The sequence below is a fragment of the Pipistrellus hanaki genome, assembly GCF_964339955.1.
Source record: "Pipistrellus hanaki genome assembly, chromosome: 19".
In the NCBI taxonomy this organism is placed as follows: Eukaryota; Metazoa; Chordata; class Mammalia; order Chiroptera; family Vespertilionidae; genus Pipistrellus; species Pipistrellus hanaki.
In genome coordinates this window covers 14,812,127-14,956,305 of record NC_140521.1, presented here as the reverse complement: position 1 = coordinate 14,956,305, position 144,179 = coordinate 14,812,127, and positions in this window count along the sequence as shown.

The window sequence follows — 144,179 nt, the reverse complement described above, 5'->3', positions numbered from 1 at the left end:
GGACCCCGCCTCCAAGTTGAGGAGCAGACCATCATTTCCATCATTTCTTCTTGATTTCAGAACCCCTCAGTTGCTAAATACAGTCGCCTCACTGATGAGTGGCTTCACAGCTCGCTCTCTCTCTCTCTCTCTCTCTCTCTCTCTCTCTCACACACACACACACAGACACACACACACACACACACACATATACATGCGCCTGCGTGTACACACACCCACACACCACTTCAATCCTCCAGCCCACCTTTCTCTCCAAATCCTCATTCTTGCCTGATGAAACCTGGAAATCCAGGAATCCTTTCCCCCTCTTCCCCTCCTACTTTTGACTAGTGAGGGGTGGCTACTGTGTAGCATTATGTCCTTGGCAATCTTCAGCATAGACCCGCGTTCAGGGTCAGTTAGGTCCCAGGCATCATGCTGGAACGAAAGACAAGGTACACTCCATGCTTTGGAAAATCTCCAGGAGGTAAAATAAATAAATAAATAAATATCCACACAAACACACCAAATAAAAGAGCAGAATAGCCAAAACTGGTTTGCCTCAGTGGATAGAACGTCAGCCTGCAGACTGAAGGGTCCCAGGTATGATTCTGGTCAAGGGCAAGTATCTTGGTTGCGGGCACATTCCCAGTGGGGGGCGTGCAGGAGGCAGCTGATCAATGTTTCTCTCTCATCGAAGTTTCTAACTCTCTCTCTCCCTTTCTCTCTGTAAAAATTCAATAAAATATATTTTAAAAGAAGAGAATAGAATAAACGCATTCTGAGTGCTGCACATGGGCTGCCTGGAAAGAGTAACACCCCAAGAACGGCTCCTGAGGCCCTGAAGAGGAAGTAATTTTCGGGCTGAGTTTTAACAGACAAGATGGGTTTGGCAGGTAGAGGATGAAATGCAGGTAGGTGCTGCGGGCAGATAAACTCCTGGGGTTCCGTCATATCAGAGCACAGCTCATCCAGGAGGACGGGGTGCATAGCAGCAGTGGAGGGGCTCCAGCAGCAAGTAAGAAGAGAAAGGAAAAATCTGTAAAACTCAGGGCATAAGAACTGTGTGTGCCATGCGCGGCATTGGGAGTTTGATCCTAGCAGACACCGGGAGCCACTGCAGGTTTGGAAGCATAGTAGTAGCACATTTTGGTTTAGAAATGAAATTCTAAAGCGAAGACCATGATCAGAAATTAGGAAGATAATCTGTTTACAGCAGCTTGGAGGATATATCCCTCTATTAAAGGCGAAATAATTTCAAAGACATGGGTTGATGCAAAAAAAATCACAGGCAAGAGGAGGAGAAGTGAGAGAGTGCCACCCATCCAAACCCCTCCTCACGCAGGCCCCTCCTCCAAGGAACTAGTTGGGGGTGACTGGCCACATTTTCAGACTTGCACCCCAAAACACCCTCTCTGAGGTGGGCCAGCTTGGGTCAGCACCTTGCAATCACAATCCCTTCCTCACTGCACATGACCTAGTGCAGCCAGCTCCCTCTATCCTCGTCCCTTGCCTTCCTTTCTGACCATCCCTCTTCCCAGTCCCCCGGAGCCCTCTCTCCCCCCTCTCCGTGGCTCTCCTGTGTTAATTGCCAAGCTTCTGTGCCTTGGGAGGCTGCTCTTAACAAAAGATTAGCCCTTTTTCTGGGAGGAGGTGGTTGAAAAGGAAGGGTTTTTGTTTTTAAGGCAGATGAAAGCCAGCCAGAGGAGATGTGCGCTTGACCCTCCAACACGAGTCTCCCCGCCTCTCCCGGCTTCCAAAGGAAGGCTCTGTGAATGTGAAATGAATCCGGGGCCTCCTGTCTGCTCCACAAGAAAGGCAAGCCGGTCTCTCAGACACAATATTTCCTTTATGGCCGCGCCCGCTCCTCCTGCCCCTGGCAGCAGCGCAGCCTCAGATGCCTGCTTGACCTTCTCAAGGTCACTCCCCGCAGCAGCCCCCCGGCGCCTCTCCCAGGAACCTGCGGAGCTGCTGAAAGGGCCAGGTTTTTGTTTTCTGCAGCGCCTCCTTCATAGTGGAGTCCTTGCCCGGGGGCAGAGACACCTGAAGTTCCCAGCAGGGCGGTCCCATTTGGTTAGGATGGGCCTCTTGGCCCGCTCTGTGGAAGAAAGGCCCGCAGCAGCTGTGGCTCACCAACTCCGCATTCATGCCACCTCCCCTGGGAGCCATAGACAGTGCCACTTGGGAACTTGAATGGGGACTTGCCTTGCCCCTTCTTAGCCTCCCTCATGCACTCTCCGGCTCAACAGCCTTTGATGCCAATACTTTGCAGTCTTGCTACATCTCGCTCAGCAGTTAGTATTGGCTGCACACCTGTCTGGTGTCTGCTTGCCCACATCAGTGATGCCGCCGTGGGTTGCTTGTCTCCAGCTGGGAGGGACAGCGCTCCCCCCTGTGCCTGTCTGGCAGCTGACTAGGGTGTAGAGAGTGGCTGAGTCACCTTGGTGTCTGCCAGGCGCCAGGGAGGCACTGTGCCTGGCACAGAATTGGCACTAGCTGCATGGGATGTTGCTTCCTTTTTTGCAAACGTAATTTCTTTTTTAAAAAAAAATATATATATTATTGATTTTTAACAAAGAGAAAGGGAGAAGGATAGAGAGTTAGAAACATAGATGAGATATTAACATCGATCAGCTGCCTCCTGTACACTCCCCACTGGGGATGTGCCCGCAACCAAGAAACATGCCCTTGACCGGAATCGAACCTGGGACCTTTCAGTCCACAGGCTGACACTCTATCCACTGAGCCAAAATGGCAAGGGCGCAAATGTAATTTCTGATCCGTGCTAGATGAATCTTCTTTGTGGGGAGGAGGGCCCCGTTGGAGAAAACTGCTGTCTAAAGGAATTGCCTCAGAAACAATGTCACTAATCAACTTGGGCTTGAGTTAGGATCTTTGTGTGCCCAAAGCTGTGTGGCTTTGGGCAAAGTCTGTATCATCTCTGAACCTTTGTTTTCTCATCTGTAAAATGGAAATAATGCTGTGGTATATCTCATAGGGCGCTGTCTAAGAGCTAATACCAGTCTCACAGCAAATGCTCTGAAAATGGCCATTCGTTTTGCCCATAAGCTGAGCACCACAAAGTACAAGAGTAAAGACCTGCCTGAAATCTCTTCATCTCCATGCACATAAATTGGAGGCCTTTTTCCAAGGCCCTGCCTCCCATAGCTCCACCCCAATTCTTCCTCACCTCTGGACAGAATGAGTATTTTCCTTTCTTCAAAATTCCTGGGATTCCATAGCTTAGCTCTTTCCTATAGCTTTCTAACTCACAAATGATAAGCTACTTGTGGGCAGAATACGGGTTTGCCCATCTCAGTAAATAGTTTGCACAAATGAACAAGGTGAGACCGGCATTTAGTGTCCATCTTTCAGTAGGGGAGGGTCTTTGCAAGTGCCTGTTGGCACAAATAAACAAGGTGAGGTCTTTGCAAGTGCCTGTTGGCCATTCCTGGACGAGAGGAATCTCTTCTCGTAGCCTGCAGGACACAAAGGGCCCCAATGATGAATGACTGCCTCTTAGTTTAGGGGAAGCCCAAAAATGCCCATTAAGAGGGGCACTGAGGCATCACACATTAATCCTGAGCATTTCCCCTTAAACCCAAAAGAAATAACTAACTGTTGCATAATTCAGTAAGAAGCCAGGGCTGGAGGTCGAATTTACTTTCCCAGTAACCAGTGAATAAGTACCACCCACCAAACTACTTAGTTCATTTAAAATCCTGACAATTTAACACCACTCTGGAGAGATAAGAACCATTTATTAGAAGGCACAGTTCATTAACCCGAATGCTAGGGGCAAAGTTGCTCAGAGAAAGGGATGGGTGCAAACCTCACCAGGAATCCCCTTCTTTTTCCGCCCAGGAGCCAAGTGGCTATGGGAGTGGGCCAGGAACTCCCTGCTAGTGGTATCCCTGGAAGTCTATCTGACCACGTGACTCACTTCCCTCAAAAGCCAATCCAGTGGGGACCAACTCACAGCATTCGAATTAAGGTGGAGCGTGTGATGAGACCTGAGCCAGAGCAGAGACGATGTCAGAGTGTTCACTCCCACCTCCCACCCCAGTGGCTGTGCTCCCTGCCCAGCAAGCCTCCCAGGGCCCAAGGCTTGTCTCCCACATCGGATGCCCGTGTCACATTTCTGTCCTTGGTCATTGGGTTTTTTGAACATGCAGACCAGGCGCGGCTATAAAATATTTCACAATCCTACCAGGGTAGCAGCTGCCAGGGCATTGTATGCAGCCCTTGTATAAAAACTGACAAGCACAGGACAGCACCGAGCTCGGGGCTCCCCGCTGTGACACTGTCTTTTTCTGGTCACATAACAAATCTATTTAGGATGAAAACGCGCCGAATTCCACAACAGACTCGTCAAGTCACAGAGGGGCTCTCCCGAGAGCCAGGGCTTTAAGGTTCTGTTTCAATCCAGCCCTGTCACTGTTCTCTAGAAAGGACTGCTATGGCTCTCAGGGGTGTGCGGGCGCCTGAACAGGGACAGACGGGGGTCTCCAATTTGCAACATACAATGTCATCCTATATCTCACTCACCGTGAAAAGACAGCTTCACTTGCCAAATGGTTGTAACCATTTAAAAACGGACTCAATGGGAACCAAGGTAACAATGTCTGTGTGGGGGAAGGTGGCTCGGGAAGTCGCTGTGTATCCGGGCACTTCCTAGGCTCAGGTGTGTGCTCAGGGCAGGGGCAAGACCTTTATCTGATTCTCAGTGAGTCATATAATCACATCACCCATTTGGCAAAACATTGTTTGCATAAATTATTTCATTCTTTCATTCTTGCAACATCCCAGAGAGGGGGGGAGGGGAGAGTGTTTCTGTATGACCATTATAAAATAAGTAGAGAGTAATGGAGATTGGGCAAGTTGATTGCTAGGAGGGAGTTATAGTTAATGTCTTGGAAGGATGGCATTTTTCTTATAGTCAGATGCACTGCTTTCTAGGAAAAAAGGGGGGGGGGCATATCTGTTCTTTCATCAATTCTAATTTTTTGGAGCAATACAACTTCCTACAAAGTACAGACCACTTCCTGAAGCTACCTTGTTAATTTATCTTCTTGTATATTACTTATTTCCTCCAACCAAGAGGCTAGAGTGAGGGGGAGGGAACTGTCTGGCTCTGACACTTGGAGGAAATGAGTAATATACAAGAAAACAAATTACCAAGAAAACTTCAGAACATGGCCAGTACTCCACAGGAAGTTGTCCAGGAAATGTGGGAGGGAACACCGGGCACACTGAAGCAGGCTGAGAGGCCTCCCTGAGATCTGAGTTACAGAAAGTCGCCCTGCGAGGAAAGGTCTGAAGGAAAAAAATTCCAGGCAAGAAACCTCCCGAACAAAAGTCCCTGAAGTAAAACCAAAAGTGGCAAGTTCGAGGAGCAGAAGGATAGACAGAGTTGCCGGAGCAAAAATCACTGAGGAAGGTGGTGCTATGTGAGGACCTCTAGGAGCCAGGAAGGAGCAAGACATCAGAGCCCTGGGGGCTGTGCGGAGAGTGGGGATTTTGTTCTAAGTATAAAGGGGGAGTGACCAAGTTTTATTTATGCTGAAAAGTACTGTACATACTGCTGTTTGGAAAACGAATTGCAGGAGTCATGAGGTAAAGGATGGGTGAAAAGTGTGGAAGCAGCCAAATTGACTACTGCAATGATCCAGGCAAGATGGCATGGTCCCTTGAATGAAGGTATTGAGGGAAGGCAAGTGAAAATGGATTGGAGATTTATTTATTTTACAGGTTGAACTAACAAGAAACGCTGACAGATTTTATGTGAGGGGTAGAGAAAAGGGAGGGACAGGGATAATTCCTGGGTTTTGTGCTTAAGCAGTATGTATAAAAGGCTGCCATTAAGAGAGTTAGAGAAGACCAAGGGAAGAACAGTATCGCTGTGGGCTGCAAGCAGAGGAATAATGAGTTCCATTTTGGACATCAAATGGCAGCTGGGATCTATTCTAAGACACACAGCTTGATTACTACTGAAAAAGGAAAACAACAATAAGAAGACCTTTTTTTAACTGGTCATACCAGCCTACGTAGATTTGAAGTCTTTTTCTATTACAAAGGCAATTTCCTCTGCCTTAGGTTGAAGTGTGCGAGGCAACCTTTGTTATGTGTCTCAACAACAAAATTGTCAGCTGTGGGCATCCTCTCTGCCTTAGGGTCTACACAGCACTTGGTTATTGTAGTCATTCTCCCAGGGACAAATAGGCACTTCCCTGTTATCAAATTTATACCCAGCGGTTCTGTTTTCATACATTTCCATATACATGATCATTTTTCGTTGAATGCTAAGTCATTGTGTGGTTGAAAGAATCATTTCTTTTAAAAATATATATATATTATTGATTTTTTTACAGAGAGGAAGAGAGAGAGATAGTCAGAAACATCAATGAAAGAGAAACATTGTTCAGCTGCCTCCTGCACGCCCCCCACTGGGGATGTGCCCACAACCAAGGTACATGTCATTGACTGGAATTGAACCTGGGACCTTTCAGTCCCCAGGCCGACACTCTATCCACTGAGCCAAACTGATTTTGGCTGAAAGAATCATTTCTTAAGAAACTTTTAATGGCAATTAAAACTAACACATGCAGTACCAAAGATGCATATCACTTAGGAAGTGAAGAAAATGTGACCAAGTTTGTGTATGTGCAGGCAATGGCAGCTAAAGGACTCCACTCAACAGGGGGAGATTATAAGATGTGATTGAATGTGAGATGCATCCTAAGAATGTGAGAAAATAAGGTAATTGAATGAATGAAGTGACATATTAAGTTTGAGGCATATTTATAAATCTAGGGCTCACAGGTTAGGTCCCGGCTGGAGATACAATTTAACAGTCACCAGAATGGAAACCATAGTCCTACGTGAGATCTCCTAGAAAAGTGAACAGAGAAAAGACCCCAGGACAAAGCTCTTGGCAGCCAGCACATAGCGATCAGGTAGAGGAGACAAGTTCGCAAAAGAGACAGAAAATATGTGTTTAATGTGGTAGGATGAAAATCGGGAGAGTCTGATGCTGGGGAAGCCAAGAGGGAAATTCTTAAGAAGGTAGAAAGGGTCAACTATGTCAACTGCAGCTGAGAGGAAGATTCAAGATTGGAAATTGACCACTGTATTTGGTCAACAATATAAACATTGTTGTTGACTTGATGAGAACAGCCTTGGGGGAGCCCTATGCCAGACTGGAAAGTTGAAGAGTGAAAGAGCGGAGAAAAAGTGAAGACAGTAAATAAGATCCATCTCCTGAGAAGCTTTACAGGGAAGGGGAGCAGAAAGATGTCTATAGCTATAAAAGGATATGAAGTCCAGAGAAGCGATTGACATGATAGTTGCTGTTTTAAAGACAAGATACTTGAGCAGGTGTGTGTGCAGATGAAAGTGATCCTAGGGAAAAGGAAGAGGTAATGATGTAGAAGAAAGAGGAAGGTAATTGCAGGATTGAAATCTTCCAGGGAGGAGGGGAGAGACCCCAGAGCATACACTGAGAAATGGAACTCTGAAATGCAAAGGGTGACTATATCTGTTATGAAAAGCAGGAATATTAGAAGATTTGGTATCTGGAAGATGAGTTAAGTTCCTAATTGCTTCAATTTCCTCAATGAAATATGACTCATTCACCACAAATGGGAGCAAGGAGATTTGGGAAGACTGTAAAAGTTTTGAGGAGAGGGGAGAAAAGTACAAGTTCAATGTCTCAGAAGAGACAGAGCAAAGCTTCTAGGAATGCACAGTCGGACTCCTGGGTGGAAGGAAGCGCCCACAGAGATTTGAAATGATGCTGGTCACATTGTCTTGTCCAGCAAAGTCCAAAATCAGAGAAAGTCCATAGGTGGTTTCTACCCAGCCTGAGAATTTTCCAGGGAAATGCAACAGAAGGAAAGAGAAACAGGGAGGGGAGGATGCTTACAAAGGAGGACCAAAGCATCTATAATAAGAAGTGAGGTGCAAATAGGATATGAGTGAAAAATTGGGGGAGAGGGGTTCCAGGATTTAGGTAATGTGCTATTGCATTTGGGACAAGGGGTAGACTGGAGGAATAAGAAACAATATTTGGAGAAAGGAGGTGAGTATCAGCAAGCAATGAATGTCTCCTCTCAGAGGATGACCATCAAGGAGGCCTGAGGACCTCAGAACATGGGAGAAGTGTAGCTGATGGGTGGGAGTTTCCTTTCTTTGCCATCTGACTCCCCCACAGCAGTTGAGTTGGGTTTGACCTTCTTTCGTCCCCAGTGAAGAGCAGCTGCCACTCATCCACACAGAGTGTTCTTAGTTTCCATTGTGAATTTGTATTTCGTTACCCCCTTAGATGTCTTTCTGCTGAACATGTATTCCCTGTCCCGGTCCTGACAGGCCCTATGCTGTGGCCCTTTGATCATTTCCATTGAGCTCCTCTGGGGGACGACAGGTGCCACAGATGTTTAATAAGGGTTCTAATAAAGGTTCAATAGAACCGATATGACCACAGGGCATCCCACTGTGTCTATGTTTCTACCCTGCACTATCTGCTTTGTTTTATTAATTGCTTTGTAGATCCTAGCATTCTTTGCAGGTTTTATGTTCAGTTTTTGGTTGTTTCTGGGTATCTTTCCAACCCGAGCGGCCTGCACTTGTGTCTAGATTGACTCTACCCATGTGTTTGTGTGTTTTATGACTCAATTAACAGGTCCCATCTTCTATAGGTTTTCATGTCTTGTTTTTCTCTTAGTTTCTCACATTTTTTAACCTTTCCCAAGGAATCTCATTCGCCAGACTCCATTGGGCCACTAGGCAAGCAGGATCCTCCAACATTTGGTTCTGTTTTCTCCATCACCTACTTGCCTCCCTTCATGGAGAGAAGAGATTGTCTCCATTGATCATTTTCTTCCAGATAACACAGTACAGGATGCTGAATACAAGTGGTGCTCTGTGTATGGAATTAAGTTCGGTAACAACGATCACAATAATTTCCAAATCTAGATCCAATAGGTTGTTATTGCAGTTACAACATGACATGCAATTTTCATGGTGTCGCAGCATCTATAGCATTATTTTTGGAATATAATCTATGCTTAGGGCTCTGGGAAGCCAAATGTTCCCATCCATATAAATCATTGAAGATCCCAGTTTCTGCCAGCTGTCTTTCTAAAGTTGGCACTGTATTCAGAAACCATCTTAGAATGACTCTCAGCTCTCAGGGCACACTACCCCACAGGAGCAAGGGGACTTCTGCCAAGACTTTGGCGTCCATCAGACACAGTGTAGTCCTTCTCTTGGTGAAACTCCTAAATTAAAATTTTAAAAAATATATATACCCAGGAGTCTGACTCAAATGATGATGAGAATAATTATGAGGTGAAGAAGATTTTTTATGGTAAAATACATCTGAAAGAAATTATTTTAGCTTAGCTAATTGTCCTAATTAGAGCATCTTGCCCAAATGCCTAATATCCTTAAGCAGGAGAGAAGCAATGGTGACCATTAGGGCATCCCATGGAAGAAGAAATAAGAACCATTACTGACACATCTAAATATCAAAAGTTAAATACAGTGTCTTTATGTATTAAGTACCTACAATATATCAAGCAATGTCATACTGCTTATTAATGTCATAAATATTACTTCATTTATCTTTCTATCAACACGAAGACAAAAGTATTGTAGCTACATGTAATGGGGCTTACAGAAATCAGAGGATATATCAGGGATTTAAACCCTTGTCTACTTGTTTTCAAAACCCATGTTTTAACCTAAGAAATAAGTTGAGAAGAGAGATCTCAATAGTCTATCCTGAGGAAAAATGGGTGACAACAAACCTCAGATGCTACAAATACCTTAATAGAATTCATACTTAAGGTGAAACAGAGAAAGCTAGATGACCAGGGAGTTTATTCTTTATGTGATGTAGAGATGCTTTATAAGGCCTATGGAATTTTGTTTTTAAATAAACTGTCCTCTAATCACTAATTGTTTTTGTTTTTTGTTTTGTTTTGTTGCATTTGACATTCTAGGGGTTTTAATATCTATCTGAATATCTATCTATTATCTTTCTCTCTATCCCTCTATTTCTATCTCTGTCCATACTGCTTCCCCTGTCTTTTTCTCTCACTCTGTCTCTAAGTGTGTCTTATTACTTTCTCTCTTTTCTCTCTCTCCCCCCCTCCCCCTCTCTTTCTCTCTCTCTGTATCTTGGTATGGAAGAAAGGCTATTTTGGGGCTATTTAGAAAAAGTAGAAGCCACATTGTTAGGGGGGCCAGAGAGAGTGAGCAGAAAACAGGTTTTACTCTAAGCTCAAGAAAAAAGAGATTAAATAATAAAGAACACATGGCCTAGATTTCCTAAAATATGCCTTAATTCAAGTGGTGTGGACCATTGCTCACATATACCTGCCCTTGAAACTTTGGGGTAACATACAGTTCAGCATGTAACGTTTCTGTGTGAAAAGATAACCTTCAGACTTCCTTTCCTGGTCACATATTCAGAAGAAGGGGGGGGGTGGGGGGAGTGCAAAAATGTGTTCCATGCCCATAGTGTACCGCCACTTTTACATACAGTCTAGGACTTAGCCATCAAAATCACTTTACTGTGAATAAAACCAAAGCTGAGAGAGAATAAACTGCTCAGGCTCACATAATAAGTGTGAACATCAGAGTTCAAACGGAGGTCCCTCTAGTTCTAAATCCCGTACTGGCACTGCATGGACTTAGGGCGGAGACAATGCCCAGAGATAAAGGTCATACCTCTGGAGGGAGCTCCTCTCCTGCTTTCTGCTTCAGAAGAGGAGGAAGGGCTCAGCATAAGGAGATAAGACCCCAAGAGAAGTCCTCAGAGGGCTTATAGAAACAAAGATGCAATCGCTTCCGGTTAGCTGGTAAACTTGAGGTGAGGTGAAGAAAGATAGGAGAGAAGGTACAGATGATGCCCTAATCATATTCATTCCAGCCTCCTCATCCTTTTATATTCTAAATTTGTGGGCTCCTTTTCATCATCCCTATGCTGGCTGGAGGGGTGGGCAGGGTGATTAGATACTCCTCTTTCTCGCTTTATTATAATATGCTACATGAAGGCCACCAGGCCCCATAGATACACTAGAACACATCTTACATCCATGATGTCATTAGACCTCGAAATGGTTGAATATTGGCAATTTGGTGTGGTCCAATCTGATACTGTAATCAGGATCACCCATAAGCCTCTTGGTAAACCAGCCAGAGCACAGAGCCCAGTCAAAACAGGCTACTTCCTGGACCACCCAGCAATTTCTATGCAGGAAGAGGAGCCATCTCAGTGATTCTGAGGAGCCAGCTGGTGAAGAGGAGGTCCTAAGACTCCTAGATTGTTCCTCACCCCTAATTGGCTCTGAATGAGTGGAACAGATAACAAAAGCTGAACACAGAAGGACCACAAACCACCTGCCTCAGCACTCTTCTCAAATGTCTAAGGAACATTGCACAGGGTAAGAGTATAAGATTGGCTGCCATGCCTCTGTCAGTAGTTTCTGTCTGAGTTGAACTTCTGTCCTCATCTGTAAAGTCGTGATCAATGTAGCACCCACTTCATGGGAATATAATAAACATTAACAGAAGTAAAAGACACATGGCAATTAAGATGGTACTAGGTACCTAGTAAACGATCATTTAAAAATTGTGGTTATTATGAAAGACTGTTATTTTAGGGCATAAAGCCTTGAAGTCATTCTATAAAACTTACTGCAGGCCTATTCCAACTCTCAATGTTCAGAATATTCATCTGATCTCTCTTCTATCTCTCAGCACCCTAATATTCATCAATGATAACTGTGGTTTCCAGGGGTTCTAGTTTGGGATGACAATCCTGGCAGAAAACTAAAGATGCCTTCTTTTTAAAGGACACTGGATGCTAGTTTGGAGGCAAGGGTTTCTAAAAGAGGGTTAGGACCCATGTGCATAGTAAGCATTTTCAAAGGATGGAATAGGTACATTTCAACATATACCACTTGTATCGTTTCTAAATGCATATGGGTGCTGCTTATTTACTTTCATGCACATTGTTTAGAAATGCTACAGAATGTACAGTTTTCATTGTATATGTTTTCAACCATTGGATACCAAAATTAAAATTACTTTCATGCAGATACTTAAGACATTTTTCAAGTCCTGAGTACTGTTCTTGTATCCACCACGGGGCCTGGAGTTACTTCCTTTCCCCGTGCCTCAGTTTCCCTGAGTTCAATAAAAGAAGTGATGATAATAGGATTACTAGTTATCTGGCCTAAGGAAATGATCATAAGACTGGAAAAGACTATATCCATAGAGATGTTCACTGAAACATTATTTATAACAGCCAAAAATTACAACAACATAAATGTCCAAACATTCCGTAATGGTATTGTACATCTACTTGATATAATGTAATGAAAGCAATTAAACTTATGTTCACTAATGCTATGTAACGACATGGAAAATTGCTTCTGATCTATTCTTAAAAGAAAAAAATGAGATATAAATGATATGATTATGACTATCTAATAAAAACCATGGCAAAGAATAAGAAAAGGATGGAAAGAAATACATTAAATGTGACTGTGCATGAGTGATTTTAAATCTTTTTAGGACTACTCTTGTACCGTTTCCAAATTATACTTAATAAGAATATATTACTCACACTAAACAAAATATATCAATAATAATCAACTGAGAGAATTGGGTTAACTGCGTTCTCAGGCCCTTTCCGTTCTAACATCCAACTGCAGTCAAGAAGATTTAAAGAGATAATAGATTCGTGAAAGCCCTTTCAAATGTGCGCAGCGTCACCCGATTAGAAGGTCTTATTATTATTAACTTGTACGGAGCAGAAACCAACACAAATCCATTAATAAAACAAAGTCGTGAGATGAAAAAGATGCGCATGACACACATTCTGTTTGCTGTTAGGCAATTTGGGGCAGAAATATTCTTGAAGCAACCTTAAGAAGAATGGACCTTGCACTCGTTTTGGCCTGTGCATGCTCTCTGCCCTTTGTGCTGACATAACTGTCAGCAGGTTTTGCTGCATTCTCCAGTGACAGCAGAATAGATGGCCCAGCCCCGCGTGGGGACTGGTGTCTGCTTTGGTGTCAGTGATGTTTTCCAGGGCCAGGGAAAGAGCGGCAGGGCTGTACCTATAGGAAGCGGGCCTGGAACTACACAGGTAGGTAAGGGGAAATGATAAGGGTGGCTGGTAGGCTTCCCTGTTGAAAACCCAGGGAAGCTTATTCATACACAGGAATGCCAAGGTGAATGGAAGTGCCTTGAGGAGTCAATGCAGGAAGCAGGTTTTGAGCCCAAGTCATAGGTCACTAGTGCACTTCCTGCCAGAACAGGGGCAGCTGCAGAGTATATCTGTATTTTATTCAAGTAACTCCTCATCCTCAACCCCAAAAAGATGAAGGAATGGACAAAATACGATCAAATAATATAAAACAAAAATCTGAACTTAAGCTCAACAGCTCTGGGTTTGATTTGTGAACCTGTAACGTACCAACCACACACACACACACGTTGGCCTGGGCATATGGCCTCTGTGCCTCAGTTTATTCCTGCATAAAATGAGGTTAACCTGCTTTGGAGGAGTATTGAAAAGGATCACACGGTTTTATCTAGAAGGTACCTGGTGGAACCTGAGGGGTCATCTCGGCTTAATAGGCAGATCAGAGGAAGCTGGAAAATTAGTTCAACTTCTGAATGCTTAGCAGAAAGACAGTGAGGCAAAGATGAATGAAGTATAATTGCTTAAAGCTTTTGTTAGAGTTCCAAACTCTGGGGCATCTTTTTTGACAAGACAAGAAGCATCTTATGCTCAGAAGGGCAAAGGGACCGATTTGTCCCTATTGGGCCTGAGTCACGGCCATGGTTCTCTAGGCTGACTCACAGGGAAAGCAATAAAAGCACAGGGCTTACTAGCTAGAGGAGCTTTAAAAGGATGAAATCCCAAAATGGGAGAAATGAGGCTCAGAAAGACAAAGTAAGTTGCTCAGAGTTGCACAGTTAAGCCACCGAGCTGATATTTACATTTAGTTCCCCCATTTCCAATTTAACATTTTTTGCTACTGCACATATTTTTAAAAATATATTTTTATTGATTTCAGAGAGGAAGAGAGAGGAAGATAGAAACATCAATGATGAGAAGTTATTGATTGGCTGCCTGCCGCATGCCCCAGGATTGAGCCCACAACCTGGGCATGTGCCCTGACTGGGAATTGGACCGTGACCTCCTGGTTCATAGATCAATGCCCAACCACTGAGCCACATCAGCTGGACACTATAATATATATTTTGGTGATTCAAAATATACTTTTCTGCCTTGAGAAGTATGATATAAATGCAACAGAAAGGGAGGTTTGAACATATACACACATGAGTATGATGGACGACAGGGTACTGCTGGAGCAGGAGGCTGAGGAGTATATGTGCAGTGGCAGATAAAGGAAAGGCCTAATACTCATACTGGCACCTTTATCAATATGCCAGTTTTTAAAATTTAGTGTAATTTCAGCTCCATTTAATCTGCAGATTTAAAGGTATCAGTTATGCAGGACAGATAGGGGCCCATTTTGTAGATGAGGAGGGAGGTTGAATGTTTTCCCCAAAGACTCACAGTCATTAATGGCAAGAAAACGAGGCAAAGGTGAGCTCTCTGGATGGGAAGGAAGAGAATCCTTTGCATGGTGATGCTTGGCCTGCTTCTTTGGAGCGTATTCCTGAATGTTGGCAAAACCACAGGAACCGTTCTCCGCTCCATGTACCTCTGGAGTCCCTCAGGCTCCGTCACCCTTAGGAACTACAAAACCATGTCCCCTGTTCCACACAAACTGGGTCAGTAACTCCTCACAGGTGCTGCTTGGGCTCTGCGAGTCCCAAGATATCAGTGTTTCATTGGCCTGGAACTTTAAGCCATTGGGCTTTTTTTTTTTTTTTTTTTTTTTCTTTTTCTTTTTCTTTAGATAAGTATAGGCATCCTAGCTGGTTTGCCTCAGTGGATAGAGCGTAAGCCTGAAGACTGAAGGGTCTTGGGTTCGATTCCGGTCAAGGGCACATGCCCAAATTGTGGGCTCAATTCCCCAGTGGGGGGCATGCAGGAGGCAGAATATCAATAATTCTCTCTCATCATTGATGTTTTTATCTCTCCCTCCCTCTCCCTTCCTCTCTAGAATCAATAAAAATATATATTGTTTTTAAAAAGATAAGTATAGGCAAGCAAAGCACAGAGGGGTTGACAGGTGGAAGAGGGGATAGAAGTGGAGAACAAAGGAACACAGGGAAGGAGGCAGCTTTATCAACTCCAGCAGGCCCGGCCCCTGGCGGGCAGAGTGGAAGGACCAGCCACTTGCCTCTTTACAGTTCTAACTAAAAGGAGCATTCCAGAGGTGAATTAACATTTAAAAAGAATGTAAAAACTTGGAGCTGTTCTAATGATGATTAATGGAGAGCTATAAGGGGGCCATGACCTGCCTGTGTCATTAAATGGATTGGCAGGTTTCTGAGCATTAATTATAAATAGCCACAGGAGTTCTCCCGCTTCACACAATGAGGATAAACCCAAGTCTCTGGGAGAGAAAGAGAACGGAAAGCAAAAGGGAGAAAAGTTGGCCTCGGAGTGCCTGGCCTGCCTGTGGTGGAAGGAAGGGAGAGGGAGAGAGCAGAGGGAATGAGATAAATGATAAATTAGACCCTGCCAGTCAATCACATTTTCTAAATGTTTTATGTCCCAAAAGCTATAAAAGCAATATTCCTTTCTGCCCTTATTGGAACCATTTCTGTACAGCAATCACATCCGTTTCCTTGGGGATTTCAAGTAAAATGTGCTTTGCCTTTTCTTTTCACATTTACTCTCCAGCCTGTGACCAAGGGAGGGTCAAAGTCCGCATACAGATGGGCAGGACAGCGACCTGGCGACAAGGAGGGGTGGGCAAGGGTTGTGAGAGGAGGGGCCTGGGGCCCTGGCCCCGAGGATGCCCACAGGCAAGTCCACAGCAGTAGGAAAGTCTTGGGTCCTGTGCTTCACAGACTCAACCATTCCAATGAGGGCTCCTCAGCAAACAGTGTGCTGACTCCATAGACTGCAAGCAGCATGAGGGCAAGGATGGGTGGATCTGGGCATCACCAGAACCGCCAGCAGTTCCTGGCCCAGCATAGGCCCCTGTCAATATCTGCTGAATGAGGGAATGAATGAAGGCCTGAACAAGCACATTTATCCATGGTTGAGGATGCTCAACAGGCCTCATTTGATACACCAGGGCTCCACAGAGCCTCTGGCAGGTGGAAGGTGAGGTAATGATCACATCCTTCATGCAGAAGCCCTTCTTTGGCTCTCAAATGCTGTAATAACAGCTTTGCTCCTAACCAGTGGTCAGCAAACTGCTGCTTATAAGCCACATGCGGCTCTTTGGCCCCTCGAGTGTGGGCGGCTCTTCCACAAAATACCACCTGCGGGCGCGCAGGTAAAGTGCCATTAAATCTTCATGGCCCTTGCACAGAAGTTGGTTTTTGGCTCTCAAAAGAAATTTCAATCGTTGTAGTGTTGATATTTGGCTCTGCTGACTAATGAGTTTGCCGACCACTGTCCTAACCAGCTCTTTGAAATCCCACGCAGGCTCACTACATCTTGGAGCTGGAAGGGAACCAGAGAGCGGAAGAAACTGGCCCAAAGTCACTCAACTACCTAGTTTAAGAGCCAGCACTAGGTCCTTTCTAAGAACTGTGCCTCTCTCCGTTTCCCTTCACCTCCAGAGAAGTTGGCAAAGCAATGGGGACCTGTGAGAGCTGTCAGGTGAAGGCCTTTGGGTTTTGGTTATTACCTGTGGTGGAGAAGAGAAAAAGGAGAGTTGGACAGAAAGGGAAGGAAGAAGGAGAGAGAGAGAGAGAGAGAGAGAGAGAGAGAGAGAGAGAGAGAGAGAGAGAGAGAGAGTCAACCAGAGAGACAGAGACAGAGACAAAGATCAGAGAAAAGATAGGAGAAAAAGAATCCCCAAAGTAGGATTTGGAAAAATGGATAGTCCTGGATGATGTGATATTTTTCGCGTGTCATTATTTTTCAAGGCGAGGCTTTCTCCTGCGAGTCATTATTTTAGCTGATTGGAAAATGGTGTTGAAAGTCCTGCTTCTCTGGTACAGTTTTCTTCATATCCTATTAGTTGCAATACAATTACAGAGAATACATCAATTCCTGGCCTGCCCGCCGCGGCTGCCGGAGCCGCCTATTAAAAAGAGGTCTTATTAATGGAATTGTACATCCAGGATTAATCGGCTTGCACTGGCCATTTACATTTCTCATTCCACAAGCACTTTTGTTTGCTTAATAGGCTGAAGGAGGTAGGAAATGACACAACAAAAGCGTCTTCCAATTGCCAGGCGTATCGCCGGTGGATATTAATGTCGCCTCCTCCTTTCATCCTGAAGCGGCCGCTGCCCTGGGATCAGATCTGGCACTTGCCTCCCGGGAAAAGCCAGGCGGCAGGGAAATGCTGGTTGGTGGCAAGAGCAGGGAAGGGAGGCGGGGCTGAGAGGGAGACCTGGCCCAGGGAAAGTCTGAGCTTTGAGGAAGGAACAGGGGCTCCTGCTCTGTGCCCTCTGAATGGTAGGCAGCGGGGAAGGCCCAGGAGGCCTAAGGCCTGAGGGAGGTCAGAGTGGGGAGGGAGGGAGTTGACCTGCATTCATGGGATGGATGCACCCTCCCCCTTTGCTCTGAGTGGCTCCTACAAATTGTCTTTTATATATATATATATATATATTATTGATTTTTTACAGAGAGGAGGGGAAAGGGATAGAGAGCTAGAAACATCAGTGAGAGAGAAACATTGACCAGCTGCCTCCTGCACACCCCCCACCAGGGATGTGCCCGCAACCAAGGTTCATGCCCTTGACCGGAATCGAACCTGGGGCCTTCCAGTCCATAGACCGATGCTCTGTGCACTGAGCCAAACTGGTTTCGGCTGCAAACTGTCTTTATAGGGCTGAATGGTGAATCTGCAGAGCCCTCTGTCACTTCCCATCTATGGCTCAGTCCGTCCCAGGTCCCTCTTGAACTAGGCCAGCAAAGCGCGATTTAACGTGAAGGGAGGGTTGGGGGCGGACGAGGAAATCTCACAGGCCCACTGGGCTTTTGTTCTTGCTGGGAGCAAGGGAAACACAAAACTAGGGCTTGGGTTCTCCTTTCCTAACTCGGGGAAGGAAACTTAAGGGAACGGAAGCAGGGTTCTTCAGGGGATCTGGCTGCGGTGTGCCCGGGAGAAGGAGTCCCGGGGACAGTGCCAGCCCCTCGGAGCGGGAGCGAGCCTGCACGTGAGCATCCCTGGCTGCAGGGCGGACAGGAAAGTAGGGCAGCGGGAGGCGCGGCTGCCGCAGGCTCTGCCTTCCCCATGGGCCTCCTGGGAGTGCGAGTGACTGCACTGAACAAAGTCAGTGTGGCAAGGCCCCTCCCTGCACACTGGCCTGCAGGGGGTTCCCTGGGATATCAGAGAGCTGTAGACCCCTCAGGGATATAGACCCCATTGGCTGGGGAGGGGGCGGATAATAGGGAGGGGGAACCTTGGACCCTGTAATTAAGCTCTATCTCCAGAGAATTCGGCTTGGAGTAGGATGAGGCTGAAACTGGTTTGGCTCAGTGGATAGAGCGTAGGCCTGCGGACTGAAAGGTCCCAGGTTCAATTCGGTCAAGGGCATGTACCTTGGCTGCGGGCACATCCCCAGTGTGAGGTGTGCAGGAGGCAGCTGATCAATGTTTCTCTCTCGTCGATGCTTCTAACTCTCTCTCTCTCCCTTCCTCTCTATAAAAAAAAAAAAAAAAAAAAAAAAAAAAAAAAAAATCAATAAAATATATATATATATATATATTTAAAAAATAGTAAAGCTGCCTGAATATAAGGTATTTTAAAAATAAAAAATAATTTTAAAAAATAAATAAATAAATAAAACAGAGTAGAATGGGGACTGAAAGGCACAGGTCAGTTCGGCCACTGGGTGGGGCTTTAGCCCTAACCATCTGGAAGGAGGTCGGCTTGGTGATGGACAGGGGATGGATCTCCAACCCCGGGCAGGAGCCAGGCTTCCCACCAGGGCCAGGCGCCCGCCCACCTGACTACTCTCTTCTCCTGTCCTCTCTTCCACCTGCTCCAAAGGCGATCTTTCTAAAGGCTCATCCTTCCACAGCGATGCTCTACTGCATTTGCTTTTTCTTTTGTCTCTAACGGGCTGGCTTCCCCCTTGACCCAGGGAGGTCTGGGCAGGGCAGGCATGATGGACAGCTGAGGCCTCGGAAGCCCAGCCCCCTCCCCAGCCAGGGCTCTGCGGGTAACTGGAGGGCTCCGGTCTCTGGGCTGGCATGGCCCGGGCGCAGAGCCCATGGACGTTGAGGCGCTGTAATATACAGTGACTTTTCCCTTTAATGGGATTTTTCTAGACCACTAGGAGAAAAAGATTCCATTAACGACACTACAAAGGCCTCCACTTATTAGTATTTTAGAATAGTGGCAAAACATTTTGTGAATCTAATTATTGCTGACAAATATGAAAATTGAAATCAAAGTTAAATTTTCAGCTACAGTGCCTCCTAGGCCACTCTCTGACTTCCACGATTGCATCAATGCGTTTATTCTTCCAGCAGTTTCAGCAGAAGATTGGCTATTTTCCCTCTCCCCTACTCCCGCTGGCTTCCTCCCCACCCCCACTCTCTCCTCGGCCGGGACCCTATATATTTTGAAGCATTAAATCTGACATATTCATCTTGGTGGCTGGCATGAGCTAACCAACCTCATGTTTACCTGTCAACTATAGAAGCGGGCTGAGCAGGGGGCTGGGGCAGCTGTTTCTCACGCCCCTTCTCCTTCCACCCCCAGTCCCAAGCCTTCTTGTCCCCCCTTCCCCCCCCACCCCCCCCCCCCAGATAAAAGTCATTTGACTGATTTCAAATTCCTCCCGATATCAGGGCAGAAAAAAAAAAAATAAAAGGCTTGTCAACACCTTTCTTTCTTTTCCCCTATTAAGCATACTGTAAAAATCAATCCCTTTTGTCACTTCTCTCTGCTTGCGAGAATGTTTAATGGATGTCAGGGGAGCTAATGATCGCTGGGAGAAAATTCATTTCAGATTTGCTATTTATAAAGTACTCAGTGCTCAGGTGGGAAATTAACATGAGGAAGGAGCCGGTGGGCGGGGGAGAGAGACCAACGTATAGAAGAGCCGGGGCCCTGCCAGACTGGCAGTTGCCACCTTCGTGTAGGTGGCCCGCAAGGCATTCTGGGGCCAGCGGACGCATGTGTCAGAGACACTGTGTGGGATCCTGAAAACAGTACAGGCACAGGAGACTCCCATACTTTTGAAAGTTGACCTTGCAGAGCCAAACTTATCCCAGCAATAAAGTCACACCTAGGAGGCCTCACTTGCTCACAGGGCTGTGGAAAGGCTTGGCTACAATATCACCCATCAAACTTTGATCAGGGCCTGGCACAGACTACTGGCGCATCTTTAATAAACATGAACTTCCTTCCCACGGCCCCATGGCCCCTGCAAGGATCAGGACAGGGCGGGTGAGCACACAATTGCGCAAGAACCTGGGACAGGCCACAGTGTGCTCACACTCAAACCCACATAGCCCTGAGCCTCATCCGGGACCTTCAGCATCCAGGTGGTCCCGTTAGCCTGTGGTTCTCAAACTTGGGTGCCCATAGTCAGCGTCAGAATCCCCCTAGGGCTTCTTAAACTCACATGGCCTGCCTTGCTTTAAAGTTGCTGGGAGTCTGTAGCTCTGGGGGTGGGGGTTTAGAATCTGCATTTCTGACAAGTTCCAGGTTAGGCTGATGCTGCTGGTCTGGGAGCACACTTTGACAACTGAGGTTGACAGACAACTGAACTGTGCCCTGAAATGTCACCATCCAACTAGCACCTCCAGATACAGCTAGTGCTTCCCCACCAGCCTTCACACACACACACACACACACACACACACACACACACCCTCTCCAACCAGTACAGACTCAGAATTTCCAAGCAAATCATTAAACGTGAGTTCATTTGCTGCCAAATTGTACATTCCGGGTCAGTGAGGCGAGTACTCTGGTTAATCTGGTTTGCTTCCATGGGAAACCAAGCCTCAGTTTCCCCTCTCCATAGCTGGTGCCTCCCCTGCTCAGATGGGTCAACTTTGCCACTGCTGTTCCAGTAAGTTCCCCGGGCTTCACCTGGGGCTCCAGGTCAAAAAGCCCTCGGTCCCCCTCACCGTGCTAGTCCTCCCTCTCTGGCCTTCTTGCCAATACTTCTGTTCGAGCTGGATTAGCTGCAAATCTCCTTTGATCGCTCACTCTGGGTTAAAACAGACAACCTGTTGCCACGTGTTTGATGACGGCGTCCCAGGGGAGTTCCTGTGTGTAATGCAGCCGGTTACTGTACACGGGCATCCCACGCAGGCGTGGAGCTGCTCATTCGCTGTCTTCGAGGTTGCTTTTCGGGCTCTGATTTTTCAATATCAGGCTTCTCAGGACGCCTTTAAGCTCCAGAAATAAGCCAAAAATAGCTTCTCTGGTCATTTATTGAAATGCACGTGAGCCGGGAGAGGGGAAGGTAGTCATTTTAGGAGTTATTCCCTGGGCTCTGGGAGCCTTGGTGGATGGCATGCTCACTGCAGGTCTGGAGGCCCCGTGGGAAGTGGGCTGGCTCACAGACATCCTGACACGGAGGCCCGTGAGGAAGACTGACATGTCGTCTCCTGGCACCTGGCTGCTGCTTCCCCCAGACCGGGCGGGGATTCTGGGCACCAGCAAATCGTCCTGCCAGCAAGCCGCTCCCTCAGCTGCATTCCGCTAGGAAGCCTGTCCTTTCTTCTCTAGTCACTGCCCTACAGTCCCACCCTCTGAGGGGGCTTCATGTCAGCAAGGACAAGGAAGGAGGTGGCTGGGAGAGCCCTGCCCCAGAGCCAGAACCCCGAGGGAAGAGCTTCATCTCTGCAGAAGCTTGCTCCACATTTCTCCCATGGGGATGCGCTTGCAGTGCATGAGCCATAGTAGGTGCTCAGTTATTTGCTTTTTTTAAAATATATTTTTATTGTTGATGATATTACAGATATCTTTCATTATCTCCCTATCTTTCCCCCCTTCCTCCCAGTTCCTACCTACCCGCTTCCCAGGTCTTCACTAGCCTATCATCAGTGTCCATGGGCCATGTATGTAAACATATACATTCTTCTCATCCCCCCTAATCCCACACCCAGGTATGTCAGTCTAGTCCATGCCAGTTATTTCAACTGAGGAGAGGAACTTTCTGGCATTGGGCCACTTTCCACCACCATCTCCTCTCTCTCTCTTCCAAATGTAGATTTCACAAATAATCCTATCGGCAAGAAGAGCAGCCATTTTGTTTCTGCCTTGCCAAATCATATCCTTCCCCAAGAAAGAGTAAAAAATAAAATACAATTTAAAAAACAAACAGAAAGCTATTCAAACTTGCTTCTACCTTTCAGACACCTGGTTCTAATCAGACTATTGCCCTTAGAGACATAACATTATGAACGAAAGTCAGGTTCCAGATCAAAAGAGAACAAAACAAAAAATGCCCCAGTTAAGTTTAAATTTCGGATAAATAACAAACAATGTTTTAGTATAGGTATGGGCTATGCATAATAAGAAATTATGGGTTGCTTATCTAGAATTCAAATTTATTGGGCATTCTAGATTGTTATTTGCTGAATCTGGCAAACCTAGAAAAAGGGAATATGCATTTACGTGCATACTTTACATATTTTCATAGATTGCAGACTACAAGCTTGCTTTGTCCTGGTGGATTTTTTTCTAAGGTGGGACTATCCCAAAGAAACTAAGGTCCCTCCAGTGAGGGTAGGACTCATGACTTCTTCCCCGCACCCACACACCCACAGAGCCCAAGCTGGGAGAGATCAGGGCTCCCTCCCACCTTCTTAAGTCCTGGTTCTCAGAAAGTAGTGTCAATCACCCAAAGGGCATCTTTTTGTTTTGCTTTGTTTTTGTTTTTGTTGTTGTTGTTAATTTTTAAATATATTTTATTGATTTTTTACAGAGAGGAAGAGAGAAGGATAGAAAGTTAGAAACATAAATGAGAGAGAAACATCGATCAGCTGCTTCTTGCACACCCCCTGGGGGTGTGCCCACAACCCAGGTACATGCCCTTGACCAGAATCAAACCTGGGATCTTTCAGTCCGCAGGCCGACACTCTATCCACTGAGCCAAACTGGTTTCAGCTATTTTGCTTTGCTTTTTTGTTAATCCTCTCATGAGGAATTTTTGCCATTGCCTTTTTTCTTAGAAAGAGAGAGAGTGGAAGAGAAGGAGAAGGGAGAGAAATATTTATGTGAGAGAGACCCGTAAATTGGTTGCCTCTGAACATGCCTCAACCAAGGCCAGGGATCGAACCTGCAACCAAGGTCCCTGTCCTTAACTGGGAATTGAACCCAAGACCCTTCGGTTCAGAGAGCCGACACTCTAACCACTAACACACTGGCCAGTGCCTGAAGGGCTTCTTGAAAGGCAGACAGCTGCATGTCAGAAAGGTCCACGCTTTCTGGTTCATTGGCCACATTTGGGCAGCCAAGACTCTAACCACGTTATGTGGCACAAACCTCTTCCTCTTTCCCTCATGCAGGTGAAACAGGGAAATGGCTGGGATGGCTCCATATGAAGGCTGGGTACAGAGATGGGGAGTTAGAATAAGTCTCAAAACATTTGTCTACTTTTTTAGCCTTTTTCATTTTTGCCTAGCCTTATTTATGCCATCCTCTCAACATGGAAACACTTGTGTACAGTGTCACACTGTGCTGATCCCGTGGGAAGGATGTTACCTGCAGACAGAGCATGTGCAAAGGCTCTGTGCTGCGGAAGGCATCAGTGCTGGAGTTCAGGGCCAGTGTCCAGGATGAGAGGGGCAACGTGAGGAGGACACTGAGAGACAGAGCAAGAGAGAGTCTGGGCAAGAGAGGGGAGGGCATTCTGTGCCTAGATAAGGAGCTTGAGCTTTATCTCGAAAACTAGTGAAGGTTTGAAGTAAAAGGCTAAGGTGACAAAAGGTGGGGGTTGTTTAGCAAGATCATTAATTATTGGCAATATGGAAGGTGGCAGCAGGGAACCTATGAAGAGGCAGCCTTAATCCAGGAAGCAGTGATTTAACCACAAAGGAGACAGTGGCAAAGGTGGGAGCGGAGGGGCAGACCCTGGAGAATTTTCACAGGTGGAACCAAGTCGGTGATGCTTGTAGCAGGAGGATGAGGTGGAGGGGTGGAGACCAGGATGACTCCAATGGGGAGGTGAGTCCCTAATACCCTCGCTGTTCACAAGACCTTGCAGGATTGTTGGCTTTTGCTTCTTCGATATATATCGAGTCACAGGTTTCATGAACATAATTCAATTACACAGGAAACTACATCCCAAGGAGGTTTAAACATCCCATTTTATAGATGAGAAAAATGAAAGCTTCCGGGGGAGGGAAGAAAAAACAAAAACACTACATCCAGAAAGCTAGAGTTAATCATAGAACTGGGATGAGAAAAGAATATTCTGATCATTGTAGGGATCAACAAATACATTTGCTCTAAATACCCTGTGTAAGCTGTAAAACTACCTTTGTCATTCCTTCCGGAGTTGACTTAAGAAAGGAGTTGGAGATGAGCTGTGAGCATGCTCGGGGCATGATCTGCTCCCTTCTCTAAATGGTAGGGCCAGGACCAGACAAAGAGATGGAAAAATAAGGCAGGGGTAGATCATATTGTATCTTAAAAGTTCAGGAAAAAAAGAATGCCACCAGGAGAGAAGTGATTAATGCTGCGTGGACACTTTCTGATGTATGAGTCAGAGTCAGCTCTTTTGCTCCTTATACAAGGAACCTTTTCAGTTCTTTTCCACTTTCTGAAAAGGAGTCTATAGAGTTGTGGAGACACACATAAACCTGTACAAACATGTGTGCAAACACACACCTTCCTTGAATTAGGCTCAAAGGAAAAAAGCCATCAAGTTCAAACTCCTTCAACTTCCTGACACCAAGCTTACACCGTTACCTGAATCCACATCATGCCAAGGACAGCTAATTGTCTCTGTCTCTTTTTAATTTTTTTTCTTTATTGGGGTAAAATACACATAAAATAAAATTTACCATCTTCACCACTTTTTAGCCTTCTCTCCAAAACTTCTGTTCTATTTGGATTAAGTGCAAATGTCTTGAATAGCTCGTTCTCTGTTGAATCAAACAACCTGTTGCCATGTGTCTGATTACTGTGTCCCAGGGGAGTTCCTGTGGGTGATGCAGCCAGTTACTGTACACTGGCATTCCACGCAATGGCATTAAGTACATCCACATTGTTGTGTGCCACTATCATCACTGTCCATCTCTACAACTTTTCATCATCCCAAGCAAAAACTGCATCCATTAAATTATCACTCCCCATTCTTGCTCCCACAGGCCTCTAGTAACTCCTCCTCTTTCTCCCTCTTGAATTTGCCTATTTTAGGGACATATCTTCCTTGTGGAAGAGCACTCTGATCTGAAAAATCTTCTAGAAGCTGCCATGACTTGTTTCTACCCCAGCACTTAGCATGTTGTATTAAATTGTCGACTTCACTGAGTGTAAGAACTATGTCTTGTTGTTTATGGTTAGTATACAGTACGGTCTGGATAAATCATTCTGAAGTGGATGAAATATAAGTGCTAGTAAGAGCTTGGCCATGCCCTTGGATCTATTATGTTGCTTGCTTGCTTTTTTTTTTTTTTTATCATTCACCTTGATGATGCGGGGATGATATTTCTTTATCAACTGGGGATGACACAAAGCTAATGGTGACAGCTCATCAGAATACAAAAATAATTTCAATTGATTTAAATAATGGGCCCAAGGTACAGAGAAAGTTCAAACACTTAAAAAACATCTTTAGAAATTTACTGTAAGCAAGGATAGGAAAAGTCTTGTATAAAAGCATTTTTGTCAAGAGGAATGAGTACAACATCAATGTGAGCCAGTAGTGTGGTATATCTGGAAAAAAAAAAAAGATAGTAGACTAGACCTATAAAACTATAAAGTCCAAAATATGGTGTGTAATAGTCTACTCCCCACTTTGCCTATCAGACCGCTTTGGGAAGAGTCTGTCTGGTAATGCCTTTTAGTGGATCATTATTAAACTGGAGCCTGTTCAGAAGATAATGACCGGAATGATTAGTGGTCTAGAAGTTGTACCTACGATATTCATGAGAAGAAACTACGAACGTCAAGATAAAATAAATAGAGTCCATGATAGTCATCTCTTAACAAGTGGATCACATCATATTACTTGTGTTTTGCATTGCTCTAATCGGTAGAAGTTAGGAAGAGGCAAATTTTTGCTCCATGTAGATTTATTAGAATTATATTAAGCTGCAAGTAATAGAAACCTAATTAAATGAAGATTTTTTTCATGAGTGATAATAAGTATGGAAATATGTATTCCAGAGCTGCTCCAACTGCTAAATCATCTTGAATCTGAGGTCCTTCTATTGCTGAGTCATATCAAAGTGACAATACTCAACTATTTTTTAAATCCTCACCTAAGGATATGTTCATTGATTTTTAGAGAGAGGGGAAGGGAGGTGAAGAGAGAGAGAGAGAGAGGGAGAGAGAGAAAGAGAGCGAGCACTCAGTGTGAGAAACATCACTCACTCAGTTGCCTTCTGTATGTGCGCAGACTGGGGATTGAACCAGCAACCTAGGTATGTGCCCTGACTGGGAATTGAAGCCACAACTTTTCTGGTGTACAGGATACAAGATAACACTCCAACCAACTGAGCCACCTAGCCAGGCTATCCTCTTCTATTTTTAATTTATCAAAACATCAAGTCCATTTGGTTCACCCTGAAATCTTCCTTCTTTGCCATTCTTCAAGTGTGTTGTTTGTCCTCCAGTTTGAAAGCTAGCTCTTAGAACTCCAGGGAGTATGCCAATCTCTCATTCAAGAAGAGGGGGGAAGAGGAGGTTTCCATTAGCGCAGGTTTCCTCACTACAATTCTCTAAACCCCACCCAGACAACGTGCTCTTATATTCTATTAACCTGAACTACGTTGCATGGCCATACCCAGCCATGAGGGGAGGTAGGAGACAGTTTTTGAATGGGCACATTGCTGCCCTGAACACATTTATAGCGGTGTTTGTAAAGAAAAAGGATAGAATTTGGTATTGTGGAGGCATCATAAATGCCTGTGAGAACAGTGTTTTCTCACACTTTATCAGCTATGAAAAGGGGTGTTAACAACAGTTGTTCTCAGCTGTATCTGCATGATATAATCATCTGTAGTTATTCTGACCTAGTTAATGAGAAATTTTGTGAGCCGGGATGAGACATCTGCATATCACAATCTCCACAGGTATTTCTGACAACCAGAAATGAGGACCACCACTCCGGTAGTGCCTGCACACTGGAAGTCTCTGAAACTGTTGAACAGGAATTATGAACATCATTCGGGTGCAAGTGTGTTGCCTTGAGTGGAAGATTGGGCAAATTCCAAGGTATCTCGCAATTCTAGGAGTCTGTAAAAAGAGTTCTTTGATGTGGTGATTAAATTTATTTGGCCTTCCAAAGTGCAAGAAAGTAATAAAAAATGGTGTGTGAAGACATTTAGATCCTTCTATTAAGAAGTTCTAAGGAAGAAGGAGAAATATAAAACAGTTTTGTTTTGTTTTTTTCAGAATTAGCAAAATGGTTTCTCCAACTACAATGTCTGTGCATCACCAATCACAGTGAGAAAAAATAGCTAACAATTAATCTTTTCTAAGCCTGGGCCAAGTTTCCCTCTGACTGTTTAGGGGAAGAGTCAAGTGACTTAATGGAAAGTTTTGTGGAAGAAGGAGAAAGAGTCGATTTGAATAGCAGATAATCAACACTTGAACACTCCATCTTCTCCAACTAAGTAGATCCATCCAGTCCATTGTCCTCTATTCTTAGACCTAACCTTTTCTTGCCCTGTTGCTCTCCCTGATGCCAACACAAGGTCTTACTCATCTGATCTGTTGCCCGCTAGAGCGACTATTTTCTCTTCTTGGGAAATTTTAGCCAGAAATACTGAGCTCATCCACCATTACCTAGATGGCTAGAACATGTGGCTTATTATTTATTATAGCCAGGTGGGATTACTAATATATGGATTACAGATTCAGGGTCCAAAAAAAGATCTTATCAGAAAGACGATATGAGTTAATTCTAACAAGGTGATCTCAGAAAAGGTAAATTCTGAAGTTAGGTTGTTGTGTACGTAGTAAAACAGCACAGGTATAGGATCAGGAAGAGTTGAATTAATAACAGTTCACTGTAAGTGAGCAGTTATAGGACTCTTGGAAACCTAATGGGATCTCAGGTTTCTCCTTCTTTCTCTCCCACCCTCCTTTCTTTCCACCAATAAACACTGAGCACCACATTGTGCCAAGAACTGTGCTGGGTGTGCTAGGAATGTAAAGATAAATAAGTCAATTCCTGACCTCCAGGAGCTCACGGTCTGGCAAGAGGGACAGACATGTAAGCAGGTAAGTACACAAATGGGTGGTGAATATGACGTAAATACAAGAGTAAGGAAGCCATCAAAGAAGAGATGAGGGGCTTCAAAGGATGCTGAGCCTGGCATTCTGTACTGATTTCCAGTATTTGCCAGGCCGGCAAGGGTAGCCCTCAGCTGAGGGAGCAGTGAGCACCTGTGTCCTGAGGACAGGGAGGCAGAGGATGCCCATGAGTCCATGGAACCAGGAGATTATGGGGTTAGAAGAGAGGTTGGCAAGACCCTGGGGACTCCCCACACCTTTTCAAAGAGCTGATACTTGATCCTGTTTTGATTTAAAATTTGGAGAGGCCGTCTTCTGTAATACTTTGGACTGCTCAGAGCCAGGGGGAGAAGAATTTTTTAAAAATATATTTTTATTGATTTTTTACAGAGAGGGAGAGAGTCAAAAACATCGATGAGAGAGAATCATCGATCAGCTGCCTCTTGCACATTCCCTACTGGAGATGTGCTGGCAACCAAGGTACGTGCCTTTGACCAGAATCGAACCTGGAACCTTTCAGTCTGCAGGCCGATGCTCTATCCACTGAGCCAAACCTGTTTCGGCGAGAAAAATTCTTAAAGAAGAAAGCAGAGTACCCACAGTAACTCTAGAAAAGGACAACAGGCGCCCTTCCTATGATGATTACAAAGAAAACAGGAGAAAAGCCTGGGCTATTGAACTCAGTGAAGAGGAGCTTTGAGGGAAAAGGGGAGGGAGTCATGCTTTCAAATATTTGAGGAAAAGTCGTGTTGAAGAAAAATGATTCGTAGTAGCAATCATAACGCTATTAGGTAATATTTATTGAGGGCTTACTATGTGCCAGGCAATGTTCCAAGCACTTTATCTACAGTAACTTATTTAATCCTCGTAACAGCCTTAAAGTAAATCCCAGTTATCTCCATTTCATAAAAGAGGTAACTGAATCACACAGAGGCTGATTAAATTGCTAAGGGTTTCAAACCAGGAAGTGACAGAGCCAGCATTTGAGCCCAGCAAGATTGCACTCACTTTTATAATTTCTTTCCAGACAAATTCTCCTTTGTTTCCCTTTCCTTCCTGTCTTCCTGAAAGGTCAGATACAATAAACTCTCTAGAGAGATGGAAGTCTACCCTTATTGGAGATGGAAGCTGGGGGGCTACTGCAGTTGCATTTTTGGGGTGTTAGAGCTCAAACAGAGGGATTGGGATAAATCCTCTTGAGAGTTCCTCAGGGCTTGAGCCAGTTGGGACTCTGGGGTTGGCTGACACAGCAGTGTGAACACTTTGTGAGTTACCCAGCAAGGGCCCTTGGCACACATCTGCATGGTAGCTCCCTTCCACATGTGCCCCCAGCCCTGCTGACTCCACCCAAACAGAGGAGTGTCCATTCCTGAATGCACTGCAGGAAAGGACCTGGCTTGGAAGGGGGAGCCAGCAGGTCTCCTGCCTAACCCACTAGCTGCACCATTGCCACTGAGATTCTGGACCTGAGCCTTTGCTGGGAGTGAGGAGAGACATGGGGGCTCCAGGCTGGATAACTAACTCTTAGGGAGGGAAACAAGGAAGGCTGTGACAATCTTCATATGAATGGAGCTTGCTTAGTACTCTCTAAATACAGCTCTAGCACATTCATTCTTTATATATGCATATATTGATTTCAGAGAGGAAGAGAGGGAGAGAGAGATAAAAACATCAATGATGAGAGTCATTGATTGGTTGCCCCCCCGCACATCCCCTACTGGGGATCAAGACCAAACACTCAGGCATGTGCCCTGACTGGGAATTTAACAGACATCTCCTGGTACATAGGTAGATGCTCAACCAACTGAGCCACACCTGCCAGGCTAACACATTCATTCTTTTATATATATATATATATATATATATATATATATATATATATATATATATATATATATATATATATATATATATTATATATATATATATATATATATATATATATATATTAATTATTGATTTTTTACAAAGAGGAAGGGAGAGGGAGAGTTAGAAACATCGATGACAGAGAAACATCTATCAGCTGACTCCTGCACACTCCCTACTGGGTATGTGCCCACAACCAAGGCACATGCCCTTGGCTGGAATCGAACCTGGAACTCTTGAGTCCGCAGGCTGATGCTCTATCCATTGAGCCAAACCAGTTAGGGCCACATTCATTCTTGACCCACATGCAAATGGCTCTGGAACCTCTCTTACAGGATTGAGCAATTATGAGTCAGTATCATTCCTGACTCCTGGTACCTGAAATGCAGTGACTAGTTAAACCTTTGGCTCATTCTAAGAATGCTGACCATATAAAGATATAGATGAATATGTGGATACGTGCCATAGTCCACAGGATGCAGCCTGCAGCGTTCGTGGCGCACACACACTCACACGTTCTGACTTCGGTCGCCAATCTGTGAGGAAGTTTATATCCTAGCTTCCTGCAAGCAGAAAGCACTGCTGGGTGTTTTCTTGTAGCACCGTTACCTTTCAAGCACTGTACTCCAAAAGGCTATTCACAGGATTGCAAGATGCTGAAGTTGAAATGAAACTTGAAAATCTTTTTAGACCTCCTGCTTTATTTCAGAGATGTGGCAACTGGGGTTCCTACTCAAGCTCAAAGAACATTTTCAGTTGACTGTAGAGCAGTGGTTCTCCACCTTCCTGATGCCGCCACCCACTAATACAGCTCCTCATGTTGTGGTGACCCCAACCATAACATTATTTTCGTTGCTACTTCATAACTGTAATTTTGCTACTGTTATGAGTGGTAATGTAAATATCTGCATTTTCCGATGCTCTTAGGCTCTACAGATATTTAGAGAACCATTGCTGTAGAGCCTAAGACTATCGGAAAACACAGGTATTTACATTACAATTTATTAACAGTAGCAAAATTCCAGTTATGAAATAGTAACAAAAATAATTTTGTGGTTGGGGGTCACCATAGCATGAGGAACTGTATTAAAGGGTAGTGGCATTAGAAAGGTTGAGAACCACAGCTGTAGAGGGACGTTTTTCAAACCTGGCCACAGCATAGACTCCCTTAGAGAGCTCTTTAAGATATTAGTGTGGAGCCCCATCATGAGGAGATTCTGATCTAACTGGTCTGGGGTAGAGTCCAGACATTGGTATTTTTACAAAGTTCTTCAGGTGACTCAATGATATGCCATGTTTGAGAACCACTGGCTTGGAGAAAGAGAGTATTGTAAATACACTTTGCACTTACCCCCCAAGACCTACCATCTTCTGAGAAAGGGTCAAAGATAGAGAATGACTCTAGGCTGCTTCACTGGGAAGAATCACAGACCCGTGAGAAAGGTTCTACACGAGAAAAGTTGAGAACCACCTCCACCACTCCAGAAATGCAGGGGGAGGCAGTCAGGTGAGCGATCCTAACCTTTTAAGGGTGGCTACAGTGCCCAGTATGAGCATAAGAGAAGCGATGTTCCCTTCGGGTACATAGAGCTGAAGACACAAGTTGATGAATTAAAGTATGTATGTCCCAACCACAACATAGCACCAAAGGAGAATGAATAAGTGATGAGTTTATTATTCTAGGAACTCTCAATTAAGGTATATGAGTGGGTAGTAAAAAAAAAAAAAAAAAAAAAAAAAAAAAAAGGTTCTCAAAAGGATGTCATCTTTTATAATATATATATATATATATATATATATATATATATATATATATATATATTATTGATTTTTTTACAGAGAGGAAGGGAGAGGGACAGAGAGCTAGAAACATCAATGAGAAACATCAACCAGCTTTCTCTTGCACACCCTCTACTGGGGATGTGCTCCCAACCAAGGTACATGCCATTGACAGGAATCGAACCTGGGACCTTTCAGTCTGCAGACTGATGCTCTATCCACTGAGCCAAACCGGTTTTGGCAAAGGATGTCATCTTAAATGAACCCCAAAGTATGAACCCTCACAGAAGTTCCCTGAACCTCATTTCCCTCATCCAGACTAGCGACCTGAGAAAATCCTTGCCCTGTCTTATATGCCTTGCCCTGTCTTATATGTGTTCTCCTCTTGACTCCTTAGCCCTCCAATATTGTGCAGAAGGCAGGTCAAAGAAGTGGATAGGCCAACAGACAGAGTGGAGACGGTGCCAAGGATCAACCAGTAACCTGAAGGACAAGAGGCCATGGTGACAAAGCCAACCAACTTCCACAGTCCACACACTAACTGAAAGAGCATCCGACAGCCATGCGCCCCTGTTTGGTGGAGACACCCTGGAGCAAAGACAGCATCTCCTGTTGTTCACTAAGGCGGGGCCAGAGCTGTGCATCCTCCCCCATGGCTCCCGACCTATAAACAAGGACAAGGGGCAGTTGCTTTCTTGCCAAGCATCAGCATTTGTGCAGAAAACAAGAGGCATGTCACTGAGCCTTCCCCTGCTTCTGGTACTCCTGTGGGGCTTCCAGATGGATTCCAAGGGATGGTAAGCCAAGCCAAATCTGGGAGAAGGTACTCTGTCTATGGTCTCATCCTTTAGGTGGTTCTAGTCACTGCTGTGTTCCCAGCACCTCAAATTATACATGAGATATAGGTAGTAGGTGCTCAATAAACACTTGCTGCGTGATTGAACAATTACACAGAGTCTGGGGGTTAGAATTAGTGGCTCAACCAAGAGGAAACAAAGGCTGCACCTCTAGAAAGTGAGGTTGAATGAGCAAGGGAAGCCAAAGCCAGCCAGTCTTTTGATCTGTCTATTATTGTAAAAGGCGATACTCTTAGAGGAAGAAAAAAAAAAAATCAAATTCGTTACCTAAGGTGTCCTTAGTAACAAAGCTGAAGAATGTGTTTTCCAATATTTGATTTCTTAGCCTGACAGTCTCTCTTGAAATACTCTCCTCTCAGCACCGAAACTGTGGATCTCTGCTGGTTCGCGTTGCAGTTTGCAAATGACTTACAGAGCTCTGGGGCAGGGAGGCTGTTTCTTCTCACAGATAAACAAAAGGCCGTTTCTCTAATGTGACTTACGCAGGGGGAGAGTCTGTGATCTGCTGTGGTTTTGGAAGGAGGAGAGAAGCAGAAGAGCAAAGGAGGGCGACATTGGGGGGAAAAAAAAAGAATGAGGAAAATTGGAACAAGCGTGGCATAGAAGGTGAGCAAAAAGCACGAAAGAGGCAAGGACAAATTGGATACGGGAATTCCTGCCAGGAATATCCAATGGCTGAGAATTCTGCGGCCTGTAGGATCCCGGCTCCCTTACTGGAGATGGCTCAGCTGGCCCACCGATTCGCTGGTCTCCCCTCCCTCCCTGTCATCTGGGCTCCTTGTGAACTGGAAAGACAGTCTGTCCCCTCCTTCTCCTGGGCCAGCCTGCAGGGAAGCGGAGCAACCCCTGCCAGCTTGACCTAGATCTGTCAGCTGATCAATTATTTTTCCCATAGAGGAGAAGGAAAAATGAAAAGAAGAAAAAAGGTGTGTGTGGGGAGAGGAGGGTGCAGGGGGGAAGGAAGAAAGGAGAAAAGAAAACGGGGGTTGGGGGGAGGAGGGCAGAGAGGAAGAGAGGAAGGAATGGGGAGAGGAAAAGAGGGGAGAAGTGGGGAAGTGGGGAGAGAGCAAATGAACGGTAACGTGGATCAAGACATCTATCTTTTAAGTGTAAGCTCTTTTAAGTTTAAGCAGCGACCGCAAGAGCAGGCTTAATCCAAAAGGTTGCATAAATAAATACATAAATGCTTCAAATGAAACATAAAGCTCTCGGGGGTTACTGAACAAAATCATAGTCAAAGCCAAAGGCGGAGTCGTCTGTTTCGATCCAGTTTGGAGCTAGTGGTCTTCCCTCTTCAACACCCGGCTCCATCTCCCGCCCTCCCCATGCTCCTCCTGTCTGCTGTTCACCCTGCCAGCATTACCTCTCCTTCTGAAAATGGATGGGAGGCAGGCTCCCTGCTGCTACTCCTTCGGAAGCCCCTCTGGTCTTCCCTGGTGCCCTCTCTAAGGAAAGGGAAGGTCAGGGAGTCACTGACTCCCGAGGTCAGGATGGCTGCCATGGCCTAGCCCAGCTCCAGCCCACCTGCATGCCCTTGATCACCTTCTTTTTGCATGTTTTCATTTTTTTTTTTTTAATCTTTAATTTGTTCTATTGAATTTCAAATGACTATAGACATAAAGTAAACATGTAACAAGCCAACAGAGCAGAAAGGAAGTAAACGGCATAAATACAACCCGTCTCAGCATGGAGTTCCACTTAGCACCACATGTCTGGGGTGTTACAGCCATTAATGAGTCCTTATAACACCCAGGGGACGTGGGCCCCAGCCTGGCAGGCAGGTGGGGAGACAGGCTCATGCAGGGAACGGTGTTCCCCTACAGAACACATGGCGGGCTCTGAGCTTAGGTGGCCAGGCGCCCCCCAGCTGGGCTCAGGACTGGCCTGGGATCTGGCCGGCGTGTGGATCGGCCTGCTTGAAGATTCTGCAGAGGTTAGATCGAAAGCAATGTGCTTTTTGTTTTGTTTTATTTTGTTTTGTTTTTGCATTTCCAGCATTCTAGTTGGTGGGCTAGCGCAGGCCGTCAGCTCCAAACTGAAAAACCTGGAACAGAGTCAAATCCCAGAGGAGACAGTCCCGTCCAAAGTGCCGTCACCACGAGCCCGCAGCCAAGAGCCTTGTACCTCTTCCCAGCACGTGTCTCCTCGCCTGCCTGCACCCAGTGTCCCGTTGTCACTTCTTAGGATGTCAAGGGAGCTCACTCCCACCCGAGGGGCAAACTGGAGGAAGCCAGCAATGGCTCCCGCAGCCCACTCATGACACTCATCTGGGGCTGGTGCGTCTCAGGGCTGCATGTATGAGGAGGACAGGGCCCCGGGAAGCGCTAGAGGACCGCCTGGAGCAAAGCACTGCAAGCGGGGAACACCATGACCCCCAACGACACGGGTCAGCACGCCTACGTACACGCACCGCAGGAGACGCCTACTGAGAACCCACAGAAGTGGGGATTAGGAGTTGAAGCTAACACTTTGCGCTTCTATTTGGCTTTAAAAGTGCAGAAAAGGCCCAGCTGGTGTGGCTCAGCAGTTGAGCATCAACCCAGGAACCAAGAGGGCACTGGTTAGATTCCCAGTCTGGGCACATGCCCGGGTTTCAGGCTTGATCCCCAGTAGGGGATGTGCATGAGCCGATTGATGATGTTCCTCTTTCATTGCTGTTTGTGTATATATATATATCTTCCTCCCTCTCTAAAAATCAATAAAATCATATTTAAAAATAAATAAAAGTGCCCTAAAGGAGGGACCAGCACGAGGACCAGGCTTGGCACCTGGTGGCAGAGCTGTAATCCCAAGAACGGCCTCTGTGAGTGAGGCCTGCTGCTCCCAGCGGGCATGTCCTGCAGCCTGGCCTGGGCTCAGGGGCCACCTGGGTAGGAGGGTGGAGGGGCACGACCTTCTCTGTGCTGTGTTCAGCTTGCCCATAACCTGCCCCGGCTGGGCAGCTCCGAGCACAGCAGCTGGGATCCACTGTAAGCGTCTGTCCCTGTTCCCTGCCTCGGTTCCAATTTATTCCTTCGCTTTATTTGTGGCCACGCTTCCACGCGCTCACAAAGGCCAGGATCCCATCGTCCCGGATGATTTTTCACTTTGCCAGTAAACACTGTTATGGCCTCCACTGCTTCCCTCCCTTCTCAGCAGCACTGCCCAGCGCGGGCTGCTGCTGGCACCCAGAAGCTGGCAGTGAGTGGCAGGAACTTGGCTGGGCTGCCCAGCTGAGCGGACTCCATGCCGTGGGCGCTGAGTGAAGGAGAGTGTGAATTCGGCCCGGTGTCCCTTCCCATCTCTGCCCTGCACGCGGCTCGAGTGGGCAGAGAAGCGGATGTGGAAAGGGAGGAAAGATGAGAAAGGTGAGACTTGAATCCAGCCATGCTCCCCGGAAGATGTTAAAAAGAGTAGCAATCCTTCGAAAGAGAAATGGTTGGGTTTCTAGAAAGAGAAAATCTGCAGTACAGCCAGCCATTCTTTCAGAGCCTCTGGGTGGCAGAAGGTGGGCGGGGTGCTAAAAGGGACATTGCCCAATCGGGGGTCCCCCTTCCCCCACTCCTGTTCCCAGAGAGAGGAGGGCTGGTTCATCAACCCAGGCTGCCCTAGGGCCAGAGCCCCAGGGTGCCAATCACCCCTCCCTCTTTCCCTCCTCCCTCCCACCTGCCCATCACTAATCACCCCTCCCTTCCTTCCTCCCTCCCACCTGCCCATCACTAATCACCCCTCCCTGCCCCCTCCCATCACTAATCACCCCTTCCTCCCTTCCTCCTGCCCATCACTAATCACCCCTCCCTTCCTTCCTCCCTCCCATCACTAATCGCCCCTCCCTCCCTGCCTCCTGCCCATCACTAATCAGAGAAGATTCCCTCAGAAGCCTCCTCCTCCTAAGTTGGATCATGGTTGCTGGTTGGGAGTGGGGGTGGGGACAGGTCAGACAGGGGTCCATCACCTGCCACCGGCCCGCACACACCTTTTCCAGAAGGCAAGCCACCCCAAGCAGCAGCTCCAGAAAGAGCCAGCTTAAAACAAAAACAGAGGAGGAGAAAAAATTGCCTGGGAATGTGTGCTGCATTCTAACTAGTCCCACTGGGTCAATGCAATAGGGGTGGATTATTGCAGCCAAGACCTGGGCTGCCTCGGTAATTCTGCAAGTTTGATAAGAGCTAGCTGGCAGGTTCCCAGTCTCATCCCTAAGCGAGAAAGCAGCCGCCACCTTTGCCGGTCCAACCTGCATGTGGTGTGGGGGTCTTAGGGGGTCCCTCTGCCTTAAATACAGGCGGCCTGGTTCTGTAGGACAGGCTGAAGCCGGTGTAGCACTGGCTCTGAGGTGGGGAGCACTGGTTAGGCCATTTTTTTCCTTAGGAAATCTGGGATGTGGGAGCCTGCCAGGAGGTCTGAAGCACCCCTGTCGCCTCCATCCCCACCCCAAGATGGAAGCAAGATCACAAAACCAGACTGCACCCCGGGGAGTGGGGCACCAGCACTTTCCACTCATGTATTCACGGATGATTCAAAGTCTAAGCAAATATTATGCTTCCCCGCATTTATTTCTGATGAAAAAATAATCACGTATGCTAATTTATATGTAAATTCCGTTTGGCCCCGGGGCTCCTGGCATGCAGCCAGTGGGGGAAGTTTGGCTGTGGTCTCGGGTTTGATGTTACAGATAGAAAAGGCACAGATCTCTCAGGACAAGTGGGAAGTGATCCAGGACTCGGACCTGTGCTTTCCCTTCCTCGTTTCTGTGGCTAGCACCGCAGGAGCCATTTCCCCAGGAGAGCCTGGCCCTGAGCTCACTGTATCCCCACGGGCCAGGGCTGGGGTTCTGATCTCCCTGTGTGAGTCCTTGCACCCCGAACAGGCTGGTGCACACATACCCCTGCATACACAGAAGCACACACACACACACACACACACACACACACACACACACACACGCTGTCGCTGCTCCATGTTACGTAAGAGGAGTCATTCAAGGATGCCTCCAAGTTAGCTCCTCACTCTCCCCCCACCGACGTCTCCATGGGAGAGGAGAGAGGTCCCGAGGCTGGAGCTGCAGGCGCCATCGAGGCTGTCCCGGCAGGACCTGCCAGTGTGACTTCCTTGCCATCCGACTCGGAGCCCTCCAGGCCCCCTTGAGCCCCAGCCAAGTATGCACCCACATTCGATTCTTCCCATCCTTGTGCCTCTGTCCACCTTGGGTGGGCCCCATGGCAGCCCCTAAAACCAATGTGGAGGGGACAGCAGCAATATCCAAAGCCTACCCTCAGAGATGGGTCAGGACTCCAGGTGGGGATTCAGTGGAGACCATGCAAACCCCATACTGCAGGAGGAGAAGGGAAGAGGTGGGTGGGACTCCCCATCCTTTTCTCCCCTGAAGGGCCAAACTTTCCTCGGGGAACACAGCTGTCCAGGTCAGAGCTTCTGCCTGCTGGATCACCCAGGGAAAGTTTCTCTGCCTGTCTCAGGCCCTACGAGTTCAGCTGCCTTTAATATGAAAAAACAAACAAACAAACAAACAAACAAAACCAAGTCAGACCCCCCCCCCCCCCCACGCCAAGGACAGTGTGGGTGGGAGGAGCAGGTGAGCAGATACTGCTGCTGGAACGGAAGAGCTGGGACAGAGTGGGGGACCAGTCAGTGCAGCAAATGGACCCGGGACTGAAGCCGATTCCAAAGGCACCCAACACGGTCAAGATCAGAGCACGCACTTGGCCCAGGAGCAAACCCAGACCTCAGTTGCAGCCCACAGCTTGGCTTCCAGTCCAATAATAAACAGAAAATTAGCATTCGGCTCTTACTGCCTCTCTCCCTGCAACTTAGAAACGCTGTTCCGAATTTCAGAGCCCCATGCAAGGCGTGCCTGTTCCCGCTGCTTCTCAGCGGCTCCTTGTCTCTCCCCTACCCTCACCCCCACCAACCCCCCCTCCACCACAAACACACCTCCAAACACATTCAAAACTAATGCAGTTGTTTCACCGAGGCTGCAAACCGCTTCATCCCTTCACGCCAGGTCTCCCTCTGGCCAGAGCCGTGCAGGATGCAGGTACCTGCTTATTTCTAGCCTGCCTTCTCCCTCGCCTCCTTTCGGGAGCCTTGCAAGTTTCCTGGCAGATATTTTAAAGTTTCCTCCTGTCATTTCTCCCCAGTAACACAAGCAACACATTAGCGACCCTGCTGCCCTGGGAATCTGTCATTTCCCCCCCTCACCCCCCCCTCACTTCTCCGTGTGCTCTGTCGTGTGTGTGTGTGTGTGTGTGTGTGTGTGTGTGTGTGTGTGTGTGTGCAAGAATGTACATAAAGCCGGGGAGAGCAGCACACAGCCACGCACCTACACAGGAGCCAGACACCTTTTACTTAAGCATACACACCCCCCATTCCAGCAGCAGCAGCAGCCAGAATCGAATCAATATCCTCACAGCCTGGTAGGGAGGATGGAGTCCCAGCCATGCTGTTTGAAACGCTCTCTCCTCCACCTGCAAACCGCGCAGCGGAGCCGACCGGGGAGTCTGCGAATCGCATAAAGCTCAGCTCTCGTACCATCCCCGGCTCTACGGTAGGCAAATCAATAGCAAGTGCTTACCTTGAAAGAGAAACAGAGCAGCCAGCCCCGTGAAGATTGCCCAAGAGATAGAATTGTGCATTTTTGCCTGGATGGTTTTCATGCTTTTTCTTTTTCTTTTTTTTTTTTTCTTCTTCTTCTTTTTCTTCTTTTTTGTCAGGTTCGGTTTTTTCCTCCTTTCTCTCCTGACAGATCGCGTCGCTCTCCAGCTCCTGGAAGGAGATGTAAATCCACTGTGTCGCTGAAGGACACGGCAAGAAAGCCAGCCGAGAGGGTGTGAGAGAGTGTGACTTCTCAGTAATTATCTCTACTCATACTCTGGCACCGAGACACATCGCACAATCTGGCCCTGGACAGCCCTCCTACAAGCTGCAATCATTGGTTCTAATCCAAGGATTGACAGAGCTACAACACCCGCGCGCGGGTGCGCGAGCACACACACACACACACACACACACACACACACACACACACGAATCATTTACTGGGCAAATCAGGCTAGCTGATTAAAGAGACAGGAGCCTGGAGAGATGGAATGATAAATGCCACTTTGGCCCTTCTATATTACTTTCATTTTTTAAACTGACAGTCTCAGAGCCCCAAGCATCAAAATCCCTTTCCTTCTGGCATTCTTTGGCCTCCTGAACTCAGATTCCCTCTGCACTGGAAAAATCCCACAGCCAGCCACGGCTTACGGGAAAATTTAAAGGGACATTTTCATGCTCGGTGAAACTTGCAAAGAGAAGTCAAATCTCATTTCTTGGTACCTATTTTCTTCTCTGATAAAAATATCATTCAATGACAGGGTTGTTTTTTTTCTCCCCCCTCTCTCTTTCTCTCTCTCATTTTCCCAATCAACCTTCCATTTAGTTGCTTTGAAAATAATAAAACAGTTTATGTTCTCCTCCCGTCGCCCTTGGTTCAGTATATCTTATTTTTCATTCACTTAATTTATTTCCTAAAGTCATCCATGTGTACATGACACCATGTAAGGGAATAAGGCTTCTGAGGTTTGAAAAGGACTGCAGTCTGAATACAGAAAACCTCCAAATGAGTACAAGGGATGAGTTTATTTGGCATGTCTCGGTTAATCTATATTCACTAAAAGGAATAATGTAAGTGCTGCAGTTTAAATTGCAGCAAGAGAGATTGAAGTTAGACATGTGGAAGGACTTTCTGAGAATAGACTCTGTGGTTATAAAATGTCCCCCGTTGCAGACATTCATCTCTTTGGTGATGGGTGAGAATAAAAATCAGAAAGAAATAATCGAATATGTGTACTGATTTAAAAATTTTTATTTTATTTTATTTTATTTTTTTATTTCAGAGAGGAAGGGAGAGGGAAAGAAACATCAATGATGAGAGAGAACCATTGATAGGCTGACTCCTGCATGCCCCCTACCGGGGATCAAGCCGACAACCCGGGCATCTGCCCTTGACCAGAATAGAACTGGGACCCTTCAGTCTGCAGGCCGACGCTCTATCCACTGAACCAAACTGGCTAGGGCTGTCCTGAATTCTTGAGAGACCTTTTAACTCTAAGGCCCTAGCAGTGAATGATTCAAATTTCTAATTCCTTCCTATGGGAAGCACATTATATGATGGGAACGGAAATTCTGGAAAACAACCCCTCACAGAATCGTCCCTGACTGATTGGGATGAATTCATGCCATCACAATGCCTGGACACACATGTTTGAATAATTTCTTCCAGATCTCCACAGCTAATTATTCTACTTCCTTGCAACCGCATAATAACTTTAATATATATGTTCTTTACATAACACAAAAGTATGTACGTCTGCTATTTATATTTAGGAGAGTATGGAAATGGTACTGCCATCCACCCGTGTTCAGCATGGCTGTGGCCCCTGCAGGTTCGCGGCCTGGGGACCCTGAACAGAAGGAGCACTGGGGTCCAGAGACCTGGATCTCTGTCTCATCCCCCGCAGACCTGGGGACTGTGGGCATGTCATTTGACGCCTGTCAACCTTGGCCTCCCATCTGTAAAATTAGACAATTAAAATAAAGTCTAAGGCTTCTTTCCATTTTAAAGCTATTTTATGTTAATGGATTTTCCCCCTGCCACCGTGTTCTAATTCACATGTCCATCAAAATGTTCTTGATTTTGTAAGCTCCCAGGGAACCAAGTTTTTATCTCCCTGTTAGTCTTTTTATGCAGGGTCTGCATACAGCCATGCACAGTGCAGTGCTTCGGGATGGCTCTGGCAGGGGCGTTGGCTGCCCAGAGCCGAAGGAAAGGTGGCTTGTTCTGACCACCACCCCTCTCCCTCCAGGTCGACAATGAAGATCATCCTCTTGTGTTCCTACTCAGATAGGCAGAGACACTAACGTTTGTAAATGCCCTTACCCTAAACGGCAATAAATCTGTACCTGTCCCAATTTTTCACTAAGCACCCACACGTGTGGCAGCAGTAACAAATGACTAAGTCTAGTTGATATTTATTGAGCCTTTGCTGGTCCCTATTTTGCATGCATTTTCCTCATTAGTTCCTATGAAGGGGGACAATGATCCCCATTTTTTAGATGACGACATTGAGTCACAAAGAAAATGTGTTCACAACTACACGGCTGGTAGCCATGGAGCCAGGATTCGAACCCAAATATTTGTCTCTCAGACCAACTTCTAAATTACTATCTCCTACTAAATACCGTGAGGGATGCAAGCACATATCAGACATTCTTACCTATAACTCTGCTATTTTAATAGCGTATGAGATTACAAATGATATGAAACAGCACGTATATCAGTCAAAGTATAGGAAAGCCAACATGTTACTCTAAGGATGAACTGAGTTGCCTATGGTTGGGACACATAGTTACTCTAATCAGAATGCAAAGAAGTAAGTGATGGGTGGGCATTTTCTAAGATAGTTTTTAAAAGTCCAATAAGAGATGGTGAAAGTGAGGTAGAGGCTGGGTTTAAGGCAGAGGAAATAATACTGCAGGCAAGGATTACCATCAATTAAACTAGACATGAACCCTACCCATTTGGCTCAGTGGATAAAGCATCGGTCTGCAGACTCAAGGGTCCCAGGTTCAATTCTGATCAAGGGCATGTACCTTAGTTGTGGGCACATCCCCAGTAGGGGGTGTGCAGGAGGCAGCTGATTGATGTTTCTTTCTCACTGATGTTTCTCTCTATCCCTCTCCCTTCCTCTCTGTAAAAAAAATCAATAAAATATATTTTTTTAAAAATAAACTAGACATGAAAATGCACCACCTATATCTGGGCCCCTGAAACCTAAAATCCCCCATCTTGCCCTGATATGTTGTAATAAAAAAAAAATTAAGAGATAAAACAGCCAAAACCAGTTTGGCTCAGTGGATAGAGTGTCGGCCTGCGGACTCAAGGGTCCCAGGTTCAATTCTGATCGGGGACATGTACCTTGGTTGCAGACACATCCAAGGGGGGAGGGAGGGGAGAGTTCAGGAGGCAGCTGATGGATGTTTCTCTCTCACTGATGTTTCTGGCTCTCTATCCCTCTCACTTCCTCTCTGAAAAATCAATAAAAAAAATTTTTTTTAAAGAGAGATAAATCAATGTATGCTGGCACAGTTTCTAATCCATGTTAGTTACCCTCTCCACACCAACATGCCTGGCACATGGCAAGCACATTCAGCACACACTGGTCATCTTCAACGTGGCTTGTGGACCAAGACCAGCTGCAACTGGCTAGGTTCAAACCCAGTTCTGTCCCCAAGGGCCTAGGGGGCTTTGGTGGAGTCATTTCAAACCCATCTCTGAAACAGGGATGGCAGATTACAGCTCCGTCACAACCATCACCATCCGTCATAACCAGCAGCTCATCTCCACTTGTTTTACTATTTTAATCAGAGGGAGATGGATGCGGTCTTCGGGGTGTCATTGGGAGGAGTGAGGGGAACCCAGGCTCCTGCCGAGATCCCTTCGGAACTGTGCTTTGTGCCTTCACTGAGGCTGAATATATCCTGGGGGACTGCTCAACCAAAAGTCTCATTTGGACTCTGAGTGCTGCTAAGTGCTGAACCATCCAGAGAGCCATATCTCTTTCAATGCTCAGAGTTACCACACAGAGAAACATGTCCCAGGGGCCTTCATGTTTCTCCTGAAGAGGCCACCTTCCCCTCTCTGACATGGAGTGCACCCCAAAGTCACCCCCTCGGGCCTGTGGATCATTCGGCAGCTCGCTGGTGTCACTGCACATCGCGAAGCTGAGCCTGGCCTATCCACAGAAGGCTTTCATTCAACCTAATGAAAAGAGTCACATTGACGCAGTCAGCATTTTTCCTTTCTATTTTCCATTTTTGCTTCAGGGGCTCTCAGGCCTCAGTGCTGGGCTACCGTATTGCTGCAGCGGCCTCCCCGGTGGGCACCTGGGCCCTGGCGTGTCAGGGTGTCTGCGGCGGGGCTGAGGAATCGCTATGGCTACGGGTGACGCAATGGCTAGAGAAGCTGATTGGGGGAAGCTCTGATTGGAAGGGGATGCTTTGAAATGGCAGCTCCTTACTCCACAATCAAAGTTCCTTCCTCCGTGTCAGGAGGCCCGGGCACGTCTGATCAGGTGTCTGCAGGACCGCGTCTGCCTCCTGGATCGGCCAGATGCACGTTCTGCACCATTTCCTTCCCAGTTCGAGGGTGAGGGGAGGATGAGCGGTCCTGAGACAAAATGAATGTCAGAAAAAGAGACCTCCCATTCCAGGCAGAATGGTGTTCTCTCCCGGGGCGTTCAGAGAACTCTATTACAGAAATGACTTTTCCGTTTGCAGATAAGGGCTAAGGAGGAGACGTGAGAAATAAGGGATAAGAGAAGGGAAACAGAGGAGGTATTTAACTTCAGAGGAAAGGGCAACTCGGATGGCATTTCATAAGCCTCTCATCCTCGGGTAGCTGAGGATGCTGCATGGTGTGTGGCGAGCTGGTACAGATAGGGATTGATTCTCTGCGGACGGCCCCCACGCACACCTGTCACCGCCTCAAACCGCAGAGAGTCCTGGCTGCCCTGCTGTCCAAATGCAGCTGAACCCTGACAGCCGCCCTCAGCCCTGGGAAGGGGGATGGCCAATCCTACACACATGGTGGATGGGCCAGAGGACTGGCAGAAGGCAGCCCAGACAAGAGGAGGAGGAGGAGGAGGAGGAGGAGGAGGAGGAGGAGGAGGAGGAGGAGGAGGAAGAGGAGGAGGCAGGTGTGTGTGGTGTAGGCTGGGGGCGGGGGAGGGGCAGTGTATTTTCTTTTTCTCCGCTATTATGGCAAGACCTGCGGGAGCTTAAATCTAAAAAGCTGCTCTGAAATAATGTTCGGGACTTAACAAAAGCCAGTGCTCTGCGCTGCCATCCGCCCGCTGTGGCCAGCCAGCCTGGCTGAGGCTCAGAGCTGTGACAGATCTCACATGCTCAGAGGCCGGGACAGCCCAGCCCTGGGGGAGAGAGCTGGCCTGCCCTCCCCACACCCAGGGTAGGGCAGGCTCCAGCTCTGACTTGCAATGTCACATGGAGGAGGGAGAAAGCCATGGCAGGGAGAAGGCAGTTCCCTATCTCTTCGAGGGGCTCTCCCTGGAAAGCCTGGGACAAGGTTCCACAGCTGGTCACTTGGTCGTGCATGGGATGGGTCTAGGGTACGAATAGTGTCATTATGTGAGTCTATTTTGAGGATTTGACTCTGAGCAGGAGATGTCCCAATTTATCTTATTTTTCTTAAATATATTTTATTGATTTTTTTACAGAGAGGAAGAGAGATAGAGAGTTAGAAACATTGATGAGAGAGAGACATTGATCAGCTGCCTCTTGCAAACCCCCTACTGGGGATGTGCCAGCAACCAAGGTACATGCCCTTGACCGGAATCGAACCTGGGACCCTTCAGTCCACAGGCTGATGCTCTATCCACTGAGCCAAACCAGTTTCGGCACAATTTATTGATCATTTGCTTAAGCGAATAGCGAGATGAAAGTCTAACTCTTCAGAGCAGAGATTAAGGACACCGAGATTTAAATCTGCATTCCCACAAAAGAAGCAATTTTAGTGTTTCCCAACCGGAATTATCGTCACAGTCATCGGGCCTTGATTTCTACGAATTATCATCATCATTTCAGAAAAGGAACAACGGGGCATGCTAGGAGTTTAAGGGAAAGAATTTCACATTTAAAAAATCAGAAGAGCTGGATCTGAGTCTAATTCCATTTATCAGCCTCAATTCTGGGGTCCTCAATTTTCTCATATCATCTCATCTCCTCCCATCTTGTCCTTAAAGCGGAAATAATGACACATGTACTTGACAGCGTTGATGTGAATTAAGCAAAATGAGGGCTATGAAAGCCCTCGTACAACATCTAACACACATCGGCTCCTGTGTCTTTGCAAGCAGCTTACTGGGGGAAAAACTCATCACTAGACTGGAGAATACTCAGTTAGAAGTTCCCAGAAAGGGTTGCTGCCTTCAGGATGCTTATTGCCACCAAGTTTCCTCTGGGCTCTGCAGGAGACTGGGGGCTCTTGTGTTTGGGTGCCCAGTACACTCCCCCATTGTTCACCTCAGGGCATCAGACCTCAGGGTTAGATCGGGACAGCCATCCTCTTGCTGCAGGAGTGAGCTAGTGGCCCTGGCCTCATCCATTCGTTTTCCCCCTGAGAGTTTTATAGATGGTTTTTGTTTTTTTTTGTCTGCTTGTTTTTGTTGTTGTTGTTGTTTTTTTTTTAATGTTTTTATTGATTTCAGAGAGGAAGAGAGAGGGAGAGGGAGAAGGAGAGGGAGAGGGAGAGGGAGAGGGAGAGGGAGAGGGAGAGGGAGAGGGAGAGGGAGAGGGAGGGAGAGGGAGAGGGAGAGGAAGAGGGAGAGGGAGAAGAAGAGGAAGAGGGGGAGGGAGAGGGGAAGGAAGAGGGAGAGGGAGAGGGGGAGAGGGAGAGGGAGAGAGAGAGAGAGAGAGAGAGAGAGAGAGAGAGAGAGAGAGAGAGAGAGAGAGATCAATGATGAGAGAAAACCACCAATTGGCTGCCTCCTGCAAGCCCCCCCATTCGGGATGGAGCCCGCAACTCTGGCATGTGGCTGCAACTGGAATCAAAGCATGACCTCCTAGTTCATAGGTCAATGCTCAACCACTGAGCCACAATGGCTGGGCTCTAGGTGCTTTTTGGAAAGAGGTACTGCTCCCAGCGGGTTAGCTTTCCTAACAGGTAGAGAAAGTCTGCAAGGGAATGAAGTCACCAGAAAAGAAAGTAGAACCGAGAGAAGAGGGCATCACTGTTGGTGGGACCAGTCAGAGTTGGGTGGTGAGGACACAATCTAGTCTCCAGATGTTGTATTGTAAAGCCATGCACATGACATCTATGTAATGTTCTTAACCAGCATTACCCCCACACGTTTAACTACATAAATAAGCAAGAAAATGGGACCAGTCCTGCTTGAAGGCAGACACACACCCTGCAACTTCCCAGGCCCTCACTTGTTATTTTTCAATTTTTACTTTTTGTGGTTTAGTTATAGTCGGCATACAATATTGTATTCACTTCGGGTGTACACTGCAATGGGTAGACATTTAGAGAATTCACAGTCACCCTAATAGGTCCAATGGAGAGCAGGTCAAGACAGACTTCCTTCGCTTCCCTCTCCTCCCGCAAAACTTTCCCTGATATATTATTGTAAATATCTAGGTACTATCCAAAACCTTAGGTAGAGATGTAGACATCTTGAGGCCCTTTATTTAAAAAAAAAAAAATAGTGTGATTATCAAGCTGGAACTAAAATAGTTATAGACGGAGTCAAGACAGAGCATATTCTCCCTCCTCCTGAAACCTCAGTGGAGGGAATAAACACCATACAATGAACCTCTCCACATGCCAGACTCTGTGGGGCATTTAGCACATACCTTCTTACTCAGCCATTATAGTGAAGCATCCATCTTATACAAAATCGGTTGTTTGAAATTTTAACCCTGCTATTTGGCTTCTGTAAATACTTGCTTGCTTAAATAATAAGGAAAATAAGACTACTCCCACTTCAGAGAGGCTATTAAACCTTCCCCGGACTAAGTTATCAGAGCTGGCACCAGGCCAGGCCTTTGGTTGAGGTCTCAAGGCCCCAGCACATAGGGGCTCTTTAAGAACTTGCAAAGGGGGCTGGAAAACCCTATATTTGGGAGACAAAGAAGATAAAAACATATAAATGGGGGAAATTCCTCCATGTTGGGGCCCAGAATTTTAGAGACATTTTCTTCTGGACCCACACGTACTAATGGAACTCCATCTCTCTAAGTATTGCGTGGTTCTTCTCCAGTTTTCTGTAACAATAGGGTCCTTACACGGCAAATATTATTACCCTTAATTTGCAAGGAAAACGGTTAGCGAAGTTGTCCATCACGCACAGGTAGTGATTGGTCAGGCCTCCTCTATACACAAGACCCTGCTCTTTCCCCCACACTTGGCTTCATGTCAAAGGAAACTGAGACTCCAAGCAAAACAAGATCGGGGCAGCCTGGCGTGGTCAGTGAGAGCGACCAACAGGACACCAGCCTTGATCAGTGTTCAATAACAGAAGGCAGGAACTCATTCAACTGTGGAGAATCACTCAATCAACTGCAGATGCTCAGAGATGAGCATGGAGTTTGTGGAGATCATGGTGAGCCACCTTGGGTGGGTGTGAGTCTATGTTTTCAAGAGACCAAGAATGCAAGTAGTTTGGGCCTAAACTGCAGGATCTTGGGTCTCTAAGAGGTTAAATACATTTGAAATACTTATGTTTAGTTGCTGTTAATTGCAAGAGGGGAAAAAACGTGAAAACAATAAAAATTGATATTTCTGAAGGGGAATAAGGATGAATGCACAGTAAATGAAGTCATGCCCTCAGAGGGGTCCTCCTCCCCAGCCTCTAGTCTAGGACTGCTCCCCAACTCCTGCTTCTCCCATGCTAACTGGGCAGATGTGGAGGCTTTATGCAGGTTACACACAAGTGACTCTGGCACACACATGGGCCCTGGCAACCTCTTCTTTGCAGTCTGCTCCCCACCAGACAATGGATCATAGAGCACAGTGCAATGGTGGGTGTGAGGCTGAACTCAGAGGAAGGTGGAAGAACTTAGGGGGGTGGGGAGGAGTCTCTGGAACAGCTCCATTTTCCTCCATTGGGGTCGATGTCTATCTGACAAGAAAGTGTGGCTAACTTACAAGCCTTTGACCACTTCCCTCCAGGTAAATGTTTAATTTGAAGACTTTATGAGGAGGGGGAATCAGGTCTGCGAAAAGATTTCTATAGTTCTGAATCATTTGGCCTCATATTATATTAATGCTATCTAAAAAGATGCTGAACTCTACCAGCAAATTTGGGGAAGGTTGGAGGTAAACAGAATCCAGAGGCATTTCCATTTTCCTCTGAGAACTGCTGTCCAGAGCGGGCAATCGTTAGAAGCAGAACAGGGAGTAGAATTAACATTTTGGCTCCTTGTCCAGGGTTTCCTTCCTTCCTTCCTTCCTTCCTTCCTTCCTTCCTTCCTTCCTTCCTTCCTTCCTTCCGTCCTTCCTTCCTTCCTTCCTTCCTTCCTTCCTTCCTTCCTTCCTTCCTTCCTTCCTTCCTTCCTTCCTTTCCCTTTGTTTCTTTTGCAGAAAGATTCCTTCATTTAAGGTTTGATTGAATGGCTACTTATAAAGTCTTTTCTGCCCAAGAAGTATATCCTGGCTGCCCATGTATCCCACAATTGTTCTCTCTGGAACTGAAGGTCCCAATCTAAAAACGCAACCATACCTGGTTTGCGTGGATCAATTAATTTGTCTACTATGGACATCTCAGGGTAGAGGGCTTTCCATTTCCTTACACAGCCTATGTTATGAAAGAATGTGAGGGCAAAGGAGTTGGGGAAAGGGGTGGCAAGGACAAAGTTTTGCCAACAGTGATGAGTGACTGGGTCTTCTTAGTTATTCTGAATATTGCTTTGCAAAGCAGGAAAGCAGAGATCTAGTGGTAAGAGGGCATGGCGTAATACTCCTATCAAACACATGGCTTATCCATGTGCTGCCTCCTTAAGCTACATTGATGATTTTGCAGGGGAAGAAAAATAAAGATCCTTTGAGAAGTCTATGTGGGAGGTGAATGGCCTAGGCGAAATAGCTATTCATCACAGACATTTGACTGATTCAAACCCACAGTGGGGTATAGAAGACACATATAAAGGCTTAAAATCAAATCACGTGTCATACTGAAGAATAATGGTACTTTCTCTAAGGGGTGTGTATATATATATAATTTTTTTTAAAATTTCTGAGTGAATTAAGTGCCTATAAAAGGTGTTGAGTTGGCAGCCTCAAAAGCTAGAGTCCTTGATTTATTGTCCCAAAGAAGAAGGACAGAGACTGTTGCTTGAATCACTGCTACTCACTCAGAGCCACTCACCCATATACTCTGCCCTTTGCTGCTGAGAATCGTGACCCAATGTCCACCGTGTGCAGGTCATTCCCACAATTCTGTAGAAGCTTTAGATTTGGATGATATAAGGGATAAACGGTGGGGACATAAAATCAATAAATTTGAGGTCCCTTGCAAACAAATTATTCTGTGACCACCCTTTATGGACAGACCTGATATTATTAACACTTATGCATCTTTCTCCAAGTAGAATTTCTATTTTCAAAGTATGCTTGCATATTCTATTTAATAATCTTTCCATAAAATATTAGCAACCTTTGTTATTGTCATTTTCATTTATGGGTGGAAGACTGAGTCAGAGAAAATGGATCTGAAAATAATCTTGGGGAGATGATGGGACTAAAATAGGACCTGGATTTCCTAAAGAAATAGTAGATGAAAAGAGAGGCCCCTAGTCAAAAAAGGTGAGGCAGCAGTAGAGGTAGGGTAGGGACCCAGGTTTTCTGAATCCCTGGCCTCTCTCCACTGGCCCATTCATCAGTAATCATTATCTAACACAGAAGACAAAAATACAGACAGACACACACAAACACAGATCGTGCAATGACAACAATGAAAACATGAACAAAAATAACACCTTCTGAGAGGGCGAAAGTATTAAGATAGATTAAAGGCCTAGAGAAAGACCAGATGTGTGGCTGTTGATATGAGGTTCTCCTTTTAGTCCCCACTTATACATTGCTTTTCCCTGCAGGATTCTTAAGGTGCCTGAACAGCAGAAGCCCTGTTAGTGAACTGGGAGAGTGAAAACAGCACCATAGGTACAAACATAACACAGATGTAAAGGCCTTGGCACTCAGTAGGCACAAAGTATATATTAGTTCTCCTCCTAAAAGAGCATTATTCTTCACTAAGGTAGACAATTATAATTATTTTAGGGAGGGAAGTTTTTAAGTAAACAAAATATTGATTTTACATTAAAATGTTGAGTTTTGGAGGTTCAAGGTAGTGGTGGTGTAAGAAGATGTTGAATTCACCCCTTCCTTGAGCAAAATCAAATATACATATGCCTATGTTGCAATTATATCTGTGAGGCAAAGGAGCACTGAATGAATAACTTCTGGCAATGAGTAAGAAAATGAGATGGAATTCCCTGACCGGTTTGGCTCAGTGGATAGAGAGTTAGCCTGCAGACTCAAGAGTCCCAAGTTCGATTCCAGTCAAGGGCATGTACCTTGGTTGCGGGCACATCCCCAATAGGGGGTGTGCAGGAGGCAGCTGATCGATGTTTCTCTCTCATTGACGTTTCTAACTCTCTATTCCTCTCCCTTCCTCTCTGTTAAAAATTTTATATAATATATATTTTTAAAAAAATAAAAAAGAAAGAAAGAAAATGAGATGGAATGGAGAAGGCTGGGAAGCCGAGGGAGCCTCTGGGAACAGACTTCTTCCGGCTGCAAGATGCTACCTTAGAGGTCCCTTGAGAGCAGTATGTTATGCCAGAAGTCCCTTAAAGCATCCTAAACTGGGAAAGGAACAGACATTCAGGTCCAAGAAGCACAGGACTCCAAATAAGATGATCTCAAAGAGACCCACACCAAAACATATTGTATTTAAAAGGACAAAAGTGAGAAGCTCTATTCTGATGCTTTGGCCTTCCTGCAAGATTATCTGGGCAGGCATTCTACTGGTACATTGCCTGGAGCGTCTTGCCTCCAAACAAAGGGAGTAAGAGGGAACAATAGGGCATTCTCACACCCTCCTGGCTTCCCTGCTGAGAGCTGCTCCAGCCCAGCAGGTTCTTTCTCTAGGCACCTGAAGTGCCTACTCAGCTCCAAGCACCTTCCCCCAAACCACTCAGCACATACGGCCTGCCTGCGAAGAGATTGCTTCTACACAAGACCACTTTCTGTACAATAAGCAACAAAGGAACTGCAAGGAGAAGACTGGGGAGACACGGAAGCTCTCCAGGAACTGCAAAAATTGTCCAGGGTGGGAGGTGCATGTGAGCATCATGGTTTATTGCTCCCTCCATAAGGCAGGTGGGGAGGTCTACCCAGGTGCTCTGGCCTACCTGCAAGGTGTTCGAAGTACAAAGCACATCAGAAGATATAAACAGGATCAACAAGGATCATTATATGCACTGAGAGGGCAGGGCGGGGCAGGGCTAACTCCTGACTCCATTTTATACTGTGGGGCAGGGCGGAGCTATCCTCCATTTTGTGTAATTGGACCCTAGCCCCCACCCAACCAATCAGGGTCAGCCAAAGCAGTGACATCATCACCCCTATAAAACCCCTTGAACTGTTGAAACTAGTGCTCTCCCGCCATGCTGTCTGCATAAGTGGGACAGAGCCCATGTTAGCATGGAAGAGGCTCTTTTGTTTATTGCATTAGACTCAGCTCCCTGGTGGTCCTTGGGGATCATAAAATCTGGGTGTAACAGCTCCTGTCCTCCCCACCTGGAGCCAGTGCCTCAGATGCCTTAGTCACCCACTTGCCCCCTACTTGACTATCAAAACCATAGGTACCCACATTTATACATAAGGCCACAGAGAGAGCTATCCTCTCTAATTCATATAAACAATATAAAAAGTCAAACAAAATGAAAAAAATAGAATATTATTCAAATGAAGGAATGAGAAAAGTCCCTAGGGAAGAGGAGGGAACCTTAAGAAAATAGAAACAAGTAATTAGCCTAATAAAGAATTCAAAGAAATGGTCATGAGGATGCTCAACAAACTTCAAAGTGGAAGGGAGGAACTTAGGGAAAACTTCGACAAAGAGAAAGTATAATAAAGAACCAGCAGACCTGAATAATACAATAACTAAAATAAAAACATCAGGAAAAAAAATCACAGCAGGTTAGCAAAACAAATGAGTGATCTGGAAGACAGACAAGAGGAAATCAATTAATCAGAAGAAGAGAAAGCAAAACTGAAACAGGAATTTTGGGGTGTGAAAAAGACAGGTGTTAGGAAATTTTGGAAATTAAGGGGGCCATGGAGGAAGCACACAACTGCAGAGCAGCAAAAGGTCTATCTCCATAGAATACAGAAGCTGAAAAGCTTCTAAAGCTATACATTTCCATAGAATGAGGGAGCTGGGAACAGCAAAAGGTCTATATTTACAAAATAAAGGAAGGAAGCCCCAAGAGAATAGGAAAACAATAAGGAAGGAGGGGGGAGAACCTCACAGGTCCCACCTGAGGTTCAACCTTGAGCCCAGGAGTTACTATAGTAACCAGTCCAAGGGAATAGTGACCAATCAGAGGGGATATCAAGGCACCAGGATCTGTAGCCTTTATAAGCCCTAGGGCAGTGGCGGGCAAACTCTAGTCAACAGAGCCAAATATCAACAGTACAATGATTGAAATTTCTTTTGAGAGCTGAAAACAAACTTCTGCGCATGGACCACGAAGTTTCAATCACATTGTACATGCGCACACATGGTATTTTGTGGAAGAGCCACATTCATGGGGCCAAAGAGCCACATGCAGCTCTCAAGCTGCAGTTTGCAGACCACTGCCCTAGGGAAAAGGAAAGATATCCTCAGGTGAGGATTAATAAAAATACATCATGCATACACACATACATACATCTGCCATGTGATCTAACAATTTCTCTTCTGGTGTTTGTTTGTTTGTTTGTTTATTTACTTTTAATATATATTTTATTGATTTTTTACAGAGAGGGATAGAGAGCTAGAAACATCAATGAGAGAGAAACATCGATCAGCTGCCTCCTGCACACCCCCCACCAGGGATGTGTCTGCAACCAATGTACATTCCCTTGACCGGAATCGAACCTGGGACCCTTCAGTCCACAGACTGACGCTCTATCCACCGAGCCAAACCGGTTTTGGCATGAACATTATTTATTTTTATTTGCTTTAAGTTTTGTTTCCTTTTCTTTTTATATATTTTTAAAATAATTTTTTATTGTTGAAAGTATTACATATATCCCCGTTTTTGCCCCCCATTGACCTCCTCCAAAGCGCCCCTGCACCCCCTAAACCAGGCCCTCACCACCCCATTGTCTGTGGCCATGGGCCATGCATAAATGCATTCCTTTTGTATTTTTAATTAAGTAGATTCTTGACTTGATAGATTAATTAGGCTTCAGTATATCTTCCTTGCTTGCAGCCCAGAAAAGCCTTCTAGGGTAGTATATATTGACAAAATAGCAAAGTTTATTAAAATTAGCTACTAAGTCCTGGCTGATTTGGTTCAGTGGACAGAGCCTTGCCCTGTAGACTGGAGGGTCCCAGGTTCCACTGCGATCAAGGCCATGTACCTAGGTTGCACGCTTAATCCCAGGTCTCCATTGGATTTCTCTTATCCTTGGGTAAGGATTAAAACAAAAAAAGCTGCTAAGATATGGGAGCCGAAACCGGCTTGGCTCAGTGGATAGAGCGTTGGCCTGCGGACTGCAAGGTCCCAGGTTCGATTCCGGTCAAGGGCATGAACCCTGGTTGCGGGCACATCCCCAGTAAGGGGTGTGCAGGAGGCAGCTGATTAATGCTTCTCTCTCCTCAGTGTTTCTAACTCTCTATCTGTCTCATAACTCTCTATCCGTCTCTCTTCCTCTCTGTAAAAAATCAATAAAATATATTTAATTTAACAAAAAGATATCGGAGAAATGATTCCAGGTCGAATGTTGCTCTCTGCATCCTTCCCATCTAAAAAGCAGTCTATTCCCAGATGAAGGGAAGGAATTGCAGAAAGCTGAACAACTTCCTGCCACTGCGAACAGGAACTGGCACACATGGACACGTCCATGCCTACTGCCGAGATCCAGAAATCTGATCTCATCATCCCAAAGGCTCCTGTGGGGAAAGGTGGCTTTACGGAGTGTGTTTGTGTTGGATGCTATTGAAAATGAAATGTTTGTAGAAATGTCACTGCACAAGTAAGACATCTTCGTGGGGCAAGAAATGCGGTTCTTAACAAAAGCCGGAAGTACAGTTAAGCATACACACATATGCAGCACAAACACACTCTCCCTCCTTCTCTTCCAGTTGTGTTTACTTCACTTGTAATAGTTCAGGCTCAATCACAGGCAAACGTGACAGTACTGAAAATACAGCCAGGATTTTAATATGTTTATATTGGTTTTTATGGCCTGCTGGGCTCACCTTTAATTTTCTTCTCATCTTACAGATGGGGAAAGCGAGCAGCAAAATGATCAAGGTGTCATTGTATAGTCAAATGAGACAGGAAACTCCTGAGGTCTGACCCTCAGCCCTCATGCTATGGCTGATTCCATATCAATGTGCCCACTTGAGAACATATTGCAAAATGTCGAATGGTTTTATTCCTTTAAATGGAATATAAAAGGGTTTTATTTTTCTCTGTCAAGTTAGAGACTTAAAGACATAGTCATAAATCAAGCCATCAACAAGCATGTATTAGGCCCAGGTGGCGTGGTTCAGTGGTTGAACATTGACCTATGAACTAGGAGGTCACGGTTCGATTCCTGGGCAGGGCACATGCCCAGATTGCAGGCTGGATCCCCAATGGGGGGAGGGGAGGGTGCAGGAGGCAGCCAATCAGTGATTCTCTCTCATTATGAATGTTTCTATCTCTCTTCCTCTCTGATATCAATAAAAATATATTTAAACCCTAGCCAGTTTGGCTCGGTGGATAGAGTGTCGGCCTGCAAACTGAAAAATCCTGGTTCGATTCCAATCAAGGGCACACGCCTGGGTTGTGGGCTAGATCCCTAGTAGGGGGCGTGCAGGGTGCAGCCAATCAATGATTCTCTCTCATCATTGATGTTTCTATCTCTCCCTCTCCCTTACTCACTAAAATCAATACAATATATATATTTAAACAAGGATTTATTGGGTCCCCACTTTTCTCAGATGTGAGAGACACTGTCCCATATAGACAGAGTGACAGTGCATCCTTGGCTCCCTGAGGGGCACATGGCTCAGCACCTGCTGTGAGCTGAACATTTTGCAAGTATGATAGATACAACTATTAGTACATGGCTGGGGTTTTCTAAAGTGTTTCACAGCTTAAGTGGCAGACTGACCATCAGTTACAGATATAATGGATATTGCATTAATAAAGATGAATGACATGAACTGACACAAAAAGGAAGTCCAGAATCTCAGTAGCTTAAGGCAAAAAAAAAAAAATAAAAATGAATTTTTAAAAAGCTCATTCTAAGCCTCAATTGGGGAAGAGAGACTAGTTAAGAGTCAAAAAAGAGTTTAGGCTAGAAGTGAGAAATCCCCAACCATGGAAGTGAGATAGTAGAAATTGTATTCTTAGAGGGACCCCTTAGAAGGCACCAGGCTGCACAACACTTTTCACTAGATAGTGGAAATATTAGGACAATTTTACTCAACACAATAATTATTATGAAAAATAGTAATTATTATTTAGACCTGATGAGTTTCCTTTCTGGTTTGGTATACAAGGAGCTAGACAAGTATATTCTAAGTGCGAAGGTGATACAGGTCCGAGTGATAATCAAGTAGAAATAAACCAGAGAAGGCTAACTAAACAATTACAAAGAATGATAAATACAAAATATAAAGATTGATGACTAGAAAAAGTACTAAGATTTTAGTACCAATAAGTATTAAGCATATTAACTTTTGTAAAATACAAAGATTCACAGATTGAGAATGGTGACCTGGCTTTAAGTTCTTTTAGTAAAGACACATATAAAATAAAGCAATACAGAAGTTTAAATACTATGCTAAAAAATAATAACAAAAACAAGTACAGCTGAGACCTGTTTGGCTCAGTGGATAGAGCGTCGGGCTGCGGACTGAAAGGTCCCAGGTTTGATTCTGGTCAAGGGCATGTACCTTGGTTGAGGGCACATCCCCGATGGGGGGTATGCAGGAGGCAGCTGATCGATGTCTCTCTCTCATAGATGTTTCTAACTCTCTATCTCTCTCCCTTCTCTCTGTAAACATCAATAAAATATTTTTTTTAAAAAAAACAAGTACAATATCTATATCAAAAGAAACAAAAGTCCAGGGGGAAAGAGTAATCATGAGAAGGAGTGGTATTCACAAATAGTATGATCAGCAAAGAGGAAATAATAGTCATGAGTATTAGTGAAATCAATAATTGTTGCAAAATAAAAACTTTTTATATACAAAGATTAATGGACAGTTCCACAATTAAAGTAATAAAAATGTTAATATAACTCTCAAAGGAATGAGGGGACAAATAGGAAAAAAATACTCATAAGATTTTAATAACAAAATTAACAATCCAAAAATAAAGGAATGTAATATATAATGTAATAACAAAATTAACAATCCAAAAATAAAGGAATGTAATAGATGAGTAAGTAGACACAGGTAGATACAAAGATAAAGCAGATGGCAGATATAGACAGAAAGAAAGGGAAAGAACTTTGAATGAAAAAATAAAGATAATACCCCTGGCCAGTGTAACTTAGTGGATTGAGCATTGCCCCATGTACCAGGTGGTCACTGTTGGATTCCCAGTCAGGGCACATGCCCAAATTATGAGTTTGATCCCTAGAACGGGATGTGCATGAGACAGCCAGTTAATGTTTTTCTCTCTCATCAATGTTTCTCTTTCTCTCCCTTTCCATTCTTCTCTTTCTAAAAACAAACAAAAACAACAATAAAAACACATTTAAAAAATAAAGATAATGCCTATGCTTTGCAATCATGATGGAATTTTCACAAATTGACAATGGAAAATACACAAACCTTCAAAAAAGAATCTCAATACATTTTAATCGTCAGAGTACTATGGGTCATGGTCTCACATAAACATACGATAAACAGAGAAATTAACAAGAAATAAGGGAAACTATCTACCTGAAAAGAGAAAAATCCTGGCTTAATCAGGAATTCAGCTGCAGATAGTTATACAATGAAAACATTATATATTAAATCATATTAAATACAGCCAAGGAAATTTATAATCTCAAGTGACAGTATTAGGCAATAAGAAACATTAGGAATAAGTTCAGCAGACATATTTGTCTGTTAGAAATCTTTCTGCAGCTAACACACAAACAAAAACGATGCCGTGCCTTAAATGAAAAAGATAACCAGTTGTTACTGTTTTTCTTTACTTATAAATAAGTCCAGAGGTGGGCAGTTACCGGCATTTGTTCGGAGGTTAAACAATATCAGGGTCAATGGTTTTACAATTCTATTAGTCTTTGCTTTATCTCTAAAAATGCCTGTTGTTTCCTCAGACATTACATTCATATTCCAAGCAGGAAGGAGAAAAAGAAAGAGTGTATTAGCCTTTGTCTACCTCATTTTAACAGGAAAACATGTGCTTTCCAAAAATCCCACTCATTTTTATGGGCCAGAGCTCAAGCAAATGGTCAATGCTAGCTACAAGAAAAAACTTGAAAGTGAATAGTAGAGTCCATTGAAGAAATGAATAGCATAAAAGAAGAAAGATATAAATAAACAATAAAAACAAAAATCCAATCAATACAAATAAAATGTGGTTATTTGCAAAGATCAATAAAATAGATAAAACTCAGGCTAGTGTGATTAAAAGAAATATATTATACAAGCAACATTATAAATAAGAAAGAGGACAAGAATTAAATTTTAAATATGAGGAGAATGCGAGGGACAACTTTAAGCCAATACTTTTAAATATCTAGATGAAATAGAAGGGTTTTTTTTTGTTTTGTTTTGTTTTTTTAGAAATATGGAATTGCAAACATTGACTCAATAGGCAGAAAACTTAAATAAATATAAGGATAACCATCAAATACATTTCAAAATGTATCTAACAGCATATTAGTCAGAATACAATGAAGTCTCATCACAAGCAAACTTATATACAATCAAAATTACCTTAAAAATCTCTCAGGAATTCAACATTTTCCCCTTCATAATTGGAAGAGTTCTCCAGCTCTTGGAAGATGGTTCAGAAATAAAGTTGCTTGTCTAAATTTAGAGGCACGGTCCTAGCTGTTTTTGCTCAGTGGATAAAGCATTGGCCTGTAGACTAAAGGGTCCCAAGTCCCATTCTAGTCAAGGGCATATCCCCAGCTTGCCTGCTCAATCCCCAGTAGGGGGCGTGCAGGAGGCAGCCAATCAATGATTCTCATCATTGATGTTTCTATCTCTCCCCCCTCCTCTCCCTTCCTTTCTAAAATTAATAAAGAAATATTTTTAAAATAAAAAAATAAATAAATTTAGAGGCATATTTCATGAAAACACATTGTCTTTAGTGTCTAGATATTAGGTGGCATTCATCTTTATGAAATGTACACAGGAATGGAAGCCAATGAAGAAACAACACACAACTCCCATCTCATTCCTACTCTGGGTCTGGAATAGAGTTTAGAACAAGACTTGTGTACTTACAGGAATTTAGTTTATAATAAAATGGCATTTTCAATCAGTAAAGAAGGAATTGACTATTACAAAAATGATATTAGGTTAATAAACTTATATAGGTTTCAGTTGTACAATCCTATAATTCATCATCTGTATGTTGTATTATGTACTCAACAATCCAAGTCAAGCTTCCTTCCATCACCATTTATCCCCCCTTTAGCTTCTTGTACCTCCCCCTACCCCTCTATCTTCACTACACTGTTCTCTGTGTCTATCAGGTTTTTTTTCTTTGTTTGTTTGTTTTACTTAATCCCTTCACCTTTTTCACGCAGACCCACAAACCCCCTTCCCCTCTAACAGCTGTCAGTCTGCTCTCTGTATCTTTGATTCTGTTTCTATTTTGTTAATTTATTGTGTTCATTGGGTTCCACATAAAAGTGAAATCATATGGTACTTGTCTTTCTCTGACTGGCTTATTTCACTTAGCTTAATAGTCTCCAGGTCCATCCATGCTGTTGCAAAGGGAAAGAGATCTTTCTTTAAAAAAAAAATTAAAAAAACATATTATATATATATATATATATATATATATATATATATATATATATAATATATTTTTATTGATTTTTTTTTTACAGAGAGGGAGAGGGATAAAGAGATAGAAACATAGATGAGAGAGAAACATCAATCAGCTACCTCCTGTACACACCCCACTGGGAATGTGCCCGCAACCAAGGCACATGCCCTTGACCGGAATCGAACCTGGGACCCTTCAGTCCACAGGCCGACGCTCTATCCACTGAGCCAAACCAGTTAGGGCAAGAGATCCTTTTTTTTTTTTTTTTTTAACAGTTGAATAGTATTCCATTGGGTAAATGCACCCCTATGTTCATTCTGGTGTTATTTACAATAGCCAACGTTTGGCAGCAGCCCAAGTGCCTATCAGTAGATGGGCAGATAAAAGAACAAAATTCTTAGTCTTTGAAGAAAATATCAGAGAACATATTTTTAATTTGTATATCAGAAGGCTTTTGTAAGGTACAAAACCTAGAATTTATAAGAGAAAAGACTGACAGGTCTTTCTGCGGAAAAATTATAAATTTCTGCATGACAAAAGACTCTATAAACAAAGTTAAAAAAAGACAAGTAAAAGAAATATTGGCATGGTGGAATAATATTTTGATATAATGACTGATTTATTTCCTAACTTCCTGTTATACCCAGCACTTATCCCCACCAGCTGGCCCCCTCCTCAGTGGAGCTGCATCAAGGGTGTTGTGTTCATTGTCACAGCAGAATGCAGAATAGAGAGAACAAAGGAGTCAGTTCTCAGTGTTTGAATCTCAAAAGATCAGGATGTGGCATAGAAAGGGCAATTAGAACAAAATGTGTTTGTAACCTTCTCAATTTCAAGATTTGATTGTCTCAAGATTCTGTTGGCTTTGGCTAGAAAGGGAGTTGAAAGGAAACTGAAGAGAACGGAGAAACTAGAGGGTGTTTGAGAAAGACTCTACCTCCAGCCCCCAGGCTAAGCCTAAGCCTGGCATTGCAGGTAGCAGTGTGTGTGTGTGTGTGTGTGTGTGTGTGTGTGTGTGTGTGGTGGGGAGTCCCTGGCCCCTGTTGTGAGAAATCAGTGGAGTGAAAATACCTGTGTCGTGTGTCTAGGAGAACGGACTTGGCATGTTCTCACAGATATCTCTCATGCCTAACATGCACAAAACCAATCAAACCATCCCAATGCACACAAATAATGGTCACTGTGAAAAGGAACAAAAGATAATTCAAATGTAAGGTAAGGATCAAGAACCAGGGAACACAAAGTATTTCTCAGGGGAGGCAGAGTAGAAAAAGGGGGCGGGGCTGAGGACCAGAGGCATCCTGCCACCAGCACCTTGGTGCTCTTATGCACCAGGAACTTGGCCCCAACCCAGGGAAAGCAGTGGTAAAGGTCAAGTCTGAGGTCCAGAATAGCTGTGAGGCTCCAAGAAGTCATTCCGAGGAAGACAAGCAGCCAGCCACACGTCTGGGAAGCTGACTGAGATGAAGGGTATTGTAAGGGATCCCTCTTTCTTTCTTTCTTTCTTTCTTTCTTTCTTTCTTTCTTTCTTTCTTTCTTTCTTTCTTTCTTTCTTTCTTTCTTTCTTATTCTTCTTCTTTTTTTTTTTTAATATATCTTATTGATTTTTTACAGAGAGGAAGAGAGAGGGATAGAGAGTTAGAAACATCAATGAGAAAGAATCATCAATCAGCTGCCTCCTGCACACCCCCTACTGGGGATGTGCCTGCAACCAAGGTACATGCCCTTGACTGGAATCGAACCTGGGACCCTTCAGCCCGCAGGCCAACGCTCTATCCACTGAGCCAAACTGGTTTCTGCAAGGGATCCCTCTTAGAGTTTCAGCCCCTGGAGCGACTGGCAGTCCTCCCACAACTTGGCAATGCATCTCCAAACTCATCAACATCTCAACCGAAAAACAGGCCACTGGCAAACAATACAGAACACAAATGAATAAAGATATGAGAAAATCTTCAAACTGACTAGTAAGCAGAGGTATTTAATTTTAAATAATAATTAGGTTCTCCACTCTACCCCTAGCCGTAGGCTGACAGTATTTTTCAAATGGTGATAATGCCAAGGGTTGTAGAAGGTGCTAGAAAAGCACATTTTCACACACCGTTGGGCAGCATCTATCATAATGTAAATGTGTGTTCCCTTTTAGTCCACAACTCTGCTCCCAGGTGCTGTCCTCAGGAGAAATCCCCAGGCCGCGGAGAAACAAACTCAGTGTGTTGGCTGCAGTCCCGACTGTAATAATGGAAATGAGGATCACCTCGGTATCATTGGAGGGGATAGTTTAAAACACATTTTCTTTCCATCCTTTAGAATGCTATATAGTTGTTTAAAGGAACAGGGTATAGCACTATGTGTCATATCATGGAAATAGCTCTGAATCATATTATTACATAAAAAAGGATGCAGTGAGTACAGTTTTGTTTTTATTGATAAAAGATGTATACCTGCACATATGTATTGAGAGGGGACTGAGGTGATGAATGTCCAGACATTACTTTACTATGGGGGTGAGGTGAAGGGAGGGTGAGGAGTGACTTTCATATTTCACTTGGTATATTCCCATACTCATTCTTTGGATAATATGATCATAAAAATATTATATAATAAAAACTAGAGTCCCAATGCACAAAATTCATGCAAGGGGCTCAGCCCTCGCAGCCCCAGCTGCCTCCCCAGGCTGGCCCTCTCAGCCCCTTGCAGCCTCAGCCAGCCCTCACAGCCTCCACTGGCCCTTGTAGCCTCAGCTGTGTCCAGAAGGTCATCCAAAAGGATGTACAGAAGGCCGTTCACTGTTCAGTCTAAGTAACATATTAGTTCTTTATTATATCTACACTAATAAAATATAAATATGCAAATTGACCATACATCCTCAACATCCATCAGTCAATCAGGAGCGAGTATGCAAATTAACCCACCAAAGATGGTGGGTTAATTTGTATACATAGGCGCATAATACTTGGGCAAGATGCCTGCTATGAGGGGAAGGGCAGGGGGCAGAGGGAGTTACAGAAGCAGCCATGTCTTCACTCCCAGGTGACCGGGAGCAAATCCAGGGGGAAGGAGGCCTATTCTTGCATGAATCTTCATGCAATGGGCCTCTAGTGGGATTATAAGAGCTGAGAAATTCACCTAAAATTAGGAAATAATTTGCTTTTGTTTGGGTTACTTTTTTTATTTTTTAAAATATATTTTTATTGATTTTAGAGAGGAAGGGAAAGGGAGAGAGAGATAGAAACATCAATGATGAGAGAGAATCATTGATCTTCTGCTTCCTAGACCTCCCAGCCCCCCACTGGGGATTGTTCCCTGACCAGGAATCAAACCATGACCTCCTGATTCCTAGGTCACACTCAACCACTGAGCCATGCTGGCCAGGCCTTTTTAAGTTATTTAAAGAAACAAATACTAAGCTGTGTTTTATTTAATACCCTCAGCACTTGGCTCCCGGCTCCTGGCTCATCAGAATGTTCTTCCCAGAACTAAGCATAGAGCACAGAGGATAAAATTGCCTCTCTGATGCTTCCTCTGGGAGCCATCTCCTGACTGTGCGGCAAGGCAGGGCAGGTGAGGGCAATCTGTGGGGGCAGAAAGAACCAGCCATGCTGGTTGGTCATCCCCAGGAAGGTTGTGGGTCTATTGGGCCCAATAAAAGAGGCAAATAAACACACAAACAAGCAAAAGCAACTAAGTAGAGAAATTTGGAATCATATCTGTCACTCTACTTGGGTCTTGGGATTGTGCTCTTTGTTGGAAATTCTTACAGATATGTCTGCCTCCCCCTTTTCCAACTAAACTATACCAATAAGCTACTGAAGGTCCATGTTTCTGTTTTCATCTCTGGGATCCCCAGTATGTATGCCTAGCACAGGACACTGCACACATAAATTCCCTGTTGGAATGGATGGGTCTATCCCAATATCGCCTCTGTTGCCTCAAACCCCTCCCAGTGTGCAGGCACCACAGGACAGTGTGGTATAAAGACAATAGAGTCCCCCAGTGGAAACATTCCTTCTAAGATCACATAGCAAAGATGAAGAAATTGCCATTCTTTAAAAAATAAAATAAAAATATATATATACATACATTATATATATGTATGTACACATGTATACATATATATGTATGTATGTATTATATATGTATGTATACATATGTATACATATATATGTATGTATGTATATACATACAATAATATATATATATATATATATATATATATATATATATATTATTGATTTCAGAGAGGAAGGGAGAGGGAGAGAGAGATAGAGACACCAATTATAAGAACCACTATTGGCTGCCTCCTGCCTGCCCCCTACTAAAGATTGAGCACACAACCCTGAGCATGTGTCCTTGACCAGAATAGAATCTGGGACCCTTTGGTCCACAAGCCGACACTCTATCCACTGAGCCAAACCAGCTAGGGCGGAAACTGCCATTCTTAATGACCGAGCATCTCTGCTGCACTGAATTCACCTTGAGAAACAGTTTTACGAAAAGGATGTTTCAGAAGGTGCAATGCTGCCTCTCTGATCTGCAGTCGGGGAAACTTTCAGAAGGAGCTCAGTCTGAGAGATGGCAGGTGTTTGAGGATGTTGCTGGCATGTTCTGGGGTAACCGATGCCTTAGAGGCACTCTTTGAGGCCCGAATTGGGAGTGACGTGAGTGGGAGAAAGAGAGGAGATGGCCATAGAGACATTTTGCTGAGCTTTTTGCAAAATCAGAAAAGCTCACAGAGGAACACGGAACAGGACACAGAATAAAACCCTGGCCACGGCAGTTGGCTCCCTTAGAAGATATGACACAGAGACGAGCCAATGTCGGGGAGAACCTGAGAGTGTTTAGGTTATTTAAAGAAACAAACAACTGAAAGTGTTCTCCCGGTTAACACTAGGGAGATAGTGCAGGCCTGGCACGGTGAGTCAGAATAAGAGGCATACATTTGAGAGGCAAAAAAAACAAGGTGCCTGAAGGATGATGGGCCCTTGGAGGGATGCCTGGGACCAGATGCAGGTAAAGCATCCGGATGAATCTGATCCAAACCCGAAGTCTGGCTGCTTGGATGTACCTCAGGATTTATTCAAAGTTGCTGAATAAGGTCCTTCTCATGCCTGAGAAACTCCCTGGTTGTATTCCTGGCTGCGCTGAGAAAGGACCAGGATCTTCCAGCCCTCCATGCCATTCAGTAAATTGTTATTTTCTCTAATCAGTAAAACGTGGGAGCCTGAGAAAAAAAGAGTATTTCTTCCGTGGGCGACTTATTTACAAGTATAAGTTCCAGGCGCCAGAAAATTGCTCCTAAAAATGCTGTCAGGGCCAAAACTGGTTTGGCTCAATGGATAGAGCATAGGCCTGAGGACTGAAAGGTCCCGGGTTCGATTCCGGTCAAGGGCATGTACCTTGGTTGTGGGCACATCCCCAGTAGGGGTTGTGCAAGAGACAGCTTTCTCTCTCATCTATGTTTCTAACTCTCTATACATTTCTCTTCCTCTCTGTAAAAAAAATCAATACAATATATATATATATATATTTAAATGCTGTTAGATATAAAGAGAGGCAGCATCTGCCCAGCATGCTTTCTTCTTCAGGTGCCCATTTAGAATCTTCGCTCCTTGGGGCTCTTTGGGACTTCTTGTTGGGGTACAGCTGCTAACACAGGACCCTGAAGACAGTCAATGTTCCTTGAATTGATCTGAGCCACCTCTGCTTCTTCATTTATTCTGTTCCCCCAACTCAGAGTGGCCTCCTCCACAAAGCTATCACCGAGAGCCAGTCAGCTTGCACAGGCATTTCACACCATCTCTTCTCACGGTTCCCTGGGTCAGACATGTGGGAGTGGTTTCTAGCCATTGCCTGGTATACCATGTGAAGACTGCGTTCCTTGCTGACTATGTGACATGCATGGAGTCAGTTATTCTTTCTGGGCCCATTTCCTCATCCAGAAAGTGAAATGAAAAAATACACATCTCACGGGATTTTTGCTGAGATGAAAGGAGATGACGCACAAAAACAGCCTCGCAGGGTGTCTGGTCAAGGACACTTGGAGGTACGAGCTGCTTGTCCTTTCTGTGGACTAAGTCCCCAGTTCAGGAAACACGTCTTGCACGCATCTGTTTCCCACAATGCCTTGCACAGTGCTCAGCACAGAATAGAAACATCACAGAACTATGGAATTTCAGCCTTTCATACTTGTATTATAATTGACATTTTATATCTGGACTCACTGCAAGTGTGTATGTATGTATATATCCTGAAATATTTATTCTAGCCTACTCCAGTCTTTAAAAAGAAATGCTAAACATGGCCCAATAAATTGATTTTGTGACCCATAATGTGGCATGACTTGCGGTTAGAAAATAGTTATGTATGTCCTAGATCAACCACCCACGAAATGTACATACCCTCTCGACATCATCCACTCTATGGTGACTGTCCAGCATTCATCCACTCAGATAAATAGTCTCTACTGAACAGTGTGCCCATTTTGATGCACTAAATATAAAAGGATGCTGAGGCCACAGAGATGATGTCAGCAAGCCCACTGGACACTGCTGTGAGCATGGACCAGATAGCAGGCAGGCAGGGCCTCTCCTGTCGGAGGAGGAGGTATTGGTTGGGGCCTTTCAATTATACATGCGGGTTCTGTGAAGGTTCTGACTAAATGAAATGGCTGCAGCAAAAATACCATGAATTCTTCATAAGTGCAGGCAAGGGAATGCCTGGAGCCTTCTCTCCACGATGCCTCCTAGGTGCATTCTTCATCACCCCTCTGTGTGTACACTCTCACACTCAGCTGGGATGCATGTGGTAATGGGGGTATATTCGTCACTGACAGTGCTTCCTGCAGCCCACAGTGGGAGCTGCCTCGTGCAAGGCAACTGGGCAGAAAAGGCGGGCTTTAGTTTCTCCAGAGAAAGAAGGACCTCCTGCAGGTCTTGGAGACATGGGTTCCCATTAGCCCCCAGACCAGGATGGAAAACACCTTTCCAGCAAGGATCTGTAGCTTTCTCAAAAAGTGACCTGAACCACTCTCCAAAACACACCTGAAGCCCAGCCTGTGGAGGAGAAGGTCAGCGCCCTCCTGCTACTGCCATTCATGGTATTTTTCTTTCTGAGAGTCCCTCCTACCGCTCATCGTATTAGAGGTAGAGAGGATCCCAGCTAAGGATGCAGAAGCCGGGGCAGGATGCTTTTCTCCCAGCCAAAGTGCCGCTCTCTGGCTGAGCTGGTGCAGGAACAAGTTCCTCCTCCCCTTCCATACTCAGGGAACAGGTGAGGGCTGTGCCAGCTGGAGAAGATATGTATTCAGGGGGGAAAGGGCATCTTCTAAAGCAGGTGAGTGCATCTACTTGGGCTTCCATAACAAAACGCGATGGATTGGGTATTGTCAACAACAGATTGTATTTTCTCTCAGTTCTGGAGGCTGGAAGTCCAAGATCAAGGTGCCCACATCCAGTTCCTGATGAGGGCAGGCTGCCCGGCTTGCAGAACCTCTAGCTGTGTTCCCACATGGCCTCTCCTCTGCGTGTGCACAGGATGGAAGTTTGGGGTCCAGGGAGGGATCTGATGGCTCTTCCTCTTCTTATAGACACCAGTCTTATTGGCCTAGGGCCCCACCCTTGTGACTTCATTTAACTTTGGTTACCTTTTCTCAGGTTCTAACTTTAGATACTATTGTAATGGGAGTTAGGGCGTCAGCTATATATTTTGGGGGACACAATTCAGTCCATAACAGGGAGATATGCTATTATTGGTGCCAAGGCCAAGAAAGTGGTCCTCTCGCAATTGCCTGTTGATGTTGCTAATAATGTGGTCTGGGACAGAGAGACCTATAAGATAAAACCTTGACTGGGCCAGGACCTGATTTCAGGAGGAGAACTCACTGAACGTAAGTCCTGGCAGATGTTAAGGTACATGTTAATAGGATTTTGATTGGACTCAATCATGGTAACCTGTGATTTAAAGAGTTACTTATTTTAGTAAATATTCATGGAAGACAATGGGAAGATCTTCTAACTTCATGATTCCCTGGACCCTAGAACAGCTTAACAGGCGCATCAGTGAGACGAGCAGCTAACACCAGACCTTCTGGAGGAGTGGCTGAGTGATAAACACTTCAAGTGCAGCCTGAGAGCATCCATTTCCTAGTGTTATTTACATGCTTCCTGGACAGGCAGGCTGAGGCTGAGGGCAGGGACTCCTGGGCCACTTCTGCACTCAGGCGTGATCCCTTTTGATGGACTTAATCTGCATGCTGTCCAGAGGGCTGAGCATCGATTAAAGATGAAGACTTCAAAAGGAGCCACCTCACTTTCCAGAGACTCGTTATGATCCGCACACAATTCTCACAACCAGCTCACTCCAGTCTGGGAGGAAGTGATGAAGGAGAGAGTTGAAAGGGTAAGGTGAGGTTTTGGTGGGGGTAGAGGGTGGGGAGAGGGGTCATTCTACCAACTTATTTCCTTGTTAAGTCTCAACTCCAAACCTTTGCCCACTATCTATGTCCACTATCCCCCTTTGCTTCAGAGAGAGCTCCCTTCCTTCTTTCTCCTAGCCAATGTCTCTTCCCCTCCACCTCTGCTCACCTTTTATCCCCACACTTATTTTGCCTGAGAAAGGAATATCTGTCTTTTAAACAGGATCCTAAGGTTATTATGTCCAAAACCTTGCCTGCCTTCCTCCCACTTGGTTAGGTGCACTCCCTTGTATTTCTACGTGTCCCGGGCTTCTTTCCATCACAGCATTTACCACTTCCACATTTTATTTCAATCATCAGCTTCCTGATCTCCCTCTGCAAATCAACTGTGAACATTTCGAAATCAGAGTTCATGTCTCATTTGTTCTTGTACAATGCGTGCCTAACATAGTACTTGGTATATGATTAGTATGTAATAAGTCCTGAATAAATGAATAAATTATATTTTTACTTGATCCCTACCATTCCTTTAGAGATCAATCATAGCATTTTGACCTGGCACAGAAGCTCTGGTGTGTGTGTGTGTGTGTGTGTGTGTACGCGTTGTTGTTGTATAGATAAGATAAAGAAAGGTGGTTTTCCTTGGCAGTGACTGAGGCATCACTGAAAATAAATTTTCAAAATGAAACTTAGAGATTTGGTTACCCTGGGACTGATTGGTTTCCTGGGATGTGGGAATTTTGCTTTGAAAACCAAGGCAATCCTGGCAAAACTGGGATGAAGATCCTACCTGAAGACCACATGATTCTCCAACTATAATGTTTCTATGGTAATAACCCTCTGTACCTCAGGTATATGAAACAGGTTTCATCAGATTCAGATTTAGCAGATGAAGGGCTAATCATTTTTTATAAAGAATTTTCTAAGCCTGCCTGGTGTGGCTCAGTGGTTGAGCATCGACCCATTGAACTACAGAGTCATTGTTCGATTTCCAGTCAGGGTTCCATCTCCAGTAGAGGGTGTGCAGGAGACAGCCAATCATTGAGTCTCATCATGGATGTTTCTAGCTCTCTCTCCATCTCCTTTCCTCTCTCTTAAATAAAAATACTAAAAATAAATAAATAAATAAATAAATATCCATCATCTAGATGCCTAAAATGATGTCTTTGACATTTTTCCCATTCAAGTTTCCTTACCCAGGGTCATTCTGTTCTTTCTTTTCTACCCCATTATCCATTCTCCTCCTTTGGCAACAACTCTTATGGATTTTAAAGACTAGAGAACTAGAGCACTGCATTGGATTCAGAGGTAGATCTACATGTTGGGGCTGGCAGAGCTTCTCCACAGACTCTGTGCCAATGATCTCTGGACCATTAAGTGAGGAAAGAATAATCTTCTCTTTTGTCTAAAGCGCTGCAACTTGGAGTTGTGTTCTTATAGAGATTGCCATCTACCCTAAGTATTATATTAACCAAACACAATTTTTTTTATCTTCAGAGCTCATGATCATAAACCTGTTCTTACAACACAGAGAGTTCCCCACTGCAGAATTACATAGAAACCAATAATAACCAAATCAATCATAGTCACTCCTGCCATTTAGTGAGCACTAACTTAGTGCCAGATGAGACCTCAGTGAGAGGGTCTTGGAATACATGAGACAGTTTTATCTTCATAATTACCCTTTGTGGTGAGTTATCTTTTTTCTATTTTTCATATGACAAAAAAATGAAACTGAAATATGAATTAGTTTAAGCCATACAACCACTAATGTAAGAATCAGGATTAGAATCTTAACCAGTCTTTCAAAGATAAACTATAAACAATCAAGTTATTTTTTTCCTAATATTTAATTCCTTAGACTCACTAAAGATAATAAAAAATTAAATGAACCTCCCTCTTTTCCTAGTCTCCTGCTAAGACAAGTTTCTTGACCCTCTCTGCAATGCCCTTTAGCCTTTTCTACCACCTTTCTTTTCTACCACCAGAACTGTGTGTGCCAATCATGACCCACTATCCATCTACATAAAACTTTTAATGCTACCCCACTGCCTTCTGCAGTTATTCTTAGCAGAGTGAGAGTCCAAGATAAAGGGTATATTGAAATCATGTCTAATATCTCCTATTTCTTCTGTACTCTGCCCACATCAACATTTTTCTATATGTAACACTCTAGCCTAAAACAAGAGCAAAAAACAGCAACAAAAACAGCAATATTTATTGAACACTTATTCTTTACAGGCAATGTGCAGTAGTATATGTCATCTGATTTATTCTCTTAAATATACTAGATGCATTTGCATATCTTATCTCATCCAATCCTCATAAATGTTCGATGAGAAAGATATTATTATCTCTAGTTTTAAAATGATAAAAGAGACACCTAGAGAAAGCAATTCACTAAAGATCTTGTAGTCGTGATTTTTAGAGTCCAAATTGATCCTAGATCTTGATTCCAAAAGTACAGCCCTTTCCATAACAACACTCCCTAAATGTGGTATGTAAGACCCTTCCCCATCTGGAATTAACCAAATCTCTCTTTTAATCATCTCACTCAGCTCCTTCTCACATAAGGCATGCATTGTATAACTCCATTCATTAGGATGTGCAACTCACTGTGCCTGGAATTCTCAATTTAATTATGATAAGCTCTGTTTCCTCCTCCTTATCAGTCCATCAATTCCCTCTTGACTTTATTCTTGCCTCTATTCAGGCAAGATTCTCCTCCCACCCCCATGGCCTAACACTTCAACTATATTCCTGTCAAGTTCTTCAAATGTCCTTGCTTCTTTTCTTTCCATTATATTGACCTGGTAAAAGCTTCCACCTTGTATCCATCCAAGTGAAATGCCTTCTCCCTTCCTACATGGGAGCTACTCAGAACCTTTGGAGGAAATCATAACTCACAAACTATCTAATGGTCTCTAATTTCCACTGGGCCCTTAACATTGCATTGTGATATTTCTATTCTTCCCTAGATAACCGTCTCCCCATCCTCATGCTGGGCAGATGACCTTGCCTCCTATTTCACTGGAAAACAAACAGAAGTCATTATTCATTCACCCATTCATTCATTCATTCATCGAGTCCCTCCTATGAGTCAAAGATACTTCTAGGTTCTAGGCATTCAGTAGTAAACACAACCTGACCTTATGCAGCTAACATTCTAGTGGAAAGTGACAGATAGTAAAAAAAAAAGAAAAAAAAAGAAGAAGAAGAACAAGTTCACTACTGTAGAGAATATCTGATAGTGAAGTTGTCAAGGAGAAAAATTAAGAGGTTAAGGGAAGAGGCAAATACATTTTAAATAGATGGCAATGAGAGGTTTAATGGATAAGGTGATGCCTAAATAGAGACTCTAAGGGAACATCAACCAGAAAATTGCTCCAATTCTTCTCCCTTGCCAACTAACATCCTTGTATCCACACCCACTGATGCTGCCACAGTGGGAGCCATGGTTTCCTTCTGCTGTCATTCCTCAATGACCCGGATTGCATCTTCTTTCCCCTTCTGCTCCAGAGGATCCCTCCCCTCTATTTCGAACCTCTCTCCTTTGCTAGGCCTTTCTTACAGCCAGTTAGATATGGCATGATGTCATGCTTTTGAAAATCACAAACACATCCTCATCCTCTGTGTTTGTTTTCTAGGACTGCCACAGCATAGACTGCAGATCATGGATATGAACAACAGAACTGTGTGGTCTCAGTCTGAAGACAAGGAGTCCAACATGAAGGTGAGCAGGACCACATTCCCTCTGAAGGCAAGGGGATAGGTATGCTCCAGGCCCCTTTCCTGGCCACTGAGCATTCTTGGCCTTGTGGTAGCATCACTCCAAGCTTCACATGGTGTTCAATGTGCATGTCTCCATGTCCAAATTTCCCTTTCTATAAGGACACCAGGGATATTGGATTAGGGTCCCTCTTACTTCAAAATAATCTCATCTTGACTAATTAGATCTGCAAAGACTCTATTTTCAAATAAGGACACCTTGGGAGGGGTTAGGAGTTAGGACCTCAACATATGCATTTGGAGGAACATAATTCAACTCATAACCCTGATGTCTTCCTACCTATGCTTTGTCTTACATGGTGCTTCACAGCCACTGTACCTGAAAGAAATCATTTCTGCACTATTTATGCTTCATTATTCACACTATTTTATTGTCATTTTGTCTTCTGTTTATTTGTTTTAAATATATTTTTATTGATTTCAGAGAGGAAGGGAGAGAGAGAGCAGTAGAAACATCAATGATGCGAGAGAATCATTGATCAGCTGCCTTCTGCATGTCCCCACAGTGGGGAATGAGCCCACAACCCAGACATGTTCACTGACTGTGAATTGAACCGTAACCTCCTGGTTCATGGGTTGATGCTCAACCACTGAGCCATGCTGACTGGGCTAATATTCTTTATGCCCCAAATTAAGCCTACCCTCTTTCTCCTACTCCTAAGCCTAATCCTGTACTATTTCCTTTGTTGAGAAAATGGCATCATTATTCATTCATTGTCCTCCCAGAAACCTGGAAATACTTGGTTTTACTATCTCTACTTTGCCCTTCATTAATTGCCATGTTTTCTTGATTCTAGAGTATCTTTAGACCACATCCTTTTCTCTCTGCTTACCCTGTCTTCAACACCTCAGAAACATGTTTTGTTTTTGTTTTTAATCCTCACTGGAGAATATTTTTTCATTGATTTTTAGAGAAAGTGGAAAGAAGGGGGGGGGAGGAAGGGAAGGAGGGAGAGAGGGAGGGAGGGAGGGAGAGACAGAGAGACAGAGAGAGAGAGAGAGAGAGAGAGAGAGAGAGAGAGAGAGAGAGAGAGAAGGAGAGAGAGAAACACTGATGTGAGAGACAAATCAATTGGTTGCCTCCCACACATACCCTGACTGGAAATGAGGGTGCTGGGAACAAACCTGAAACCCTGGTACATGCTCTTGACCTGGATTCAAACCCATGACCCTTCGGTGGGAGAGAAGCATTTAATAAATGTTTGAATCACTGAATCATATCAGCTCTCAGTTTAAATCAACATGTGTTGCATTGATTACCTTCAGGGTGCCAGGCATTTTCACCCTAACACCTGGGGTTAGAAGCTAGGCAGCCTCCAAGGTCAGTGAGGGTAAGAGAGAGGGAAAGGCAAGAACAAGAACATTTCTGTGGTTCTATCTGGAAGCATCGCACTTGCTTCCCTGCAGGCAGCCTCAGGGCCACTTCACTGGTCTCTACTCATTCACATCTACTCCCGCCAGCACCTCGCAGCCCAAGAGCATGGCTCTCACCTAATCTCCCCACCCAGTTTATTGCTTTGCACTGCTCAGCTCACCAAGCACATTTATGTTTATTGTGTGATTAGTGCTGAGTACACTGAACAAGGTAATGACATGCAACAAAGGCCAAGAAATGATGGCCCGGCTCTGTGCACTGCTTACTACCTCCGGAGAAGGAGGCACGCCTCTCCCTCTGAAGCCCAGCTGTATTAAGTACCCAAGGCTGAACCACAGGCTCACAGGAAGGTGCCCAGTGGAACGCAGCCTAAGGAGCACTTCAGACGCAGACCCGGTAATTGGCAGCATCAATGACTTGGAGCCAAGAGCAGTGTTTTCTGTGGGATGGTAGCCAATTGGAATTTAGTGTTTGTGGACAATCTGACAGGATCTTCCAGATACTGAGCAGGAGGAAGACAGAGGCTGGATCCTGAGCATGCTGGTGTTGAATTTAGGGAAAAGTGAGAATTCGGAACAATGTGAATGGGAAAGAGGGCCAGGGAAATCATGGTATAATCATGGTATAATCATGGAAGTTACTGAGTTATAACTTCCCACCATGGATCAGGGTAAGGCAACTTCTACCCTTAGGTTGAAGAAATGATCTTCCTGTGACTAAACCATTAGGTAGGGTTTTCAAGGTCTTTCCCTACCTAGATGACATAGCTTTTATACCCCTTAATCTCCCCCCCCCACCCCAGACAATAAATACCATCTACTCCTATAATGGCCAGCTACCCTACCATCTTTTATATATCTGTGTTAAGAGGGTAGATTCAAACATCTCCCTCCCTGTTCTTCCCCTAGCCAGTCCATCTATTGACCTAATGCGTATGTCACTGCAGGCGACAAAAGGAACACCGATAAGCACTTATTCATTTAATTCACTTCACAAATAACTGAGACATCTACTAGATGCCAGCCCTGGCTGTACACCTTTGAATAAAATAAACTGTGCTATTATGAAACCTGCAATCTAGTGGGAAAGAGAAAATCTAAGTATGTAAACAAATAAGTACATACATATGGATTGTGGTAAGTGTGATCAACACTTCTTTCTTCTCTCACAACAGGACTTTTTTCTGAAGGCTTCAGGGGGACTATACATGGGCTTCAGGAGGTTCCATTGATTCCTTAATGGTATATGCAAAAATTTCCTATCTGTGTGGGTAGATGGGGTTTTCTTTCCTCTAAAAAATACCCAGGGCTTTCATCAAAATCTGAAAGAGTTCTATGACTTCATAAAAGTTAAGAACTGATTCTGTGCAGTCCTACCAGACAGGATTTTCCTCTTTTTCATAGCCCAGAATTGATTATATTTGAAGCTGCCATCTCAGAAAGCATGGCTAGAGAGACATATGCTGTCTCCTACTCAGTCACGTGAGCAGGTGAGGGAGCCCCTGTGTTGGCAAGTGTCCACCATGATGCCAATATTGGTTGACTTTGGGGAGTGGGAAATAGGGGGATGTTTGTATTCTTTTCTACAAGCTTCTGTGCTCCCCGGATTGCTTACAATAAACATGTACTGATGCTATCACCAGGAAAATGAACATATTAAAACTATTCTTATTCGGGGGAAAATTACATATTTTACTCCATGTGCATATCCTTGGTGCCCAATGGAAAATATTATAGCGCTCTTCCAAGAGTTGTGTTTTCCAAAAATATACTAGTAAGTGCAATCCCTGGCCCCATGCCATCCATCTTATCTGAAGACTTTTATCCCCAGCAACTGTCCACCTGTCACATCCTATTGCACAGAACAGGAGAAAACGATAAAGAATGCATGAGCGTGTGGGAGGTCGCTCATGGTGCAGGGGGCTTTCAGGGTAGAAAGGGGGTCTAGGGAATGGCAGGTCATTTGTCTGCAGCTTCTGGACTGTGAGCTCTCCCACAAGGTAGAGCCAAGGGGTGATTATTGCTGTTATTTATAGAGCAATTTTCTCCTTCATTTAGACACACAGTCTAGTAAGACTCCTAGACGCACCAATAAATAATAGCTAACAGTTCTGCCTAGACATTGTTCTCGAAGTTTCATTTATTTATTTATTTACACCCTGAAATTAAGCAGATGGCGGTAAAGCTCTGGGGTAAAGCAAGATGGTCCATTTCTGCAAGAATAAGAGGGAGTAGATGATAATGGCCTCTGAGAACCTTAAGTTCTTAACCAGGGTATGAAGGAGAGTCTGACCCTATCAGTAAATAGGGAGAGAGCATCTTTATTTTTCCATGTTTGATGATTTTATTTGTTGCAGACTGTAAAATAAGAAACCCGAGTCAAGGTCCAATCTCACTCTGCCTCTGTGTCACAGTGGGTGAGCACTAAGCTGCTGGTCTAAGGTTTAGATTTCAAGTAAGTGTGAGATTTAGACTAGATCAGCATTTCCCAAGTTCTGTTCAACGGAGCATTAGTACTACAGGATGTTAATAAGCTTTAACGTCAAGAGGGGGAAAAGCAACAACACACAAATCAAACAAACAAAAACCCAGGGTTCTGTGGTCAATTACCTTTGGGGAATGCTGGGTTAAACAAAGCAATGGGTTTCTTCACTGTAAGGATTCTCAGAGCTTTAAATATGCTAAGTGACCTTACATAAGAGAAACTTTTCCCCAAAAAAATATTTATTCATAGAATTTTGGTATTGTTTATAAAAAATCATTTGGTCTTTGGGGTTGAGATTAGATCTTGGAAGTAGGGTGGTAGTCATTAGTCTCAACTATGGATTATTTCTCGTTCTCCTAGGACAGTGGTTGGCAAACTCATTAGTCAGGAGAGCCAAATACCAACAGTACAACGATTGAAATTTCTTTTGAGAGCCAAATTTTTTAAACTTAAACTTCTGCTAACACCACTTCTTCAAAATAGACTCACCCAGGCCGTGGTATTTTGTGGAAGAGCCACACTCAAGGGGCCAAAGAGCCACATGTGGCTCATCAGCCACAGTTTGCTGACCATGGTTCCTAGGACATTGCTGAATTGCATTCTCCTGACCCCTTGAAGGTAAGAATGGCCATGTGACTGACTTGGCCAAACAGATGTAACGAAAGTCATGTGTCTCACTTCCAGGTGGAAGCTTGAAAGGTCTATGGGCAATTTTCTCTCCTCCACATGACTATCGATGGCGGCTGCTTTGTCAGTATGGGTTTGGCAGAGACTATGATTAACAGAGTCCCTCTGCTAATTAGCCTGTGTTGAATGTGAAAGTAAGTGAGGAGTAATTTTGTTGGTTAAGCCACTGAAAGATTGATGATATTTATTTCTGCACCATAATGTGTCCTATTTTGACTGATGTAGGGGCCAGGGCAGAAGCAGGAGAACAATTAGGCAGCCATGCAATCATCCAGGTGAGAGACGATGCTGGCTGAACAAGGATATTAGCAGTGGAGGTGGTGGAAGTGCATGGACGGTGAATATACTCTGAAGGTAGAGCCAATGGGATTCCTGATGGATTCAGTGGAGGGTGTGAGAGGGAAGTGGGCTCTGACTCCAGGTTTTCTTGGCCTGAGCAATTAGAAAGATAGAATTGCCATTAATTGGGATGAGAAGGAATGGGTAAGAGACTTGGGGCAAAAACAATTTATTGTGCCTTTTTTAATATTTCAATTTCTATCTTTTCCTTTCAAGTTTTTTTTGTGTTTTTTTTTTTTTTATAGTTTCTATTTATCTGCTGAAGTGTTTGAGTTTGACTTTTATCTCCTTGAATATAGCAGGGGAACTCATAAAAAGTTCTAAGCAGGAAAGTGACAGGAAACATTTTATGAATCCTTCACAAAGCACAATGAAAAGGCATAGTGTTTTGTTTTGTTTGGTTTGGTTTCATTTTGTTTTCTGCTGCTTTTTGAGGAAGTGAGCAAACTGAAGTGCCTGGGGAAGATATTAGCAGCATTTTATGTGACTCCCTTTAGGAGCCAAGGTTCAAAACAAACCGTTTGGAACTCATTGATTTCAGTTTTCTTTTTATTGTTTTCCACCTTGATTGAGTCCTTGGACTGTAAAGAGCAGATTGACTCAGATGCTTTTAATTTTCTGCCTGCTCGATGATTCTCACCTATTCTGTTTGCTTCCTGTCTTCAGATGATCAGCAGTCTCCTCCTAGGGAAGATGCCTTTCCCTTCTGACTCCAAATCCCTCCACCCTTGGTTGGTATCCTCTGTGATTGTCTTCAGTTGTAATAACAAAACCAGCATCCCTAAAGTCCTTCCCAGGGCAGAAGTCACAAGCTAAACCTCAAGGTCAAATATCTCTCCCAATTTTCTGGTGTCTTGTGTAAGCCACACAATGATTTAAAAAATAAAAAATAAAAATGGGGCTAACATTTTTAAAATCAGAAAGTTTTTTTTTAAAAAAATAGAAATATTGGCAATACTGGACACCTATTTTCAGAATCTCTTGCAACAACAGTTAGAACTGAGTAGCTGTTGCCTCATTAAGGTGGGTCAGGTACTCCGTCTTAGGCCTCTGTCTCCACTGGGATAGCTACACTAGCTACGTTACTTGCCTGACTCCTATAAGCATTTGTATTCCCGCTCTCCACTTTCAAGATTTCAGAGGTCTTCCTTATACATTAGTGTATCTAATCCTCACAACCTTATAAGGTCAATAGTTTATAGATTGAAATCATTCCTTCCCAGAGCTATATTAATTGCACTTTTTATTTGAGTGCATTTAACAGTACTTAAGTGCTTTTATTTGAAGTCTCTGAAGGCCAGGATTAGAAATTCTGCTTCCTCTCTCTGAACAAACAAGCAAAAAGTAGACTCCTCTCAGAAATAGCCACCCAGGGAGGTGCCAGGGAGCAGCATAGGAGGCAAGCTGTGATGAGGTGCATGTACTCTGGGCTCCTACTGCTGTGTGCTGCCTGTCTCTTTGTCATGTCATGTGTGTGTCATCTGGTCATGCAATGACATGGTTGTCTCATTTGCAAATATAGAAAAATATTTATTATGTCTTAGCCCAGTGGTCAGCAAACCACGGCTTGAGAGCCACGTGTGGCTCTTTGGCCCCTTGAGTGTGGCTCTTCCATAAAATACCACATGCAGGCGCGCACATGCAGTGTGATTAAAACTTCATGGCCATGCGCAGAAGTCAGTTTTCGGTCTTGGTGAGCCTATTTTGAAGAAGTGTTAGAACACTCAAGGGGCCAAAGAGCTGCATGTGGCTCACGAGCCGTGGTTTGCCAACCACTGCCTTAGCCCACCCCTACCTCCCTGAAATATAAAAACTGGAATGAGATTAGAGAGAGGTACTAAGACCAAGTCTTGCAGAGTGTTTACCACACAGCAAGATCTTTTTTCTTCTACAAGCCAGTGACTTTCAAAGTGTATGACTTGGAGCCCTAAGGTTCTGTGGATTTGTCCCTCCTCCAGGGACTCTCAAGGGGCCAGGGAGTGAGTGATCTACACCACATATTTCCACTACACTTATATAGAAAGATATGAGGAGCCACCAAAGGTGTTAAGTAGAAATTGAGCTAGCCAGACTCTGAATTTACAGAGATTGCTCTGTATGGAGGATGCATTTGAGAGGACAGATCTGATGGCAGAGAAGAATGAAATAAAGAGATGGCATGTTTAGTAAGACAAGAAGAAAGGAAAGTTTAGGAATTCTTCAGCAGGTAAAAATGGCAACTAATGAGTCAGGTGACCACAGCATCAAAAGAGTGAACTGTCTCCCTGGCCAGTTTGGTTTGGTTGATTGGAGTATCCTACTGTGCACTGGCAGATTGTGGGTTTAATTCTGGGTCCAGGAAAATGTCTAGGTTGTGGGGCACGTGCAGGAGGCAAGTGATTGATATTTCTCTCTCTTGCCTCCTTCGTCTCTCTATAAAATCAATTTATTAAAAAGAAGAAGTGAGAAGAATCAAAGCTGACTTCCATAATTTTTAGTTTTAGTGATGTGGGTGGGGAATCGAGGAGGGGGTATTTAAGAAGGATAAACAGCTTTACAAATATGGCAATGAACACAAGGACTGTAATATATTCATGGGACATCTAGGTTGAGGTGCTGATCAAGAAATTATAGGATAAATTAGGCAGTACAAACCAAAAGATTCCCCAACTTAGCTACTGAATGGGCTTGGGAACTTACATTTCATCTCTGAGCCCATTTCCTCATCCACCAAGTGAACACGTGATGGTACTGGGAGAACCAACAGATTAATAGACATGCAGGGATTTCTGAATTCCATTAAGTTATATGTAAATGTCACATTTTACTTTCCGATTCCCTCGGTCAGTAAAAATGAGAGGCATTTGCAAAAAACTATGGCATTTTAAAGTTGAAAGCTTCCCAGAGGTGGGACTGATCTAACCTGGACCTCCAGCAGGACTCATCCTGATATCTTTGGGGAAGTCCCTTCACAATCTCTCAGTGGGGAGAAAGTTTGGTCTTGCTTTAAAAATATATATATAGTGTTTATATATATTTAAAGTATGTTTCTCCCATATTGCTGGGTCTCTCCCGCATCCCTAGGTTGTGTCCTCCTTTTTTTTCAGAGAGGAAGGGAGGATAGAAAGAGAAACATCAATGAGGAGAGAGAATCACTGATTAGCTGCTCCTGCATGCCCCTTATTGGGGAGTGAGCCCACAACCCAGACATTTGTCCTTGATAGGAATCGAATCCAGGACCCTTCATTCCTCAGGCTGATGCTCTATCCACTGAGCCAAACCAGCCAGAGCTGGTCCTGCTTTCTAATTTTACTTCCTGATGGAAACATTCCTAGAGGAGCCTTGCTGTAAGGACTATGGGTCAAAAGGACTCCTAGCAGTTGAGTCCTGGCTTCTGTACCATCCAAGTAGGGCTTACCTCTTCTTAGAATTCTTTGTCAATTGGTCATTCCTTGGGCAGCTTCCTATTTTATGAAATAAGTATTATTTGATTAATTTGCGCCTAATTGAGATTTCTGTTCAGGTATTCCCAAGAAGATTAAATGGGAGTTAGAATATGTAACATGAAAGCAGGGACTCTTCAACTTCGAAAAACAATAGTTTACATTTTCTGTAGCTTCTGCCTTCATTCCTTGATCTCTGCCACAGAGCTAGAAAATCTATCATTTTCCTTTTTATCCAATCCCATGGTTGCAAAAATATGTTCTATTTTGTTTTCTGTTTGTATCACTTGCCAGTGATTGATTAAGGACGTACTCCCAGCAGACCAGTCAGGGGTGAAGGAGCAGGACTAAGAAGGGAGAGCTGAGCAAGAAGGCGACCTGAGCTGAAGGCGATCCTGCAGAGCCCAGCCCCAGCCTGCTCCCACCCAAGCCACTCCTCAGAGCAGGGCCAACAGTCATTCCATGTGGCTAACTGTGGCTGAAAGGGCGCCACAAAATGACCAGCGCGCTGGGCAATGCTTGCTAGAAGTTTTGCAGTGTTTAACGAAGCCCCTTGGATTCATGCGCAGTGAGTACACTCAGTAGAACAGAACCTAGCACCAATGCATGAGTGAACCTGTTGTTGTCATCAATGCCACCCTGCTACTGACCAACTACTGTTCCTGTGGTTGATGCCGCAGGAGGGTCAAAGGAAGAAGCTAGTCTGTCAACCAGGGTCTCTCAGTTCTGCCGCCTTTTCAGAGGTGACATGTGTGTGACCACGCAGCGCATGGTGGGAGTTCAGCTCCCTCTCATCCCTGTGTCACTGCTGGAGTTGTAGCTGTGATGTGGCCAGCAGGGTGGCGATCTCATGGGAAGAGGAAGAGATGCTCTTCAGCATACCTGCTGGATCCTCTAACCCTGGTGGCTGCAGTGAGGCTGGGTCCTTATTCATTCTTCCAAATAATAGCAGTGGGCATTGGACATGGTGCTGTGAGAAGGTCAATTTGCATGCGGCCAAAGGAGGTGACAGGATTCCTTTCCACACCCTGCTTAGTCAGCTCTGCTCCCTGTGTCTCCTCTTCATGATCAGAAAGTGCCAGCGCATCCAGGGGATTCGCTCTAAAACGGCCACAAGAACCAGGAGAAAATTGGCTGTCGCCTGAAGTGACCCAGAAATGTAAGGGCCAGTTGGGGGGCGAGGGATGGGATTCCTTTCCTTTTTTTCTTCATTGTTCTTTCTGTTTGTACAATATGTGTTTCCTCCCTCAACCTCCCGCAGCTGTATCCCGGCAAATCAAAGAAGGGAGGGGAGAAGCGATTTAAAATTATACTATTGAATTTTCGTAGGATGCCGAAATATTTTTTGCAGTTAATGGGAGCTCTGAATAGTCTGTTGCAAATAATTACAGGAAAAAAATACATTGAAATAATTAGTAGTTGCTATTAGAACATTCAGCAGAATGGAATGACATCTTTGCCTGCCTGTTAAACAGCACTTTATTTTCCGTTGAGGGTGTTTGGGATGAGATGAGATGGCAAACACTGCTTCCCTGAGTGATTAGAAGAACTAGCATCATTTAGGCTAGACTAGGACTAGCCCAGCTCTCTGCTCTCTCCTCCTTCAAGAAAGCGCCGCGTGCTTCCTCCAGGCAGTCGTTAATAGAAGTGGGATCCACTGAGCCCACAGACGCCAGTGTAAGTGGCTTAGGTGTAATCCCTCAGATGCAGGCAGAGCATTAGACAGAACCGATTACGCCACAGTTTCTGATTCTGGGATTCTCTTTCTTCCTCCTCTGCTTAGAGAATACGTAAAACCTCCCACTCCCCCAGCCTCTTGACTCTCAAAGAGAATCTCATTTGCCCAAAACAGAAAATGGTCTGTCTTGATCTCACGAGTAAAACAAAATTTGCCTTTAGCCCCCTCCCTGCTACCTTTGTGGTATTTCTCCTTTCTAACGGGAAAAAGTTACAGTTTAACAAATATTGACAGAGAGTCTGATTTTCAACATTTTAATTTCTATTAATAGACATTTCCAGAGCCCTGCCCGCAGCACCTCCTCTCCCTCCTCTCTCTTTTCTTCTCTCTTCCTTTTTCTCTTTTGCCCCCGTAGGCATCCTTTGTCTCTCTTTACCCCTTCTTTTTTCCCAACTGTTCCCTCTTCTCCTTTTCCTGCTCCACTATGAGAAGAGGAAACAGAAAAAACAAAGAGAAAGTGAGGAATATTGTGACACGCAGTGTCTCGAACACACAGGTGACAATGGTATGATACAGTGTTTTTTAGTTTTATAATACACAAGTTTGGAGGGATATTTTTGAGGTCAGAGAACATCTGTGTGAGGCTGCTGGTTATGCCTCCCTCTGGTATTTTATGATTGTGGTCTAAGAGACTTATCAGAATAACGAATTGCTTCCTCTTTGGAGGAGAAAAGCCTAGGAGGCCTGAGAGTCCATCCTGAGCAGAGAGGACTGAAGAGATGGCCTGTGAGAAAGGTGGGCTCCTTGCCCATGACAGGAGAGAAAGGGGAGGGGAGGAGGAGAGGACTGGAGGTGGCCCTGGTCCACAGCTGGCCGTAGGTCCACCAGGATGCATTTCTGAGGCCCAGCCTATTTTCTCATATTGCTGGGTCTCTCTCCCAGCTCATGTCTGGTCCATCCTCCTCCTGGCACACCCACACTCTGTCCCTTGGCTGCAGGGATTCCCACTTTGTGTCCTGCCCCCCATCCCTAGTAAGAGTAAAAGGAGCCACATGCTAACCTGACAAGCTCAGGGGAGGCCTGCCTGGCAGTCTTGTAAACTCAGAGACCTAAAATAACTACAAAAGATGGTTTGAAAATTAAATATTTTAACTGTAAACAGGTTAGAGTGGGTAGTCATATTCTAAGCCAATATTTTCCCTAACAAAGATCAACTTAGATCTTCTTTACTGAGCCCATTTGCCTTCCTGCCTCTAAGATAACATATCTGTGAGATGTCTAGTTAACTTGTAACTTCCCTTTTTCTGGAGCCATTGGGGCACAACCAAATGTGGTGGGCGCCAGGACAGATGCCTCAAATTCCTTCTTTATCATGTTAATTGTTCCTGCACTCACCTAAATAAGCATCCATCATTTTACTTTGTATCAAATCCCAGGGGTTTCTCACCACTTTGCTTTCTTCCGCTTCCTTAATCCATCACCAATGAATTTCATTTAACCCACCTATGTCCCTCCTTTGATTGCAATGTATAAATAGAAATGTATCCTGCCATTCTTTGGAGCATTATCTCAATCCATTGAGGTTCTGCTTCCCGACCTATGTCCACAGTTTGGCTCAAATAAACTCACTAAAATTCTTTACAGGTTTCAATGTTTTTTTTTTTTTGTTAACACTAGGTTGTGTCCTGCAGAAAGGACATCAGCAGTCCCTCCTGCCTGGAAGCTGCAGTGTCCTCTCATGAGGCGGTGGAGCTGGCTCTGGTGTGCATACAGAAAAGACAACTAGATGCACCAGTTTTCCTACCACTGTTAAAGAGCTTCCCTCCCAAGGTTCTTTGTGGTTTACCTCCTGTAAGTGGTGCCCAATTTGAATATTTTGAGTAAATATTAAAGGGACTACAGGAGAGGGTTCTGGAGCTTATGTGGGGGCAGGGAGGCCCTTATCACAACTCCTAAAGATGGTCATGCCATTCGCACCCCTTTGCTCAGGGCTGCCCCTGCTGGCATGCAGTTAACTTTGTTTCTGACAAAGAGGCAACAATCAAAGAGCTATGGATGAAAAGAAAAAAAAAAGAAAAAAAAGAAAAAGAAAAAGAAAAGGCCACATGCTAACCTCGGTAGCTCAGGGAAGGCCTGCATAGCCACCTTGCAAACTCAAAGACCAAAAGAAACCACAAAGGATGGCCTGAAATTAAAACTTCAGCTAAAAGCAGTTTAAGGGTAGCCATGCCCTAGGCCAGTATCTTCTCCGCAAAAGGTCAATCTTTACCTTAATGGAACCTATTGTCTTTTTGCATCTAAGATAGTATGCCTGTGAAATGTCAGGGTGACTTGTAAGGACCCCTCGGGGCAAAACCAAATGCACCCTGGCGCCTGTTGTTATCTTGTTATTTGCTGATTGTTAACTCTCTTGCATTCACATGGTTAACAGAAGTATATGTCTATCATTTACTTTTTTACCCATTCCCAAAGGTTCCCCACCTCCCCTTGGCTTTCTCCCACCACCCTAATCTATCACCGGTGGATTTCCAGTAACCCACTTATGTCTCCTGCTTTGACTGTAATGTATAAAACAAGATGAAAAACTGCCATTCTCTGGAGCATTCTCCCAATACGTTGAGATTCTGCTTCCCGGCAATTGTCAACAGTTGCGCTGAAATAAACTCACAAAACTTCTTTACCGGTTAGGATAATTTTACGTTAACAGAGCTGAGGCTGCAACACCTGTCTGGACCGCGGCCTCCCAGTGAGGAAAGCCTTCCTTGCAATGGCATCATCTCCACGAGTTTAATGAGGTCTCTTTTCCCTTCTGTCTCTCTTCTGTTCTCTCTGGCCAGCCCTCTCTGTCCCTGTCTATCGCTCATCCCTGCTCCCGCTGCGTTGGTTGGCTGTGCCATCTCTTCCTTCTATTAATAGAGCTTATCAAGCTCCATGTTTGCTGTTCCTCCCGTGCCTCATGATTGGACTTTCTCCTTTACATCTCCCCCAGCCCTGGCCCTGCCTGTGGTGACCTCTGCAATTGCCCCCTTTGAACAGCTTCTCTCTCTCTGAGTTTGATGTTGGCACAGGACAGAGTCTCATTGGAAGTCCGCCCCATGCCAAGGGCTCTCCTGCCACTCGCGTCCCAGAATCCTCTGGGGACAAGCTCTGGAGCCTGTGGCTACAGATCCAGGGTTCCCTTTTCTCAACTGCAGCAATGACCCTGGCAGGGACACTCTGCCTCGCTGGGGCCAAAAGGGATTTCAGTCCATGAATCAAAAAGAACCCAAACCCTCCCAGTGAGTGCTGTCTGGGGCTATTCCTGGAGGAGGGGCTGCTATTCAACCCTGTGATGGCCTAGCTCACCTGCTCACTTACCCCCTCACCCCCTTCTGTATTCAGTTCTGAGCATCCTTCTTGACCCTAAGATCTTGAGATGGTGTCAGCGCTTGGTGATGCCTGTTCCCACTTCCTGTGGCTGCAGTGGCCGCCTCCCCACCCGGCCAGCTCAGGCTCTGCCAGGCTGCGGTCGCTGCAGGAAGGTTTGGGAGGAAAATTGGTTTTATAGGGCAGCAAACACACTGAAAGCCCTCAGGGAAAAGCTACTGCCTCGGTTCCCAAACCAGGTTGGGTTGGAACTTTGTGCTCCAGATTTTTATAGTCTGCACGGAGCCAATTTAAACAATTTCAATCAACAGGCTCCATGTGATAAATTGCACACAGCGCGCTATTAAAAAGGAGAGGATAGGTGTGGATTGAATTTGATCTCTAGTGGGGGTGGTGATCCATGAAGTCTCAGAGTCTCCCCTTGCAAGTCTTTAAGGCTAACGACTGGGCCAGAAGAACCCAGCCTGGAAGCAAAAGCTAACACCTGTGAGCGGAAGTATGACTGAGGCAGGTGCAGTGGATGGCAGGCGCCTCTAGACCTGCACCTTTCCTGCAGGCAGGCTCCGGTGGATTATGTAACCTCTCCTGGCTCAATCAGAATACTCACAGCTGCCGCCCTGTGTGGTTTGTGTAATAAAGGAGATAAAATAAAATGATAACTGATATTTATTATGCACTTAATATGTGCCAAGTACCATTCTGAGCACTTCACACACATTAGCCTACTCGATGGAAGTTCAACAGTCAGCGCGGGTGGTTCCCAGCACATAGTAAGTGCTTAATAATTGTTGGGTGTCATTGTTAATAACAACAGTCACAGTCACCACGGACACTTTCAAAGCACATATCCGGTGTCAAGCTCTGTGTAGAGATCTTACCTATTAGCATGCTTAGTATTCAGGGCGACTTTGTGAGTAGATACTAGTGCCATCACTCCTATTCTACAGATTAAGTGGCCAAGGCACAGACGGGCTAAGTGAAGCATTGCCCAAGGTCAAGAGCTAGTGAGCAGTGGCGCTCGCTTCATGAACTGGTGACTGCTATAAAGACCAGATTCTTAACTGTTGCCTCTCTTGCAACTGACGTTAACTGAGCTCCTCCTGACGCCGGCACTGGAAGCCTGGGGTACATCAGAGCCCCAGGTGGATGGCCATCTCTGTTTTCCACCTCCTGGGGAGGGATGAAGATAATCAATGAGTAACATCAGCTAAACATTTGCATCTTAGAAAGCGCTCAGTGGTAAGGAGCACAAGTGAATCAGAGAGTGGGCTAAAGAACTCAGTGTCTGGGAAATGTTGAAATGTTGTATCAGCGGAAGCTCATTGAGAAAGTGATGTTTGAATAAAGACCGAGAGTTGTGGTCGGCAAACTGTGGCTCTCGAGCCACATGCAGCTCTTTGGTCCCTTGAGTGTGGCTCTTCCACAAAATACCACAGCCTGGGCGAGTCTATTTTGAAGAAGTGGCATTAGAAGAAGTTTAAGTTTAAAAAATTTGGCTCTCAAAAGGAATTTCAATTGTTGTGCTGTTGATATTTGGCTCTGTTGACTAATGAGTTTGCCTACCACTGGCTTAACACATAGGACACATCGGCCCCCTTCTGGAGAGCCAGTGCACATCCTTCGCTGTGGCCCTTAGAGACCACGCAGGGGCTGAAGCTGACACAACCGTGTTTAAAACGACTTTGATTTGAGGATTGCAACCATTTAGTGTGTATCGATTTTCCTTTCTATTTTTAGAAAAGTGGGAACATGCTAATTAAACAGTTTGAGGGAAGCCGGTTCCCAGGGAGTGTGGCTTAGGAAGTCCCTAGAGCCAAATTCTTTGTTTACTTTCCACATGCGCCCCCAGGAAGGAGGCGCAGGTGGGTTTATGGCTCCCCATCTCCCATCCCGAGACTATGGGACCCGACAGAGGACATCTGGTCTCCTTGCCTGGTCTCCTCTCCTTGGCCTCCTATGAAGAGGGTCATCAAAGGATTGGGGGAAGAGTCAATATTTTTAACAAAAAAAAAAAAAAAAAGAACGACCTTGCTGAGTTTACTGACCTGACACTTAAAGTATATATCTTAAAGTATATATCTTATATAGATGTTTGTTTTTTCAACTTTAATTAGAAACCGATTTTATCATTGCAGAAGATGGTTCATAATTTAAAATCATTTACACTAAGCCCTACAGCAAACTCGGTTTCTGAGTTCATATAAGAGAACCAGGTAAACCTCTGTAACACAAAAAGAAATCAAGAAAGTATTGGTAGATGCGATGCACACATGTCTTAGAAAAAAATCTTCTCAATGAGGCATAATAAATAAAGGCACAAACTTCAAATTTAGCATTCGTAGGCTTTGTACCATCCCCCCCCCCCCCCCCCATTCCTCTCTTTTGTGCTTAAAAGGCAACCTCTCTCTTTATCCTAAACAAGATTATAAGACATGACAGATTCTATGGGGTCATTCAGAAAGCTCCCTTCCTGGATGTTTAAGTTGAGATGCCCTCTACTGATGGCAAAGCAGGGATACAAACCAGAAACATACCAATAAGCAAATCTTTCTTCTTCCCTGAAGTAGAAGCAGCCAAGTGGAAAAATGGCAAATTCTGGGAAGCTTCTTTTGGGAGGCCCTAGAATTTTATCACTGGAGTTAAATTCACAAGCAAGGATTGGAGGATGTTTAGGATTCCAGCCCACTGGGCAGAAAGAGCTAGAAGATAGTGGCTGACTATGTGGGATGACTGGCTCCCTACCAGAAGGAACACAAGCCAGGAAGCACGAATGGAGGTATGACCAGAGGATGACAGGGAAGAGGTGAAAATCCTGAGTAAGAAAAAGAAGATAGGATGGGATTAATAAAATGCAGGAGCAGTAGTTCATAAAGACTATCAGAAATCTGATAAAGAGAGAGAGAGAGAGAGAGAGAGAGAGAGAGAGAGAGAGAGAGAGAGAGAGAGAGAGAGGGAGAGAGAGAGAGAGAGAGAGAGAGAGAGAGAGAGAGAGAGAGAGAAATAATTTTCAGAGGTTACTGCAGGGCCTCAGAAGAATGATTGAAGTGGATATGACTATAGAATAGGGGGATGAGAGGCACTATCCCAGGGTCCTGAGAAGTTATGATTTCAAGGCAGGCTTAGGCCTAACTTGCTGGTACAAGGCTCAGTCATAAACTCTACTAGGCATGGTTCAACAGCACACCCTGGCTTTTTCTTTTTTCTTTTTTTAAATATATTTTATTGATTTTTCACAGAGAGGAAGAGAGAGAGATAGAAAGTCAGAAACATCGATGAAAGAGAAACATCGATCAGCTGCCTCTTGCACACCCCCCACTGGGGATGTGCCCACAACCAAGGTACATGCCCTTTACTGGAATCGAACCCGGGACCCTTCAGTCTGCAGGCTAACGCTCTATCCTCTGAGCCAAACCAGTTTCAGCACACCCTGGCTTTTTCATTTCCTAATTTTGGAGGTTGTGGGCTGAGACTGTGATCTCCAGGTATGAATCAAAGTATATTCATATGTCCCAGTGGATAATGATGGCTTCACCTCAAGAACACAAGCTGTGCTCTAGAGAGAAGTCTGACCAGCCAGCCACAGGCACAAACTCTACAGAAAAGTCTCAGCAAATGCCTGTGGAGCCATCCATAAGGCACCATTTGTGGGATGAGTACACAGAACCCATTGGCTCCTGGGACTTTGTGAGGTGACTCAGTCCTCATGTTATTCTGACTCAGCCTAAAACCTTCACCTCCCTGAGACTTAATGACTTAATGTTAACCTAGTTCTTGCTTGTGCCTGCTGTTGGCTCTATCTGGGATGACTTTCTTGCTGTCTTCCCAAATTTTGTTCTTTCTTCAATAAGCAGGGTAAGCGCTCTCTCTCCCTTGAGCAAACAGCTCAACCCCTAATGATAGCGTCTAAATCACATCCCACAGAGCCCGATTATACATCCCCCTTTGTTCAAATATCTCATGAACAATAGATGGTGCTTTGAGTAAGTTGCTTAACCTCTCCCAAACCCAATTTCTCATCTGCACAAAAGGGTATCAACAAATCTACACTACATAAACATGCATTAGGCTGGCCGTTAAGTTTATAATGATTTTCTCAGTGGCCATGCCTCTTTTTCACCTCTTCCTTTAAGAAAACACTCATTCCCCACACCTCCCAGTCCAGCTGTGGTCTGATTGGGCACAGTCACTTTCTAATGACCTTTCTTTGCTAGTCTTAGTGTTGAGTCTAAGAGTAGGCACTTGACAGAAGACAAGCCAAACTTTTAAATAATTTCTTAGAGCTGGGGAGGAAACATTTACTCTGATGACAAAGGTGTGGGGATGTAAGTCAAATGTTCCTGGTTTCTTTGCCTCCAGCATGTGAACAAAGCTGGTGTCTAGTAGGTAAGAGTGAAGCTGATATGCAGAACAGAGCAGAGAAGAGGCAAGAAAGTGAGCAGAGAGGAGGGGAGTAGGAAGGAGATAGGAGGGAGGAAGAAGGAAGGCACACAGTGGGAGAGAGGATGAGAGAGTCCTGCCAATATTCACATCTCTAATTCTGGTCACTGTGGTCCTGGGATCTGTTCTGATTTGTTTGATTGGACAAATTACTTGTGTTAAATTTCTCTTTTTACTTGTCTATTTCTTATACCGATGGGTCCTGACTACTTGACTGGGTAGCTCTAAACATTAAATCATATAGTGTGTGTTAAATGCTGGTCAGCCTACAGTGTAAGCATGACTGAATGGTAGTTATTTTATCCTTTTGCCCATCTCTGCAGGAAGCTGTGGGGCACAGTGATCAGGGGCATGGAATGTGGACACCAACTTCATGGGTTCCAGTCCCGCATCTACCACTTAGTGTCTTTGTGTCCTTGAACAATTTATTTCTCTTTATCTTAGCATTCTCATCTATAAAAAGGATGTTGTGGTGAGGATTGAATAGCTCAATATTCACCAAGTCCTTAGAATGCTAATTATTATTATCATCCTTATCTAAACTATTAGCTTGCATGGCCACCTCACTATTGCTAGCATCAGAGCTGTCTTAAATGTAGGGTTTTTTTGTCTTTAAATTGGCATATCAGAAATCATACATAAAATGGATAGCAAGCATTTGTAAGTGTTGAATAAATGGCTAACAGTGTTCTTTTATACATTGCTCTCTAGCTGTTTAAAAAATAATGGTGACTTTTGCACGTTAGATCCTTTGCGAGGGCAGGCAATAGGCCTGGTTCTAAAGATGTCATGGCAGCTGCAGAAATACATTTTGCCTGCTCTCTGGGCCATGTCTGAAGAGCAAAAGGGATGCTCCAAAAATATCTCTGAGCCATTGCCCCTTTGTGTGCCTGGAATTTCTCTAGCAATTCCTCAGGAGCAAATGGGGAAAGCGATGTGGCAATGGTAGAGTCATTCCATCCCATTTCCCAAAGCGCCGGCCTTCCATTACTAGATGGGGCTATTCTTAGGTTTGTCTCCAGCCACTACTACGTGGAATACTCAGGGACGCTTTGAGGGGACAGTCATGGGAGAACCTAGGGTGATCTTACTCTGTAGGGTGCTGTGAGATCATCTCCTTGTCCACTGGGAACCGTCAGTGATGGCAACTCAGAGCGGCTGCGGCATCTGAGGAAAGATGAAAACACTCTCGCTGATGTACAGCGCCTGGCTGCCATCAATGAGGGCAGCGTCTATCTCCAGCTGACTCCATCTAATGCGATTACACTCATGATAATAAATATTGTTCAAAATAAAAGTCACTCTGGGGATTGGGAATCACTGGAACAGGTGTTCAGAATTAAAAGAGTGCTGTAATTGGGTGACTTATTCATTATTGGAAATGTCTTTTAAAATCTATTGCATTTAAAAAAACAATACTTCAGCTGCTCTCTTGGCCTTCCGAAGTCATTAGCTGGTGCTCTTTATCTGTTTGTTTTCTCCACTGGAGTGAGGCTTTTAATGTCACGTAAGAACTAACTTGACTCCGTGCCAATGTGTTGGAGTGAGCGATGAAGCCTTATGAGGCCCACACATCACTCTACACACGATGCTTCTGCTCTTTGGAGCTCATGGTCTCTGTAGCCAGGGGAATAGGATGGCAGGCAGGCAGGGAGCTGGGACAATTCTTGCTTGACAACAAAGCCTGTGGAGCCTTGCAGATGGACATGGTTTTCTCCAGGCCACACTGGCAGGTCCTTAAAGAACTTTGAGGAAGGATCAGGGGACTCGATTCTCAGTTCAGTCTCTCTGACAGAGATGGAAATAATAACAACAGTTTGATAGAGCACCCTCCTTGGGCACTTTCAAAGTGCCTCACCCGTTTCTCACAGTCAAAAAATGATGATCGGGATGGCCGTGGTCTTGAACTACGAATGGAAATGACCATGGCTCCATAGATGCAAAGGGCTCCTGATGTCATACAGCAAGTTCCTATTTGTACTCGAAGTTGGTGTTACAGCAGGAATGCACATTTTTTTTAAACATGAGTTCCACATTCCATGTGAGTTATTCATGACTTGCCTGTCTAAGGCTGTGTTTGCTCTTGTCCATTGGAAGAATGCTCACCATGCCATGATGCAGGGGGGACGTTGTGTTTGAGAACATGCATTGGCCTAAAAGGTTTGCTTATCTTCTGTGGGAGAAACTATGGTGTTCCCTGAAATTTCATCTTCTGAGGTAACCCCTTCAGAGTTTTTCTGAGTATCAAGGGAAGAATCAATCCATAAGTAGGAAGCATAAAGTATTTCCCCCCTATTTTGACCCTACATAACGTTGTCTGAAGACATCTGAGACCAAACCTTCATTTATCAACTTGTAAGGGTAAATCTTTGGAGAAATTTCCTGCTGAAAATATTCCTTGTGGGGATGAAGGAATGAGGAGCCAAAAGAATAAGGGCTAAATGTTCCCCTATCCTTTCTGGAGGTAGGAGAGCAGGTAGAGCAATCCCCAACCATATACTGAGGATGAGCACTCAGGAAATGTTGAAAACAAAGTATCTCCCATTCTACTGGGCTCTCAGAACAAGGCATCATGCTGAACACTGGGGACCAAAAGGTCAAAGAGGCAATTTCTGCCCCCAGGGAGCTCCTGGGTGTTTGCTGTAAAGCTGCTTAGGTTCTAGAGATGCAGCAAAATGGACCAACCCTAACATGACCAGACACCTGTCTGGAATGAGCTGTAGGTTGGAAGGCAGGGGGCCTGGGTTATACTATTACATAACTCCTGTTTGTTCTGAGTCATCCTTCAAATAATGTAAGCCATGTTTTCTCAGGAACATTTTCCTGAAATCTCCCAGTCTAGATTTGGTCTGCTGAATGTTTCTTTCATGACAGGTATCAAAGCTGTAATCAGATCTTGGTGTGATTGCTTGTGCACCTGGATCCCCTCTATCAGGTGAGAGGTCCCAGGAGGGCAGGGTCATGTGTCTCTTGGAATGACTGTGCTCTTAGACCTAGCCCAGTGCCTGGAATAAAACAAATAGCTTTAAAGATTTGAAGAAAAGTAAAAAAGAGAAGTTTTGCCTCCACTAGTCCTGAGCAATGGCAAAACTGATACTTAACATTAAAAAGCCAACAGTGGTTTAAGGCCTAAAGAAAACTATTTAGCACCCTTAATTCATCCCACATATGGGAAATGTTTCCTTCAATGGAAGTGACTTCTCTACTGATGAGAATACTGTGGGAGAAGTCTGTATGTAGTACGTGAGAAGTTGGAAAACACAGTATTTTCGTGCTTATTTCACCCTGTACTTCAACTTTTTCCATTTTTTCAGCTATGACCACCTATGGAGAGGGGGCAGATTTGAAACTGTAGGGCCCACCCAGCTCCTTCCTTGGCCTGGCCAAAGCCCTCCAAAGCAACCCGATGTAGGAAGCCAGGGAGCAGCTTAGCACGGAGCAGCAAATAGGGCCAGGGACTCCCAACGGCTGCCGAATAGCATCTCAGATACACCAAAGAGGTAAATTAAATGCATTAATCTCAGTGAGAGTCACCATTGAGGCAGTCAGGGCTGCACAGAAATTTCCAACAATTGGCCTCATTTGCTTCAATAAAAAATAAAAGATGGTGGGGGAGGGAGAGCTTGGGTGGGCATGGCGGCTTTTTTTCTCCTCTCCTCTCTAGGCGAGTAATCAAAATGAAGTTCCACAGTGAGAAAAGGCACTTCTTTTCTTTTTGCTACACTTGAAAGCAAACGTATTTGGCTCTTTCTCCTGTAATAAGGCAAATCCTTTCTCTGTTAGTCATTTAAGAACATAAAGATGATGCTGGTGACACAAGACCCTGCAAGCTTCATTCCAGCCTCTTCTCAGCATAAATAGGCAAATGTATTCTGCTTAAGATAGTTTTGCTGTGGGTACATGACATTCATTCTTTTAAACCCATGGAGGCTGCAGCTCTATGAATCTATTTATGTTTATATTTCTATTTTTAAATCATCCTATTTCTATTCATGGGCCCAAGGAAAACCCCTTAAGTCCTGCACCAAGCCTGGCTACTTGCTTCATAGGAATGGAGAGGAAGTTCAGCACAAACCTCACCCCAACATGTCTTATTTGGGGTCATTTATCAGGACTTAACAGGAAACCTGGAATGGCGGGAAAGAACACAAGACTAACAGAGAGGAGACCTGGCCCCAGATTTGGGCTGTGCTGGGTAATTTTGACTGAGTCAGTCAATAGTAACACCTGGTCTTTATTTCGTCATTCCATTTAAGCCCCAAGACAATCCTATAGATGGTATGCTTGAAAATTTCACCTCATGTTTGAGTAGACAGTCTTAGGGTGGTTCAGTAAGTCATCATCAGAAACATAGTCAGTACACGAAAGAGCCAAGATTTGGATCCAGGTCAACTGATTTAGAAGCCTGATTTCTTAGCAGCTATTTCACACTGCCTCAGGGTCTAAATTATTCTCTCAGGGATTCGGTTTTCTTCTTGCTAATTAATAATGTCTCCCTCCCAAGGGTTTTGTGTAGAATCAACTCAGAAAATACAAGCACAATGGCAATTATAAAAATAATATCAACATAAGGTATTTCTGTTGTAACGCGGTAACAGTGTGTTAGACTTACCAACCCAGATATTGCAAAACATCCTACAGTCAGAGAACTTTTTAACTGTTTTCTCAGGATACGGGGACAAAATACACTCCTGTGGCTAGGGGTGTGCTCACTCCAAAAGGAGTTTATGTGCCACAGAGTGTCCCTCTGGGAAGAGACTTAATTCTGAGGACCTATGGAGGTGAGGAAGAAAAGAAAAGGACAGGATAGTGAAATTTCTCAAGAGCCAGAGATTCCTTTGTTCTGGAATCAGATTAGACAAGAAGGAAGTGATTAAAGTGGGTGAGAGGGTGCTTCTTTAGGTCCCAGGAATTCAGAATCCAAAAAGAAAGTTGGCCTAGCAAAAACCATTAGGTTACTCTAGGCCCGTGGTCTAGGCCAGTGGTCGGCAAACTCATTAGTCAATAGAGCCAAATATTAACAGTAGAATGATTGAAATTTCTTCTGAAAGCCAAATTTTTAAAACTTCTTCCAACGCCACTTCTTCAAAGTAGACTCACCCAGGCAGGGGTATTTTGTGGAAGAGCCACACTCAAGGGGCCAAGGAGCCGCATGTGGCTTGAGAGCCGCAGTTTGCCAACCACTGGTCTAGGCTATCAGTGTCTGCCTTACATCTCTCTGGCCCAACATTTACATAGTGTCTGTGGTATCCCCTGGCAAGTGTCTATGGTTATTCACTTGAGGGCTGTCTCTCAGGCCATTCAAGAGAGGAATTACCACAAAGGCTAAGGAGAAGCCTCAAGAAATAATGAATAAATTCACTCCTTGAGGGTAAATTTGTTCCCAGGTGGGACAGTTGAGGATGCTCTGGCTTGTCCCCTAGATATCTTTAATTGGGACTGAGCCTGATTGCCCCTAGCCATATCCCTATTTTACAATATATTTTTATTGATTTCAGAAAGGATAGGAGAAGGGAAGAAATACAGAAACATCAATGATGAGAGGGAATCATTGACTGGCTGCCTCCTGCACACCCTCTACTGGGGATCCAGCCCACAACCCAGGCATGTGCCCTTGACTGGAATCAAACCCAGGACTCTTTAGTCTGCAGGCTGATGCTCTATCCACTGAGCCAAACTGGCTAGATTGATACCCTTCTTGAGGACACGCCCTTTGTCAGTTTCCCTCCTGTTTCTGTCTCACTTTGCCACTTCTTTTCCATTGCTTCCTGAATTCATTTCCTACATAAAGTGCTTGCATTCAAATTCTTACATCAATTGTCCTTCTGGGAAGCCCAAGCATAGAGCAAGCGAGTGGGCTATTCCCATACTTGTGGTAAAGTGGCAGAAAGAAGGGTGATGATTTGCTCCCCAAATGAGCAGTAGAGAAGGACTTTGGGGACAATGGGGTAGTTGCTGAGGGCAGATTGTCAGGAAGAAGCAACATTGAACTTTGCTTGTTGCTGCTGGCAGCTGGAAAGATGCAACTTTTACTGAAGGAACCAGAATGCAAGGCCAGGCTCTGGGGAAGAGTGCATCTCCCCTAATGAACAGAGACCTCATGGGGCCCTGACCATTGGCAAAGAGTTCTAGCAGAAAATACTGAGGGCACAGGAAGAAAAACCTGAACCTGAACTTCCTTCTAAACTGGGAATATGTGTTCTCAAAACTATTCTGTTCAGTGGCACCAATGTGATCGATCTGTCAATATTTGTTCCCTAATATTATATACCAGGATATAAAGAATTATAGGCCGAAACCAGTTTTGCTCAATGGATAGAGCGTAGGCTTGGGGACTGAAAGGTCCCGGGTTCGATTCCGGTCAAGGGCATGTACCTTGGTTTCGGGCATATCCCCAGTAGGGGATGTGCAAGAGGCAGCTGATCGATGACTCTCTCATCGATGTTTCTAACTATCTCTCTCCCTTCCTCACTGTACAAAAATCAATAAAAATATATTTAAAAAAGAATTATAGTATTTTAGTAATATAACTATGTTTTTTAAAAATGTTTTTATTGATTTCAGAGAGAGAAAGGGAGAGAGAGGCATAGAAACATCAATGAGAATCAATGATTATCTGCCTCCAGCATGCCCCCTATTGAGGACTGGGCCTGCAAACTGGGCATGTGCCTTGACCTCCTGGTTTATAGGTTGATGCTAACCTATTTAGAACACTGGCCAGGCACTATATTTTGTTTTATCGTTATTGTTATCTCATACTTTCTCATTCGTGAGATAGTTATTTTTCCACGTGAAAAAGAAGACTAAGTTTTAGGGAAGGGAAGATCACGGATATGAAAAATGACATTCTTGAAGGCTCTGCCTCTCACTAATCCTCATGCGCTGAAGAAGAGCTGCAGTGCCTGGATTTTAATTAAACTCATTAATTAATAAATTATGAAATCAGTTGATATACAATTCACTGGATTCGCAACACATGTAGAGCAAACTGGGTCAGCCTGCATCTGTATGCCTGCAATGTGCCTAAATGAATATGCCAGCAAAGGATGAGCAGTGGAATCAGGTTTGTCTGAGGCAAGGAATCATGCTCGCCTGTTTTCCAAAGTGCTGCAGATAAAGCCTTGGTCTGAGTTGGCAGGAGAAACAAAGGCAGCATAATGCAGGACCCCAAGCAGCACTCTCTCCATTGTAGCAGCATTGTTCTTCCCAGATGAGCTTGGACAGAGATCAATAAATCCAAAATCCTTCTGAGCAGAAAGGATGAGCAATTGGATTTGATTTTGGATCTATCAATCAATCATGAGCCAAAAGCAGTTCTGGCAGTGCAAGACGCAAACCTCTTAGCACAGCATAACCATTCCCTGAGACCTGCAATTTGGACTGACCCAGATGCAAAGTCAATCAAAATACTCAACCCTGCGATGTCTAATTCCAGCTAGAGGATGTAAGCCGATAAAACATTCAGTAGAGGTTTGTGGGCGTGACTAATCAATCCATGTCCAGGAATTTGTTTTACAGTCAAGGCTTTTGATGATCAAGTTAAGGTTGCTATCAGCAGCTCATGGAGATCTGTGACGAAAGCTGGTATGTGCATCTGTGCATGCATGGTCTTGTGTGTGTGTGTGTTTTATCTATAGAGGGAGAGGAAAATGAAGGAAATGTCTAAATTAAATCTACTTAATTTTGTTTTTGAATTCTTCCAAAATGTTTTGGGATTTGCAAGGCTTTCTAAATCAGAATCTGTACTTTAATCAGATCCGCACATGATTCACTTGTACGTCTGGTTCTGTTTGAGAGGCATGACTGAAAAACATTCCCCATGCACAGGAATCATCAAGGTAATGAAATAAGACACATAGACATCTGCTTGTATTAGGGGGTCCTATAGGAAATGATTGGTATGAAGGTATTGACATCATCATCCTTAGCACTTTCACTGGACTGAGAACTTACTGAGGATGGGCTCTGGTCTGGATGCCATCACTGATTTGCTGCATAAATCATCTTACCTCTCAAGGTCTTACTTGTACAATGAGAAGGTTGGATCAGATTGCTAGTTCCAGGCCTGCTTTACCTCCATCTGTAAGTATGGTGATAAAGGGAGGCAGAATAGCATGGTCCATGGCAGTTAAGAAATGGGATCGAAATCTGCTGGTCCTTGGATCAGCTCTAGAGTGAACCACTAAAGAAGGGCGTGGCATTGCAAAACGTATGCATTCTTTGTAAGCTTCAATTTTTTCAACTGTAAATTGGACACATATTGTTTAGTTGTGTGGATTTTAACAAATGTATTTCATGTATGCAAACCCAATCAAGACATAGAGCATCTTCAAAAGCCCACAATCACTCTGATCCATAATGCTGCACTGGCCTACCAACCATAAGACATAGTGGGTAAGAAGGAATGATGGGTGATGGGAATGCTCTGTATCTTAACTGAGGGGGGCATTTACACATATGTGCTGCTCAAAACTGTACAACTGTACACTTAACATGTCTATTTTATTGTAGACTAATTATACCTCAATAAAGTTGAATTGAAAAGAAAAACTAAAGCACCATTGGGGATCAAGGAGTTCTCTAGCTCTCTCTCCAAGAGCAGGTTTTCCAGTCTGATTCCCAGAGCACAAACCCAAATAGCAGAGGTGAACTGAAGATTTAGCACACAGGATGAGTATTTATGGCAAAGACATTGAATCTATCCTTCCCATTGACCTTCTGGAGCAAGTGAGTGCTTCACGAGTCATTATGTTGGGCCTAAGGTACAAAATCTCGTGTGACCCATGCACCGAAGTCGCTCTGACTTCCTATGTGGCAATCCCTCCCATAAGAAATGGGCAAAGGCATCAGAAGTCTCCATAAGAAATGGGCAAAGGCAGAATCTCAGCCTTCCTCACAGACTTACCACCATTCTACAGCCATCTCAGCAATGCAGTGAGACAAGAGACAGACTCCCCCAGTACAGTCCCCCAGAGCTCAGAGAATTAGCTTAAAAAATGATCATACTCACATAAACAAAAAAAAGCTACAGATTTAACCCCAAATGTCAAATGTAAATAAGTGAGCAAATTGCTAAAATGAGTTGAAAGACAGCCTCAGGACTCCTTACCACAAGCTGTTAGTCTCTGACCTGGGTTTATGATCAGATCCAATTAGCAGGTGCTACCTTAAAATTATAGAGTTAAAGGGGCACCTTAGGGATCAGCTAGTCAAAGCATTATTTTTAGCCACCAAATATTTTCTCCAAACCAATTCTTATGCAGAGATGTACACCAATAAAAGAGATAATGGCATAGGTAATCTAGTGGAGGCAGAGGTGGGATTCCAGCATTATGAGGACCCACCACCATTCCTATGAGGACCTTTGAGGAATACAGTTTGACAAGCATGTGATTGGTCCAATGCCCTTATTCTATCAATTAGGAAACTTAGGCTCTGAGAGCCCACAGCTCTTCAGATGGGCGGGCGGTGATAGAAGCAGGTCTGGAGAGCTCCTGACAACCAGTAAAAATGCTTTTTTTCATGATACAGAGCTGCCTCGACTAATAGCACAGAAACCCATTACTCTGAGCCAAATGATTTGTTCCATTCTGAGCCACTCCATGGAGAATCCTGAGCGCTCCGCGCAGAAGCCAACCACTCAGCCTAGCAACCAGGGGCCATCAGTCACTAAGCATTCCTTTCCAGGCAGCTCCCTGATTTAGCGAATCTGTGTTGCCCAGGCTGGAAGGGAAACGTGCCTTTGCAGCTCCTGAGGAAAGGGGAGCTGGAATAGGAAAGAAAGGAGAACCAAGGGTTCTCTTTGCTGGAATATGTAACTGATCCAAATGGGGGTGGAGTGGGGTGAAGGGACAGCTGTCAGAGAATGAAGGACCCTGCTGTGTCTGGTGTCCCAGTTCCACCTGAAGGACTGTCTGCTTCCCACAATTCCTTGCCCCATGCTTGATATTCAAATAAACCACTAACATCTTCAGGGTTCCTCAACATTGGGTGAAAACCACAATTACATCTTCATTTCCCAGAAAGCTCTTTTGTAAGGTTGCTCCAAGAGCGAGCTCTCTGGTCAGAGTGAGAGCTGAGCCAGGAGGTACTTCAACCTGGTGTGTCTATTGCAGCTCAGCCTTAACTGGAAAATGAAGTAATGATGACATTTCCCACTAGGGGGCCTCACATCACCCAGGGCCCAAGGCTCCACAGCACTCTCCTCCCTAAACATATGGGAGATCTGGAAGCTAGATTGGTCCTAGGACTCCTCTATGCCAATAGAGCGCCAAAGCTCCAGGCATCGCTCCACCTCCTGCCATTCTGGATCCTTAGACAACTGGAGGGTCAAACCCAGGTGCTCTGCAGGGAAGAATGGTTTCTTCCAAATGAATAGCGATGCTACAATTCCTGACATAGATGTGCCCTTGTGTTTGAACCCTAGGAGATACTAAAGTGCTCCCAATGAGATGCATTAAGTCTGGGTGTTGCCCATTCTGTACCCTAATCTCTACCCCAAATCTCCACCAGGCTGCTGATGCCTGAGGTTGGTCTCTAGTTGACTTCCCATGGTGCTGAGCTGGGAAGCAAACTAGACCCAAAATGGGCTTTTGAAGAGCTGCATAAGCCCTCCCTTACTGTGAGGAGGGACTTGGGGCCTGGGGTGAACCAAATTCTTACACTTTTCAAAAATTGCTATTCTGGTGGCTATCCTGGACCAATGCCTAATGAAAATAAAAGTTCCCAGAAGACAGTATGGCTGGATTCACCCAAATATAGAATCAGCTGGGTCTCTATGCCCCACAAGTCTTCAAGGTTAATGAATGGGCAGATGGCAGCAATGGTGAAAGTGGAGAAAGCTCCAGACATGGGTTGTCCGTTACGATGGCCATAGCTACACGTGGCTAGTGGCTACTACAGTGGGCAGGACGGATGAAGGCACATCTCCACCGCTGCAGAATTATGTTGGGCAGCACTGCTTTAGATCTTTTGTCTAAATGTCACCGATGTGTCTGCCATCCATAATGTGCAGCCCGTATGCTAGGTTTATTATGTCAGACCCTCCAATTACAAGGTCTAACAGCGGAGGTGGAGAAGGCTTCAGAGAAGTGATGATTTATCTGATTTTCAAAGGTTGAGCAGTCTTGGCGAAATGGGGTTGGGGAGGTGGGCGGTACCTCCAGGAAGAAGAATTAGCACCTGCATAGTGACAGCTCTCCCTCCCTTTGTTCCTCTGGGCTCTGCCCTTGCCCACTTGGGTTGCATTCCTTTGCTTAGCTCTCAACTCTAGTCTCTAACTTTCCATTGCAGAATGGGAGTAAGAGCCATCTCACAGGATTACTTTCAGTGGCAAATAAAGGACAGCACAGGGAGGCGGTAAGGCTGTGTGTGACACATTAAAAGCTCAACAGATCCTTGCTCATTTTTCTTCTTTACCAGTTCCAAGACTGGAGGTGCTTAGGAACCACTCTCCCCTGTGTTTCTCTGCCCAAGCCCTGGCTGAGCCGTGTGGTCCCTTCATGTTCTGCCTGTGCGCTTTGGCCAGAACAACGCTGTTCATTGCAGCTATTTCCAGCCCACAGTGAGGCTGGCTTTGCTTTGCTTTGTTTTGCAGCAGGTGTTTCTCATTATTGTGCAGCGAGGTGGTGGGGTGGCCACACTGGCATGTGCCTATGTGATTTCCCAGCTGTGTGTCCCGTGCCCAGGGCTGTGGAAGAACTCTACTACCAGTGCAGTCTGGACTCTTTCCTGGTTAACCTTCAGTCAGCCTGGTGAGAAGGAAAGGCCAAGGGCTTTGGAAGCAGAGCCAGGGTTCTCGAGTCTCAGCTCCATCTGCAATCAACCCTGGGTAAGTTCCTTATTGTCCCTGCACTTCAGTTTCTTCGTCTATTAAATGGAGCTAATTCTACTTAACTCGGGGGACCATTGTAGGAGTGATGTAATGACATACAAGGAGGCATCTAGTATAATCCAGAGCAGGGGTTCAGTGTTGGTTCTCTTTCCCTTTGGGCGCTAGGAATTCAAAACTTCTAGTGCCCTAGCCAGTTTAGCTCAGTGCATAGAGCATCAGCCTGTGGACTGAAGGATCCCAGGTTCGATTCTGGTCAAGGGCACATGCCTGGGTTTCAGGCTCAGTCCCCAGTAGGGGGCGTGCAGGAAGCAGCCAATCAATGATCCCCTGTCATCATTGATGTTTCTATCTTTCTCTTCCTTTCCCTTCCTCTCTCAAATCGATAAAAATATATTATAAAAAAAACACACAAAAAAAGCCACCAAAAACTTCTAGTTAGAGAGGCGGCACTTAAGACTGCATCTTGTTTATTCAACAATTAAGTATTCCTCCTGTTTTAGTGGACACTTTCAGTGCCTTGTCCTGTGGTTCTCACATAAGCCCATGAGAGAGGAATTTCTACCCCAAAAGAGAGATGAGGAAAGTCAGACTCACAGAGGTGTGAGAATTCTCCCTCACTGGCAAAGCTGGGAGCCCACTTCCAGCCCATCTGTAAATTAGCCCCTTCCCGGCCAGGCCCACAGTGCTCCAAGAGGCAGGAAGGGGCCAAATCGCATAGATGGGTGTCTCTACTATGCTATGGGCACGTGTTTGCACTCCGCATTAACATCACAGGGGAGCAGGCACGTGTTTGCACTCCACACTAACATCACAGGGGAGCGGGCACGTGTGTGCACTCCACACTAACATCACAGAGGAGTGGGCACATGCATGCACGGCACACTAACATCACAGAAAGCAAAAGAGGAGCCTTGTGTTCAGAGATAGGCACTCACCATGGCAGGGCCCTGGAACTTGGACCCAGAAGCAGCTAACACTCAGGAGCAGCCTGGCACCGAGCATTGACCAGATTGACCTGAAACAAATAAAACAGCCAGATGTGAGCAGCGATCAGGAGGCACAGCCTCATGTCCAGTTCCCCTCGCCTGCCCTAGTTAGACACCCAATTGTGTCCTTGGGTCCTGGCCCCACTTCATCATCCAGAGTAAACGGGGATTTTAAAAACTTCCAGTGCCTACTGCTGCCTCACCTGCCCCTCCTGACTCAGCAGAACTGGGGAAATGTGCTCCCCAGAGAGTCCACCCCCAGCTCGGCTCCAAGGCTGCTGTGGTGCCATGCCTTGTATTGGAAGCACAGGTCCCGGATGCTCCATGCTCAGACTCCATCCGCAGTGCTTCTGTGGGATGTCCCCTCGGGAAGTGCACATCTTATACAAAAAGCCCCCAAACTCTGTGCGATGGACTGCGTTCTCATTTGGGGGGTGCCAGGCCCCAACGATGACTTGTCTTTCAATGAAGACATAGGGGTAACCTCTGTGAACCAGGGGGCAGAGCAGGTGGCGGTCCCCGGGGAGGAAGGAAACAAACACAGATCAATATGGTCTGTTGGCTGGTAATTGCTTCCACAGTGTTTACGGCAACTGGCTATCCCAGGCGATGTAAATAGTGGGGGCTATTACATTTATAATAATGACAGTTATTATCTCTTTTTTTAATAACTGGGAGAAACAATAAAACGAGGGTTGTCGGCCCATTGTCACCCCCATCCAGTGCGCGCTTCCACCCCGCGCCTCACGCCGTCTGCAAAGATGAATGGGCTGCTGTCAAAGCTGAGACTTTCTTGGCTGCCCGGCCAGAGGCTGTTGTCACCTTGCCCAAGGGTTGCTTCTGAAGAACAGAGGCCAGCTCGGAGCACAGGTGCCGTCCCTCCTCGCCAGGGATCTGATCCTAGGACACGGGACCAGAAGGACGTCTGTGTCACCACAGGAAAACCCTAATGAGAACTAGGAACAGATACAATGGGGATGAGGTTTTAATTAGCAGAGGAGGATGGGGGGACAGAGGGCTATTCATTTTCATGATGAGTGCAACAATCACTTCCGGCTGGTTCCTCCATATCCTCTTTGCTGGAGGCAACAGAATGGGGTTGTGCGTATCCCTTCTTCCAAGTCCACTCCCAGATTCCAGGGCCTTGTGAGCATGCCCAGGGGGCCCATTAGTCCAAAACTGTAGTTCTGTCCTTTTTCTTTGTTTTCTTCTTGTCTCCAGTTTCTCCCTCAACATGGCCAACCCCTCTTCCCTGCTCTCCTTCCTCACGTGAGGCTGGCCCGCGGCCTGTCACCCATTTATCAATGCATTGGAACTATAACTCAGATATTGATCTGTGTTTGTTGGTTTTTCCCCTGTAAACTCGGGCTGTAAAGGTTTCATTACCGGCCTCACAGTCATTACATCAAGTAATAGGAAACATCCATCTTCCTAGGGCTCCACTTCCGCACCCAGTGGAGACTGGTCCGGAGAGCGTTAATCAAGCTATGAAAATCATTGGCAGCTCATTCCTCTATGATGAAAAGGCTGGTTTGCAGCCTCGCCGGGCAGCAGAGGCCTGACACCTTGGATACCTACAGCAACTCTGGGCTGTGTGGTTTCCTGCTTAGGGAGGCGGTTCCTCGCCCAACGCCCGCATGCAAATCTCATGCTTGGCTTTAATGTGATTCTCCCAGTCAAGTCCTGTGTAGTAAGAACAAGGCGCGGATGGGGCTGGGCTTCCCTGTAGCTCCGTGGGCAGAAGGGAGGACTGTCAGTCACTGCCATGGATCCCTCCAAGGCCAGCCCCATTCGAAGGTGGGGATGGAGTCCACCAAATTGGTATCAGGTGTGCGGTGGGAGCTCTGCCATCGCTGACTTGCTCTCCTTCACATTCCTTCTAGTTCCAGGTGGAATCTATTTCTCCAGAGACTGTTCTGGCTGCTCTATGGTTTGTGGAGGCAGGGGCTGCAGTGCAGGAACCACAGAAAGAGGGACTCAGCATAAGGTGACCAGACATCTGGTCACCTTATTCTGGCGGGATAGTCCTGATTTTCAACAATTTGTCCGTTTCCCTCGGCGTTTTAAAAAAAGTCCTGATTTTTGGAAAGATTCTTTAACCCACCAGTGCCCCGGGTCAGAGTCAGAGGTGGCCCGGTGTCTGGAAGAGTGATGCTGGGAAAGGCTGAGAAATATACTAGCTAACTTGATGACAAGGTCTAGTTCCTCTACAGCTGAGATCAGAATTATAAACCCATTTTCCAGATGAGAAAGCTGGGGTGCAAAGAGTTTCAGAAAATTATCTCATCCACAACGCCTCCAAATTGGCCTCCACTCCAGATTACAGCTCGATCAATGTTTTCCCCAGGGCCATGATAGGTAGGCAGGAGTGGGAAATTCAGGTGTATTGTGAATAGGGCCGAGAATAATCTACATCTCCTTATTAACTATCCTTGGCTGGCACATTGATCGCTCCCCGCAGATATGTCTCCTGTATCCTTCCCTTTCAGGCTTCTGCTTTATTGTTTATTACTTAAGCCTTTGAAATACTTCAAACAGCAGAGAAGAGAGCTCCTACCCCCAGGCTGTCAGAGGGGGGCCCGAGGCAGCTCACAACAAGCATGGAAGTTTTTGGAAGTCACCTGTTTTATCTAAAAAAATTATGTGAAAGTTGTATTCTACTTTTGCTTCGCAAAGCATCCATGTTGGTTCTAATATCTTAAATTATGCTCCAAAGTGGTTTATTTTTACCTATAAAAATAAAGGTATACTCCCAGAATCATGATCACAGTATTATGGGTACTTATTGTCACTTGCCATGCACCAGGCATGTTACTGGGTGAGTTACACCAATGACCTCACTGTGAGGTTTTATTATCACCACCTGCAGATAAGGAGCTGGGTGCCCCGTGACACAGAGTCAGGATCTGAATCGGGATAGGCCTACTCCCATCAGCTATGCATGAGGCCACCACAGCGTACCTCCAGGGGCTTGGTGTCTCAGCATGGGAAGCAGATCCAGATGGTGTCTGAAAGTTCATGTAGAAAAATATCTTATTGCCCTAACGGGTTTGGCTCTGCGGATAGAGTGTCGGCCCTTGGACTGAAGGGTCCTAAATTGGATTCTGGTCAAGGGCATGTACCTCAGTTGTGGGCTCGATTCCCAGTAGGGGGTGTGCAGGAGGCAGCTGATCGATATTTCTATCTCATCGATGTTTCTAACTCTCTCTTCCCCTCCCTTCCTCTCTGTAAAATCAATATATATATATATATATATATATATATATATATATATATATATATATTTAAAAATAAAGAAAAAGATACTATTTGTGTTTCAGGTGGACTGGTCACAAAGCGAACTTTGGGGGAGACTGAGTGGAAGCAGCTACCATGATTCTGGGATTGGCCCCTGAGGAGAGCAGCTGGTTGGTCAGCAGCCTTGTCCCAGGGTCTCATTAAGGCTCAGGTTGGTGTGTGGATGGCTTTCTGGGCAGAGGTGACCACCCACTGCAGGAGGCTTGAGCTTGATGCTGAGGAGCTGATGTTGTTTTCAGCCTTTGTTGGAGGGGAAAAAAATCCGTGGGAAAGAGCAGGTGCAAATAGTTAAACAGATGATGGCTCAGAAAAGAACAATAGCGTCAAGACAGGAAATCCAATCCTCCAGAGTTTACTTGTAGAGACAAGTTGTTGGGACCAGGGAGAGGGGGTTGCATCTTGATGAGCCTCTGAGGGCTACTGGCCCATCCCACGCCCATTACCACCATCCAACATGTCTGAGGTGCTGTCCTCTTGCCCATCTGGCCAGTGTAACCTGGGAGGCAGGGAAGGCAGACTGCACTAAGATTAGGAAGTGTGGTGGCTGCAGGTGAGGGATGCCGAGAATAACAGCCACAGACATTCCCTAAAACTTCTCTCCAGTTTCACAGCAGAGAAGAGTCTGCACAGCCTTCTCTCTAACCCATTAAGGGTTAACATCCCTTCCCTGAGTCCAGCCCTCCTGCAATTGGAATGTAAATTATAGGATGTTACTGTGGCTGGTTCAATCCTTGTTTATTTTCCTGACAAACCAAAACAGCCCCAGACCAGTCTCCACATAACAGCCTTCCCATGTTAAATACTTTAAAAAAAAAAAAAAAAAGATAGAAGTGCCCTGGCTGGTGTGGCTCAGTTGGTTGGGCACCATCCTGGACGTGCCTTCAATTCCCTGTCAGGGAACATACCAGGGTTGTGGGTTTGATCCCTGGTAAGGGGCATGCAGAAGGCAGACATTTCTCTCTCTCTCCTTCCTTCTTCTCTTTCTAAATATCAATAAAATAATATAAAAAACCTTAAAAAAATAAATAAATAAATAAAAAAGAAAAGAATGATGCCGCAAATCCACAAGGTAATTTGATCACCTTCTTCCTCTTCTCCTATAGTTCTGAACAGTATTTATGTTGTAAAACTGGAGCTGCACACAAGATAGAGGGGAGCATTCATGCGGGGTCTTCCTTTTCCTGATAGATCTCCTAACATTTTGTCATCTCTCATTGCCTCTTCTCCTCCAGGCCAGGGGAAAATCAGGTTTCAGTCATTTTCACTCAGTGTAACAAGAGGCCAAGATTCCGGCAAAGAGAGGAATGAGTTCATTTGCAACCTCGGGGCTGGAGGCACAGTCTCATCGCAAATCCAAAAGCAGTTAAGCGACAAGAAGTAAAGACTGAGGGTAAATTGCCAATAACCATCCTGGGAAAAAGGTTAATCTGCAGCTTCAGGGGATTGTGTCAGGGCTGAGATCTTTCAGGACCTTTCCAATATGTTAAAGGCCTTCATTTCCCAGGGACACGGGGACGTCTGGTTCCAGAAGGAAGGGGGGACGGGTTGGAGGAAGAGAACATTCTAATAGATTGCTTAACTATTTGTTAGCTAATAGTTATTGAGTTCATCTCCTATGCCTCCATGTGAAGTATTTTGTATATATTCCATGTGGTTGAACACTGGGAAATTATTGTGAGGAAGGATTCTTTTCTCTGTTTTATGGATGAAAAAAGTGAGACTCCAATGATCAGTGAGTAACTGCCCAGGATCACACAACCGCCATGTGCTGAAATTGGGGCTTCAACTCAGGTGTGTGCACCTACAAATCCCACAGCCTTAACCATTACATTTTACTGTCTCTTTATACTACTTGTAATAACTTTGCGATTGTCTTGAGCTGGTAGTTAAACCTTACGTGATTTCAAATTTTGCATCTGAACAGCTTGGGTTTCCTACCCAGTTATGACTTCCATTAGGGAACAGACACTTTTATGCTTCTCTAATATCCCCCCAAATGAAAAAAATGCCCTAAACATAATAATTTGCTTTTTCACAGCACTTTATAATCTTCAAAATGTCTCTGCATGCATATATTTCCCCCACTTCATCCTTATGATAGGAATAGACTGTTACTATATCTAATTTACAGGTAAGAAAGCAGAGGAGCAAAGATTTTTACAACGTGCCTCCATTAGGAACTGGAAGGAAAGGACTTGACACTCTTTCACTCTTTTTTCTTTAGTTGATTTTTTACAGAGAGGAAGGAAGAGGAATAGAGAGTTAGAAACATTGATGAGAGAGATACATAAATCAGCTGCCTCCTGCACATCCCCTACTGGAGATCCTTTTTTTTTTTTTTAAGTTTTTATTCCAGAACCAAGGCACCTGCCCTTTATTGGAACTGAACCTGGAACACTTCAGTTTGCAGGCTCTATACACTGAGCCAAACAGGTTAGGGCAGGACCTGACACTCTTATTCATTTCCCTTCTAGCCTAACTAGTCCTTGTGTGTTAGACACTCTTATTGACTTTCTAAAAACAAGTTATTTCTAACAGAGGAGATCCTTGGAAGTTAGGAAACTCTAGGCTGCTCCCAATCCAGGAATGGGCACTGATCTCAGTTTAGTCAGTGAGATGTGAGGAGGGGTTTCCTCTCTGAGAAGGGAAGTACCCAGTGCTACTCTGTGTTTCTCACCTGAAATGCAGGACTCATTTCTTGGTGATGCTGCAGCCATTTTGGGGAAATAAATAGAATTTCAGGTGTCCTGACTTGAGTCCTGACATCATTGAGCTGCTGAACCAACAGAAACCACTGTCTTCTGTCACATCTTTGTTATAATAAAACATAAAATAAACCTGTTTTGTAACCAAAAGAGTTCCTAGTGATTCCATTTTTTACTGTGCCAATGGCACTCAGCTGATGTGCATTTGGAAGATGATCTGTAAGCACACTTTATACAGTAGGGCCAGTAAACAAATTTACTGTACAGAGGCACATACCATCATTATTATTGTTACTTTAAACACTTAATGACATGATTCTGTACTAGCATTTGGATTCCTAGACCCCAACTCTCCACCATGAGATGATTACTATGTGTATGCATTGTGTTCGGCATTTTAACTGTTGAATCTCATTAACTGACAACTTTACAATTTAAGTATTTCCCCCAAAACACTAAGGGGCATTTTGGGGTATGACAGAGTAAGCTGAGATGTCTCTACTAGCTCCATGCCCACCAGGGATTTGACGTTGGCTTCTGGGGTGTGACACCCTTCCCTGTCACCCACAAGAGTTTCAGAATTGAAAGAAGACTGCGAGGGCCAGGGTACTAGGTCACAGGAGGCAAAGTCAATAGAATTGATTTCTTGGATGGACCAATGGGAATCTCTTAATCCTTATGGTGACAATGTGCTGAATTATAGGCATAAAATAACTTTGGAGGGGGCAGAGAAGTGAGCTCTACCCTCAGCTTTGCACAACCAGCTGTCACATGGAGACCAGAATCTCTCAGAACAACAACGTTTGGCCAGGCACAAGCAAGGAGAGGATTTCCCAAAATATGGAGAAAAGGGAAAGAACTTGATGCAGAGCAGCCTTCCAGAGGACTGGCCATGAGGATGAAGCTCATTTATAGTTCCCACACCCCACCTTCCAAACTCATCGCCTCTCACATTGTATGTGGCTTTGAGTTAATTCCTGAACCTCTGAAAGAAGAGTGTCCAAACCTTCCTCAGAGAGCATGACAGATCTGATTCACAGACAGATACCCTGCCCTCAAGAGGCCCAGTGTCAGTATAGAAGCTTGAAAACTAAACCTGTAAATCCTAAATGTGACACACATGCCATTCACCTTATGGTTTGTAGCTAGAATCTCTGAGCTGTGCTTGCTCCTTCATTTTAATCAGCAAGGTTTTCCTAAAAGACTATAATACAGTTGGTTTTGAGCCAACTGAGGAATGGAAACATGGAGTTCTTCAAAAGTTCTTCTATTACTGAAAAAATGTAACGTCAACAAATTTTTGAATGCATTACCTATTACACAGTAGAAGGAAAGGGTGTTGCAAAGTTCAAGTTCCAGATCCAGAGTGCCTCCTCTGCTCACTCGCTGTGTGACCATGGCCAAGTCACTGGGTCTCTCTGTGCCTTGATTGTTATCTGTAAAATAGAATAAGATTGTACCTACTCACAGGTGTTCTACAGAGGGTCTAATGAGTTGACATTTGATATTCTTAAGTAAATTTTAGTCATTGATAGGTTGTGCTCTATACATGGTGAGTATTCAAGTAGTTACAACAAGAACAAATTGGAGTTGGAAAAGCAGAAATAAACACAAACATAACCAATAGATGACTGATTATTTGGGGAGGTGAGAAAGTGAGAATTAACATAGGCTGTGGGGAACACTGTTATCAATGGAAATGGATATAATTTGATGTAGGTTTGGAAAACTTAAATTTTCAAATCTCAAATTTACTTCTGGCCAAGGAAGACCACTCTGCTCTCAAAAATCTCAGGATTGGGGGGCGGGACAGTGGGAGGGTAGGAAAAGAGAATTGAAAACCATTGTGGAAAACACAATTTTCTGAATCTCTCCAACCTCAACATTAAGGTGAATTTTGATGGGGCAAGTACTCTGATATAATCTGAAGTGATTTTTTTTTGTTTGATATAAAGCCACAGAAAATGCACAGGGACAGTTTAAAGAACAAGCAAGGTGAGTGAGCTGCATTAAAATGGGAATGAAAAATAACCCAGAAAATGCTATTTATTGTAAAAATTGCTGTCATGCTTAGAGCCGCTTTGATCATCTTTGCCTCAAAGAAAGCAGAGCCAACAAAGTGAAGTTTCAGAAAAGGGCAGCAAAATGATCAGAAGCATAATGGGTGAAAGGGTTTTTATCCCTAGAAGGAGAGAAACAATTGGGGGGAAAAATTCTTTGACTTAATAGAGGTGTATTGGATAATGAATGGCAAGTGCTGGCCATTCAGGTGCTGCCCTCTTCCCCTGTCCCAAATCACAAGAATGAGGAGGAATTTGAAAGGACTGAAAATAGATAAATGGCCATCATATGTTTAAAGCCTCAACCAGGGAAACTGGCAGCCTCAGGGCATTTTTGAAGCAAACAATGGAATGGCTTTCTAAGAAGATCAAAAGTTTAGCTCTTACCCAATAGCAACTCGTCATCCAGGGGTGTTTGCTAAAAAACAGAGGGGCAGTGGCCTGCATCAGACCTTCTGCAACAGAAAAAGCCCTCCCTGTGGTTGTCCACAGGGGCCGTCTGTTGAAATGGAGGCACAGGAAAAAGGGGAAAAAGTGAATTTATTTGCCCTTGGGATTCAAATAATGCAAAGGGGTAGAGTGGAGGAGACACTTGCAAAATGTAGATGGTCTGAGGCAAATTTTCTCACCCTCAACATCCTACACCCACTCCTATTTCCCCTACCCCCTACACACACTCCTTCCCTTTCTCAAGGAAAGAAGAATTCAGTCTTGGCCTTACCACTCAAAGTTGATCCAAGCCCAGCTACATCTCCCCCAAGAAACTTGTTAAAAATGCAGAGTTTTAGCTCCACCCCACCCCCCAGAATCAGAGTGTGCACTGTAATAGAGTTCCCTGGTGATTTGCAGGTGCATCAAAGTGTGAGGGCTTAACTACAGGAATTTCGGAGAAAAGACTAGCTGTGCCTCAACCCCAGCTGTGCCATTCACTCGCTGTGGGGACAGCCAGTTCGTATCTTCAGCTAGAAAAGCTGAACTGAACTCTCATGAGTATTAAATTAGCTAATGCATTTAATGCTGTTGGAAATACATCTGACATATCGCAGTAAAAATTCCTATAATAGACATGAGGTTATTATGGATATTTCTAATCATCCAACCACAGAGAAGTGGGAAGATGGGTTCAAGAATGTGCTACAGTGTTATAAGAATGAAGAAACTATAGTCAACAAGAAAAAGAGACAAGGGTACTGACTCAACCTCCCAACTCTGAGTGAGATAAATAAGAGATGGAACAGGAGACAATGAAAACAGGGTTTATGCTCCCTACATAGCATGTGCATAGCTTTATATAAAGCCTACCTGTGAACAGGCTCCAAAGAGGGTCAATGGGTTACACGTCAATTAAGAAAGGCAATACATGGTTCTTGTGTGTGTATTTTCTTCTTGTGCACTTGACAAATATTCTGGCATTGTTTGATTTGTTCCTGAGATTGTTGATTAGGGTAAATTGGTTAACTTTATAGTCTTTGAAATAAGTATTATTTCACTTGAAAAAATTACTGCCTGATTTTTTACTCACTTTACTCACTTTACTCACTTTACCAAAGCAAGACTCAACCTGAGACGCAAGTGATTCCTATAATAGTTACACTATCCCAATGTTATCAGAAAGAACTCAGTAATAGTGTTAGTAAAATAGAGAAAAGCATAGATTTTCATCAGGCACCCAAAATAGTCCTAGGGTTGTGTCACAATAGTAGAAATAAAATAAGTTGTTCCTAGAGTTCACAATAAGTAGAATCCTGGGAGAGATGCAATTCAAAATTGGAGGTAGAGCAACAGATGACCTGAGGCAAGTCTCTTGTTGTACCTGTGCCCACTATCTGAACTGGACAGCTAAATAGCCCATCTATGACTGAGTCATTGCAATCTCTTAACTCATGGTTCTCCATTTAGACACTCTTTAGTATTCCCTCCCATCCTAATTCTTCTTCTAATTAATAACCTGAGTAATAAACAAACACCTGTTATTCACAGATAGGTGTGTACCCTTGTCAAAGGTCTTGGCTAAATCATTTGTACAGTCTCTAATAACAATGTTAACGACCCTCTGCATTAGCTTCAGGTTGTAAAACATCTTTCCTTGATGTTTGGTCAATATTTTCATGACTACTAGAAACATCTATCACAGACTCTAGGATACTAACGGGCTCCTGGAACATATGCCATAATTCATGCTGGAGGCTCAGTGGAAACCACAAATACTTGAGGTCCTGCTCTATCACCACCCAGAAAGGTAGTCTTGAACTATCACTGAGATCATCTAGAATATTTCTCCTAAGAAATATGTACTGATCCACAATGGAAAATCATGGATTTCAAAAGAGATCTGTGTGGTTTGGTAATTTTCTAAACAGAATGGTCCTCTGACTACATACATGCTTACTCTGGGACTGAATTACGTAATATATATATATATATATATATATATATATATATATATATATGCAGTGAGACAAATGCAAGAATAATTTAACTGATCAGGATTGTGGATTAACCAATGCAAGACCATAAAAATAGCCAGAAGCATATTAGGGAGTATTAAAGAACCCATAAAGCTTATTTCTTTTATAAAATAATATGTTCCCTATTACTTTGCTTAATAGTCCAGAATTAGAAAGAAGCTAATTAGGAAGGATAGCCCCTTGAGAGTGTCCTACCAGAAAAACGAACAAATATCTTCTGCTTGTTCATTCAAAGTCTCTTTGAACTAAACTTAAGTCAGACCTAGAGGCAGAACTTTTGATTTCTAATTCTTGTTCTCATTTGGTCTAAATATCTCTTGCTAGATCCATAAATGCCATCCCAAACATATATAATCTTATGAAATTTGCAAATTCTGTAATCTATGGGCTGAAATGTAGATTTCATATCCTTCCCTCCTCCAGCCTAGACCTCTCAATCCTTATACCATATTTTTACTTGTCTACCATAAGTCTGCACTTGAGTTGTCTTAAATGACCCAATATTTCCTAACTTAAAGTAGAACTCATAATCTGCCCTACCTTCTTCCTCTATGGGTCTCCATTACAAATACCTCAAGTCTGCCCTGGCTAGCTTGGCTCAGTGGATAGTGTCAGCCTGCTTCTGATGGGTCTTGGGTTCAATTCAGGTCAAGGGCACCTGCTCAGATTGCAGGCTCAATCCCCAGTAAGAGGCATGCAGAAGGCAGCTGATCAATGATTTTCTCTCATCATTGATGTTTCTAACTCTCTCTCCTCCCTTCCTAAAAAAAATAAAAATATATTAAAAACAACAACAAATATCTTAAGCCTGCTCCCAGTGTCTGATCCTGCTCATACCATTAAACATAGTCCAGAAACATTTGTCATTTTTTTACCTTCCATCTCCCTTTTCCTTGAATCTACTTATATTGGGAAATATTTATTTTTCAGAATTATCCATACCTTTATTCCCAGCATTCTTTCACTTATTCATTCATTTAATAAATGGGGGGAGGGGATTTATTATGCTCCAGGTCTCAGTCAGCACCTTTGAAAGGCCAGCTCCTAGGCTTGGGAAAGACCTAGGAAGTAGCCTTGCAAGCGAAAATCTTGCCTTTTGTGAACTCCTTCTCTGATTAGATTGATGATCTGTTTCTATTGTTGTTGGCTGCCAAGGAGTAAAATGACCTATTCTACATAAGGATAACATCTTTCGGAGCCTCTCTAATTGCTTATACACAAAGTCTAGTATTAAACGGAAAAATTACCAGATATGTTAAAAGACAAAAACAAAAGGAAATGAGATAGTAGAAAAGAGTCACAGATGATACAGAATCGTATCCATTTTACAAATGGACTTTAAATAGCTGTAATTAATATGTTCAAGAACACGATGACAGAATGAAAAATTTTAGCAGAGAATGCAACTTATATAAACATATCAAAAGTCTTGAACTGGGGAAAGAAAACTTAAAATTATGAATCTAATAAATGAATTTTATAGTGCATTAGCTCTAACTAGTTTTATGAAGCCAATATAACTTTTTACCAAAATATGAGGGCATGTGGGAGGCAACCAATCAAATATTTCTCTCTCACATCGATGTTTCTCTCTCTCTCCCTTCCTCTGTCTCAAAAATCAACAAAAGACATATCCTGGGAGAGAAAAATAAGTCAAATAAAAATAAGAATAAAAGGTATCAGAGTCCATTACATATAGTAAGAGTAAATATTGTCTCATGAGACTTCTAAGTTGTGTGTGTGTTCCTTTTTTTATTGAAGGTTTTGAACAAACATGCTTTATAAACACTGAACTTTATGATAGTATATTAAAAGCTGTAAATTATCTTTCAGTAAACCATCTCTTTAACTCTTTGTCTCAGCCTTTTCCAAATTCAAACATTATCACACACACACACACACACACACACACACACACTTTTTCTTGTCATAACATTTATCAACATGTTGCAAGACATAATTGTTTAAAGACACTCATATCAGGAAACAAACGCTGGTTTATATGATCTCCGAAATTCCTCTATCCCCAAACACACTGAGTCTGTGAGCGGGGAGTAGCCAGCCAGGAGGAGCACACCCAGGGCGTGCAGTGTGTGGATCAAGACGCGAAGGGAGGCCAAGGTGCTCTCTGCTCATAGAAGAACTCTGGGAAACCTAGACTCTTACTTCCCTTTCCTCATCTCCTTTCAGAATGCTATTCTCTTGTTCTACACTTAAACCCCAGACTGCACTACCCAGAGCGAGGCAGACGCCTTTGCAGGCCCAGAGATGTGACAGGCCTGTCAGGGAGTAACACTAGCCGAGAGCACTGGTGGCTGTCACTGAGCACCCTGCCCTGGGTCCCGCCCTGCTCCTTGCTCAGATGCTCTCATGGGCCTGGGGACCCTGAGGCACTCCAGCAGGCACCCAAGCAAAGCTCTCTGCTTCCTACGTGGCTTCTCCTCTGAGTAGACAAGCATGGTCCCAAAGCGCTTTCTCAGCCACAAGGAGATGCTGTGGAGATGGAAACCTCGAGGGGGCATGAAACAACGCTCCCATCTGCAGGCAGCACCCATCTGGCATCTGGGGATGCCGGTATTTCCATATGAACCCAAACATGAAACAGGGGTGTCCAGTTTCTAAGAAAGCTCTGCTCCGCTCACTGTGCCCCGAAAACCAGGAAACCTCCTGTTCAGAAGGGACAAGTCTCTTCCCCTAATGCCCTTCTCTTTATTTTATTTATTTATTTATTTATTTATTTATTTATTTATTTATATTTTATTGATTTTTTACAGAGAGGAAGAGAGAGGGACAGAGAGTTAAAAACATCGATGAGAGAGAATCATCTATCAGCTGCCTCTTGTACACCCCCTACTGGGGATGTGCCCGCAACCAAGGTACATGCCCTTGACTGGGATTGAACCTGGGACCTTTCAGTCTGCAGGCCAACGCTTTATCAATTGAGCTAAACTGGTTTTGGCAATGCCCTTCTCTTTAAAAACCCAAAGTGAAGGCACCTCTTGGCAAATATAATACAGAATGGCCCTCAGAAGCCATTGGGACACAGCTCTTAAAATGCCTGTACGAACTCTGTGAAGCCAGCAGGATCTCCAAGTCTGCAGTCCACCCTCCAGCTGTGGGTGTGGCTTTCCCAGCCTGACTCCTCCCACCCAGGCTTTTCTGGCACAACAGATCAGTAAATAAAAAGACACAAATTACTGAACTAGAGTGGCACAGCATCTTGGAGTAGAATTGTGTGCAAATGAAAAGTCACAGGAGTACAGATTCATCAGATTCAAGTCAGTTGCGCAGATTTTTCCTTCTACCTCTGCCTGAGGTGCTCAGGGCCTCCTATTTCTCTATGCCCTCAGGCTTAGGAGCCTGGAGCTGTTTCTCTCTACCCTATAGCACCTGAGAGGTACAGCTTATCCTGCACAAGACCACCAATCTTAGGTTAAACAATTTTCCTATTTTTAAATCAACCAAGGCCCAACTCAGTGGCACCACTAAGTTTTCACTGCAGATTATGCTGAATTAATAAACTTCTTCCCACCTAGAGCAAAACCCAGAACAAGGGATAAATTAAGATTTCCTCAATAGCACTTCTTTCTCATCAGGCCTTATTCACCTGTGTACGTGGACTGCTCCACCCTTGACCTCTGAGCAGTGGCGTTTCTACAACAATTCCATCAATAGCTCATGAGAGGGCTGCCCATTTCCAGGATAATGACTTTCTCTCGTCAAATTTCAGTAAAATTCACTTACCTTGGGTCAGGAAAGGATTAAAGAATTTTAGAATGTTCCTTGAAAGTTTCTTATAGAACAGTAATGATTTGCATGTTTGACTCCGATCACGTATGCGAAGCATGACCATTTATTTATGCTTTATTCTACAACCATAAGAGAAGGGTCATTTTTAAAAGAACAAAAGAAAAAAAAATGAGAAAAGGGTCTTCTTTTGCTAGAGTCAAATAGCTTCCTAAAAGATGTGTTAGGGCCGAAACCGGTTTGGCTCAATGGATAGAGTGTTGGCCTGTGGACTGAAAGGTTCCAGGTTCGATTCCGGTCAAGGGCATGTACCTTGGTTGTGGGCACATCCCCAATAGGGGGTGTGCAAGAGGCAGCTGATCGATGATTCTCTCTCATCGATGTTTCTAACTCTCTATCTCTCTCTCCTCCTCTCTGTAAAAAAGCAATAAAATATATTTAAAAAAAATAAAAATAAAATAAAAGATGTGTTAGGATTCTCCAGAAAAACAGAGCCGGTAGAAAATCTGTATGTGTGTGTGTATGTGTGTACGTGTGTATGCATGTAGAAAGAGATTTATAAGGAGTTGGACCATGTGATCAAGGAGACTGAGAAGTCCCAGGATCTGCAATCTGCAAGTAGTAGACTCAGAGAGCCAATGCTGTAGGCACCAGCCTAAAGGCAGAGGAGCTGTGTCTCTATGCAGTTAGTCCTGAGGAGGGACCTTACTTGCAGCAGGGTCTGGCTTTCTGCTCTATTCAGGCCTTAACTGATTGGAGGAGGCCCACCCACTTTGGGGAGGGCCATCTGCTTTATTCAATCTGCAGTCAAATGTTCATCTCATCCGAAAACACCCTCACAGACACACACAGACTATGTGGTTTTTAAATATATATATACTTTTATTGATTGCAGAGAGGAAAGGAGAGGGAGAGAGAGATAGAAACATCAATGATGAGAGAGAAGCATTGATCGGCTGCCTCCTGCATGCCCACAATGGGGATAAAGCCTACACTCAGGAATGTGCCCTGACGGGAATCAAACTGTGACCTCCTGGTTCAAAGGTCAATGCTCAACTACTAAGCCACACTAGCCGAGCCACACCTAGACTATGTTTAACCAAATGTCTGGGTACCTCCTGATCTAGTCAAGTCGACACATAGAATTAACCATCACAAAAGGGTTAAGATTATCATTGTACCTAGATATTAATAAAGGAAGACAGGAAAGGGCACTAGACATTAAGAAGCCTACTAAACTGGGAAGCTGAGTCCAATATTGGGCCTGCTTTGCTAGGAAACAACAGCTTCACACACACCCCAAGTAACCACCAGTCCATTCTTGGGAGATCACTGCAGGGAGGGATAGAACAATAAAGGGAAAATTTCTCTGCTGCACACATGCCCAGTGAAAGCCAAGATGGTGCAGGGCAGGTGCTTCCACTCTGAGGCATGTACAGTAGGAACTAACATGGCTAGTTAGGTGGAGGAGGCTAGCCTGGGAAAAGGATGGTATTGGATACGGGACACAGAAATCCAGGAGATCTAGGAAATGTAGAAGCCTACAAAGATTGGGAAATTGATTGGTTATTTTGAAAAGGTCCCTGGTCCTTCACAAGCTCGAGATAATATAACCCAAGCTTCACAAAAAGCTCTTGCTCTCTCTCACCTTGTAACACATGCTTACCATGTTCACTCATGTATTTTTCTCTCCGTAGTAGCCATGATGAGATTTGTGCCTGCTTAGAAGAAAAAGAGACTAGAGCTCACTCTCTTCTCCACGTGAAATGCAAGGAAAAGAACTGTCTGCAAACCAAGAACTCTCACTACACACCAGCTTGGCCCAGTGCCTTGACCTTGGACTTCCCAGCCTCCAGAACTGTGAAAATTATATGCATGCTGTTTAAGCCACCCTGTCAATGGTATTTTGATATAACAGCCCAAACTGACTAAGATGGAGATTCCAGCACTGAGAAGTGGGTACAAATGACCCACCAAAAAATGCCATGCAAATAAGTATGGCTCAGTTGTTAATGAAGGTCAGGAAAGCCACCACCAGCAGGGATCGGCACTATACATCAAATGTAAAGTGCAGCAGCTTGAAATAGGATGACTTTTTCTAACAATACGAAAGTAAATGTCACACCCACAATGCCATGCCATGTGCTGATGTGCACATGAAAATACAGGCAGAGCTGAAAGAAATGATCAATGCCTTAAGAGTGGCAGCTGCAGCTTTTAAAGAAAACATGCTTGAAACAACATACGTTGGACTTAAATTTAGAGCAATACTGTGCACACTCGTATCCAACCTACTCTAGAGACAGGTGCAGTTACCACATCAGAGGAGGGCCAGCCTGCAGGGACAAATGTGGAGCCTGAGGGGAAGCCTCTGAAGAATGGGACCAACGCTGAGACTTTGCCAACAGCTATCTATAGCTCCAAGAATGTGCTAGTCCCTTTGTGAGAGAGCATCATACCTGTGCTATAACTATTTTCATTATTGACATACTAGAGGCCTGATGCACAATATTCGCGCATGGGGGTTTTGTCCCTCAGCCCAGCCTGCACCCTCTCTAATCTGGGAACCTTCAAGGGATGTCCGACTGCCCATTTAGGCCCCATCCAGGTAGGGGATCAGGCCTAAACTGGCAGTCAAACATTTCTCTCACAATCCAGGACTGCTGGCTCCCAACTGCTCGCCTGTCTGCCTTCCTGATTGTCCCTAATCATTTCTGCCTGTCAGCCTGATCACCCCCTAACCACTCCCCTGCAAGCCTGATTGATGCCTTACTGCTCCCCTGCCAGCCTGTTTGTCCCTAACTGCCCTCACCTGCAGGCCTGTTCCCTCCCAACTGCTTCCCCCTGCAGGCCTGGGTCCACCCTAACTGCCCTCCCTTGCAGGCCTGGTCCCTCCCATCTGCCATCCCCAGCTGGCCATCTTGTGGCAGCCATCTTGTATCCACATAGGGGCAGCCATCTTGTGTGTTGGAGTGACAGTAAATTTTCATATTACTCTTTTATCAGATAGTATGTAGCTCAGTTAACTCTTTAATCAGGCTGTTTCTAATTCAGTGGACACCCTATGTGAACTTTCCTTAATTAATTCTATAATCTTTCCATCATACAATCAATTTATTGATGGATTACATGAGATTGGTGCCTACTTCATCCAGATAAGGCCCCTTCCACTTATACAAACACACTTGTAACTTACCGTTAGCAGGTGTCTTAATTAGCTTTTGCAGCCTAACAAGTCACCCCAAATCATGGCTTTAAGTAACATATATGTATTTGCTTATGAGTTCTGATAAACTGCCTATGCAGTTTTTGCCTGGGATGGTTTATTCTGTCATTCAGATCAGCTAGTGTCTCAGCTGGGGCAATATGTTCTAGGCCAGCAGTCGCCAACCTTTCAGACCTCATGGATCACCAGTGGTCTGAGGACCACCAGTTGGCGACCCTAGACTATCTTTCCTTATTAGTTGATGATATCAGTGGGGAGCAATAAAGATGACTTGTCCATGTGTCTCTTGTTATCCAACAGACTAGCCTGGGCTCCTTCTCATGGTAGTGGTCACAGACTTCACTAATGCAGCAAAGAGGGCAAGTCACAAAACACAAGCAGTTTTCACATCTCTGCTTATCTTTGATTTGTTATTGTCTCAGTGACCAACACAAGCTGCATAGGCCAAGCCAGAGTTGGTGTGGGAGGGAACGAACATCAGTGCCCCTTTGTAACGATATGCTACCACTGTGTGCTGCCAGCCATGCCTGATCTTCTATTGGCATAGCTGCCACCACATTGGAACTCAATCAGAGCAGCCTCAACAATCAATTTGTATAAGTTGCAGCTATCGATTACATGCGCCTTACATAATGCCATGTCTTACAGTGTTGTCATCCCTACATAACACAGGGGTGACACCACAAATGCATGAGAATGGAACACACTTTAGAACAGCCCCTTGACCTCTTAACAAGGCTCTCTCTCCCCTTTAGTTAGATAGCAATGATTGTGTGAAAATACAGCCAAAGTCTCACTTTCTGCTCTTGCTCTCGATGACTCAGCAGTATGTGAGAAATGTATGTAAGGTAGGGAAAACTCAAGATGCACAGTTCCAAACTTACACATCAGATCATTTAGGGAGTAGTGTGATTCATGCCCTCATAATACATTTTTTTCAGTCTTACATCAGGATTCTTTAGAACAACCAGGTCACCTAAGGCCTCTAAAAGAAAACTTAACCACCAAACTTTACATATACAGGACTATGCCCACTGCGTAGAAAAAGGTATTTCTGTAGTGGTGATTCTCTGACTGGCTTCTGCTTGCTGTAACCTCTGCTTGCTAGAAGGCTCACTGAAGGACCGTGTCCTGCTTGGAGGAGTATATGCAACAAACCAGCAGCACTATGCCCAGAGGACATCTATCAAGCTCTTATCATGACACGGTTTTATTTTGTGTTTGATTTTAGATTTTTCTTCATGACATGCTTGCAAACATGTGAGCATTTCAGCCCTAACCAGTTTGGCACAGTGGATAGAGCGTCAGCCTGCAGACTGAAAAGTCCCAGGTTTGATTCCGGTCAAGAGCATGTGTCTGGGTTGCGTACACATTCCCAATAGGAGGCGTGCAGGAGGGCAGCTGATCGATGTTTCTCTCTCATCGATGTTTCTAACTCTCTGTCCCTCTCCCTTCCTCTCTGTAAAAAATCAATAAAATATATTAAAACAAACAAACAAACAAACCAAAAACATGTGAGCATTTCATCTCATATTATACAGAAGTCCCTTTTTATCTGCAGGAGATACATTCTAAGACCCACAGTAGATGTGCAGAAGCATGGATAGTACCAAACCCTATATATGCTGTACTTTTTCCTATATATGCATACCTAGGATGAAGTTTAATTTGTAAATCAGGCACAGTAAGAGATTAATAACAATAACTAGTGCTAAACTAGAACAATTATGTAAATATCTTTGGGGATATTAAGTACAATAAGGCTTCCTTGAACATAAGCAATGTGGTACCATGACAATCTGATGGCCGACAGGACCAGGAAGTACCTAATTGGAGGGAAGTGCATTCAGCATGGAGATGCTGGACAAGGGGAAGGTCCTAGTGCTGGGAGGTACAGAGCAGGTCCGGGGTGAGACAGAGCAGGACCCTGTGGGATTGCATCATGCTACTCAGAACGGTGCACCACTTAAAGTTATGAATTGCTTATTTCTGAAATGTTCCTGTTAATATGTTCACACTGTAGTTAACTACAGGTAGGGGAAACTGCAGAAAGCAAAACTGCAAGGGATGGGGGTGGGAGAGAGAGACATTGTAGTCTCTTGGAACTGAATCCTCATCCCTTTCCAGAAGCGAAGGGTTGGGCTCAATTTCCAGCCTTCAGCTGGTAAGTGGTGTGGGGGAGGAGGTGTCAGTCATGGCAGACCAGGGACAGCCCTGGGAATAAGCTCCCTGCATCTCCCAGGGCGCTATCTCAGATGTCCAGCCCCGCAGACAACCTGCTTCATTGTCTCCTGCTCTGCTCCCAGCTTTGCCATAATTAATTTTCTTCTCTTGATTGACACAGCCCTTAAAGAGCAAGTGTCTCCATCCCCTGGCTGTGTGCTGTAGCAGGTGATGCAGGGAATGCAGAATCTATTAAGGGGAAGGGGAAGGAGAGCAGGGCCTTGACCTCCCTTCCCTCTCACAGGCCCCTTCTTCTGCATGCTGCCCCCTCCCCCACCCCCTGTTCCATTCCCCTGGAGCTGCTGTGAGACAGCAGGTTACGTAACATCCTATAGACAGTGCCAACGTAAAACTCTGATCGGTGACAGCCCAGAAGACAAACAGGCTTCAGTCTGTGGCGCAAACCTCTCTGCAGCATCTGCTGCTGTTTGCTTTCGGCGGGTCCATCAGGGCTGCACTGGCCAGTCAGGCCTGGCGGGGGTGGGAGCTGCTGTGCTCAGCAAGGGGCTGTCAAACTGTCCCATTTTCCTGCCTAATGCATGCAGGGGTATCCATATTTATATCGATCCAGGCACATGAGTGACACGCGCCTGCCAGCTTGGCAGGGATGGGCCAATGTAACGGCACTCACTGAAAATTTCTACTCGCACACAAAAGGCATATATTTAGCCTGCTCACTGATGTGGTGTGGCCTCCACTACAAGCAGAAATCACACCAGTCATTGAATATATATGAGTGATATATACTGTATATCTAGACACAGAGAAATATATGATACATACATGTGCATATATAGAGAAAGATAGATAGATAGATGATAGATAGATAGATAGATAGATGATAGATGATAGATAGATGATAGATAGATAGATAGATAGATAGATAGATAGATAGATATGTATTACATACAAGGTAGGGCAAAAGTAAGTTAACAATTGTTAGTATGCAAACACAGGGATTATTCTTGTATTATTTTCATTCCAAGATGGAATGTCAATATTTCCTGAACTTTCTATAGTCCCCATTTTCATCCTGTCATGGAAAACTTAACCTGGACCACTCAAGTTGGTCTGTTTCTTCTAGTTTAAAACTCAATATATTTTGCTAAATACATTCCATTTTTCCCCTTCTCTCCCTGACTACAAAGTGGGGTGAGGAGAGCAGAGAGCAGTTGGGGGAGTTGTTACCCAGCCTCCACCTTCATAGTTTTCTATGAGGTGCAGTTTGCTCTTATGGATCTGGTCACTTCCTCCTGGTACCTTCTCCTGATAGCCATCATCCCAGGAGCAAACACTGTGTGTCATCTTTGTCCCAAGCACAGGCCACTTTGATTCTGTCTGCTCTCTCCCATCCTTCTGTGCCTCCCCAGGGACTCAGGACACCCCAGCTGTTCTTGTGTGGCCACACTGGGTGCCAGGGTCTGTGAGGCTGCCTCCAGACTATTTGTCCTGGTGCTTTATTCTCTTGGGCTAGATACCTTGAATCTACACCAGCAAGAACTGTATATAAGTCTCCTCTGTGCTCCTCATATTGAACTTGCCTGGGATATTCATTTACCATCCACCATCTATCATCCACCCTTCACTCACCATTAGCTGCAGGATGGTGTGGCAATGAGGTTCCTATGTAGTGGGGCTCATAACTTTGGTATTGTCTTCAAGTCTCCTCTACCTTTCTCTGGAAACCATTGGCACCAGAAAGGGTTTGATAACCTTTCTGGCCACGTGAAATCTAACTTTTACACTATCTCATATTTTCTGCCCAATTATGGCTGTAGAATACATTTTATATCCTGATATTTTTCTTGGGCTTTTTGAGAGAAGAAAAGTATCGGGAGAGGAATTCTTAGTATTATAATAAAAATTAATCTGAAAATAATCTATTATGTAAAAATGCAATAAAGAATAAAAAAATAGCCCAACACTTGCATATCCTAAGGGTTTATATTGTTTCTGCTGTACACTCGGTTATCTATATATATAAAAGCCTAAGTGACCAAACAACCTGTTGACTAGTTGCTATGACATGCACTGACCACCAGTGGGCAGACGCTCAATGCAGGAGTTGCCCCCTGGTGATCAGTGTGCTCCCACAGCCAACCTCCCACTGTCTCTCCTCCCTCCCTACTCCACCCCCACCAAGAGACCCCATCTGTGCACGAATTCATGCACCAAACCTTTAGTATATTTAATAACACAATGCACTTCTTTGTTTTAGTATTTGTCTACCCTTCCCCCAAAGACAGTGCTTAAAGAAAATCATTGCTACAAACTTAGCAATAAAGGTTATAGACGCATGAAAATTGGTAGCTGAGGTAAAGGGAAGAAGAAAGTTCATATCTAAAAATTTTATCTACTACAGTCTTTTGAGAAATCCATATTCATTTTCTTTTAGCAGAAAAAAAATGTTGGTATACATATGGGTGCTTAATTATTACCATTATTACTATCAGCTATAATAATAACACTAATTGTAAAAATGGCATGCCTTTAGCTCTTTTATCACAAAGAGCTTTTCATATCTAGTTTATTAACATGGGCTTCATCATATTTGTATGTCAGCCAACTGAATTTCTATATATAACTGTCACTCACAGCCACAGCTAGGGCACAAGGACAGCATCTACCTTACTCACTGAGTAGGTCTAGATCCCAAAATAACGCCTGCACATAGTAGGTGCTCTGTAAAATGGTGTTTCAACAGGAACAGGTTTAAAATATCCAGATTCAAGTTTTGTCTGCCCAGTATACTCTTTAAAAAGGATATATGAATCTGTAACAAATCAGAATTTTAGAATCTTTATTGACTCTGCTGACAGGAAAAATAAGGTGCTTGTCAAACTGAGCCAAGGGTACAGTTAAAAACTTTCCACAGGGCTGATTCTAATTGAACGTTCCTTTTCAAGCCGGCATGTCCACTCCATCATCTATCGCCTCCAAAATATGAAAATGATTTATTTCGCAGGCCTTCTTGTTCAGATTGCCTTGTACTGCTGGTTAAAAAGCCAGGCAAGCAAACAAATGCAAACCAAATCCTTCCTGAAAAAAATGGAACAAACTTCTGCATGCTGCTCAAGAAAGAGAGAAGTTTCATGAAAGGAAAATTCAAAATTGAACATCCCTGGCCAGGTAGCTCAGTTGGTTAGAGCATCATCCCCCTATGCCAGGGTTGTGGGTTTGATTCCCAGTAAGGGAACATCAAGAATCAACCAATGACTGCATAAATATAAAGAGGTGGAACAACAAATTGATCTTTCTCTCTTTCTCTCCATGCCTCTCTCTCTCAAATCAATCAATATAAAAAGTAAAAGACCAAACACACCTGTGCCTCTTGATCTCCTTACTTGTTAACAGCAAGATAAGAAGCCACTGCTAATGAAAATGTGCATTTGAAGACCAGGCCGGTGCAGAGGTAAAAGTCAAGAATGGGATTAAGGGCGTAGCTATCAGCTCTTAAGGGTGTAGTTATCACAAGGAAGACAGGCAGACTTTAATGAAACAGTAAAAATCATCAATGTTATTAAGTCTCAGTCCTTAAATTCAGACCATTCTAGTAATCTGTGTGACAAACTGACGTACACAGGAAGCACCTAGGCTGGGAAATCAAGTCGGGTGGTTATTTCAAGGAGAAGCATGTTTGTTACGTTATGAGCTCAACTATTGTAGCTGCTTTTTTTTCTTGGAACACTTATATTTTTTTTTCTTGAAAGAAAAATTCCCAGACAAACCACGGTTATTTAGAGTTGGGCATTTGGCAGACATTTTCTCAAAAATGAGCAAAGTGAGCCTGTCACTTAAAAACAACTGAGATTATTTGTTGCCAATGATAAAATGGGAGCATCTGAGCAAAAATCAAAATGTAAAAAATGTTTATCTGCCATCGTGAGCTTGACAGACAGCTTCCCAGTATTCAGACTTTTCTGATAGGGACTGTATAATATTAATAAGTGAGACTTTTTTTTATACTGAATTATGAAATGTATTAACTCTTGGATTTTCTGAGTAACTCAACAAACCAGTATTTTCCAAATGATCAATACCTGTGGTTATGAAATTGCACGGGGCAAGATAGACCAGTGACATTTTTAAAAATATATTTTTAATTGATGTCAGAGAGGAAGGGAGGGGGAGAGAGAGAGAGAGAAAGAGAGATACCAATGATGAGAGAGAATCATTGATTAGCTGCCTCCTATAGGCCCCCTACTGGGGATTGAGCCCACAACCCGAATATGTGCCCTTGACTGGAATCAAACCGGGATCCTTTATGCCACAGGCCAATGCTCTGTCCATTGAGCAAACCAGCTAGGACAACTAGTGAATTTTTATTTAACAGACTATGAGAAATTTACTAATAAGGTTTTAGATTCCATATTGCGATGAATGTTTAAGAAACTATTAAGTTCTCAAGTTCTAGTGTAGTAACAAAAGGAATATTGATAGTTACTTGCAAAGCCTATTAAAATACTTCATTTTTCTACAACATATCTGTATGAGGCCAGATTTTCTTCATATACTTCAATCAAAACAACTTATGGCAACAGATTGAATGCAAAAGCAGAAATGGGAATCCAGCTGAATTCTATTAAATCTGACGTTAAAGAGATTCTCAAACTGTGTAATAATGACACTTTCCTTGCTAATTGTTTTCCTTTTATTTTGGGAGCTATGGTTATTTTTCATGAATGCATTTTTTATAAAGAGCTGTCATTTCATATTAATTAATAAATCTTATCTTTTTAAATGTTCCTTTCTAATTTGGCAAATATTGATAGCGAAACCCACACAGAATAATACTTTCTGAGGGCCTCAGTAATTTTGAAGTATAAAGGGGATCCTGAGACCAAGTATTTTAGAACTGCTGAGCCAGCACATAACAGGTGGTGATCAAACCAATAAAGGCTTAGAGAACTATAAGGAGGTCATTAAGGCACAGGACACCTTGTGATTTGTGATATAGCTCCACCCACCGTATTTGTATCAATTTAGAACTAATATGTGATCTATAAAATGTAAAGATTATCAAACAATATACATATTGATCCGGATATTGGTAGAAATGATCTTTGGGGCTAAAAATAAAGCTTATTGGTCACTGATGCTAAATACACGTTAGGATGTTTGAGGCTCTGCCAAAAAGCTCTTCTCTCCAGGGCCCAGGCCGTCCCAGCATCCAGCATGGGAGTTATGCAGGTGGCACTGGCAAGGAAGGAGAATGTGGTGAATTGTCCATCACTGGGTAACTGGTTACCAAAATCTTACCAACACCCACTGTGTAGCACTTCTACTTATATCTCATTGGCCCTGCCTAACTGCAAAGGGGTCTCACAATTGCCATCCTACCATGAAACCATGGTCCATGAAACAGGAAGGTTGGGGTCCGGGGTGTGTGGGAAGTAGTAAGAGTCAGAAGCCACAGTGACTATTCCCAATCTACCACTTCACTCAAAACATAAACCCCCACTTACATAAGTTACTGGGATCTGAGTCTTAATCTTGCTCATAATTTTTCACAATTACATTATTTCTTGCATACTATTTTGTGTTCTTTTCATTGACATTATTTTAAATGTCTCCATAGTTCTCACATTTGCAATTTTAATGTCAATGTTAAATGTTAATTTATAGGTAAATTATTATAATTGTTAACAGTTCTTACTTGTTGGTTATTTGAGGGGTGTCTAGTCTTTCACTAGTAACGATGGCATATAAATGTATATCATTATAAAAAGTATGAAATTATTTCTTTTTTACCGAGTCATCCCAAGTAAGATGGCTTTTTGTGAGAACATGTGTTACATAATGCCCATTATTTCATAAACTCGTGGACAAGGATCTGGCTTTATTCATTTCTGTATCCCCAGAGCCTAACAAAATATCTGGCATTTGGTAGGCACTCAATACATGTCCACGGAATGAATGACTTTGCCAGATTGCTTTCCAGAGTTATTACACCAATTTCAATGCCACCGGCACAGAATTATATTGCTCTACAGATTCTTTACTGTTGGAGCAGTATTTTTCTTCATGTACTTAATGATCAGCATGGTTAAAAAGAATGTCAAGGTTTTTCTTTTACTATTTGTATTTTCTCTCACATGAGCTCTACTTAGTAAAATGAATCTGGCAATTCCTCTTAGGGATTTATATACTGACTTCATATATTATGGATTTCAAAGATTTGGGGTCATTAGTTGTGAGCTCATTGAAAGAAGAGAATAAACTAGGAATGAGTGGAGGTGGTGCCAGTGGGTTCACTTCAAAAAAAAAAAAAAAAAGCATAGAATTATTATTATTATCATCATCAATGATAGATCCTCCCTTCCTCCAGCTGATGGACAGACGTAAACCCCACCTGTGGCCAGACATACCTAAACACTGAACCACCAATCAGCACCTGCCAAATACCCTAAGCCCGCCCCCCCATTCCTAAGTCCCTAGGTCCTTAATCACCAATCAACGCGTGCTGAGTGCCTAAGCCCCGCCCCCTATCTTCCCCTTAAAGGTGCTTGTACCCTGCCCCTCGCTCTCTTCAGCCCCTCTCTCTGGAAGCAGTTGGCAGGAGTACTCTTCCCTCCAATAAGCTCTGTCCTGCCATCCCTGTCTCCAGTCCCCTTCTCTATTTAATCTATCAATCATCACAGTCATCAAAAAATACTATTTACTGAACACATTTTTACAAATATGATCTCCAGGTCTCGCATTATTGGACGATAGATACTATTGTACTTCTATTTTTCAGGTGTGGGAATTGACGTTCAGAAAAGTTGCAACTGCCCAAGACCTCACAGGTAGGAAGAAGCAAGTCAAATGTTGAATTCCTATTTGTCTGAATTTGGAGTCCAGGCTTTCTCTCTCCTCCCTGCTGCCTCGACACTGCTCGCCTGAGGGCCTCACCAACAACTCACAGCAGAGCTAAGAGGAGGAGGAGTACACTTGGGCCCCTGGGGGCCGACATGTGAATTAAGTTTTGTTTTGTTTTTATTGATTTCAGAGAGGGAGGGAGAGGAAGAGGGAGAGGGAGAGAAACATCAATGAGAGAGAATCATTGATCAGCTGCCTCCTGCATGCCCCCTACTGGGGATCGAGCCCACAACCAAGGCATGTTTCCTGACCAGGAATGGAGCCTGGACCTCTTGGGCTACAGATTGACACTCAACCAGTGAACCACACCAGCTAGGTGCAGGCAATATTTAATGAGAGGGCAGGAGTGCAAACCAGGAAGCAAGGAAGTGTCTCAGCGTGGTGGGCATGCTGGGCTCATGCTGTGTCCAGACATCGCCTTCCATTGATAAGAACTGGCCATGTCCCCCTGACAGAGGCCTCTTCCTCAGACCCTCAACAGGCAGCCTCCAGTCTAGTTAACATGGAATAAAATTAAAATACCAGCCAAAACCGGTTTGGCTCAGTGGATAGAGCGTCGGCCTGCGGACTGAAGGGTCCCAGGTTCGATTCCAGTCAAGGGCATGTACCTTGGTTGTGGGCACATCCCCAATAGGGGGTGTGCAAGAGGCAGCTGATCGATGTTGCTCTCTCATCGATGTTCCTAGCTTTCTATTCCTCTCTCTTCCTCTCTGTAAAAACTCAATGAAATATATTTAAAAAAATTAAAATACCATATCTGCTGCATTACAAGGGCTAGCAGCTGCACGTGACTAGCAACTACTGGATTGGACATCACAGATGGGAACTTGTCTGTCATCACAGAAAGTCCTATTGGACAACACGGCGAGAGTCCCGCCTTTCAAGGACAGCAGCAACAGCAGAGGTCCCTGGGAGCTGGGAGCAGTGCAGATCTCAGGCACTGCCCTAGCTCTACTGCGCTGGAAGCTTCAGAATACAGGACCACCGGGTGAGGTGTGAATTCATTCAGTTCCCCACCACCTGCCTGGAAAGCAGTCGGGGGCTGTGCTTTGCCTGCTGAACACCTGTGCTACCTGAGCGACCAAGGAAAAGAAAAAACAGCTTTGAACTTGTCATCTTTACTCCCAACGGTTCCCCAAGCTATTGCTTCTCTTTTTATTTTTGTATTGTTCATTTTTTTGAATATATTTTTGGGGTCCCATTCATATTTCAAAGACGGTGATGGTAGGAGCCTACTTTGGCTGTTGTTTAGAAACACCTCTCCTCACCGCTGCAGCCTCACCTCCATTGCCCCACTGCCCCTCTCCACTTTGGCTGTGTAGCCAACAACCCTGAAGGGGTGATCTCAGCGGCTCAGAGCCCTGCGTTTTTAATTGTAGCTACCACTGCACTCGGACCAGCCAGCCCTGCGTTTTTAGCAGCATCCCAGAGAGGTGAGTGGGAAGACTCTGCGCCCTCCTCCTTCTGCAGAACAACCCTCTACAATAGGGGTGTCGAACTCAATCAGAGAAGGGGCCAAAATCTAAAATCCAGCCTAAATCGCGGGCCGAATGGTTTACTGAACAGTCATAAACTGACAATGTCATAAACTGACAGCGGAGTGCAGTGATGACAGCGCGGTGCGGGCCACATTGCAAGGCCTGGCCGGCCGGATTTGGCCCGCGGGCCTTGTGTTTGACACATGTGCTCTTCAACTACATCGAGCCAGGCATATGTGTGTTCCCAGGCTGTGATAGGCAGCCATCTTACAAGGCCTCATAAATATTGAACAAGCACTTGGTAAAGAAGAGGGTTATTGGGGGTGGTGCTGTCAGCTTCCCAGGTGCCTGTGTATCAGGAGCCCAGAAGGCTGTGTGGACACACCCTCCTGCAGTAGCCCCAGGCAATGGACCCTTCATCTCTTAGGGAAGCTGGGAAAGCAGTCAGAGAAATTTGCAAATGAGTCTGCCCCTCAGGAAAGCAAGCTGGTTTCCTCCAAGAGAGAATTGCTTTCTGACAAATCATGTCAGAAAAAACAGTGTGTGTGTGTGTGTGTGTGTGTGTGTGTGTGTGTGTGTGTGTGTGTCTCTACACACACACATGAGAATGTCCACAGAGAGGAGGGCCAGCCCAGTCCATTTTCAGCGGGGCTTCTTTTATTTCGGTGCTACCAGATGAATTTTTTATTCCCACGGAAGTCGGGGCCCAGGCCACTTATTTCAACACGTCAAGCTTTAATGATACTGGTTTCAGTTTTCTTTACTCTGTGGATTGGATACACCACATTGCAATTCAAATCGCCCCAAACACCACAGTAAGCAGTGAGGTGATCACATTTCTTCCAGAGTGTAAATGGCTCTCCACGGGGGACCCATTCCAGGAGCTCAGGGGCCTGCACAGCATTGCCCTGGCAACTTCCTTTTCCCCAGGTGATCGTCACTGGAGGTAAATGCTTGGAAGATGAAAGTCCCCAATCCATGGAGCAAACTCCTGTTAGGTTCAGAAAATACCCTCCTTCTGATACTGTTGTAATTAGCTAGTTATTAATCATAGGAGGGGAGCAGACAGAGGCCACACATTATAGGCATGTCACCAGGAAGCTTCAATGTCACCCTCCCCCGGGACCCCTGGCCTGTTCCCTGCAGGTCACAGGGACAGGGACTGGATTAAGGGGAAGATGAACTAGGATTAGGGGAAGAATTTGCCTGTCAATCTAGCCTGGGAAGCCATGGATTGGCCAGAAGAGGCAGGGCCACTGGAAAATGGGGCAATACATAACCCCTCTAAACAAAGGAGCTCACTCTCTTGGCACTCTTGGCTCTTGGTGCTCCTGACACACGTGTGACCCTCTTGCATTACCCCATGTTTCCCCCATAGCCATGTGGCCCTGCGGACCCCACACATAGTGGAGTAAAGGACTACAGCTGGGGACACTAGCCTGATGCTGGATTGGACTGTGCAGACATGGAATGGAAACTGGGCAAGGACTTTAATCCTAGCTCTTCTGAAGCTGCAGCCACGTTTCTTCTATGGTGGGATGAAGGAAAATGGGACTTTGGAAACTAAGGGATGTTATTCCATAGAAATAGAGCTTTCTGTGATACCTCAACCTCCCGTGGGGACCTCCGGAAATTCTTATTCCAATGGCACTCCTAGAAACCTACTCCAATCAGCAACCAGTAGGGACAAGTAGCTCTCCCCACCAATAACACATTGGCCATCCTAGTGCAACCAATAACTCCCAAAGGGTTAGAAAATAAGAGTGTGTGTCTCGTGTGTGTGTGTGTGTGTGTGTGTGTGTGTGTGTGTGTGTGTGAGAGAGAGAGAGAGAGAGAGAGAGAGAGATGCTTATTGCACCTACCCCCCAAAATCATCTTTGAAGGGGTCGGAGAAGCTAAGTTGACTAGCTCAAAGTGACCCACAGGCCAAGACCAGTTTGGCTCAATGGATAGAGCGTCAACCTGCAGACTGAAGGATCCAGGGTTCGATTCTGGGTCAAGGGCATGTGCCTTGGTTGCAGGCACATCCCCGGTGGGAGGTGTGCAGGAGGCGGCTAATCAATCTTCCTCTCTCATCGATGTTTCTAGCTTTCTCTCCCTCTCCCTTCCTCTCTGTAAAAAAATCAATAATATATATATAAAGTGATCCACAGAAGCCAAGAAACATTTGTGTTTCCAACCATAAAACGCTGCTGCCTCCCAAGGTCTGCCGGAGAGGGAAGTGACTTCTGAGCCCTCCCTGATTATGCTCCATATGAATGAACAAAGTCCCTGGAGAGCTCACCTTTTCCCTGTGGAGGGACCCGGAGTCCTAGGATGGTATGTGTGAACGGGAGCCCCTTACACATAGTAGGGATTCATCTGCCTCTGTGCAGGTGCTTCTGCATTTCAGCCAGTAAATTTTCCAGCTTATGGCCGGTAGCCACGAGTTTGCTAACAGGTAAGAGCCGGAAGAGAACAGCATGTCATGTGCTAACCGAACCATGCACTAATTAGCCACCACAAACCCACCTTTCACATTCCTGAGTAAGCTGTTCCCAATGTGTAAGCCTTGTTTCAAGTTACAACCAAAAAGTTCATTAAGAAGTTAGCTACTTGGGACCTGGAATAAACTTCCTCCTAGAAAGGACATTATAAATAGTGTGCTAGCCTACCCCCCAGATGCTTCTCCGACCTGTAGTGGCTTCAGTATTACCCAGTTGCTGGAGACAATAACTGTGCCATACCCGTAATTAAACCAGTGAGCAGAACAAAAAATATTTTTACATCAAAGTTCATTCTTAAGAAAGTAAGATTAATTGGAGACAGACAAGGAGGTGGATGGAGGCTACATGATGCTCTTGGAGGAGGCTTTCGGGTTACTGAAGGGCTGTTGAGGTTGATGGCCCAGGCTCTTCAGTGCTTCTCATTTCACTTCAAAACTTATGAGTTGCCTTTTGCTTGATTCAGGTATGTAGCGGGCACTCCTTATACTTATCCCCCATAATTAGAGCCTTTTATTTTTGTTCCTCACCAGTGAAAAAGGAGAGCAAGAGAAACTGAGAGGGTTAGGGGAAAAACTGGGAAAAAGAGAGACTGCAGGGAGGAAAAAGGACATAGTTTTCTTTAAGCAACCAAGCAGGAGTTAAAAATAAAGAGAATAAATGGGGAGATTAGAGAAAATCTGTGAAAGATTGCCTCCTTGGGGGTGTCAAATGAACCTGTCAAAAGAAGGGGAGAAAGGGGGAAAGAGTGGAGGAGAAAGAGAGGGGGGGGGGAGAGGAGAGAGAGAGAGAGAGAGAGAGAGAGAGAGAGAGAGAGAGAGAGAGAGAGAGAGACTATTTCCATGGAGAAGAAATGCTGTCTTAGGCAGTTTCTTTGCAGGTCATTAGAGGATGTTACCTGCGCTGCTGACTAAAGTGAAGGAGACAGAGGACAGCCTTGGGGGCAAATGGGGTGAGGTGAGGCTAAGAGGTTTGACATGCCTGGTGCTAACTTCAGAACCTAAAAGGCAACTCCTGTGTTACAGGCTGGAAATTACCTACTCTGTGCATTAGCTTTACTATTTTTCACATAACCTAAGTATCCCCAAGTCTTCCAGTCTCTCAGAATCTCTCTCTCTCTCTCTCTCTCTCTCTCTCTCTCTCTCTCTCTCTCTCTCTCTCTCTCTCTCACACACACACACACACACACACACACACACCCGCTCCCTTTTCTTTTTCTTTTTCAGAAAGTCCAGTCTCCCTGGTTCGGTGTCCTATCTCCTCTGGCATCTTCCCTCTGCTGCCCTGGATTATTCAGAAGGCAGATTTATATTAATTTTGATTGTGCTATTTTAATATTACATTTTTTGTTAATATTTTCCTGTGCCTAATTTCTAAATTAAACTTTATAATAAGTATGTGGACAGGGAACCCTTTCCTCATTTCCCAAGGAACTACCACCTCCAAGTGTCAAATTTAACCAACTTTTAGGCATCCAGTTTGAGATAAGAGAGGGGCAGTTTAGGCCAGTGGTCGGCAAACTGTGGCTCGAGAGCCACATGTGCCTCGCAAGCCCCAGTTTGCCACTCTGTTGACTAATGAGTTTGCCAACCACTAGGGATTACATATTCCCAAATGTTCTTGCTCTCCTAGGGGCCACGCCCATCCTGGCCAATCATGTCTGTCACTAGGTGTGATTGACAGACAAGTACCCTCTCTCATCACCCTTATTTTACTGGGCATATGTTTCTTTCCTTTGTTGGATCCCTCCCCTAGTATTTGCAGGGAACATGCCTATAATACCTGGCCTTCCTTTCGCTCCTTTTCTGTTATCAGTAACCACTTAATTACAATGGTGTCCATATGGCTGGGTTATCATCCTTTATCCCCAAGGCATCCCACCATGCTCTTACTCTCTAGATTAATGGGATGGAAACCACCCCCCCCCCTTTTTTTCCCCTGATAACTTACAGTATCTTTCCGGACAAAACAAAAGTTATTAATATGTGGGAGTTTATCATCTTTTACATCAGTCCCATCTGAGGTGAATAAAGCTGGTGAGTGTTACTCCCTGTGCTTTTCCTCCTTCCTCTACTCACTGTGAGAAAAAAGACAGCAGCCATGTGAGAGAGACTCCAGGGACTGCTGCTCTATGGGGCCCTATTAGTAACAGGTCCTCCTGAAGGGGGTGGGGAAGAGGGAAATGATTAAGAAGGTTATAAGATGGAGGTGATGGATGGTTTGTCTGAAGAACAAGCTTTGGAAGAAAGAAACCCAGAGTTTCCCAAGAGTCATGGGTGCTCAGGAACCTTGGGGCCTGCTTTAGACTCTGGCAAAGAAATGCTCAAGAGATGCAAACCCAGAACTCCAGTCCGGACTGCGCTGCTTTCCATGTGACAGCTCCTGGACTGGGTCACGTGGGTCAGCTTCCACTTTATCCCCAGGAGAGTGAATTCTCTTTTGTCTCAGTCCTTCACTGCAGATCAGGCCAGAGCCCAGGCCAAAGGCCGGTTAATTGGCTTTCCTAAACAAAAGAGCCATCTTCCCCGAGATAAAACCTGCACTCCCTTAGAAAGCACAAGTGGATCAAGTCATTTCTTTTTTTAAATAGCCATCTTCTGCCCTCAGGTTATACTTATTATGTTTTCCTTGACAATCCACAAAGAGTTTTCGTACAATCTCCACCTGGCAACCCGCATTGGCCCAAACCAAACTCTCATAATTCAGTTGTAGTTGATTAACAGTAGAAATAATTTTATCGCTACCAAAAGAAGTAAAAAAAAAAAAAAAAGGGAAGCATGGCCACCTGGAAGGCTGGATCAAAGCCAGCTGATTATCTTTCTATTACTGCCTGAGAGACCCAGGGGAGGGCAGGAGCCGGCAGTAAGCAAGGAGACAAAGATTCATATGAGCCAGAGCCAGGCCAGGTGACCTAGGAGCCTGGCCACCCAGCAGTAGCCTGGAATAGGAAGGGTCTCAGCCCTATTTGCACTTCTATGGACAATCCCTCCTCCTCCCCCCCTCTCTCCCCAAGCCAGCCAATTCTCCCCAGCTTGAGCCTATGAACTGTGTGGTGTGCCCATTATTTTTCTGACTCTGTTCCCTGTAATCACAGCTAAACTTGGCTGTCTTCCCTCTTCACCCCCTTACTTCAGTTTGGTGTGGTTGGGTGAGGTATAGGGGATCACATGACTGGGTGGAGAGGTTCACCTTGAACTTCCTTGACTCTCCAAACACTGTTTTGGTAACTGAGGAGAAAGGTTAGGGTTAGGGTATCCTTTCTTTTCTTTCCTTTTCTTTTTGAACCCCTGCTTTAAGATTCCATTTGTGAAGACAGAAGAGAGTGAATTACAAATTTTGTTTTGCTGTTATTTTGGTAATGAATCCTAAGTATAAAAGGATTATTCAGAAGGCAGATTTAGATTAATTTTTGAGAAAAAAACACATCCACAAATCTATTGTGCAGCAAGACATAATTAAATGCTGTCGCCTCCCCCTTCTGCTTAGTTTCTCTTCGCAGTTTTAGTTAGCCATGGTCAACCACAGTCTAAAATACAGAATGGAAAATTCCAGAAGTAAACAATTCATAAGTTTTAAATGGTGCACCATTCTGAGCAGCGTGATGGACTCTCACGCCAGCCTGCTTCCTCTCACCTGGGACATGAATCATCCCTTTGTCCATGCTGCACAAACCCCCTGCCCCATGTCACTCAGTAGCTCCCTGGGTCCTCAGATCAATCATACTGCAGTGCAGTGCTTGAGTGCAATTAACCCTTATTTTACCTCATAAGGGCTCCAAAACCATTCACATTTTTACTGCAATGTATCCTATGGTTGTATTGTGGTATTATTATGTATTTTTGTTAACATTTTCCTGTGCCTAATTTGTAAATTAAACTTTATGATAGTTATGTCTGAATAAGAAAAACAGCATGTACAGGGTTCGGTACTATCCTGTTTGCAGGCATCCACTGGAGGTCCTGGAATGTATGTCCTGAAGACAAGGGGAGCAACGGTAATGCAGCTGTTTGATTTGCAATTGATTGATTTGATCTGCAATTGATCGATCTAATATATTATAAGGCAGAGTTGCGAGATTTTATATATATATATATATATATATATATATATATATATATATATATATATATATAATTTTATTTTTCCCAGAGAGAGGAAGGGAGAGAGAGTGATTGAAAGATGAAATAGAATGATAGATTTTTCCTTAATCCAATTGATGGACAGACATAAACCCCACCTGCAGCCAGACATTCCTGAGCACTGAACCACCTATCAGCACCTGCCAAACACCCTAAGCCCCCGATTCCTAAGTCCCTAGGTCCCTAATCATTGGCCTTACACGAAACCACCAATCAGAGTGTGCTGAGTGTCCTAAGCCGCATTCCCTCTCTTTCCTCCCCTTAAAGGTGCTTGTACCCAGGCCCTCACTCTCTTCTGCTCTCTCTCTGGGAGCAGTCAGCAGTACTCTTCTCTTCAATAAAGCCTGTGTCCTGGCATCCCAGTCTCTGGCCCACTCTGTTTCATCTTTCAGTAATGGATAAGAAACACCAACGATGAAAGAGAATCATTGATCAGCTGCCTCCTGCACAATCCCTAACTGGGGATTGAGCCCGCAACATAGGCATGTGCTCTGACAGAGAATCAAACCATGACCTCCTGGTTCATAGGTCGATGCTCAACCATTTAGACATACCAGCCAAGCTTAAATATTTTTCACAAAGTAACAGTATATACAAATTTGAGTTATAGTAGTGGTGTGAAGATACAGCTGGTAGAAAATTTCAAATTTCTGGCCATGAGCGACCAGAGCAGTGTTGACCACTCACAGACATGGATGAAAGCTCCCTGAACAGCTCTGAGCACCTCACCTGACCTCAGGACCTGAAGGGGTCAAGGGGAGAATTTGATGAGGTTTTTTTTTTTTAGAAGGAGCTGTCATGGTGCTTCCAGATCCAAGCCCTGTGGAATTGGCTTCGGGGTGGGGTGGGAGGGATGGAGGTGGGAAATGCTTTCTTCTGTTGGTCAGGGTGTGAGGGAGGGCAGGCCTGTGCCTAACTCTCAGGAAGAGGGTAAATCAGGCGGTGGCCATTCTGGGATCAGCCTGCACTCTGCTTCCTAGGGCCAGACATGGGCCAAGCCAGAGAAAGAGCGGCAGGCCAGAGCCAGTGTGAATCCTCTCAAGAGGGGCTCCTGCCAGAGAGAGAAGGGGAACCATGAGGGTCCATGACAAGCCCTACCACTTGGGACCCCTGGTGTTACTCTCCTGACATAGGCCTGTACCTTTTCCTCAGCTGGCAAGTCCCACTCCACACCTGGGAAGCATGGCGGATCCCATGACCACCTCTCTCTCACCAGTCCCAGGTGCATGCCCTGCAGGGGCTGCTGGGAGCTGGAGGTGGGGAGAGGAGAAAGCTACTGTCCTGCTGGCTGAGGCTTGGTTTGATGTTAAGTCAAGTTCAGGTCATGATGAAAATCATAGACAGCACCTTCTAATTCCCTAACTCAGGTCATATTCATGACTTACATAAAAGATGGGTTGCAGCCCGCACTAAGGTTGCTTATTGCCCGGGCTCATTCTCATTGGCCAGTGTGTACACCTGTTTGCTAGGGAGCAAAGCAGTCATGGGCCTGCTGGGATTTTCATCCTGACACAGGTAGGGATGATAATAGGACAGAAAAAAGAAAACATTCAAAATATTGAATAAAATGTGAGACCTAGAGTTTTAAACTGATTTCCTGTGGTTGCTCCCACAAAATCATTTAAAAACTTGTTTACAGGCTCTTCAATACATATTACTGGTCTCATCATTTTTTGGCTGGGAACTCAATAAAAAAAAGTCTAGTTAAAAATATTCTGCAGTCAGGTAGGAACAAAAGACTATCAGAGATGGGACTAATTCAAAAGTCAATAATCATTTAAAACAGAGTTTTTCAAATTACCAATTATGACCCATTAATTAGTTATAAAATCAACCTACTGGGTTATGAACCAGGGAATTATTTTTAAATGAAATGGAATTGATGGGATGAAATATTGATAGAAGAGAACAGAATGGAATGTAAATGCCAAAGCACATCACCCCTAGTAAGATTAAATATTGTTTCATGATTATCTTACTTATGTGTATGTGTGTGTATATATCCATGTGGGCTCGGTTAAGGATGTAAAATATATTTTCAGGGGTCCTCAAACTTTTTAAAAGTTTTTAAAACTTTTTAAAAGATCACAGTCCCTCAGAGAGCTGTAGGGCCGGACTATATGAACTACTAATTCCTACTGTAACACCTCGGCTGCGCTCACTGCCCAAAAAACCTGGCGGGCCGGATCAGACTCCTCTGCGGGCCGCATGTGGCCCGCGGGCCGTAGTTTGAAGACCCCTGTTTTAGACCATATCTCACAGTCAAAAAAACAACAACAAAAAACAGCATATACAAAATCCATAGAGAAAAACCAAGTCAGGAACCAAAGGTACCATGAGAAATAAAATACAGGAAGCGAAGAGAAGAGTGTCACAGAGAGAGCAGACAGCAGACAGATTCCAGATGTGTCTTCCCTCAGCTGCCCCCCTTCAGTTTTTTCTTTCCAGAGTGGAAGGTTCTCACACCCAGAGATCCTTACAGTCACCTTATACCTTTCACCTTTGTCAACAGAAGAAAGAAGGAAAAGAGAAAGAAAGGGTGGAGAAGGGGAATGAGGAAGAAGAAGGAAGGGAAGAAGAAAGAGAAGAATACATTAAAAGGAGAACAAATTAGTGAAGACACTCTTCCCACCCTCCTTTTAAAACAATCTCAACCCACACAGCCAGTGGCAGAGATGTGCCTATAGATACACATACACACATACACACACACACACACACACACACACACACCAAACAAACTACTTTGAGATAAAGAAATTCCAACTTACAATCAATACAATACACAATGCACTTTGCAGTGTTATCATATGAAACATATAAAAGGTTTTAATAGTAACAAAACTAATGTACTCTGTATAATGCTCTGGTAATTAACCTTGTAAATTTATTTTTGAACACCCATTTGATCTGACCAAGTGGGGAGATTTCACTACAGATAGCATCTTCCCAAGGTATGTTGACTGGAGAAGACAACATTATCCAGTGTGGACTGCACTCGGGGCTGCCACCTTGTGTTGACTTTAAACAGCAACTTTCCCAATGTGTTCTTCCTAAATGGTGCCCCCTGGAGTTAGGAAGTGCAGTGGTCCTGACTATGCATTCCTTCCTGGACACCTGCCATAATGCCCCCTACTGGCCAGGATGCTATCTGCAGCGCTCTCTACAGCCCTGTTCTCTATACTACAGTGTTTCCCCGAAAATAAGACCTAGTGCAACTTTGGGAGAAAAAATTAATATAAGACACTGTCTTATTTTCGGGGAAACAGGGTAGAAGCAACTGCACTGAGTACTTTGGGTCTTGACCACTACAGGGGTCACTGCTCAGACTTCATCTGCTTTCACCATGGACTTCTCCTTGGCTCATGGGGTATCCTGACTGCAGGTAGTGTGCATAGCCTTATAGTTACATTCCCCCTAGATATCTGGTGGGTCTAGTTCAGAAAGATCTCCTATTTTTACAATATGCTAACAGCAAAAGCCTCCCTCCACCTCTTCCCTCCCATCATCCTTCCCCTCTCCCCACCAACACACAAGATTATTCTTCAAGGGGCAGTTAAGCTTTCAGGGCAAAGACTTTCTCAACTCACCCAGATCTCATTGACCTTCTTCTCCTCTGTACGGAGATTTCTCTACCGCAACTGGGATTCTGCACTGCCCAATTAAATCCTTACTAAATCCACCTCGTGCTGCCACTGTAGTCCCAGGTGTTAGTGTTGTTCTTGACTCTTGGTTAGACCATGAACTTCTCAGTCTTTGGAACCCTTTGCAGCACCCAGCACCCTGCAATGCCTGAAAGTACAGGCCACAGGCAGAGCTACTTAAGAAGCTGGTTCTTTAAGCATCGCTCTCTTTATGTATGAAAAGTGACTTCTGGACCAATGCATCCCTTTTGGGGAACTTATGAATGGTTGGATTTGACCTAAAGACAAGACACACAAAAATAAAAATAACTTATATGCCAGGCACAATATAGTGCTTTACACACATCATTTTTCTTGATCACAGTCCTATTTGGTAGATATTTTAACCACAAATGATTGAACAAAAAAATGGAAAAATAAAAGATTAATTTATCCAAAATCATACAGCTAGCAAATGGCAAAGCCTGGAACCCAAGTCTATATTCTCTTTATAAGAATAGTGTCGCTCTGCCGAAGCTGGTTTGGTTCAGTGGATAGAGCATCGGCCTGAGGACTGAAGGGTCCCAGGTTCGATTCTGGTCAAGGGCATGTACCTTGGTTGTGGGCACATCCCCAGAAGAGGGGGTGCAAGAGAAAGCTGATCAATGTTTCTCTCTCATCAATGTTTCTAACTCTCTATCTCTCTCTTCCTCTCTGTAAAACTTCAATTAATATATATATATATATATATATATATATATATATATATATATATATATATAGAATGGTATCTCTCATGTAAAGTAATACTGCTTCAAATTTCAAAAAAAAATCAGTAGATGGAAAAATGTTTCACATCAGCCAGGGAGTCATTCTGAGCCCCAGAGACCTCAGGCCTTTCTCCCCAGCGACTGGGAGCTCGTTACCCAGGAGCCAGCAGGACTCCAGGCTGAGGCTCCCAGACTCACACTGGGCATTGGCCTTGCACAAGAAAATCACCTGCAGTCATGCAGATGAGATGGAAGCTGCAGAAAAAGAGAAGCAGCAAGTGAGTCGTATAATCTGTGTAAAATTACAAAGAAAATCAAGATCCAGAAAGATTGGAGTCAAGAAATGATCCTGCTCTTATTACCTTACCTGCTGAAGCATTATACACATGATCTTTATGGTCTGTACTGGCCCTTGGTCATACTGTCATTTACTACTGTCTAAAAGTTTTATAGATGTAGGATTTGTTTGCCCACCTAAATGAAAAATCCCTAGAAGTTTGGGCAAGATAATACATTCTGTAGCATTTCCCAGAAGGCTGGATGCATTTCACACAAGTTTAAAACACCTTTTAATCTTTCAGGACACAGTGTCCCAGCACCATGCGGAAAAAAGAAAAAAAATGAATGTAATATTGCTGCTGCCATCCGGAGTCTTATAACTTGGTGGATATTGTCATTAAAAACTGACTGATGGAATTTTAGTGTCAACAAATCCCATTTTTGAGAACTCATGAAGAATTAGATAAGCTTTACAAAGATTAGAAACAGACCAACATAATGCATGTTTTTAAAAAGGCAGAAAGATCAAAAGTCAGAAAGTTAGAGATTAGTAATAACACCAAGTTTGCCTATGACCAAACAAATCATGAGAAACAAATCATGAGAGAATTAATTGGGGAAAAGATCATTAAGTGTTGAATAATAACCAATGTGGCTTTCAAAGGAATACATCTTGTCCAGACAAACCAGTTTATTTCCATCCAAAAGAGAAAGATGTAGAAATTGTGAGGCAATAAATATATTATAACTTGACTACAGCAAGGTTGTTGATCCTTTCCAGTGTGATATGCTCATAAATATGCAAATAAAATATAGCCTAAGTAACTCAGCTAGATGGTGGGTGCACTAAGAGGAAACCACAAAATAAGCTTTAGCTGGAAGTTTTGCTTTTTTTTTTTTTTTGCCCTGAAGTATCCCCAATTTCCATTTATGACATGCTGATAGGAGCAAGGCTGGTCTTATTAAATCATGGATAGGCCCAAAGTGCAATGCAGGCCTAGAATTCTCTTTAGCTCTACAGATCACAGATGAAATAGTTGAAAATCAGAACAGGTTGGATTTTAATTGAGAAGGTTTGTAAGGAAAACAATTTCTGATCTCTCTCTCCCTTAGTTTTGTTTATTGCTTTGAAAAAGAGAGATATATATCGATTTGTTGTTTCACTTATTTATGCATTCCTTGGTTGCTTCTTGCATGTGCTCTGACCTAAACGAACCCACAACATTAGCACATCAAGAGGATGCTCTAACCCAGGGGACAGCAAACCGCGGCTCTTTAGCCCCTTGAGTGTGGCTCTTCCACAAAATACCACGTTTTTAGCAAAGGCCAGCTTTAGGAGTACGCTAATTAAGTTAATAACAATGTACCTACCTATATAAGTTAAAAAATTTTGGCTCTCAAAAGAAATTTCAATGGCTGTATTATTGATATTTGGCTCTGTTAACTAATGCTCTAACTGCTCTAACCAACTGAGCTATCCAGCCAGGGCTGATCTTTCTCTCTTGACTTTACTCCTGGAGCCAAGTGTGAAGGAAGCCTTTTCTTGAAGCCAGAGGCTCTGATGTGAAAGAGGGGTTACCTGGCTTCGGGTTGTGAGCTGGTCCACTGAGACCTCGGTTTTCTCGTCTGTCCAATGGGGTAACAGCTTGCCTGCTGTGCAAGCATTATCTTATGTGGATTAGCTAATTAATGATCATTTAGGGTCTTAAAATGCAGTGTTGCATGCATACTAAGTATTATTATATTTCATGTGAAGGGCAGAGATCTTGATTTGAAAAGAAAATGGGAGGAAAAATTACAGGAGACAGAATGAGAAAACACAGGAGAGAAGCTATTACCCAGTTTGGGGAGTACAACTGCAAGGGCTTGAGCATCATAAAACATCTGTGCTATTTCCACTCACCTCTGCTCCTCTAGTCAGCATGAGGGAGAAAGCAGTCTGCTATCTATAGGTAAAGAATCAGAGAAAGCAATAAAGTGAGTGTTTGACCTTGACAAGGTTGAGAAAACCTCTCAAATGTCATACCATTTTGGAAGTCCTAAATGGAGAAATTACTTAAGCTACCTGGGGGATTGTAGTTATTAACAAACCAACGTAAACAAGACTCCAGAATCGAGCTACTAAGGATTCTTTGGACACATGGCAGACTGCTTCAAATTGACAATTTCCTGGACTGCTCTTGAAACTCAGTTTGTTGACTCTCGGTTCATCCCAAATTAATGGAG